The following is a 115,789-nucleotide window of genomic DNA, read 5'->3' on the forward strand; positions in this document are numbered from 1 at the left end:
TTTAATCTCTGGAGAAATGGGAAAGGAATCAAGGCCAGCCTGGGCTATATCGTGAGACCACTGTCAAAGAAAAAAAATATTGCAGTTCAAGCAAAGTTAATGTGCACCAGGGGCAGATAACCTTAGAATGGAGCCTGGGTGGTGACGCACGCCTTTAATCCCAGCTCTTGGGAGGCAGAGACAGGCAGATCTCTATGAGTTCGAGGCCAGCCTGATCTACAAGAGCTAGTTCCGGGACAGGTTCCAAAGGTACAGAGAAACCCTGTCTCAAAACGGCCCCTTCGACTGATGATGGAGGTGCACGTTAGGCAATCTAAAAATGATTTCTGTATACTATTGAGTGCCTTGATTTCTTGTTGTTGAACTTCCATTCTGTTAGTTATAGGATTTGTGACATAAAGGATTTGAGTGACGTGGGGGAGGAGTCAGTGAGCCAAGGAATGCATGCACCCTGGAAAGCCAAAGAGAGGGACCTCCACAACCCTAATCCAAAGAAATCTGAGTTGTTTTATACCTCTAACTTTGTAGCAGCTTGTCACGGCTCTCAGAGAGCACTTATATGTAACTACAAAAAAAGCGAACCCCGACTTAACATACCTAACACAATGAAGAAAGAGGTGTTCGACTCACATTTTGAGAGGCTTCTGTCCTTCATGGCACCGTGGAGCAGTTCCTGTAATTGTGCAGCTCGAGAATCTGCCCTGCAGGAAGAGCCTAGGGCAAGGTCTAACTCTAGAGATTGTAGTGACCTCCATCCACCTAGGCCCCACCTCCTCTCTTTCACCGCCTGCTAATAATGGCAGCATATTATGAATCCATCAAGCATCAGGCCATTGATGAGATCAGAGCCCCCCTGATGTCTCTGGAAATGCCCTCACAGACACACCCAGATGCAAGCTCTGATAATTCCTTAGGTGTTTCTAGGCAAATATGTGTGTATGATCACAATCAGAGCCATCACACTCAAGAAAGAATTCTTATTTTGAACAATGAATTTTCATATTTTCTTGTTCCTGATGACTAAGAAAGAGAAACATTTTTTTTCCATTTTGTTGACTAAAAAAGGATTTCACTTTATTTAACGAAGATACTTTGGCACTGATTTACAGGGTAGATACAAAGTATTTGAGTAGCCGTTTCTCCAAAGGAAATATAAGTAGCCAACAGCACAGGAAGGAGAACACGGTGACTTCACTAAGTGTGATGGTTTAGTGAGAATGGCTTCTGTGGGCTCATATTTGAATACTTAAGTCCCCTGTTGGCAAAACTGTTTGGGAATGCTTAGGAGGTATGACCTTGTTGGAGGTGTGTCCCTAGGGGTGAGCTTTGAGGTCTCAAAGGACTTGTGCGATTTCCCAGTGTGCCTCTCTGCCTCTTGGATCCCAAAAGAGCTCTCAGCTACTCTAGCTGTGACTCTGCTCAGCCATCATGGACTCTAACCCTCTGAAACTGGAAACCTAATTAAATGATTCATTTTACAAGTTGCCTTGGTCATGGTGTTTTGTCACAGCAATAAAAATGTAACTAAGACACTATGCATTAAAGGAATGCAAGTCAAAATCAGTGAAGGCTTAGGAAGTTGCACCTGGTGGGTAAACATGCTTTTCCGATGACCAAAAGTAGATCCTACACAATAAAACATCCAGGGGCAAGGAGACGGTTCAACTGGTAAAAATATTTCCAAAGTAAACCTAACAGCCTGAATTTGATTTCCAGATTCCATAGTGGAAGGACAGAACTGGCTCTTCAAACTGCTCATTAACCTCTACAACTTCAATGAGACACTCCTGTATCCACTCATTGGATATACAAAACAACTTCACTGTGACACACCTACCAGTACCCACACATCAAACATACAAAACAGAGTAACTTCGCTATGACACTCCTGTACCCACACATCCAAACATACAAAACAAAACAATTTTGCCATGACACATCTGTACCCACTCATCAGACATACAAAACAGAACAACTTTGCTATAACACACCTGTACTCACACATCAAACATACAAAACAAACAACGTACGTTTTAGCCCCACTAGGACAGTTATAAAAAATACACATTTTGGGGGGCTGGAGAGATGGCTCAGTGGTTAAGAACACTGGCTACTCTTTCAGAGGTCCTGAGTTCCAATTCCCACAACACACAGTGGCTTTATCACCATCTATAATGAGATCTGGTGCCCTCTTCTGGCATGCAGGCAGAATACTGTATACATAATAAATCTTTAAAAAAAAACTTGTAAAAACCAAAATAACAAAATGGCAAAGACTCAAAAAAAATGGTAGCCTTTTGCACAGTTGATATGGAAAATAGCAGGATAGGAAATTCTATTGCATTTCCTTAAAAATATTAAATAGAATTGTATGATCTAGCAATTCCATTTCAGGATATATGCCCAAAAGAATTCAAAGCAGCATCTCAGATATTTGTACATCCAGATTCATAAACATTATTATTCATAATGCTCAAAATATAGATGGGATATTATCCAGCCACAAGAAAGAATGGAACCCTAGTACATGCTACGATGATGTAAAGTTTAAAGATACTATGCTAAATGATATAAGCTTGTCAGAAAGGATGAATGATTCCATTTCTATAAGGCTTAGAACAGTCAAATCCATGGAAATTAATGAGTGTGGCGGGGTTGTGGGGTCTACACAGGCTGGCTGATAGGAAAAGTTCTGGACTTGGACAGTAGTGAGTCACATAATCTGAATGTATTTACTACTACACGGTGTGAAAATGGTTATGATGGTGAATTTTGTATATTTTACAATGAAGACATCTGGTTTAATAATGATTCGGAGACTGAATTTTTTTTTCAAATCTTGGCTCACCACTGGTGTTTGTCCTTCCAGCTGTTGCAACAAGTTCTGTAGAGTGAGTAGCTCCTCTTTCACAGTTTTAGAGGAAGGAAAGTCAAGGCCGCAGTGCCAGCTGATAAGGGTTCTGGTGAAGTCTTAACTCCTGGTTCAGAGGTGGCTCCTTCTATATGACCCATCACTTGGTGTAAGAGTCAAGGCAGCTGTCTTGGCTTCTTGAGACAAGGTTTCCTGGAACTTGGGCTGTCTTCAAACTCACCAAGTAGCTGAGGATGGCCTTGAACTCTTGATCCTCCTCTAAGTCTAGGATTACAGGCTTGCCCCACCTCACATTTTTTAGCCTAATTTATATTTTCTGTGTATGGGTGTTTTGCCTGGGTGCTGTGCCTAAGGAAGCCAGAAGGTGCTGGAAACCCATAGGCTGGTGTTACAGATGGTTATGAGCTGCTATGTGGGTGGTGAAAATCTCATCCTGGTCCCCTAGAAGAGCAGTCAGAATCACCTCTACAGCCTTCTGCTTTCCTTTTAAGAGGCTCTAACATCATCCATACAGGTCATGTAAATGCCGTAACTATTTTCATAACTATTAGTCACACCTATTAGCCAATCACTGGTGATTAGGTTTCAATATATGAATTTAGATGGAAACTTAAACATTCAGACCATAGTGATCAATTTTTCTTTGCCCCCAACAAATACAGAATTCAAAAAGCTTAACTAACCCCTATGCATTTTGGGATCATAAGATATCAAATAATCAGCTGAACAGTGGTGGTGCATGCCTTTAATTCCAGTACTTAGGTGGCAGAGGCAGATGGATCTCTGTGATTTCGAGGCTAACCTGGTCAAAAGAGCAAGTTCCAAGACAACCAGGACTGTTACGCAGAGAAACCCTGTCTTGAAAAAAAAAAAAAGCTATTGAATAGTCTTAGCTTGCAACTTGCCAATCACTAATATTAGGTATCAAAGTCCAGTTGAGTTTACTTTTTGTTTTTGTTTTTGTTTTGATTTTTTCAAGAAAGGGTTTCTCTGTGTAGCCCTGGCTGTCCTGAAACTCCCTCTGTAGACCCTGCTGGCCTCAAAACTCATGGCAATCCACCTGCCTCTGGCTCCTGAGTGCTGTGATTAAAGGTGTCTGCTAGCATGCCTGGCATTTTGTTTTAGGCTTTATAACTTGAAAATATTAATGTATTAGTAAAAATGAAATTTTTATGGATAGGATCTATTATCAACGTCACAAAAAGCAGAAATAAATATCAGTTCTCTGTGCCCTCTGATGCTGTCCCACTCAATGGAAGGGAGCAGATTCTAAGGATTCTACATCCCTAGGGCCAGAAATGGGAACTTAATATATTTTTAGTAACAACTAGCCTGATGATCCACCAAAAACTGATTAATGTATTCTGCCAAATAGTGGTAGGTCATTAAAAGGCTAACCAAATGAGCCATGCTTTTAAACACTCATCGTGAAGGGGGCAGGGGTGGTGGTGGTGGGATGTCTCCGTGGTTAGGAGCATTTGTCAGAAGACCTGAATTCAGTTCCCAGAACTCACGTCTAGTGCTTACAATGGCCTATATCTCCAGCAACACAGGATCCAAAGTCTCCTAGCCACTTAATGGCACACCTAACACATATTCATACAAATATACATCAAACAGGAGATCCCTGTGCATACTGCTCCCTGTTTTCTCCTGAGGGTACCAAAGGGGGCAAATGTAACACAGCAACAGCTTAAAAAAACAGCAAATTTGAAACCTGACACTGTCATGAAGAAGCCCAAGCTTACCCCTTGGAGGTAAGAACACATGGTCTTCTAGGCTGTGTGCCAGTCGGCTGCCTCTCCACTACAGACCCAGCCTGGAAGAGCAGGGTCTGCAGCAGCTGATACAAACCCACCCATCTGACCCACAAAATCGAGAAATAGGTGACTTATTTGGAGGTAGTTCATAATGTAATGGCAGCTGACATCATAATCCCTGAACTTCAGGTCAACAGGAAATGTGTCCAGCTTTGTGATATACCTTGATAATTATTTGCCTTGATATAAGCTGATCTAGCGTTCATTAATTTGAAAACTGTTTCTTTTTAAAGATTAATGACTTTGGGTAAATTTTCTTTTTCTTCCTTTTATTTAAAATAGATTCTTTTCTCACGTAATATATCCCAATTGCGGTTTTCTTTACCTCTACTCCTTCCAGTTCGTCCCCGCCTCTCTTCCCATCCAGACTATTCATTCCCTTTCTGTCTCTCATTAGAAAAGAATAGGCTTCTAAGAGATAATAGTTAAATGCAACACAATAAAATACAATCAGATAAAAACTCTCACATTTAAGTTGGACAAGACAAACAAATGGGAAAAAAAGAGCCTGAGAGAAAACAGAGGAATCAAAGACCCACTCACTTGGAGTGCTATAAAAACTCTAACTGGAAGCCATAATGCATATACAGAGGACCTGGTGCCGGCCTGTGCAAGCCCTGTGTGTGCTGCTCCAGTCTCTGTGAGTTCATATGAGCTTTGCTCATGTTGATTAGAGGACCTTGTTTTCTCAGTGTCCTCCATGCCCTCTGCTCTTCTGCTCTTTCTGCCTCCTCTTCTGAGAGGAGGGATTTGATGGAGACATCTCATTCAGGGCTGACTGTTCCAAAATCTCTCACTTTCTAACTTTGCATAAGTTTTCGATATGACTGTTTTTACTTACTAATATGGAATCCCACTCACTATAATTTACATATATTTTAAAATTTTATTCAGAGGTTCATATCCTATAAACATTACTAATTCATTCTTAGTCAAAGATCAGTGGTGTACACCCGCTTTGTCTGGCATTTAAAAATTGCCAGTTCCTCCTTATCTTCCTTTACCCTTGGGAGTTCAGCCAGAAGCCATTCCCATCTTAGATTTCTACAAGATGATGCAGATAGCCTAATGGTGCATTTGATTATAGCCTGACAGAATGCACTAGCAAAATAATATAAGATATTATTTCTTAATTTTCTCTTTAAGCCCTTAAAGCTTGGGGCTGGAGAGGTGGCCCAGCAGTTCAGAGAACTTGCTGCTCTTCCAGAAGACTCGGGTTTGGTGCCCAGCACCTACTTATGGTGGCTCAAATTCCAGGGGCCTGATGCACTTCTCTGAACTCTTGCCCCTGTGGGCAAGAGTACATACACAGTGCACATATTTACACTCAGCCCCCCCCACCCCCAACATAAAATAAAATATATACTGTTTTGAGAGAACTGTTAGACCTTAGCAGTGATTACCTGAAAAGGGACACTTCAACCCTAATTTAAAATCTGATTTGGTGCCTCTTTCTCCTCAATGCATTCTGATGTCAGCCATTCCCTTCTATCCTTTTGTCTTGCCTTACCTCGGTGATCCTTCAACCATACACAGACTAGAGACTTAGCTCTACTTAAGAAGTATGAAGCATTGGTGCTAGGCTAGCAGGAAGAGGGTGTGTGCTTTGTTTTCTGACTGTGGCTTTACACATCTCCAGCCTTGCATTACTCTTGGGAACCATGTACTTATGGCAAGACCGTGGTCTTGAGTGACATGCAGGAAATGCAGGAAATGTTAGGCCAGTGTTCCCCTCACTATATATATATACTCACTCAGCCCACGGCAGGGCAGCAAAGGTGCTGCTGTTCTCACAAAGCAATGAAATTGAACATGTTAAAGAATAGCACACTAGTCTTAGACCCATGGATTTATTATACCCAGTTTTTGCTCTTTTGTAACATGAGATGCTAAAATCATTGGGAGGGTCAGTGTACAAACAGAAGTTATCCCCATGTGGGGTGATGCTGAATCCTAGCTCTAATGAGTACTAGCTTTGTGAGCAAGTTAATTAATTATCTCTGGTGCCTCTATCTCCCCATTTGCCATTATCAGCAGTATCTGTGGGATTGGTGATGATATGCCTAGTACTTCTTACATTAGTCATGTGGCACAATGTCCCATAAACACCAATTAGCACTAAAAAGCAAAAAGCTTGGGACTGGAGAGACAGCTCAGTGGTTAAGAACCACTTTAACTGGATGTTAAAGAGGAGCCAGGTTCAGTTTCCAGCATCCACATGGTGGCTCACAGCAATTCCTACACTTCAGTTCTGGGGGAACTGTGTTCTCTTCGTGCTATGAGCACTGCAAGCACATGGAGCACAAACACACATGCAAGCAAAACACATAAATTTTAAAAATCTTTTTAAAAGCTTTCAAACATGAGAAACACATTTGTTTTTAAATAGCTACCAAAAATAATTCACTTATATACTAGTCTATTAGAATTAAATGTTAGGGGTTATTTTAAGTCTCTGTCTTCATCTCCCACTTGAAATCTGTAACACGAGTAATAAAACCCCAGAGGCAGATATAGGGGTTCAATCTGAAGATCAGAAAAGCAAAGCAGCCAAGTCACTAGAGAGCTCTTACCTTTATGAATCTTCAGACTGGAAACAAAAAAGAGATCCTGCCTCAGATTGAGACTGAGAGTGGGACCTGTCTCCTGTTTTATATTCCTCTCTAGTGCTGTACTATGATTAAAAGCGTGCACCACCACCGCCCAGCCTCTATGGCTAACTAGTATGGCTACTGGGATTAAAAGTGTGTCTAGCGCCGGGCGGTGGTGGCGCACGCCTTTAATCCCAGCATTCGGGAGGCAGAGGCAGGCGGATCTCTGAGTTCGAGGCCAGCCTGGTCTACAAGAGCTAGATCCAGGATAGGCTCTAGAAACTACAGGGAAACCCTGTCTTGAAAAAACAAACAAAAAAAAAGTGTGTCTAGCCTTTATCTAAAGTATCTACATTTGAATCAGATAGGAAATATTGTCCACGTCACAGTAAACTACAGATTCAGGAAACTGCTTACATATCATTTCCAGTGGCTGTCTTACAAAATATTGGTACAGGGTGAGGCTATTTAACATTCCCTGTGAGAGAATCTTCCTGATAGCTCGTAGCAGGCTGAGAATTATTACAAGTAGGCACTGTGAAGGCAAACTTTTCTCTGTCCTTTTTTTGTAAAGGTATAGTGAAGAAACAATCTTTTAAATCAATAACTATAAGAGACCATCATTTAGGCAATAGAGAAGGCAAAGGAATCCCAGACTGTAGAGCTCATTGGCTGAATCACCTTATTAACAGCTTTTAAATCTTTTACCATTCTCCATTTTCCAGACTTCTTTTTAACAACAAATATAGGAGAATTCCCAGGGCTGGTTGGTTCTTCAATATGCTGAGCATCAAGTTGCTCCTGTACCAGCTGTTCCAAAGCTTGCAGTTTCTCTATTGTCAAAGGCCATTACTTAACCCATACAGGTTTGTCTATCAACCATTTTAAAGGTAGGGCTCTTGTTGCCTTTGAAATATCAGCAGCTGTTGCGCCCTGTTCTTGTACAATCTGAATGGTCAGTGATTATTCTTTATAATAACATGTAATATTTTTCCTCAGAAACATATGTTAATTCATGGTTTGTTTCTAAGAATGGGGGAATGTTAATCTGATTATTCCATTGCTGTAACAAATCACACCCACATAAATTCATTGCTATGTTAGTCACTTATGGCTGTAATATTTTGCCCTGTCCTTCTGGCCTATAAATTCGACCCATCTCATGCTCTGCTTTACCTGAGGTAAAGTTCCAACTCCTAAAAACTGAACTGAACGTTTACATCCTCAAGAGCCAATTATCCAGATTGGCATCTAGTCAAGATTCTGACAAAATTATTGTTACATCTGCATCTGTGTCTACCAGATCTTCAATGATAACATCATTTATTCATAATTTTTAATTTTGGTCTTTGTTCATTTATGGAAGTTGGCCAAAATACTTGCTTTATGGTTTCTCCTGAATTTTTTATTTTCTCTTCTATAGCTATTTTTTTATCCAAAGCAGTACAGCTTTTTAAAAATAGGCGTTAGTTTCTTTAATTGCTCTGGGAAGGAATTTCCCCTGTGATGGCAGGAAATGACTGGACCGGATTTGGCCTTATGAGAGGCCCCTCATGGGTTTCCAGAAGGCAAAGGATTACCTAGAATATTCCTTGCTGACCTACATTCATTAGTCCAATGCCTGCCTTTGCCACACCTTTTGCATATTCCAGAAGGGAAGGACATTCTAAATAGATTATTCTTAGAAAAACATTGTTTCTAGGAATGTCTGGTCTATCCCTTTTAAGGAAATCTTGTTTGCACAATTTTATAACATTTGACATTTCGATTTTTTCCTCAAACCTATGGAAATCATCTCTCCTATCCATGCATCATCATGGTCATGAAATTTTATATTGATTGTACATCAAATCCATTCTTCCAAAGGTGCTGACCTTACCTTTAATGACCTAATTATCCTTTTGCATAGAAAATGGGCATTTTCAAAAACTAGAGATTCAACTATTATTTGTCTAGCTTCTGAATTTGGTATCCTTTTATTTACTGCTAAAGCCAATCATTGTAAGAAATCTTTAAAGACTTCTTTTGGACCCTATACCTGTATAGCTTTAGTAAATGGCTCAATTCTCTTACCTATTTCTCCAATTCTGCCCAAAGCATTCAAAGCTGCTGGGCGACATAAGTCCAGGGTGTGGCCATCGTGTACAGCTTGCCTCTCTGTAGTAGCATAATCTCTTCCTCAAAGTATTTGCTCTTGAGAGATCAAACCTCTAGCTTTACTCTGTTGCTCAGTAATCTTAGCCTCCTCTCTGAACCAGGTACTCCACTGTAATTGTGGACCGGGATCTAAAACAGCTTTAACCAATTCTAACCAGTATTTAGGGATAATTCTATTACAAACTGACCATGAGTTTAACATTTGCTTCACAAAAAGTGAATGCATGCCATATGAGACTATTGCTTTCTTGAATCTCCTTAAATCTAACATTTGCAGAGGAGACCAGTGAGCTGTAACAGAGCCTCTGCTATTTGGCAATCCCTATAAAGTTACTGGATATATTAAGGTTGCTTGAAAACCTTAGACTGTTCATCTCTATTCTTATAATGCAATGTTGAAATTGGTTCTCCATTAAATTCCTCTGTCTGGATTTGAATATCTCTGTGATCTGTTTTATTAAGTTTTTCTAAGGCTTGTATCTTAGCACTCCGATTAACAACTATTTTGGTGATAAAATAAAAATGATAAAACTGCTAATGTTCACAACTGGCATGACAGAAATTCTATCTAAATTAGATATCTTCTCATTTAATAATTTGTCGGCTCCAGCAAGAATCAGCTGGGAGTATCTGGGTAGGGCCATGAGGATTAAGGAAATGACAGACTGCAAGAAATTGAGACAGAAAACACAGGATAGATTCTGGAAACTGTCAGTTTACTCTGCAGAGCCCAAGTTTACTTCAGAGCTGACTTATACACAAAAGCAGAACAAAGCACAGCACAGTCAGTATCTGACCACAAGACCATTCCTGTCTTGAGTTAGGAGTTTCCTGTCTACCATGCATTTGCTGCTCATAAGGAGTTTCAGTTTCTATTCCAATGTTCCTAAGGTTTGGCATCAGCAGTATTCTTTCTACCAGCTAGGGTGTTCTTTTCTCATGGGCAAAACGCTCTTTGCCATGAGCTTAATCAGAACTGCCTCAGAGCCTTCAAGGATACTGGAGCAAGCAGAGCAGGCAAGCTTGAACTCAAATGACTTTGAAGTCAGAATGGGCTTCAGATGGAAACTGAGTAGTCACTTGTGGGCCACCACGATCGTTCCATTTTCAAACTGTCTAGCACATTATTATACTGAGACCCAAATACCTCCATTGTAATGTTTTTTCACACTTTTTAATATGGGAAAAATCTTTCTTTTAACTAATTCTTCCCTTTAAGAGTTCCCAGTTGTCTTACCAAATTTACTGATGATATTGTTGAAGATGTGGAAGTTTATTGCTGCTGCATAGAACAATAAAAACCGGAGGGATAGAGAGAGCAAGAGCAAGAGCTAGCTGTCTGAAAAATGCACAGGGGGTTGTTTGGAAAAAGTACATGCTAGAGGGAGTGGGGGGCTGCCTGAAGGCAGAACTAGCCAGTCTAGGACGTGTGAGTCCTATGGTCCTGTGGCATTAGGAGCTTAGGTGTTTCTGGAGTTTGGGTGGCAGCTAGAAACTGTTTTAGAGAGGCTATAACAGGAAAATCACAAACTCATTCAGGGGGGAAAAAGAAAAGAAAGCCTGACCATGTGGGGCTGCAGTCCCACGAGCAGTGCTGGCCAGTGCTGGTGGCTAAAACTCAACAGGCAAATGGCTTTTTCGTGAATTCATACCCCAAATGTCGGGTGCCAAATGTAACACAAGTAATAAAAACCCAGAAACAGATATAGGGGTTCAACCTGAAGATCAGAAAAGCAAAGCAGCCAAGTCACTAGAGAGCTCTTACTGGAAACAAAAAAGCTATCTTGCCTCTATAAATCCTCAGATTGAGGCTGAGAGTGAGATTTGTCTCCTCCTGTTTTATAGTCCTCTCTAATGCTGGGATTAAAGGTTTGCACCACCACTACCTGGACTATATGGCTGACTAGTCTGGCTGCTTCACAGTGATCTTCAGGCAAATTTTACTTTTTAAAACACAAATATACCAGTATAGAAATCTATATGCCTTTGGGGAAATTTATGATGGAGACTTGGAGTGAAAACGTGGGTCTTCTGTTTTGAATAATAACTTCTTATGTGAAACTTTGTTTTAAGTAAGCAGTTTACTTCATAAGTATCCTGACTTATTTTTTGATAAAATAGCACAATACTTATTACAAATGGAACAATTTCTTTACAGAAAAAAGAACTAAATAAACAGTGTAGCTAGGATATCCAACATTGCATTTTAATTCTTATTTTACTTATCTCCTACTCAGAGAGCAATCTAAATTAAATCAAATCACTGCTTTATTTGAAAACAGTGCAGTTTAGGCCGCACACCTTTAATCCCAGCACTCTGAAAGCAGAGGCAAGTAGAGCTCTGTGAGTTCAAGGCCAGCCTGGTCTACATAGTGAGTTCTAGGACAGTCAGTGTTACATAGAGAAACCCTATCACGAAACAAAACAACAAAACAAAATAGTGCAAGTCAAAGATTTTGGAATTCATTGCAGTTTCATGGGGAGAGTTTCTAGGCTCACTGTTTCTCAAGCTTCCTTTCTTTTTTATTCTTTATTTGCCTTCTATAATCCATCTCTTCCCCCCCCCCCCCCCGCCCAATCTCTACAGAAATCCTATATTTCTGTCATCTCTCTAAGACAGCACTGCTTTATCGGGTTGGCAGCTCTGTCATAGTGTTGAGTAGCATTTGGACATTTATCTTCTCAGCAAACATCGTCTGCAACCAAGACACAAGAGGGAAACAAGTACTCTCCAAATTATTTGAACCAGTTTTCTTTGCGTGGGTAACAGCTTTTGTACCGAGAAGTTGTTGGCAACAGAAACACAAAATCGGAGCCAAACTGATTATGGCAGCTGTGTACACTCTCTGGTACCACGCGGACACTCTGGGAGCCTTTCCATAAGTAGGAGCCCCAGGCTTCACTTAGTGTTTGGCTTGTTCCCTACCCTGGGACGGCAAGATCGGAAAGCGGAGGTTGCAAGAAACTAGTAAAAGTGAGGATCGGGAAGGGAACGAGGATGCTCGGCACGCTAGAGAGCAATGCAGACGCCTGGTGCGGGGCTGTAGGCACGGCGAGGAGCGGAGGGGGAAAACTGAGGGAGCACCTGAGCCGAGAAGTACTCGCGCTTCTGACACCTGCAGCAAAATTTTCCACGAACAGACGCGGTCCCCGGGGGCGGGGGCGGGGCGCGGGAACTAGCGGGGTCCGCCGCGATTGGTCGCGCCCCTTTCCGGCCGCCCCCGCCCCCGGGTGGGCGGGGCGACCCCGCCCCACCGTCACTCAGCCGCAGCTCCCGCCCCCGCCCCCGCGCGTCTCAAGCCCGTGGGGTTCCAGTCCCCTCACGGTCCCGCTACCTGGGCGCGCCCGGTCGGCGGGCAGCTGCGGGCCCGGCGCGGGGCGGCGGTACCGAGGGGGAGGGGGCGGCGGCGTCTGTTGGAGCGGTTCCCGCGCAGGGCCGCCGGCGAGGGCATGAACGCGGGCTGCCCTTGCCTCGCGAGCGGCGGCGGCGGGAGCGGCGAGGCGGCGGGGCGCCGCGCACAGGCCACGGCCCGGGGCGGCGCCGGGGGGCAGCGGGCCGGGAGATGAGCCTGTCGCCAGCGGCCCAGGAAGCAGCATGCACCACGATGCCACCGACAGCAGCGGCGTCCGCCGCGGTCCCACGCCCGCCGCAGACCCCGGCCGCGCTGCCCCGGGCTCTGCGGACGGGCGGCGGGCGGCGGACGGCCCGGGCGGGGGCTGGCGGGGACCCGCGGCCGTGGCCGCCCTGGCCGCGCTGGCGCTGTGCTGCCTGGTCCCGGGTTGGGGACCGGCGGCAGGCGCGGGGCCGGGCGCCTTGTTGCTGCGCCTCAGTCTGTACCTGAGCGGCGCCGCGGCCGCCTGGCTGCTGGGGACACTGATCGCGCTCGTCTGCTGGAGCCCGCGCGCCCGACCGCCGGACTTCGCCTCTTCCTGGAGCCGCCTGGCCGCGGCCGTCCGCTGTCCGCTGCGGGTGAGTACCGGTCTCGGCTCCGTCGCGTGCCCGCGGCCTCGCGCGCGCGCCGACCCCGGTGTGGGGGTGGGGGGTTCCGGGGGGCCCTCCCGCAGCCGAAGCCCGCGGAAGACTGGGCGGTGCGGGCTTGGCCACGCGTGGTGTGTTTACTCATCTCCCCCCCTCCCCCCCGCCCCAATCCTCCCGGAGCACCCAGTGATCCAGGCGGGTCTCCGATGTTGGGGTGCAGTTGGTGAGTGCTGAGAAAAATCGTGTACACAGCACCCACAGGACGCAGGCGTCGCACTCAGCACTGGTAATCATGTTTGGGTCTTCGATCCGTGGTAGTGCTGGCGAGATAACTTTCTGACGGTTTTCAGACGGGAAAACTTGGTTGGGTAGCTCACTCCGTCCCGTGTACTCGTACCTATAATGTCCAGTATTCCACCATATTGGTTAAGAAGTAATGCAGCTTAGGTTGATGTCTGATTTAAAAGGGGGAGAGGTAGGAGTTGGAGATGGACCGCCAGGAACCACTGTGGTTTGTTTGCTAAGAGGAAAAGCTGCCCTTAGCGAGGTGTAGGACATCACGGTTGTGGTTATGGAATGCGGGAAAGAACTGCCCTCCTTCGTGTGGTTCTCCTCTTTGTCTTACAGTAACCTTTCCCTTCCGTCTGTTTATAATAACCCTTTAAAAGATCTCGTTTTACTGTAACTTGGCTGATTGATAACCTCATAAAATTGAAATTGCCCTAGGACTTTGGGGCCAGGGGGAATGGCAGTGGCTCAACTTCATAAAAAGGTTTGTTGGAGTGACTGCTGTCCCCAGGGTTGCTATTTGCTGATGGCGTGAGTCGTTTACTACTTTCTGGAAGAGCTTTCTGCTCTTTAAAATTACTTCCCAGAGCCTTCAGAATGGCATCCTCACTTAGGTTCAGGACACACATTAGCAGTTCCAAAATCTAGTACTGTCTATTTTGCTCAAAACCCTTGAGTTAACGGTGAATTTTTCATTTGTAACTTAGAGTGGGTGAGTAGACATGTTCCTCCTTTCTCTCTTTCTCCACCTCTAAGAAGAAGTAAGGACCCTAAAACTTTACCTCTTTGCTTATGGATGTATAAGACACATCACAGTTCTTAAATAGCATAAGAACTTACACAGAATTCAGTTCACAATGATTGAGCATCTTTTATAAGCCGAGTCTTACATGTTCTGGAAGTTTGGACTGAATTAGAAAGCCACATAAGAGTCCATTTCACTGCAGATTATATTCCTGTGGGGGGGGACCAGGCAATAGAGAAGTCAACTTTTAGATAGGAGTTAAGTGTTTATGAAACAAACAAACAAACAAAAGAAGCCAATAGCTAAGTGGTTGGGAGCAAATGTAGAGCAAATGTAGTAAGGGGAGGAAGTGTGAATGGACGGTGGGGTCAGGTTCAAAGGGAAGGAAGTACCAACTGTGGGGTCAGGCTCAGAGTTGGGGTGTTCTTATCCACCTATCCGGGTCCCCAAACCGCACCTGAGGACTCCTAAGTCTGTTTTCTGCAAAGTGCACACTTTCGGATCTCCTGGCCCACCTTGCTGGATTGATTGATTTCTGAGTAAGGGGAAATTTGGATTCTCATCTAGAAAAATGATTTTGCAGAACTAAACAAAAGTAACAACAACAGAGTAGTACTTGAAAGGTGACAACAAGCCAGCTTGCATCAATCTGATTTCACATGTTAGCAGGGCTGGAATTTTAACCCAGGCAAAGGGATTACCGGTCAGCCTGTTTAAGAGCTTTAAATAAGACAATCAGGAAGTCAGCCAGGCAGTGGTGGCACATGCCTTTAATCTCAGCACTTAGGAGGCAGAGACAGGTGGAGCTTGAAGTCCCAGGACAGGTAAGGCTGTTACACAATGAGACCCTGTCTTGAAAAACCAAAACCAAAACCAAACCAACCAAACAAAAAAAGATAATCAGGAAGTTACTTATCACTTAAAATTGAAGTGCGTGTTAGTCACCTCATACTCCATTTTCCTTATGGTGTGGATGCTGTTTATTCAAGCCTATTGTTCGCTGTATTTGCAGTAATTGGTGTTTTTTAAACAAACATTCTCTTTTTGAATGGAAAGCTGGGAGGTGCAGACACGCGGCATTGTGTATGCTATCTGTGAGTTCCGTGGGAGTAGAATGGAAGCTGGACTCCACTGGTCATCTGCCATATGTGGAGGGGGAGGCTGTGTAGCCGCGAACCAAATGGAGACAGCGTAGCAGTGAATACTAGAGAAATTTAGACCCAGAATAAAAAAAGGAACAATCTTTTCCGTATATAGTGCATTTTGAATGGTTCACATATGAGCTAGATACCTTAAGACTGGTATCCATCTTTCTATCCCATCCTTCCCCCTTTCTTCACCTCTCCCTCTTTGACTTTCTTCTGTGGAGGACAAAAAAACAAACAAACAAAACAAACAACAACAACAACAACAACAAAAACCCTGCACATATTGTTAAAAGTAGATAGACTTGTTTTTGTTTTTGGAGACAGGAGCTTGCTATGGAGCCCAGAGTAACCTTGAACTCTTTTTATTTTTAGAATAAATTTTAAATGTAGTGTATGTGTCACATGCATGCACGCATGTGCACGTGTAAGTGTGGGTACACGTGCCTAAGTGGGGCCAATGGTCAACAGCTGATGTCTCCATCATTTGGTTGATATTATCATAACACTGAAAACTGCCCGAGTACTTTGGGGCCAGGGGAATGGCAGTGGCTCAACTTCATTAAAATGTTATCTGCTGAAGAGGTAGACCTGGAGAGACGTAGAGCCAGAGAGGATGGGAACACCAAGGAAATAAGACCTTCTAGACACAAGAGGACTGACGCACACTATGAACTCACAGAGAAGGTGGCAGCACCCACAGGGCCTGCACTGGGCTAAGCCAGATGGGTCTCCAGTGCCAAGAGGGAAGTAGACACCAGCCCCCATCCCTAACCCAGAAGCCACCTCCAGTTGACTATTCACAGTGGAAAAGTTAGTTTTCTCTGAACTAGTCTCACTGGCTATACAAGCTACACTTCAGGGCAGGCCCTGCTGCTCAGCAGTAGATGGTCAACACAAAATGAACTCAATGGTATTTTGGTAGTTTTTTTTTTTTTGTCTCACAGTGCTTTGGGCATTTTAAAATCTCATAGGCCACTTGTTTATATATTTTGGTTTCTGATTTTTTATGGGTTTCCTGTGTGTGTGTGTGTGTGTGTGTGTGTGTTTCTTATGCCTTTTCTTTGACTCTTTTTCCTGTTTCTTTTGTCTTATTGTGGTCTGTTTGCTTTTATTGTATCTTATTATTATCTTAAATGTCCCTTTGTATTTTAAGGAGAGAGAGAAAGGGTGTGGATGTGGGTGGGCCAGGAAATGGGGAGGATCTGGGAGAAGCGGGGGAGGGGAAGCCATAAGCAGAATATATTGTATGAAAAAAAATCTATGTTCAATAAAAGAATATCTTTCTATTTTGTATGTATGGTGTATGCATGCATACATGTGCACATGTATGTGTGGTTGCATTGATCCAGGTTGAGGCCAGGGTCTTACTGAAACTGGACCTACACTGGCTGGCTAGTGATCCCTAGGGACCTGCCTGTCTCATCCCCTGCAGGTTCTGTTTTCACAGGGTATATGCACCCAGCAAAGGTGATGGGAATCTAAACTCGACCCTCGAGCTTGCACAGAGTTCTCACGCCCCTCCCAGCCATCCCTCTGACCTCTGGCCCTGCACTCTTCCCCTTGCTGCAGCTGCTTAATGCGTGTTTGATGGTAGGTGTGGACCACCACACTGGGTTTAAGAGTCTTGCCATGCTTCTGGATGCTTCGTTCGTGTTCTCAGTTGTAAACTCCACGTTGTTAGGATCTATAATTGACACGTTTTGTTATTATCCCCTGTACCTAATAGGAGCTGAAGGCTGCTCAAGTGTTTGCTGATGATAATTAGGAAAACTAGGTTTATTTGTGGTCACTAAATTTGTGCTTTTCCTTTCCAGTTAATCTAGTACCTACTGGGTACCTTACAGTTGCACAGATTTTGGTTTTGCATCAGTGGGAACAACTCCTGATTAAAAGTAGTTTTCATCCCAGACAGAAATTCCTCCTCAACTGTCCATTGTATTATAATAAAGAAACTTTTCTGTTGTAAACCACATGTTGGGATGACTTCTTTCGTGGTCCAGCCATGATGGGTTTGTATGTTCTAGGATGGGGGACGTGTGGATGGGGAACGTTAGGTAGGAGGAACAGAGATATGAAAGAAACACAGACAGGATAGTACTGGGAGGGCAACTCAGTGAATACTGAATTCGCTCATATGGTTATATACCCCAATACAAGAAGTGGGTGGGGAGAAGGCAAAAGACTGCTTTAACCTGACACAAAGGACAACTAGAACAGTTACTTGCTTCAGTACTTGAGACATCAAGGCATTATTTCAAATGAGTAAAGCATTTGATGTTTTGGACAGGATCGACAGTGAACACACCCTAGGCCAAGTATTCTGTAGGCTGCCACTCCCTATGTCAAACCTCTTATTTTAAAATGAAGGAGCAGGACTAGGCTTGAATTTTCTGTCCTTTGGTCAGGATGAAGGGGATCCACCTGTTTGGGCCATCTTAATGTCCAAAATACCAAGTAACCACACCCTAGGTCATGGTGCGTAGCCACACCTGTCGTCAACAACTTTGAAGAGTAAAAATAAGCTCCAACTCTCTGACCTTTCGTCAAGTGGAATAGGCTCACATCTTTTGTGCTTTCTCACCTTTCAGGTTAAGAAAGTTGATCCCAAAGTTTCGATAATTGGTGCCTGGGTCCTCAGTAGCAGTTTTTAGACCAGTTTTTCTAAAAGGGCTGTCATCGTGTAGTCTTCCTAGTCCAAGGTGTAGTTCAGTGTTCTGCCAGTCCATTTAACCTGTTGGGATTGAGCATTCCCTAGCCACAGGTGCTGGCCGGACCCTAGCACTTGGTCCAAGCAAGACAATAGCAGGAGAAATGGGGCAAAAATGAACCATTTAAAAGCTTATTGCTGCAAGGAAATACAAAACATATCTTCCTGTAGTGAGAGAGAGGAACATAGCTTACATTTTGATGAAATATGGAGATTTCATCAAATATGTCAGTCAGCAATGTTTTTTTCACCTTTTCTGTCTCAGACTCTGGATTTTTCTCTTTTGTTAAATACAATTTACTAACTATTTAAAAAAAAACTCATTGTAAGTTGAACAATTTATAATAGCATAAATGTATAGGGCCCAGAGTTATCAATATGCTTTTTGGACACAGTGTGGACTGTTGTGCTGATGTGATAAAGTAGTTCACCTCCTCTAATGTTTTCTGCTTGATTTATACCATGTGAAGATGAATGGGCAATTAATGCAGCTTGAAGGATAGCATAGCAGCGTCCACGGAAGTCGGGTGTTGTAGCATGTGGGAAACAAAAGGCTGTGGCCGTGTGAAGAAGGCGCTAATGGAAGACCGGAAAGTTCCTCGGACAGAAAAGTGCAGGAAGTTTGTCAGATGAAGTCAATAAGCATTTCTGAATATTGAAATAGAACTCACACTCTGCTCTTGTTAGGTCGGGTTTTTTTTTTTTTGTTGTTGTTGTTTTATTTATTTATTTGGCCTGCTGAGTTGCTCAGCGCCAGGACATAGTATGCTCTCGGTAGATGTATTTTGATAAGAACAAGAGTTAAGTATTTGATGACATTTTTTAGGTTTGAAAGTTCACCCAGCTTCCTAGCAAAGAGCGAGAGCCTTGCAATAGTAGCATTAAGAGCCTGAATTACTGTCTTGATGAGTGCTTGGCTCTGTGACATTGGGAAGATGGAGATAAACAAGAGTACTCCCTGTGCAGCCCTCTCAGGCCCAGTAGCATTGACTGGATGGAAAGGCAGATGTTCAGAGAGACAGTAAGAACATTCACACAGCTATCCACTGCCCTAGTTGGCTTGGGTCAGAATGCTAGGATTCCTAAATGGGTTCTTTTACTAATACAAATGTTCTTTGAGTGAAACAAACTTAATTTAGTTACTTGAGAGGAAAAGGAAAGAAACAGGAATTAGAGAGACTATACATAGCCCTTTGTGGCTTTCCTTTATTATACTAATGTGATAAACAATCCTCAATAATTTGATAACAGATAATGGCATAATATAGTTACTGTCCTGTTCAGAATATTTGTTCACTTTTTAGCTGAGGGAGTTTTGAGTCATGGTGACCAGTAGGGGAAAATGTGGCTTTTTAAAAATGACTTTTAAATCTTAGGATTGATATTTGGTTTACAAAATACCAATTAAAAACGTTTAAATCATAGAATCCTGCCTAGTTCTTTGTGGCATCAGGGATACTGCACTTTAAGTTCATGCTCTTCATAATTTCAGGTATACTTTTTATAGGCTATACAGTCACATGATTAGTAAAAGCATATGGAAGAATAAACTGTGTGCGTGCGTGTGTGTGTGTGTGTGTGTATGTGTGTGTGCGCGTGTGTGTAGGGAAGCTTCCTTATATAAAGGAAGGCACCGGCAATAGTTTCTATTCATCCTTCCAGATATATTTTAATGTATAAACAAGTACAAATATGTATTCAAGAAGTGTTGGATACCTATCATGTCATGGTTTATGAACAGCAATTGCGGATGTAGAAAGATTATTTTCCTCTGCTAGTAAGGAACTCTTCTTTAAGATTGATACATATGAAATGAAGTTACATATGAATAATGAATAACTTCAAAATCGAGCGATATGGCACATGGAATATAAAAGGAAATGCCAATCAAAGGCAGCAAGCATCCTTGGAAGTGAGGAAGCTGCGCCTGAATTCAGCAGCACTGTCTAAAGGGAGCATGTACATTCTCATCACTTCTTTTTTTTGTTGGTTTTTTTTTTTTTTGTTTGTTTTTCGAGACAGGGTTTCTCTGTAGCTTTGGAGCCTGTCCTAGAGCTAGCTTTAGTAGACCAAGCTGTCCTCGAACTCACAGAGATCCGCCTGCCTCTGCCTCCCAAGTGCTGGGATTAAAGGCGTGCGCCACCACCGCCCGGCTCTCATCACTTCTTAAAAGAATCCGGGAAACTGTTTCGGAGACCAAGTAGTGAGACCATTTGAGATTTGCGCTGTCAGTGAATATATCCGGTAAGTCACAGGAACCAAGACTGGAAGATAATCTTAGCCGTGTGGAAGTCCATTAGTGAGAGTAGAAGTCTAGTCTGTAGGCCTGGTAGCTTTTGACACTTCCTGGTACAGGAGTGATAACATTGGAGGTAAGCTATAGAAATGCCATACACATGTGATTAGCCTTAAAAGGAGAACTGCACCGTGGGCTGTTGTGCTGAAACAGTGAGGAGGGATACTAAAGCTGCGGTGCTCCCCAGTACTGGCTCAGGCCTGTGGTCCCAGCACCCCAGGGGCCTCAGCCTCCAGAGCCAGTCTTGAGTGCATACTGCGCTCCAACTAAACCAGCCTGAGATACAGAATGAGTTCTGAGGCCAGGAAAAAAAAAAGTAATCAAGGCTTTTCTTAGACTTTATTAGATATCACTAGTTACAGGGCAGGTTGATTTAAGAATATTGTCAAGAATTCTGCCATTCCTTTTAGCCAGTATTCGATACCAAGCAAACTAAGAGTCCCTCTGCCTTGGTTAGTTTTGTTGTCAACAAAAAAATTTACCTTAACCAGACTGGCCCGTGGGCATGGCTGGGGCATTTTCTTGTTTGCTGACTGATACAGGAGGGTCCAGCCCGTGGTGGGTGACCTCCCTGGGCAGGTGGACCCTGCTGTATAAGAAAGGCAGTTGCCTGTGATCCTGGAAAGCTAGCCAGCAAGCAGCATTCCTTCATGGGCTCTGCTGCTTCAGCTTCCCTTGATAATAGACAGTAGCTTGTGAACCAGATGGGCCCTTTCCTTCCTCCATGCTGGTTTTGGTTACTGTTTTATCACAGAAGCAAAGGGTTGGTCAACTAGAACACCCACTGCCTACACTTCAGTACGAAGGTTGAAGTCTGGGGATGTTAGTGTTCTACTATGAACCTTCTCTTAATTCTGGTCATTCCCTGCGTGTTTGTTTCCAACTCTAGAATCTTAAGCAGCTTTCTTGTTCGGGGAGTATGCAGTGATGTCACCTTGGTAATTGATGTTGCTAGCTTAAAAATGCTGTAGGGTTCATTTCTAAACTATATCACACTGGGGTAGGCAGTGTCCTAGATTTTCTTTAAAAATGTATGTTTTCAGTTGTACCAAAAAGGTGACTCAGCAAGTCTGCTGCAGAGGGTACAGGCTTCTGAAAATGAATAGTGTCTGCTGAAGGCTGTTAGCATTCAAATGACTGCATAGAAACTTGAGTTTTTGCAACTGGACTTTTAAAAGAGAAATGCAAACTTAACAAGCTTAGCAAAGTACTGTTGATTGGTTGGATGCAGAGGTCAAGAATTAGTCTTCCTTAGAGACCTTATGTATACCCTGAGTGCCAAGTCCAAGTCACACCCTTGAGTCCTGGGTTACAGTCCCATACTTATGCAAACATGGTAGAGCTTTCCAGAAAACTTGATGAATATGGGTGTATTTGGGTAGACTTCTGGGGTCATGTGCTGCATTTGGGAGCTAGGCTTTTAAGGGGGTACTTGATCTTAGCCTGGGGCTAGCCTGCACTCACCAGCTCCTTTAGGTAGTAGTAGCCTGTCATTGCATGTGTGTTGGCCTGGGGATTTCCTGAATAGCAGGAAACTAGATGTGGGAAGATGCATTTGATTTAAAGTGAGGTGCCTCTGGGGCCGAGGAGGAAGTGACTTGGACATTGATAAAATAAAATGAAGACTTGTTTTCTTTTTTTTTATTTTATTGCTTTGTAAATAATACCATTCAAAATTTCCACTTCCTCCCCTCCTCCCATTTCCCTCCCGCTCCCTCACTCACTCTCCTCCCTCCCCCTCCAGTCCTAAGAGAGGGCAGGGTACCCTGCCCTGTGGGAAGTCCAAGGCCCTCCCAGCTCCATCCAGGCCTGGGAAGGTGTGTATCCAAACAGACTAGGATCCCAAAAAACCAGTACATGCAGTAGAAACAAATCCCAGTGCCATTATCATTGGCTTCTCAGTCAGCCCCCATTTTCAGCCACACTCAGAGAGTCCGGTTTGATCACATGCTCGTTCAGTCCCAGTCCAGCTGGCTTTGGTGAGCTCCCATTAGATCAGGCACACTGTCTCAGTGGGTGGACCAACCCCTCGCGGGCCTGACTTCCTTGCTCATCTTCTCCCTCCTTCTGCTCTTCAACTGGACCTTGGGAGCTCAGTCCAGTGCTCCAATGTGGGTCTCTGTCTCTATCTCCATCCATCAACATCCATCCTGATGAAGGTTTATGGCAATATTCTAGATATTCATCAGTGTGACAAGGCCAGTTCAGGCACCCTCTCCTCTACTGCCCAAGGACCTAGCTGGGGACATCCCTGTGGACACCTGGGATCCCCTCTAGAGCCAAGTCTCTTGCCAACCCTAAAATGGCTCCCTTAATGTAGATATCTTCTTCCCTGCTCCCATATCCACCCTTCCTCCATCTCCACCCTCCCAATCCCCCAAGCTCTCCCCAATCCTTCCCTTCTCTCTCCCCCTTTTCCCTCTCCCCTTCCCCCCACTCCACCCTCATCCCCATGCTTCCAACTTTTGCCTGGCGATCTTGTGAAGACTTGTTATTTACCTTAGTTGAATACACCTTTTGGAAAATTAATTTGCAACTTTTATTTCTTTCATAAGTAGATTAACTTTATTTCTCACCTTTATATGGAATATAATAGCTATAGGCTTTTGCTATCTTCTTGTAAGTAGTACCTCACCATCTGATCCTACCCTTACTCCTCCCCAACACTCCTACTCCTCCCCCTTCACCCTTACTCCTCCCCTTCACCCTTACCCCTCCCCCTTCACCCTTACTCCTCCCCCTTCACCCTTACTCCCCACTTCACCCTACTCCTCCCCCTTCACCCTTACCCCTCCCCCTTCACCCTTACTCCTCCCTCTTCACCCTTACTCCACCCCCTTCACCCTTACTGTTTTCCCTTTAGCCATCTACATTTCTGTGAGTTAGTTTCTCAGTTTCTTGCTTGATGCAGAGCCCAAGGAAAGGGCATTTCTTGGTGCTCCACTGTCTCCCTTCCCTAGAGCTGCAAATGGGGTTAATTCTGGAGACAGAGGTGGCTTCTTCTCCTTCTCCTCCTCTTCTTCATCTTCCTTTTTCTTCTTCCTTTTTTTTCCCCTGAGCTATTTTTAAGACTTGATAGGAGGTAGGAAGGTTGTCGTGTTTCTTTCACTCAGCAGCCTGAGACCCCTGACATCTTGCAGACTCGCCCTGTCTTTTCATGTCCCCACCACAGCAACTGCTAAGCCTCAGTTGGTCTGTCTGCCTTTGAGTGGGCTGCTTCGTTAATTTATTCTTTAAAAAGACAGGCCTATGCAGATCCTTCCTCAGTAGCAAGTTTAATTAAAGCCTGTCAGCAGCTTCCTGTTGTTATTCCTAGCTCTAGTCTGAACTGCGGCAATTGTTTCTACTCTAACCCCAGTCTCAGTGTCTAGCGCCTCTGACCGGTAGACTGTTGGCTCTTCTCTTCAGCGCTGCTGTCTCTCTGGTACTTGTTCCATTTTCTGCCTTCAGCCCTCAGCATTGCTTGGGTAGAGTTTCCCCTGGATTTACATGTTCAGTAGCACCAAATACTTCTCGTGCTTATCACAGTTTTAATGTTTGTTTGTTTTCTTCCCGGAGTCAGGGTTCTCTAAGTAGCCCTGGTTGTCCTGGAACTCTCTCTGTAGATCAGGCTGGCCTCAAACTCAGAGACCCACCTGCCTCTGCCTCCCAAGTGCTGGGATTAAAGGTGTTCGCCTCCACCGCCCGGCTCACAGTTTTAATATTACACCCTCTGGGAGTAGTCCTCTGTGCTTTATCATTAACCCTTGTACTCTAGGCTGGCAGGAACTCGACTCTATTATCTTTAGTACTTAGTAGGAGACTTGGTAGATGAGGGATAAACACTTCTGGAAGGAATCAGTACATCATGGGCAGTGAGAGAACAGGCTTTAAGTTAGCACTTTTTTTTCCCTCAGATTTGAACCATAACAGTCAGTCCTATGCTCTAGAAGTCTTCTGATAAAAGTCAGGTTCCCAGACTGTGATTCATTAAGGTTTATTTCTGCGAGCCACTTTCAGGTTTACCACAAAAACAAACACGGAAGGACCAGAGCCAGGATTGGTGGTTGTTTTGATGCGGCGAACCCCCCTGGCCAGCAGGGAAGAACGACCACCGAGTCGAGGATTCTTCTCAAATCACGCTTTATTGGAGCCTCTTGGTTGTAGGGAGAGCAGGAAGCGAAGGGCCCGGAGCACTAAACGGCAGCCGCTTATATAGGGAGAGCGGACACGGGTCATGCCTGGATTGGCTACTCACTCATCTTTCCATGCCCCCGGCCACGGGATTGGCTAAGATTACTGCGCACTACTGCGCATGCGAGAGATTCCGTCTACAGCCTTGCCATATATGGAGTTGTTTACTCGGTGGTGCAGGGGCTCAGCGCCATCTTGTAATGGCGGCTAGCAAACCGGCTCCCTGCATTTTGAGGCAGGGTTTCAGGCTATAGTCTAGGCAGACTTGAACTCCCGGGTTTACTAGGATGTCCTCAAACACAATGTCCTCAAACTCAATGCAGCAATGTCCTACCTCAGCTTCCTGAGTGCTGGTTTTCCAGGCATAAAGCATCACACCCAGCTAATAAAATATGTTGTAAGCATGACTGATTCCTATCACCACTTCCTTTTTTAAACCTTAAAGTGATTTATTATTTTAAGAAGTGGCAGATAATCTCAAGGCAAGGCAGGCTCAGTGGAAGGCACAGCTCCACCTCTCTGTGCATCCCTGGGCTCGCCTACTCATGAGTCAGTCAGTTCTTGGTCAAGTGACTGTATCTCTTTTATTAACCTCACGGGATAATAATTGAAAGGAGCTGGAAAACGATTGGAATGGGGGAGCAAAACAGTTCCTAGAGATGCTCCTGGAATGTTTCCCTCACATCTTTTTTTTTTTGTTTGCTTTTGTTTTTGTTTTTCAAGACAGGGTTTCTCTGCAGCTTTTTTAGAGCCTGTCCTGGACCTAGCTCTTGTAGACCAGGCTGGCCTCGAACTCACAGAGATCCACCTGCCTCTGCCTCCCGAGTGCTGGGATTAAAGGCGTGCGCCACCACCGCCCGGCTTTTCCCTCACATCTTATTGGTGATGTTCCCATTCCAAACAAACTTCTGGTGAGGCATCCAGGATTTCTGACTGGCTTAGGACAGTCTCAGGAAGGAGACCGAGGCATTAAAACAATGGACACTTCACCTCACCTGGGAGTGTCTTGTGGCTAGTGTTATACCTCTGGTCACTCACTCAGCACTTAAATCACCTGCCGTTCCTGGTTTTATCCTCATGTGGCATACGTGTGTGAACCTCACAGTAGGCCTTCCTCTCGTTTTTAATGCATTTAGTTCAGCTGGATGGATTGCAGACCCAGTTTTCCTTCTGTCTAGTCAGTTTTATTTGCACTCTTCATTTCTGCCTAGTAAACCTTTACTAAGGGGAGGAGAGGGGAGGTCTAGCTTTCAGCCTTTGTGATTGACTTGATACAGATGTCATTTGTGTAGGTTTGGCATGGGAGAGGTAAGACTGTAAAAGCTTTGGTCCTGAATGGTTTGACATACCTGTGGATGTGGATGTGCTCTACTTGAAATCATGTGTGCAGATGTGCAATTTGAGAGTGAGATGAGGGTTGAACAAGTGCATTTGTTGGGAAAGGGGTTGGTAGTGGTTGTGTAGAAGGGAGCTGGACGAGCAAAGGAGGAACAGTCTACGGAAGAGTGAGAGGAATGGGCAGAAACTCGGGAGAGGAAAACTAAGAGTGAACAGCCAGGCGCATCAATTGCAGACATCCAGGAAGGGTGGCCTCTGTACTCCGCAACTTGGTGGATGTTGTAGGCATCCAATAGATGCCAGTATTTGTATGGGGCTTTAGTAAAGAGGTGAAGGTAGCCTCGGAGGCAGAAATGGCCTTCAGGTTGAAGAGTGGGGCTTGGGAAGTATAGAGATTGTGGGGCACACAGTCTAGAAGCTGGCTGAGGAGGGAGGGAGGAAAGGCAGCCTTGCAGGAGAGTGTTGTCGTGCATGATGGGAATTTGTAGCCACTTAAAAAATGTTTTTAGGTTTATTTACCTTATGTGTTTGGGTGCTTTGCCTACATGTATGTCTGGGTACCCATGTATGTCTGTTACTCTCTGAGCTCAGAAGAGGGTATTGGATCCCCCGGAACTGAAGTTACGGACCGTGGTGAGCGGGCCATCTGGGCATTTGGGTGCTGGGAATTGAACTGTGGTCCTCTGTAAGAACAAGTGCTCTTCACTGCTGAGCCAGCACGCTAGCCTCTGCTGTCACTGTTAGAGGAGGAACAGACGCGTATGTCTGAGTTAAAGATTCAGAGTGCAGAGGAAGGGGATGAAAATCTCGGACATACAGTCTGCTTGGTAGAGCAGCACCAGGGAGACATGCGTGGAAGGAATCAGGCTTGGGACTAGTGGGGGTGAGGGATGGGGGTGAAATGGGAGCACCAAGGAGATACTTCGGGTATCTTGGTAAGTGGGAGGCAAAACTAATTGTTGAAGGTGAGGAAGATGACATTTTGTATAAGGTACTTAAAAAAAGGTAATTTTAAAAAGAAGTGGTAGAAGATTTGGAAGTGGATGAAATAACAGCAAAAACATTTATTGAGTGCTTCCTGTCTACTAAGCATTATACGAAATACTCATCTACTCCTCTCAGTTATGAGACTTTCACTATTATTCCATTTGATGAATCAGAAAGCAGGTTTAAATGGGTTAATGTCTTCCCAAACACAACCAAGTTGATGATGAATGGTGGGTGGCTCTAAGCTTTTCATGGTATGACAGATTAGACAAGAATATTTGGTAGTCACTTAGATATCATCTAAGCCAAAAGAGGTGCTAAGAGCAGGAAGAATCTGAGAACTCAAGAGAAAAGAATCAATAGGACTGTGGTTGTGCCCTGTTATCAGAGCCTTCTGAGTGACAATGGGAAGGGGTGACTGAGTGGAGGGGGCTTGACACAAGAATTGCTGTGTTGAGGGGAGAGGAGAGCGGGTCCTGGGCAGGCCGGCGGTTTTCTTTGGGTACCCAAAAGGTCATGCCCTAACCTGGTTTAACCTCTTAAAGATCATTGGCTGACAGAGGTTCCCCATCACCATTGGAATAGAGAAGGTCAGGACACTGTGAGGTGTGATCTGGCCCAGTGTTCATATGGTTCATCTTATTTCTCTTGTGGTTGAATGGATTGCTTCTCAAAATTCTCTGGTAAAATGTCAGGAAGGTGGCCGAGGAGATGGGGTGGTGAGTAAGGTGCTGGCCATCAAGCCTGGGGACATGAGTTTGCTCCTAAGAACCCACATGGTAGACAAAGAAAACCAACTCTTGTGGATTGTCCTCTGACCGCCACCCACCCACACCCACACACCCACACACACACACGCACACACACACACACACACACACACATGAATAAATGTGAAAAAATAAAGTATTATCGGGAAGATTGCATTGCATAGTGTGAGATCTAGGGAATGAAGAGGTTCAGGTTGGTCTAGGGGAGGTCTACTTTGCCTGAATCCATCTCTGGTTATACCCTGGCCATTCAGGGAATTTTCTTATAATCTGGAACAATTTTCAAGGTTAGATGCAATCAAAGTTAGGCTGGGGGAGTTATTTTTCTGCTTTACAGGAGTATAGTTCTGTAATTATGAAAGCATTTGAATTCTACAAGTTGGTGGCTTCACTGAGTTTCCTTATGTATCAATATCATACTTTGATCTGTTGCTCTCCCTTCCTTCCTCTCCAGCTCCTCCTTTTCTCCAATAGTCCCTCTTCTACTTTAAAGTCATTAAAACAAAATCTTTTTAATTTCCACATGTGAGGGAAATCATATAATACTTTTGATATCTGGCTAATTTAACATGATCTCCAATTCTGTCTATTTTCCTGAAAATGATATGATTTTATTCCATTGTGTATATGTCACATTTTCCTTATCCATTGTCTGCTGACAAATACCTAGGGTGGTCTATTGTGAATACAGAAAACATGGTGTGCAATCTCTACTTTGTATGCTCTCCTCATTGCTCTCAGATAAACACCCAGGAGTGCTATAGTAGGTCTCTTTTTAGTGTTTGAGGAATTTCCATACTGATTTCTTATAGGCAGGGTTTTCTGTCTTGCCAGCCCACTCCCAAAAAATCATACAGAAACTTATTATTAGTTATAAATGGTCAGCTGATGTGGGATTCTCCTGTGTATGCTATAAATATGTTTTATTACCATTGGTTAACAAAGAAACTGCTTTGGCCTATAACATAGCCAGGCTGGAAGAGATACAGATAAACAGAGATGAGAGAGAGAGAGAGAGAGAGAGAGAGAGAGAGAGAGAGAGAGAGAGAGAGGGGCAGAGGCAAAGAGAAACCATGTAGCTGCAGAAGGAGACAGATGCCAGACCCTTACCAGTAAGCCAAAGCCTTGTGCCAATACACAGATTAATAGAAATGGGTTAATTTAAGATGTAAGAGTTAGTTGATAGAAGCCTGAGCTAATAGGCCAAACAGTGTTGTAATTAATAATAGTTTCTGTGTGATTATTTGGGCTGGGTGGCCAGGAAACAAACAAGCTGTTTACACTCAGCTGATAGCTTAGGCTTGTTACTAATTAGCTCTTTCAACTTACATTAACCCATATTTCTTATCTACGCTCTACCACATTGGTGGTGCTTTTTTTCAGCACTGTGACTACCCCTTCCTTCCTAACATTCTCTCAGTCTCTAGTTCACCCACCTAACCTCTTTCTGCCTAGCTATTGGCCAGTTGGCTCTTTATTAAACCAATGAGAGTAAAATATCTTCACGGTGTATAAAAGGATTATTCTACAGAAATTTCTGAAGTGGTTGGGCTGAGTATATGCTTAGTTTGTGTATACACTTAGGGGTCTTAATTTGTGGGGTCTCTTTTAGCCATGTTAAAGGTTCAGGAATGATTGATTCAGCTTCCCTATATGGTGTGAAACATTATAGATGTTTTATGTAGGCACTGTATTCATTCAAAACTAACTCATTAATTGAGCTGATATCTCTTGCTTTTTTTTTTTTTCAAGACAGGTTTTCTCTGTGTAGCTCCCACTGTCCTGAAAGTCCATAAACCAGACTGGCCTTGATCCTCCTGCCTCCAGAGTGCTGGAATTAAGGTGCCAGTAATAACTGTCTGGTTTATCTGATGACATTCTTAGCCTTTGGATTGGTGGCCTCCTGTGTTCTCCTGAGTCAATAGATTGTGAAAGGTTTGTTTATCTATCCTCACAAGACGTTCCCGAACAGAGGTGGGCAAGGAGTGGCTGTCTCAGAGGGCCAGAACTAACCCAAGATAAGGGAATTAGCCTCTGCACCTGCAGTGTCCCAGCCTCTCCACAGTACTGAAGTTCCAGGCAGACAGATTCAGTTTCGTTCGCAGCTTCTCTCCAGGAGTTCTTGCTCACATGGAAGCTTGTGCCCAACTGGGCAGCGTCTCCGTCCCATAGCTGAATCTTTCTGGGAGTCATCTCTCTGTTTGTATGGGATCCTTGTTTCGCTGTAAAATAAATTTCAGATTCTTTTCTGGACTATTTAGCAGTGTTTCTCAAAGTGGGATCCAGGGATCTCAGAAATTATTTAGAAATTATTGTTAAAAATACTATTCCAGCCAGATAGTGGTGGCACATGTCTTTAATTCCAGCACTCAGGAGGCAAAGGCAGGTGGATCTCTGTGAGTTTGAGTTCTAGCCTTGTCTACAGAGTGAGTTCCAGGACAGCCAGAGCTACACAAAAAAAATATCTGATTCAAAAACCAAGCCAAAAAGAAAAAAGAAACTTAGAGTTAGATGTGGTAGTTCATATCTGATTGCATGGGAGGTTCAATGTTTCAATGTCAGCCTGAGCTGTGGTGAGTTCCAGGCTAGCAGATACACAGAAGGGTCTATAAAACTGTCTTCAAAGAACTTTCCCAAATGTATTTGGAAAATTAAATGTTTTCAAGTTGAAGTTGTAGAGAGGGGCTTCCAGATGTCATTGTGGATGAAGGAAAAGGAATGTCACAGTCACCTTTGTGTTGACACGATGCCCATGTGGGTGCCTGCAGTGCTCTCTCTCTCTCTCTCTCTCTCTCTCTCTCTCTCTCTCTCTCTCTCTCTCCCTCCCTCCCCCCCACGAGCAATTTGTTTGCTGTTGTCTGTTTTTGAAACAGGGTTTCTTTGTGTAACAGCCCTGGCTGTCCTGGAACTTGATTTGTAGATCAGGCTGGCCTCAAACTCACAGAGATCCACCTGCCTCTGCCTCCCAAGTGCTGGGATTAAAGACATGTGCCACCACAACTGGCTTAGTGCAGGTTTCTTAGCCCTCTGTCTGGTCAAAGGCAGATCTGCTCCTGTGGAATATTTAGTCATTAAATTCCAGCACATAGATTTTAGATAGAAAGGGAAGAGAGAGTGTTATGGTTAGCTTTAGGCTGCCCTTAGGAAGGACTTAACACGCTCTGTGAGTAGATTCAGTTGAATTGTGCTTCCGGTTTTACCCTTAGTGTTTCATACACGTGTGTTATCAGGGCTGCTGTATGTAGAGCTCAGTTGATGTTTCAGAGGAGCTGTGAAAGAACAGGCTTCACCGAATCAAATAACCAGTGTAATTTTTCTAACCAGTTTTTATTTAAAATCCAGCCAGCCAATTAATAAAATAGTATTATGCTATTTTATGAAAAAAATGGAGTATTAAACCTTGGAAAACAAGCAGTTCTGTGTGATTCATCTAGTTGTTGGATTATATACAAGCTCTGAAACGGGTGACTAGGTTGGTTATCATTTAAGTTCAGTGTTGTCTCTTAGGAAATGAAATTATGTATGAATCTCAAATTCTTATGGAACGCTCTTAGAGACTCACTACAGGTTTGAGTAACTTCCTTCTGTGACTAAAGGGTGGGATGGAGAGTGAAGTGGAAGGGGGCTTCTAGAATAGGAAGAACATTGGGTTCTTGAGCACACTCCTGTAGTACAATGGCTTATTAGCTACTTGGTTATTAGTGTCCATCAAGAATAGATTAAGTCCCACGAGCACTGAAAATACAATTTGTTTGCTGTTGTCTGTCCAGTGTCCAACTAAGTGCCAAGCAGATAGAGTGAGTCCTCAGTGATTATTAGATGATTGAGCAAATTGATGGAAATGTGATTCACATTGTGGAAACCCGAGACTGGCTGGATTAGCTCCAATGACGCGAATGTCATATGATAGAACTAAGTAACAAACTTAGCACGTAAATCTTTTCAGGAATGCGAAATGCTCATGTCAGAGATTTTAGCTACATTTTCCGGAGTTAGTTTACTTTTTGATGCCTTTCTCCAGCTCCACTCTTCGCTCCATATCCGTCCATTTCTATCCATTTTATATTACTATTTGTCTGTGTGTAATTTTTGTTTGCAAACAGTGAACTTGAATTTGTCTCAATGTGTGTGTGTGTGTGTGTGTGTGTGTGTGTGTGTGTGTGTTTTAAAGCCCTTCAGATTGGTGTATAAGAAATAAAACATTACCACAACATTGAATTTTTTTGAATACATTGGAAAATATTCAACTGGGCAATGGTGGCACATGCTTTTAATCCCAGCACTTGGGAGGCAGACTCAGGTAGATCACTATGAGTTTGAGGCTAGCCTGGTCTACAGAGCAAGTAAATTCCTGGACAGTTAGGGCTACACAGAGAAATTCTGTCTTGAAAAACAAACAAACAAACAGACAAACAAACAAACAAAATTCTAAGTTTTATTAGCTTCCTTTAAAAATCTATCAGTATTAAGTAATGTAAAGAAATTTTGCTTTTGTGGTAATTATTATTTTCTTAGATTAGGCAAGCTCCAGGTTCAATGGGAGACCTTGCCCGCTAAAATCAAGTAAGAGCAATTGAAGAAGACTTGTAATGCTGGCCTCTACCTCTGTGCTGTCATATAGTATGTACATAGAAAGAGGACCAGTGCTGGTTTATACTCATGTGCCTTTTAGTTGCTGTTATACTTTGTGTGAGTTCTTCTTGTTGATGCTCATATTAATCCTAAGTCAGATACTGTTGTTATCTTTTACAAATAAGGAAACTGAGGTACAGAGAAGTAACTTGCCTATAAATATAGTCTCGAAATGTTGGGCACACTGACTACAAGGAAATAGACAAAAACACCTCTGGATGATGGGATTATGGCTCAGTTCACTTTTTTACATCTGTAATATATTGAAGGATGTGTCTCTACAACTTACGTAGCTGAAGATAACATTTGAAAAAGTTATAGCCTGTTTAAAATCTAGAAAAGTGTCAATATAAGAGATTCGTAGGTTTCATTTCAAAGATGAATTCTTGCAATTAAGATAGAAATTAAGCTTGTTTAAGAGGGGAATATGGTGTGCTGTTATTGTGCCGTTGTCCAGTGACTGTGCACAGGACACTCATTACCAGAAGGAAGATTTTCCCTTCCCCTTCAGATGGGTGTGTGTTGCATAGATTGGCCGCACATTCTAGTCTCCAACAAGCAAGTAGCCAGGACTACAAGATTGCAGTACTTTACCCAGTGTAGAAAAAAAGATTTTTCGTACCATTTATTTTTTATTTTGAGTGTGTATGTGTGTATGTGCATGTACACACAGATATTGGAAAAGGCTTCAGATTCTCTGGAGCTAATTTTAGACTTGGTTTTAGGCTACCTGACATGAATACTGGGCATTAAACTGTGGCCTCTACAAAAGCAGCAAGTCTTCTTAACCCCTGAGCCACCTCTGTAGCTCCCCTCCCCCACCCCAAATGGATTTTCAAAGATTGTCACCTGGACAAGGGCTACATATCTGTAATCCCAGCACCTGGAAGGCTGAGATGGAACGTCTTGAGTTCCAGGCCCACCCGGGCTGTAGAGCAAGACTCTTACACAAGGTTCTGTCACAGTGACTTAAGTTGTGAGAGGGCTGGCGTGATGAGAGATTATCCAGTGTATGTGCACGCGTGGAAATAGCACACAGTACGCCTAATATACACAGCTTTTATGTTCATATGTTACCAGTTAAAAAATAAATTTAGTGTCAGGTAGATTTCGAGTTAAAGGCCAGCTGGGGCTACACAGTGAGACCCTGTATCAAATAAACAAACAATAAATCTTAAAACTCCATAAAAGGGGAGGAGATTTATCAAATACCACCACTTTCTTTTTTGTTGTTGTTGTTTTTTGTTTTTGTATTTTTGAGACAAGGTTTCTCTGTAGTTTTTTTTTTTTTTTTTTTTTTTTTTTGGGTTTTTCGAGACAGGGTTTCTCTGTGGCTTTGGAGCCTGTCCTAGAACTAGCTCTTGTAGACCAGGCTGGTCTCAAACTCTGCCTCCCGAGTGCTGGGATTAAAGGCGTGCGCCACCACCGCCCGGCTCTCTGTAGTTTTGAAGCCTGTCCTGGAACTTGCTCTTGTAGACCAGGCTGGCCTCAAACTCACAGAAATCCACCTGCCTCTGCCTCCCAAGTGCTGGGATTAAAGGCGTGCGCCACCACTGCCCGGCACATACCACCACTTTCTATCAATACAAAATTCCCAAAAGAGAGAATCACTTAGCTTATGTTTTGACAGTTTTCTTTGATGCTAAGGAAAGCAAGTTCATACTGATACATATCAAAGCATGGACCAACTTAGCCAAACTGGCCTTTGTAAAAGCTGATGTGCCTACAGGCTTCAGTCATAGAAGTGTAAAGAAGCAGTAGACCGGCTTCAGGAAGTGTGTACTTTCCTCTCTGTAAAGAGTAGCCAGCCACAGAGCAAAAATAGCACAAGTGGTGGGTCCATGGCCTCATTCTGGTTGCCCAGCTTCCTGCTCCTTTTTGTTGCTCTCATTCCCATCCTTTGTGGTCCTTTTGAATCTGTCTGCTAGCAAGCCATGCAACCCAGTCAGGCTTCTTTCTTCTCCCTCTCTTCCTTTCCTTGAGACAGATCTCTCTGGCCAGTCTTGAACTCACCATGAAGACCAGGCTGGCCTTGAACTCAGAGATTCATCTGCTTCTGCCTCCAGAATTCTGTGATTAAAGGTATATGCCACTTTGCCTGGTTCCAGCCTGTTTTCTTGCAAGTTGGTAACATTCTGTGTTGTGTTAGCGCTCATAGCTGAACTGTGCAGTTGTGTGTGAGGCATACTGCCAGGAACTTGGTGTGGCGACAGTTATGAACATGATGTCCATGGGTTGAATCTGGTTCACAGTTTGGTGCAGTGTAAGCCAACAGTGTTTGGAGTAACAATGAATTAGATGGAGAGACCTAAAAATTAGTGATTTCCATTTATTGTTGAGACCAAACAAAACAAAACAAAAAATAATACCTCTAGCGCAATGACAAGCATAACCCCTTTCACTATTTATAGTAATTTCTTGGCCAATGCTGTGTTTTTCTGTTTTTGGAACCCCAGTACCAATTATATTTAAAGGGAAGGAACAATAAGACCCTTAAAAAGAGCCGAACAGAGGAAGTGTCTGGGTCCAGGCAGTGGCATTAGTGAGTGATAGCAGAGCCAGACCTAGCTGTGGAGCCGTGTCCCCTGCCCTGCTGTGCCGCACCAGCTCTGACATGGCTGCCCAGCGTGTACAGTGGGAACCCTTCCTATCTCTGCCAGTCTTCACCTAATGCCATGGCCTTTCAAGTTCCTTCCCAGGGAAGATACTCATGGTTTCTTCATTTCTTTGGTTTTGAATAAATTAATTTTTGAGGCCAAGACAGAATATGATCATTTTGAAAGAGGTAGAGTTTTGAGAATAACTGGTTTAAACGTGAGAAAGTTATGGAGTCCCTGAAGATTACCAGATGCTCAGGGCCCGTGGAGAGACAACCCGCGACACTGTGTGGGTAATGATGATGGCTGCCGGATTGTATTTATTTGTTTAAGGTATATTACCATTTCTGGAACTTCACAGAACATTATACCCATCACCCCTGACATTTGTATAACCTTTTCTTCCTTTCTCTCCCTTCTGCTCCCTTCTTTCCCCTTCCCCTCTGTTTGTGTGGGGCTTAATGTAGCTCAGGCTGACTTCAAACTAGGGATGTAGCCAAGGATGACCATTAAATTACAGTCCTTCCACGTACCAGGGTTATAGTCATGCGCCTCCATGTCCGGTTGTTTCCCTTTTAACATAAACTGTAATACATTGACAAGCGCCTGTGTGAGATGCTTGTTTACTAGAACAGTGCATGTAATGGGCAAGAGGCGAATTAGGTCATGATGGACCGGGCGTCCACCCAGAGGGCATTGCCACCTTACCAGTTTGTGCAGGCTGGATTTCAGACAGCTCCTGGCTGTCTAGTGACTAATGGTGTCAGAGTACCCAAGTTTCTCTGCGAGGTTTCTCTGGGAGTTTTATCTTTAGAGGGCATCTCTGGCTTTGGCCCACAGACAGTTTGGGTACACCATGGCTGTGGCCTGAGGAGCTGTTCTGGACTCGGGGAAGCGTTAATGCTGTGCTTTCTGTTCTTGATTCTGCAGATCTGCTAATGCATCCCAGAGAAAAGCTTTTAGGATTTGGCCTGACTTTGGAAAACATTCTTTTTCAAATGTGTAGTTATATACTGAGATCTCTAAAGTTTTCCTTTTAGAGAACTGTGTAATTAAAAATGACCTTGGTTAGTTTGATGTAGTTTTAAGTTTTTTTGTTTAAATTTTAATATGGAGATAGGTTTCATTTATTTTCATTAAATATTAAATGTATTTTTTAGTAATGGTGGTCTGGCTCACCAGAAGCTCTTATGAATGAATATTGTGATGTATGTACTAAAACAGTAAAACAGAAGCAGAGTGATCATACTCCATAGGGAGGGCCACGTCCAGACTGGATGCTAGAGTTTTTACCAGTATCCTTTGTGACCGCAGGGGTGCGTGTCTTTCTTTTATCTCTTTCCAAACCAGCACTGTAGGAAAGTGATTGTGGAGAAAGGTGTGTTGTCTAAGGAACAAGTGTGTGCCCACAGAACAGACATTAGCATTTGTCTTCAAGAACAGGTCTTTGGTAGGTCAGCCTGTGGAGTTGCTGCTTTTCAAATCTATAAAAGAAGGAAAGAGGGAAGCAGGGGATAGAGGCTAGCCTGGGCTATACAGTGAGACCCTGTTTCAAAACAAACCACCTCTTCCCAAATGTATTCTCAGGAGCCAAAACCAAAACAACAGAACCCCAAATATATACTTAATAATCAAAACCAAAACCAAGAGAACCCTAAGTGTATTCTCAGTAACCAAAACCAAAACTAAAACAGGAGAACCCCAAGCCTATCCTAATAACCAAAACCAAAATCAACAACAGAACTTCAAACACATGCTCAATAACCAAAACCAAAACCAAAACCCAAATAATAGAACCCCAAATATACTATAAATAACCAAAACCAAGAACAACAGAACCCCAAAAGTATTCTTAGTAACCAAGAACAGATCAGAACCCCATATATTCAGTAACCAAAATCAAAACAAGATAGCAGATCCACAGTGAGGGAGACATCCACCTAACCTCCTTCCACTTGGTTCTTTTATTTCTTACCTGTTGAAGGTTTCACTGCCTCCCCATAGTGCTATGTACAAGTTTGGAACCACATGGTGTCTCAGCCCAGGCTCCCCTCCCCCCAGCCCTTAAACATGTTTTCCCAATTACAGGTTCAGAACTTTTGGTGACCAGCTGTGGTCAGATGCAGAAAACCAAAGGCATGCATTTAGTTGAGATTTTCCTGAACTTGGTTCACAGAATGGAAACTGTTAAGGACTCGGGGAGAGAAACCATGGGCACTCTCGGAGGGGGAGGACTGTGTGAGCTGTGTGAGGGATTTCAATGAAGTGCTTAGCTTTTCTCTTTTAATTTTAACTACTTTAAAATTTTTATTATTTTATTTTGTATATATGAGTGTTTTGTCTGCATGTATGGCTGTGCACCACGTGCATGCCTGGGGCCCACTGAGGATAGCAGAGGGTGTTGGAGCTCCTGAAACTGCAGTTACAGATGGTGATGAGCTGCCATGTGGCGGGCGCCGGAATCCAACCTGGGGCCTCTGCAAGAGCTGCCAGTGCTCTTGAGCCGGGAGACGTCTCTCCAGTCCTTGGTTTTCCTTCTACCATCTGACCACTGTTGGTCACTGAACGTTTTGTACTCGTATTTGAGAAATTATAAAATTTTGAAAATTAGAATGAATCTTAACCTTGTAATGTGATATAGCTACTAAAGACTAGAAAAGTTTGAAATGGTTGGAAGCGCATTTTACCTGTATCATATCAAATGTTTGTCTCTATGAGCATAATTTTTCTAATGCCTTGAGAATCTGCTAAATGCTGTGTGTTGAGTTCGTAGCATTAAGTCCTTTCATAGTATAACACATTCATGCATTTATAATTATTATTATATTACTTTCAAATATATGTATTAGAAAGTAAGAAATCTTAAGGCTGTGGATTTAGCTCTCCTTAGGGAATGAAGAGGATGATGACTCTTGGCTCCCCTCCCAAAGACAGCAGGAGACCTAGTCCAGCATAGGCATTCTCTACTCCTGATTGACGCTCTAATTCTCTGCAGCTGTGTTTGCTGGATGACGGGTGACGATCATGTCACCAGTTAGACCTCCTTAGGAGTAGAGTTGCTGGATTCAAAGACAATCCATTCAAAATTTTAATGTTGTTAATACAGTTTCCTTTTCCAAAGCATGGAGAAATAGATGCTCTCCCAACAATGTATGAAAACAAACATTTTATCATAGATTAGCCAAAAGGGGTATTCTGAGTTTTGCAGTCTGAGGTATATGATTGCTTCATTGTGTATTTTCCTAATGAAAGGATCATATGTGTGTTTGGGGGAATGGGGTGTAAATATGTGTATATAAATTGGTAGTCCTCTGTTACTTATGTTTAGATATTCTAGACCAGTGGTTCTCAACCTATAGGCAGCATATCAGATATCCTGTATATCAGTTATTTACATTATGATTCATAACAGTACCAAACTTACAGTTTTGAAGTATTGACGAAATAATTTTATTGTTGGGGTTTACCACAACATGAGGAACTGTACCAAGGGTTGCAGTGTTGGGAAGGTTGTAAACACTGTCCTAGAACATTACCTGTATTTTGTTTATACTGTCTTTTGTCAAACAGTAGTTTTCTATTTTAAATTCATGCTTTGTTTTCTTTTTGTCTTCCTGTATAACTTTTGGATTTTGTGCCTTATTGTAGAGGCCTTTTCTATCTCGTGATTATAAACATCTTATTCCAAATTTTCTAATTAGTTTTTTAGTTTAAGGAAACATTTAACTCCCCAGTCAGTTTGCAGTTATAAATAAAGTATGACTATCAACTCCCCTACCTGTGAATACAAAACTATCCCAGTATCATTTATTGAATCGTGTTCTGGCTAGTTTTTATATCAGCTGACACAGGCTAGAGTCATCTGGGAAAAGGGAGCCTTTACTGAGAAAATACCTCCATCACATTGTCTGTAAGCAAGTCTGTAGGAAATTTCTTGATTAATGATTGATTTGGTAGGGTCCAGCCCACTGTGGGTGGTGCCACCTTGAGCGTGTGGCCCTGGGTTATATAAGAAAGCAGGGTGAAGAGCAAGCCAGTTAGCAGTGCTCCATGGCCTCTGCATCAGTTTCTGTCTCCAGGTTCCTGCCTTGAGCTTCTGTCCTCACTTCCTCAGTGATAGAGAATGACCTGAGAGCCGGGCGGTGGTGGCGCACGCCTTTAATCCCAGCACTCGGGAGGCAGAGGCAGGCGGATCTCTGTGAGTTCGAGGCCAGCCTGGTCTACAAGAGCTAGTTCCAGGACAGGCTCTAAAAAAGCTGCAGAGAAACCCTGTCTCAAAAAAACAAAACAAAACAAAACAAAAAAAAATGACCTGAGAGTTGCCAGAGGAAATAACCCTTTCCTCCCCAAGCTGACTGTGGTCCTGGTGTTTATCACACCAATAGAAACCCTGATAGGACAAATAGTGTTATCTTTTCCCTCATTGACTTAAAATTTTTGTTATGTTTTTAATTTTCATAAATTATCTGGTTTTGTATTTTCCTTTTATTTCCCATATTATAATATTTAATTCTCCTTTTTCTAAACATTTCTTAGTTAACATTGAACATTTGTTTACTTTTCCAGAGTAAGACCATGACCTCCAAATCTTCATCTTGGTTTTATCTTTATATGTAGTTGATTCGTTCAGTGATCTCTTTTCTTCTCCTCCTTCTCATTTCAGAGCCCTGCTTGTGGAAACCCACAGGAGACAGCTCAGGGCAGAAGAGTGGTCATTTCTCACAGTATTGACCGAGCTCTGAAAGATGGTGAGGACGGACTGGGCTCACGGGATTACTAGATAAGTGATCGCTCGCTGTTCTCAAAGGGTATTTGCTATCTCCGGTTTATCTATCCTTCCTACAGCACTAGGAATTTTCATGAGTTTGTGTTTGAAGATTGCGTGCCTCTGTGTTTTGGATAAATGGAAGTGGTTTGAACATTTATAGAGTAGAAATTTCCAGACTTCTTGAAGCTAACCAGCCCAGGAGAGATTTATTTATCTACAACATGGAGTGCAGACCTGCTCTCTATCCCCTAAAATAGGTTTCAGGAAACATTTCATTGTAGATATTGCTGGAGGATGTGTGGTAGCGGAGAATGGACTCTCTGCACTTGTGACCACATCACTTCAAGCAGATGAGTGATAGCCTCACAGAAGAGGGGAGGGCTGAGGAGCAATGGCAAGGTACACTATGGTTATATCCCTGGAAGCAGGAGTGAGCAAGCCTCTAAATATCAATGTTTAAGGATGCAGCACATTTTGAAGATCAAATTAAGGTTTTAAAAGATTATTAAGGGTAGCCAGGCAGTGGTGGTGCACGCCTTTAATTCCAGCACTCGGAGGCAAAGGCAGGCAGATCTCTGGGAGTTCAAGGCCAGCCTGGTCTACAAGAGTTCCAGGACAGGCTCCAAAGCTACAGAAAAATCATGTCTTGAAAAACCAGGAAAAAAAAAAGAAAAAAAAAAAGAAAAAAGATTATTAAGGTAAGATTTCTAAACATATTGATTTCAGTTATTATACAGGGAAGAAGTCTGAATTTTTCCACTAACTTCATGCTATTAGGTAGCTAAGAGGGGACAGAATAAATAATGCACACATAAGTATTTTTTCTTGATATAGTTCACAAAAATCACTGTGTTTAAATTTGAAGACGAGGATTACAAAAGCAGAGAAATAGTATGAAATTTTGACTATTAGAATTTTATAGATTATAATTTAAGTTTAGTAATGTTTCTATTAATGATTAATATAAACTACTTTTATAAATTTTTCTGGATATAAAATTTGACTTTTCTTACTCAAAACCTCATGGTTTTGCTGGGCATGGTGGGGCATGCTTTTAATCCTAGCGTTTGAGAGGCAGCAGCAGGCAGGTCTACATAGTAAGATTCTGTCTCAAAACAAAGGGACAGAATAGTCTTAAAAAGAATTTTATTTTTAAATATGTGTGTGCATGTCTCGTGTGTAAGTGCAGATGCACATGTGCCGTGCCATGCCATGCACGTGGAGGCCAGAACACAACTTTTGGGAGTCAATTATTTCTTTCTACCATGGCTCCTGGAGATTGGATTCAGGTTGTCTGGCATGCACAGCCAGTGATTTTAATCATCAATCACCAGTCCATTTTGATGATCCTGCACCGATTTAAAAAAAATTTACTTTGGCTCTCAGGAGGCAGAGGCAGGCGGATCTCTGTGAGTTCGAGACCAGCCTGGTTTACAAGAGCTAGCTCCAGGACAGGCTCTAAAGCTGCAGAGAAACCCTGTCTCGAAAAACCAAAAAAAAAAAAAATTTACTTTGATTTTATGTGCTTGCATGTGAAGGGCCACATGTTTGTATGTGGACCACATGTGTGTCTGGTGCCCAGAGAGACCAGAAGAGGACATAGGAGCTCCTGGGGCTGGAGTTACAGCTGTTGTGAGCCACCTTGTGTGGGGGCTGGGTGCTGAACCTGAACTTGGGCTCTTTGTAGGGCAGCATGTACTTTTCAACGCTGAGCTGTCTCTCCAGCTCCTGCACCAATATTTGCACGTGCTGCAGATACATAAACATGCAAACTCTCATACATACAGTGTAAAATAAATAAAGCTTTAAAAATGCTAAAAATCCTTAATTTAATGGCTTTGTTAGCACATACCTTTAATACCAGCACTTGGGAGGCAGGGGCAGGCTGATGTCTCTGAGTTTGAGCCCCAGCCAGGTCTACAGAGTGAGTTCCAGGACATCTAGGGCTGATACATAAAGAAAATCTGTCTTGAAAACCAAAGGAAAAACAAAAACAAAAAAACTTTAATTCTATAAACTGTGTTTTAACTGTTTCCTTTTGAAAGATGGTTAATATTTTATTGTATTTATGTGCCATGTTTTATTTGTTCATCTTTTAATGGACGCTTGAATTACTTCTATTTGGAGCTGTTGTGAATACCAAAAATATGATGCCTTTCAAATTTTGGAAAACATAAACATGTAGAAGTATGACTTTTATTTTTGCTTCATATATTCAAGTTACAAATGTAGCTGTGAGATTTACCATAAGGATATTAATGGAAGACCTACCTATGGTTAAAAACCTTTATGGCTGAATGCAAATTTCTGCCAACATTGATTTTTATAAATTCCTAACCAAATTCTATCATCACAGGAGTATTTTAGAGTTGTATTAAATAGCATATGCAGTGTAGATGAGGAATGTCATAGGACATAGCATAGATGATACATCTTTCATGTCATGTGGTGGTGAATGAGAATAGCCCCCATAGGCTCATATATTTCGATGCTTAGTAAATAGAAAGTGGAACTGTCTGAGGAAGATGGATTAGGAGGTGTGGTCTTGTGGGAGGAAGTGTGTCACTGGTGATGGGTTTTGAGGTTTCAAAAGCTCATGCCAAGCCCAGAATCTCCCCCTCTCAACCTGCGGCTGAGGATGTAGCTCTCAGCTATTGCTCCAGTGCCAAGCATACCATCATGTTCCCCACCATGATGAGAATGGGCTAAGCCTCTGAAACTGTAAGCCAGACCTCAGCCAAATGTTTTCTCTTAAATAGTTGCTGTGATCTTGGTGTCTCTCCACAGCAGTAGAGCAGGGCCTAGGTCATCACACTGAGCATTGTAAAGTTATTTCCTTTTAAAATTGTACTTAGCTCTCTGCTATAACTTGAAATTAATTTTTAAATATTTGTGTGCTTGTGATGTGGGGCTATCTGTCATGGCATGGATAGGAGGCCAGAGGACAACTCTGGGAGTGTCTTCTCTCCTTCCTCCTTGTTGAGGCAGACGCTTGTTTCTTACTTTGTATGTGGGGTTAGCTAACTTGGCGAGTTTCTTACTAATTTTTCTGTCTCCTCTCCATTTTGGTGCACAAGTATTGGGATTACAGATGTGTATCACAGCACTGTGCTGGTTACTTGCATCCCAGGGATCAAACTCGGATTGTCAGGCTTGCATGGCAAGCAGTTTTAGCCACCGAGCCATCTACCTGACCCAGAAACTGAATTTTAATGAAAGGGGAAAACGCTTCTGTTTTCCATATGCTCAGGCTGCAGGTTTATTAGTGTAAATGTTGATGGTATGAAAACTTAGTTTAATAAGAAGTCAAGAGACCAAACAAGCAGTGCTTTGGCCAGGGGCTCATCCTGCCCTTATTATTTGGCTTTGTCCTTTGGAGGTCAGTTAGGTTTTGGTCATCCTTGTACACTAGATCACTATCCTTGTTTAAGGATAACGAGAAGGCACCATCTTGGCGAGGCTGCCTATTGGGCAGTTGTTACTGAGTTTCTCTTTGTGCTGACTTGAGCAGAACCTAGGGAGGATTCTCATGCTGTTGTCCTGTTGTGCTGTCTAGAGAGAGTTTACAGAGTGGCACCTGAGACTTAAGGAAGCCAGATGAGCAGCAGACAAGAGCACTGTTTTGTTTCTCTGTCTGCTGACTTGTCTAGCTTGTCTTCTGCGTATGCACGTGGGGACTACAGTGTGAGGAGGACAGGAGGGACGGTGCCGCCTCCTTGAGAGGGTTACTTTACTATTGTAACCTCAGTTTCCCAGCAAGATGCTCTGTTTCTGTGTAGGCACCATTGTGGCATGAATTCTAATTGTTCTTAATAAAAAACCTGGAGTCAGATATTAGGGGATGAAAGCTAAAGAATCAGGGAAGAGTGTGGCAAGCCACTAGAGCAACCTTTTACCTCTACCAGTGCTCAGACCAAAGGAGCGATCCTGTCCTCAGACTGTGACTGTCTCCACCAAGCCATGGACTGCACTGAGCTCCTGTCTCCTCCTGTCATATATTCCTCTCTCCACCCAGCCATATCATTCCTGTCTCCACCTCCCTAGTTCTGGGATTAAAGACATGTGATCCCAAGTGCTGGGATCTCCTTTGTGTGAGCTCTGTTTCTCTTTCAGACAGATTCAATCTTGTGTAGCCCAGGGTGGCCCTGAGCTAACAGAGATTCCTCTCTCTCTGTCTCCTGAGTCCTGGGTGTGTGCCACCACTGCCTGGCCTCTAGTGGCTTAGGTCTGCACTGTGATCTTTAGGCAAGCTTTATTTGTTAAAACGCAAACAGAGTATCACCACATACCATGTTTGATTTGTTTGTCGCAAATAAATGTGAGTTGTCTCTGCTTTCTTAATGGACTTGCTCTGTTTGGGGTGAGGAACAGCTACTCTGCAAAAGCTAGGAAGCAACAGCCATCTGATCAAACATCTGGTTGCTAGCATAAAAATGGCTGGTTATCTTAAGAGCTCATCTGTTGGATGTCTTTTCTTCCACCCTTGCTGAGATGGCTGTTGATTCCAGCTTGCATAGCAGTCTATAAAATTCTGTTTAATGAATGGTTAAAGTTGCAGTAGCATCTTGTCTGGGTGTCTGCCTTTGGAAGGTAATTGTTCTTAGTTAGTACAATTGAAGCCATTTGAATCACCTTAAAATTAACCTAAACTTGGGCATATGTAAATGTTAACAAAATTCTTGATGTTCTATATGTAGGCTTTTATTAGTCTGTGTGTAGGTGTGTCTTGCCTGTCTGTTGAGACAGGGTGTCATTTTATAGCTCTCACTGGCCTGGAACTTGCAATGTAGACCAGGTTGTCCTCTGACTTTCAGAGATCTATCTAGTTCTGCCTTTCAAGGGCTGGGATGAAAGGTGTGAACCACCCTACCAGGCTATGAGTGGAGTCTGGAAAGTAAAAACTGAAAGGAAAGCGCTGAGAAATCAGAAGTGATTTCAGAAACATCAGACAGCTTGGTGTTCTTCAACTTGAACTGTATTATGTGGCTAAGTTTTCCTCCCATGGCACTTGGCGGTGTTGTCACCTATGCCACACATCAGTTTATTGTTCAGAATCCTCTTTTCTTGAAGAATCACATTAGCTTTACAGCTTGGCTAACCACAAGACCCATGATGTGGCTGTTGATCTCCAAACACTTGAATAGTTCATTTGTGATTGCTGTAACTATAAAATATGTACCAGATTTCAAAGCTTAGTTTGAAAAAAATAATGAAAATATTTCATTTTAAATAGTGACTACTTAATACATGAGTACATTATATGAAATGAAATATGTTACTCATTTTGCCTGTTTCTTTTTAGTCTATTAATATGGCTAGCAGGAAATGTAAAAACACATGGACAGATTTTCATGTTTCTATCAGATGCATCAGCCTGGAGCTAGAGATAGACTGGAAATCCCCCATTGATGGTAACGGGCGTGTGTGCTGATCTGTATGAGGCTGGTGTGGAGGACTGTTCTTGTATTAGTTTTGGGGTAGTATTAGGGACAGAATACTGGATATATTCTGAAATTGAATGTAAAGAATCACAGCCCTGTACCATGTTTTAAGCACTAATGGGTAAGGAACCCTAAGGATTGTAGTTAGGTTGAGTATAAGCAGCTTCTACCTGTAGTTGTGGAGACAGAGTGTCTTAGGGTAGAGTAAACGTGGCAATAGTACCTTTTATTTACTCAGGTGGGTTTTGGGGTCTTCCTGGAGAAGCCATGACCTGGGCCCAAGTGATGATTGAGAGGATTTTCTGTATTCTGTGTTTTTAAGTAGGTTAGCATCAATATCAACTATTTAAGAGTTAGAGTGTGTAGGACTCAGACATTCTGGTTAGAGGAGGATCTTTTAAAGAATGTCCTTCCCCCTGTTCTGTTTTCTACTCTCATTCTGTTCTGAACAGTGAACTGCCTTGACGTTTACAACTTGACCTCGCTTTGCTTATCCCACAGTGTTCGACTACAGCTACAGAGACTACATTCTCTCCTGGTACGGGAGCCTCAGCAGAGATGAAGGACAGCTCTACCATCTGCTCTTAGAAGACTTTTGGGAAATTGCCAAGCAGATTCGCCACAGGCTGAGTCACGTGGATGTGGTTAAGGTTGTCTGTAATGATGTTGTGAAGGCTTTGCTTGCTCACTTCTGTGACCTGAAAGCTGCTAATGCCAGGTAAGTGTGTAATTCCCGCAAGCCCACCCCTTCTCACTAAAACAGCACTCTTCTGTGTGTGTGTGTGTGGGGGGGGTGAAACAAGGCAATGCCTAGAAATAGTCTGTCTGAAGTAGACTGAACTAGGAAAAAAAAATCATTCTTAGTGAGGTAACCCAGAACCACGAGCCTTCATCCAGTAACTGATGGAAGCAGATGCAGAGATCCGCAGCCAAGCACTGGGTCGAGCTCCTTGAGTCTTGTGGAAGAGGGGGAGGAAGGATTATAAGAGCCGGGGAGAGAGAGGAGCAAGATCATGATGGCGAAACCTACAGAGACAGCTCTCCTGAGCTAGTAGAAGCTCATGGACTCTGGACTGAGAGGTGGGGAGCCTGCATGGGACTTAACTAGCTCCCTCTGAATGTGGGTGACAGTTGTGTGGCTTGGTCTGTTTGTGGGACCCCTGGCAATGGGACCAGGATTTACCCCTAGTGCATGAACTGGCATTTTGGAACCCATTCCCAATGATGGAATACCTTGCTCAGACTTGATGCAATGGGAGGGATTTGGTCCTGCCTCAGCCTGATAAACCAGGCTTAGTTGACTCTCCATGGGAGGCCTTACCTCTCTGAGGAGTGGATGAGGGGAGACAGGGAAGGGGAGGGAGGGGGAACTGTGCTTGGTTGTAAAATGAATTAAAAGAAAGAAAGTAAATAAATATATATATTTGTATTTAAGAAGAAGAATTAAAAAAAAATTTAGTGTGCAAAGTTGCCAACCCACCATTTCAGCTTTAGTGTGGATCAGGGGAGGACAGAGGCTTCTGAATCTCCACAGTAACTCAGTGAGGAGGTCGGACTACCCAAGTGTGAGATCAGAAGTTTCATTTTAAGTTGCTGAGTCTGTAGTACTTTGCTACAGTGGCAACAGCAAATTAACATGTCCCACTTTTTGTATTTATTTCTCTGTGTTCTCTACTAAACTCCTATTTGGTAGGGCAAATCCAAGTCTTGGGCTCACTGCTACACTTTTGTTAATGGTACCCCTCCTCCCATAGCCACGATTTCTATTCTTTTCCTTTTGGATATAAAATTTTTAGTGCGTTTTCTTTAAAAAACAAAACAAAACAAAAAACTAGTCCGCCTGCTTGAGCTGGAATGCAGGCATTTTGAAGGGGAATAGTCACAAGTACTTGCAGAGTAGATTTCTTGGTAACTTCGTAGTAGAAAATCGCCTTCTAGACACACGTGGTTTTGGTGAGTGGTTCACACAATGAGCTGATGATAGGCTAGCAAGCACGGTAATGAGCTTCCATTGCAGCGTGCAGGGCTTAGGACTGGATGTAACCACTGATGCCTTCCTTCCCCAGCAGCCTGCACAGCACCTCCAAACACTATGAAAGCTAGCCATCAGGGAACGTGTCCTAGTGGCAGTAGCCCTCTGGAGTGCCTCTGAACTCCCTGATGGATGGCTCAAAGGGAGCTGTCTTGTGCCTGGCATTGAGATTTCCATTTAATAACCTGTATCTTCTGGCATCAGCACTGTCTACTCATGCAGGGTATTTCAGCTCCAACTCCCCTTTAAATATTATATATATATATATATATATATATATATATATATATATATACACACATATATTTTTTTTCTTACTTGGGTTGAAAAGTCCTACGACTTTTACATATAGCTTTTCCATGTACCCTTGACTTTAAAGAAAGCTACCTGCCAATACCTTATTTCCCTATTCCCCTACCCGGTTCTGTATCTGAAACCTTCTACCCCCAGTGTCCTCTTCTCTACTTTTTTTAAAATCACGTTTTCCTTTTCTGTTCATTAGTTGGACAACTTGGTTGATTCCATTTCTTAGCTATTGTGACTTGAGAGGCAGTGGACATGGATGAGCAATGTAACTATTTTGAATAGTGCTGCAATAAGCAGAGGCGTGCAAGTGTTCCTTATATGTTGACGTGTAGTCATTTGAGTGTAGCCAAGGATGGTGTATGGTTGGTTCCTATGGTCGATCTAATTTTAGGGTCTTTTTGAAAAAGAAGATTGTGTGTGTGTATGAGTGTGTGTGTGTGTGCGCGCACGCACGCATGCAGGGAAGACTCTTTGCTCCCACCTCTTGAGGCCAGGTCTCTTATTTGATTTGGGGTAGTGTGCATATGAGTTCCAGACGATTCTCCTGTCCCCACCTCCTGTCTTGCCATAGAAGAGGCTGGGATGATAGTCATATACCCTCGTATCTGGCTTTGTACATGGCTTTCTGGGGTTGAATTTAGGTCTTGTGAGGCAAGCCATCTCCTGGGTCGTGATTTTTGTGTTTTTGAGGAACTCTGCTACTGACTTCTCAGGGACTAGACCAGTTCACAGTCCCAGCATCGCTCTGTGTTCCCTGATGAGCGTGCCCTTGCTAGCGAGCATTTGCTATTTCTGAGTTTCCTAGTGACTGCCGTTCTGACTCGCTTGTGTAGTTTTGATTTTTATCCTTCTAATAGCCAGTGATGTTCTGAAACTGATTGTTAGAGGAGCTAAATGTTAGTGCTTGTAGGCTCTAATTAGAGAACTTGCTTCATTTTGAAAAAGCTTGTACATAGGTTTGTTAAGACCCTGTGTTGTGCTAAAAAGCTCCATGTATGCATATTTGCTGGGAACTTGGTTTTTGAAAGACTTCAGCAGGGTTATTTTCTGTGCTAAGAACTGATGTAGGTGTCCCCTTTGTGTGCTGTGACTACCACTAATGAACAAAGAAACTGCTTTGGACAGAACGTAGTTAGGCAGGGAAAGGTAGGCTGGATGCTGGGAGAAAGAAGGGCAGAGTCAGAGAGACGCCATGGAGCCGTCACCAGAGTCAGACTTGCCGAAACTTTACCCATAAGCCACTGCTACAGGGCAATACACAAATTATTAGAAAATGGGGTAAATTAACATGTAAGAGTTAGCCAATAAGAAGTTAGAGCTAGGGGCTGGAGAGATGGCTCAGAGGTTAAGAGCATTGCCTGCTCTTCCAAAGGTCCTGAGTTCAATTCCCAGCAACCACATGGTGGCTCACAACCATCTGTAAAGGGGTCTGGTGCCCTCTTCTGGCCTGCAGGCATACACACAGACAGAATATTGTTTATATAATAAAATAAATAAATATTAAAAAAAAGAAGTTAGAGCTAGAGCCGGGCGGTGGTGGCGCACGCCTTTAATCCCAGCACTCAGGAGGCAGAGGCAGGCGGATCTCTGAGTTCGAGGCCAGCCTGGTCTACAAGAGCTAGTTCCAGGACAGGCTCTAGAAACTACAGGGAAACCCTGTCTCGAAAAACAAAAACAAAAACAAAAAAAGAAGTTAGAGCTAGTGGGTTAAGCAATGATTTAAATAATACAGTTTCGGTGTGATTATTTAGGGTCTAAGCTATCCAGGATTGCTGGGAACCAATAAACAACCTCCCACTACATTTGGCGCACCAACGTGTTGAACTAAATCCATGTAAAACCTAAAATAGCTGTTAAGCCCCTGTATTGTGCCAAAAAACTCTGTGTATGCATATTTGCTGGGAACTTGGATTTTGGAAGATTTCAGCAGGGTTATTTTCTGTGCTAGGAACAAAGTATTTTTCTAGGCTTGTTGGTAGGATCTTAAATTTGTATTATACTCCCAAGTAAGTTCAAGGATGATGAATTACAGCACATATGACTTACACATAAAGTGTAAACTCTGCCTGTTGGGATATGTGGTTGTTCCGAGTAGCACTGGGATGATGCCCAGTTCCTTTTTTTTTGGGTTTGTTGAGACAGGGTAAGATTCTTATGCTCACTTTCAGGAAGTCAGCATCGGTTTTCTCAGAAGCAGCAGGTAGCTCACGTTCTCCTCTCAGAAGCGCTGCAGTGTGAGTTTATCACATGACAGCCCCTGTTCTGGCTTGTGATGCTGTCCTGGCAGTGGACCTGGTTGCTAAGAGTGGCAGCTCTCCATCCTCACGTAGTTTCTTCCTACGAACTTCTCTTCCCAGGTCTGCCAGCCTCAGGCTGACGAGGCGGGAATCCAGAGCCATTACATTCCCACTGCTTTCCTGCTTGCTGCCCCAGCGTTTTGCAAGATGTTCCTCTGTGATGCATAGTGAGAAGTCCATTTCAGCTGTGACTCACTTCCATAAATTGATACCCTTATTACCTGTGATAACTGATGTTTTTTTCTTTAACATTTTATTTAAATGTCATTTGAGACTATGTCAGTTTTACTGTCTTATTACTTGGGCACAACCTGTAGCCTGAAAAATGTTACCATAGGACAGTGATCACAGAATTTCTTCCCTGAGGATAGCCCCACAGTCGTAAGAGCTACCGAACTTGAAAGTGCTGTTGTTTGTGTGGTTTATATCTAGTGATACACTCTAGTCCCCCTGCCTCGGCAGGTGACAGCTGATCACACAGCCCTCACAGCCCTGAGCTCAGTGAGATCACACTGCTGGCTTGCAATTGGCCATTTACACTATGGAACGGGGAAATGGTTTTGGTTGGAATTTTGTCCTATAGAGATCCAATTATTACTCTCCAGCTCCTCTTACTGAGTCCATTAAATTCATCAATATTTACGATATCAGATATTTAAACCAAGAAGCCTTTAAAGTAGAAGTTCACATTGTGTTCCCTTTGGACAATCCCGATACACGTGGGAGTGAGAGAAGAGTGACATTGGGTGTGATATGGCCAGATGACAATGAGTAGTGTAGCTGTGGCCTCAGAGCTCCGCTCCAGGGTCCTGGGAGCGCACTCTCCTCTGTGTTGTGACAGTGTGTGAATTAGAAAGTGCACCGAAGAGGTCGCTTCCCTGTGGTCTCTGTAGCTTACATCTTCTGTCTTTCATTGTTATGTAGTCTGCTGTGGTACTCACAGCTAAAGTATTTCGTGGTTCTGCCCAGCTAACAGTTGTCAAAGACTCATTGAATTCAAGGAAGCTTGTTTTGAAGTGCTTAAGTTACACTCATTAGAGGACCATCTTAGAAATGTTTATTTCAGTTAGAAGAATAATAGGTTTAAGAGAAAAGGACAAGTGGTTAGAGAAATGTAGTGGGTTTTTGTTTGGTTGGTTGTTTGGGTTCAAGACAGGGTCTCTCTGTGCAGCCTTGACTGGCCTGGTCTCTGTAAATCAGGCTGGCTTGAACTTACAGAGATCCACCTGAATCTGCCTCCCAAGTGCAGGGATTAAAGGCATGCCCCCACCATCTCCTGGCTGAAATCTAGTGTTTCCACGAATATCTAAATTCACCATGAGAGTGTATTTTTCACTGAGATGCTTACAGCTTCTAAAACTATTGTTTTAGAAGATGATGTAGATATCGTTGTAAGTATGACATCAGAATGACAGAGAGAATTGATTCTGCACCAGAAGTGCTGACTCTTCAGACTTCGACGGTTTTCAATTTTAGTTTGTTCTTTGTTTTCTCCTGTATCCCAGGCTGGCCTTCCACTCACTATGTAGCAGAACTTCTGATCTCTTGCCTGCTTCCTGAGTTACAAGTGTGTACCACCACCCTGGCTGTGAAATCACAGCCTGGTGCACTAAGTAACACTGAACAGCTGAGCCCCAGCCCCTAGTTTCCTATTCCTTGTTATTCTAGTTGATGATGAAAATTTAGAGAGAAAAATAAAACCCTACCGCCATTCTCTTTAGTTACAGATACTGGAAAGAATGCCGGTTACTCACTAGTCTTTCATATGGGTGATTTGTTCTGGAGAACGACTGTTACTGATGGTAGCACTGTACAGAGCACACAGGTAGGCCTGCTACACTGAGTGTAGGGTTTTGATGGCTATGTGCCTCTCTGACAGCCACGGGTAACACTAGGGTTTTGATGGTTATGTGCATCTCTGACAGCCCTGGGTAACAGCATTATTGTTTGAAAATCACTGGTAGACAGAGCTCACGGGCTGCCAAATGATGTGGATGGCCTGGGGAGCACACCCTTGAGATGGTGGCTGTCAGGAGAATAATACATTGCTGTAATAAAAGCCGCACATCCTTTTCCTGACTTTTAAGCCGTTCTTGGAGGCAGATTTCCGGTCAGCCTGTACTTGTTTCCAGCCTGTCCTTCTGCTGCAGTAAACCAGTCCAGATCACACTGAAGGCTTGTTCTGCTTCCTCTTCCCTTGTCCCATCTGTCTAGTCTCAGTGCGGCTCAGAAAATCTAACTGATTGCCTTTCTACTGTTAATTCAGTAGCATTTTTAAATTTCGTAGCCTCCTTAAAGATCTATGTTTTGTGCGCCCATCAAGCACAGGCATATTGTTTGAGGAGAACATGTCTTTATTCACATACTGTCTTTATGTCTGACGTGTTCTCCCCTTCCCATTGCAATCTCTGATTGCAGTGCAGCACAGCACACACTTGAGAGTGGGACAGATGGAGTGGAGCTGTTGCCACCATGTATCACGTCTGTGACTTCATCCAGCTGGGGTTGTTGAGCTCCTCATTCTTTCAGCTATAGTGGAGGTGGTGATGTCCACCCGTGGTGTAGGCGGGAGGGCTAAATCTACGACGCCGCACCTGCCACATCAGCGGCACTGACCTTTTGCTATTCAAGGAGCAGGAAGGAACTGGAGGTGACTAGTGGGAACTGCAGAGAGCAAAAGGCTGCTCCCCGCGGCAGAGGTTGGATGCAGCCGAGAGGAATTACAACTCACCTGAAGCCGGGTAGCCGCCATTGCTTTGTGAGCCTCTCTTGGCTCATAAGCACTTCGGATGCCACCTGGCATCACTGACACGCCTGCTCACAGTGTGCAGAGAGATGCTAGAGTCAGGTGGGAAGTTTTCCAGACAGAGAGCTTATCAGACCAGCCTTCTCTGGCCTTTGGCTTTCTCAGTTTTCTCCTAGCCCAGCTCTCTGGAAATAGGGAAATCTGTGCCATCTCCTGACCATGCAGGTCAGCTGATGCATAGGCTCAATATCATCTAAAGAAGTGTCTCTTGGAAAAGTAGATTTTCTCCTGGCCAACCTCCCCCAGTAAGTATTAACTAAATGCACATAAGCGACTGTAGAAGGGCTTGAGATGGTCAGGGAGTAACCTCTCAGTGTTTACAGCCCTAGGGACATCGTAGCTATAGTTTAAAACAAATAAAGGTGCCGGGAGAGGGAGATGCTGGGGCTCAACCCAGGGTCAAAACCATCCTAGTTAAATGCTCTACTATTGAGCTGCAGCCACAGGCCACCCCTCCTTTAATAACGGTCTTAATAAGTTAGAAAGGCTGGCATTGACCTCATTCTGTGGCTCTTGCAGGCCTTGAACCCGTGGCTGGAGGCCTGGCACCATCTTTTGTTGCTTGGCTGTTTCTGTGCTTTTAAAGATAGGCTCTTACAGCCTCCACTGCACTGGAACTCCTTATTATCCTCTTGCCGCTACCCCCCAAGTACTGATTTTATATGCACGCACCATTGTGCTTTCCTCCAGGGACCTTTTAAAAAGTCAACATGGAGGCCAGAATGGAGAGTGTCTATCTAGGGTGCAGGAAGCCTCCATCTGTTAAAAAACAGCCTATTAGCAGGGTACACTAATACATACTCTATAACCCCATAACTGGGAGGTAAAGGTAGAAGGGTAAAGGTTTGAGTGTTATCCTAATGAGGTGAAGCAGATTCGAGGCTAGCCTGGGCTCCAGGAGACCCCACCTAAACAAAATAAATAATTAAAAATAAGATCAGCATCAGCGGTGTGTGTGTGTGTGTGTGTGTGTGTGTGTGTGTGTGTGTGTGTGTGAATGTGTAGAGCCTTACTCTTCAAATGTCTTTATGTTGTCAACTTTGCACACAGGACAAATCCTTCTAGCCTGTTACAGCAGACAAGGGAGGACGTTGTTCCTTTTGGTGTGCATATCCAGTTAGTCCAGCCTTTTGTGACAAGTCACAGTGCCCTCCTGAGAGGCATTAGTCGTGACAATGCCAGTATGCATTCCATGTTTCATTTCCTGTGCAGTCCTTAATATGTTTCCTGTACTCTGCAGTGTTTGCTCAGGATTGGCCTCTCGTTACTACAGAAATGTATTTCACAACACTTTGCCACTTAGCTGTAATAGAAGATAGTAGAAAAATTAGCCTTCCAAGATGCCATGGAAAAGAAAATTGTAGAATATTCTTTCTACACTCTTCAATCAGATCTTCAAAGTAGTAGTCCTAGAATGGGCATCCATGGCCCAAGCTGGAAAGTACCCAGGAGCCCACAGATGCAGTTTGCCATCATGGTTAGGAGCACTAAGTGACAGGCCCTTCTGTCCACAGAAATAATCCAGGCTTAACTGTCCTCTAATTTCTTCATCAAAAAAAGTGGCTTATGATACTGGCTTATGCTTTATTTGTTGTTTTTGAAAATGAGCTGTAAATCACATTTAGGACATCTGAGAACCTGTTTGGAGGCTCTGTCAGGAGAGCACACACAGCTCTTACAGGCCCCTGACTGAAGGTTGTTCCTCTTCTGTACGGGGAAGCTCCTTCCTTTGAACCACGTGCACAGCTTCAGGCTGGACGCACATGCAGTGGTGAGGGAGAAAGGGGACACCTCCCTAGACACTGGGATCAGCTGAATCAATCCCAGTGATCAGTGGGGTGACAGATGTTAGAGCCAGATTGCTCACACATCTTTGGTGGATTACACATTTCCTCTTCAGCAGTTGGGGCAGAAAGGGGTGGATCTCTGAGTTTGAGGCCAGCCTGATCTGCATATTGAGTTTGATGCCAACCAGGGCTACAAAGTAAGACCCTATTTCAAAAAACGAAAATAAGGAATAAGATTCATCTGGAAACTTGAAGGTAGCTTAGTTAAAGAGATACTCATGCTGTTGCTGCATTTGGAAATTGCTATGCTCTCTGGTGCTCCTTGAGGTAATTATGGTCGCACTTGAAGATGCGAGGTCACATAGCCTACTTTGTTTCTTTGCTGTGTAAACACTGACCAAAAGCAACTTGGGGACAAGTGGGTTTATTTAGCTTACCCTTCCTGAACATTGCTGAGGAAAGTCAGGCCAGGAGCTGAAGGAAGGCCTCAAACCAGGAACTGACAGAGACCATGGAGGAACACTGTTTATTAGCTGGCTCTCCAGGCTTGCTCAGCTTGCTCTCTTCTACAGCCCAGAACCATCTGCTCAGGGACAGCACTGCCCACAGCAGGCTGGGCCTTCCCACGTCGGTCATTAATTAAGAAATTGCTCTCAGGGGCTGGAGATAGAGGTTAGTGGTTAAGAGCACTATTGTTCTTCCAGAGGACCCAGGTTCAATTCTCAGCTCATGGAGGTTCACAACCACCTATAATTTCAGTTCCAGTGTATCCAACATTTTCTTCTGGCCATCTGTGGCACCAGGCATGCACATGGTTTACGGACATACATGTACGCAAAGTATGCATAAACATGAAATAAAATAAAAATAATAATGAAAATGTTTCCATCAACACGCACACAGGCCAGCAGGACGCAGATGAACGCTCATTTATGCACCTCTTCCGGGTGACTCCAGTTGTGTCATGTTTACAGAACCTCGTGACTCATCCCACATCCGCATGTACTCCAGCACGCGTTCTCCACATTACTCCATGTTTAAGAAAAGTATGATTGGAATGTCTGATGAGGCAGCAGTTATTAAAGTCAATGTGTTGCTCATTTGAAATATTTTTACATAATGATGGATAATTGAATTGTTTCTGGAAATTTCTTTCTTTCTTTATTAGATTATTTTTTCTTTCAGACATGAAGAACAGCCAAGGCCTTTCATGTTGCACGCATGCTTGAAGGACTCACGCGATGAAGTAAGATTCCTTCAAACGTGTTCTCGGGTTCTGGTGTTTTGTCTTCTCCCTGCGAAGGATATCCAGTCTCTCAGCTTACGTATAATGCTTGCAGAAATTCTCACAGCAAAAGGTAGACTTATAAAATTAATACCACTAATGTGATGTGTGCAAACCAGTGTGCTATATACTGTGATTATATTTCATATAACATTTGTGCAGATCTTAAATATTTTGGAGCATGTATGTGGGTTGTAAGGCATTTTAGACATTTCAAGTTTAATTATTACATAAAGACTTTGGCCATATATGATAAACTTTAAAAGTTTATATGCTATATTGCCAATGCTACTAATTTTGACACAGGAAGGCCACTCTTCATGTATGCATGGGAAGCACTCATTTAGAATAGGTTTCGGGTTATCCAGGCCAGCAGCACATATATTAAGGAATCCCCACACAACACCCGTGCACACCAACTCTGACTAGCATTATAGTTTTCTGTAAGTTTCAATAGTATGCCACTAAAGTTAATTGCGCAGCTAAGTATTTAACCAGAATAAAAACTGAAAGGGGGCAGGGAAATGGCCCGGTGCTTAAAATGCCAGCTGTGCAAGTGTGAGGACTGGAGTTTGGAAAGCCAGGCGCGGCCCACTCTTCCACAGCCCCGGTCCCAGGCACAATCCACAGACTGTATCCTAGGGCCTCGCTGGCCAGCCAGTCTAGCCAAAGCAGAAATCCAGGTTCCGGGAGACCCTGTCTCACACAGTAGTTGGGTGGAGCATACAGAGGACACTGAATGTTGACCTCTGACTTCCATATGCACACAGTACATTCACTACAAGGGGAGAGGGGATGGATGAAGGCAGATGGAAGAAAACATGACTTAAGACAAATGTTCCCTAAGTAAGAATCTTAATAAGAGATACAGGGGTTGACTATCTCCTTTATATAATAATGTCTCCTTTATCTTTGCCCATCAGCTGAAATGCTAACCACAGATAAGGGCACTTTAAACCTAGTAGGGTGGGTTTGTAATGGTGTTCTTCACTTAAAGAACTTCCTCCCCAACATCTGCTTTGAACACGTGGGAATGTTGGCATCTTTTTAGTAGATTAAACTGGTGAAAACATAATGAATCTTACAAAAAAAGCGAGGAAAATCAGTGTACTTAATTTTGACACTTTTCATAGCCGTGTGAGTTCCAAAAGACTTCTTTCCATTGTCCTTTTCGTGTGTGTATTAAAACAAGCATGGATTATACCATACATTAATTATACAGAGGGATAAACAGTCCTGTGTGTGTCCATGTACACACACGTTTGAAAATATTCAGATCGACTGGTGGAAAACGTTTTCCACACGTATCCAGTCACGTGCTGTGGAGTCTGTTTCCCTGAAGAAGAGCATGTTTCTCAGCGGCACTTTCTCTTCTTTCCTCTAGTCTTGAAGCCAGCAGTGGAATTACTGAGTAATCCTGATTACATCAACCAGATGCTGCTTGCCCAGTTGGAGCACAGAGAGCAGATGAACGAACACCACAAGAGAGCCTACACATACGCTCCTTCTTACGAGGAGTTCATCAAGCTCATCAACAGCAACTCTGATGTGGAGTTCCTGAAGCAGCTCAGGTACTTAGCTGGTAATGCTAGCACTACGGCGAAGGCACTGATGGTCATCCCTTGCCTAGCTAAGCTTTGTGTGTGCGCGGGGGTGGTTGTGTGAGAGAGAGCGAGAGAGAAAGAGTGCGCATGTGCGCTCACACAAGGAAGTGGAAATAAAGGCAGTCCAGAAATTTTCTTCTTTAGTGACAGTCGCGTTTGTTCAGCTGCTCTTTAATAGAGGAATTAGGATTAATTTTTTCAAGGCATTAAGTTTTCCTAAGAATTTGGTAATAAGTTTGAAAGCCTGTTTGTTGTTTTAAATGACAGTGTACAACATTGTATTGATTTTCATTTGTCTTAGAAAATGAAGAGGCTAGGGCCTGGGAACAAGGGTTTCCTGACTAAATTATTTTGAGAAATCACGTTTGGAAATATTGCAGGCATCACCTGTAAGGGAGGGTGTCTTTGAAATGTTTTTGGGTGTTTTTTTCATAGTATAGGCATATGTACATATTATTTGGTATCATATTGTTTGTGACTTTTCTAGGCTTTTTTCCCTACTACCCTTTTTGTTTTAATGTTCCCAAGTAGTAATGGGACGAAAAGGAAACTCTGACACATCAGTTTTCATTTTTGTTAATAATTTTTTTAAATCATTAATAAGAAAATAAAATATTGACCCAAAATTGGACATTTGAATGGTCCAGAGATGTTAGATATGCCATCCTTCCTTTGAACGAGGGTTGGCAGTGAGATGGCCTGGATGTGTAATTTCCTCTCTGGGTGATTCACCGCCTCGGAGACATGCCGCGTTCTTACCAACGGTGTCAGGGTTGGTCTTGGTCTCACCAGTGCATAATGCCCAGTTCTCTTGTATAGCTTTGTCTGTAAGTAATATTATATCTGTGAACATTTTATTTGGGCATCTTATTTATGCATCTCCTCTCATGCATAATAGTAAATATGCCAAATGGTAAAGTATTCTATTACAGATTTTATATATAATTTTATATATTATCTATACCTTAATCAATGAATTCCATCTTGAGAAGTTTAACACTTGAGCCACACTTTTTACCTTAAGTTTACAGGTTCTGCCCACTTCTAGATTCATGGCTTCTTTTGAAAAACAACTCATAGAATCAGGTGGGGTAGCACATACTCGGATCCCAGCACTTTGGAGACTAAGGTAGGGGAGGGGGACTCTGAGTCTGAGACTAGTTTAGGCAACCTAGTGAGACTCCATCTCAATAAAGAAGAAACCTGGCAGTCACACACTTGTGTTCTTCTTCTTCCTAAGCCCTGTATTCACACTGAGCTATTTCTCTGTCTGGGAGAGCTGCTCAAACCTGTACTTGTATATTCATCTGACTTTTTGGTTTTTTTTTTTGTCAGGATTTCTCTGTGTAGTCCTAGCTCTCCTGGAATTCACTCTGCAGACCAGACTGTCCTCGAACTCAGAGGTCTGACTGCCTCTGCCTCCTGAGTGCTGGGATCAAAGGTGTGCACCACCACTGCCTGTCCATCTGACATTTTTAACTGACTTCCTTGTGTGCTGTTGTGGTATGATCATCCTCTATGGAATTATCATTTCTCCCAGGACACTGTTTAGGAGCAGGTGATGATACCTGATGTCTAGAAACTTAAAAGTCTGAATTCTTAACCAATTTTCTTCTAGTAAAGATTTTCCAGAAGAAAATCAGATATAGACAATTTGGCAATGCCAAGCAAGTTTAGGATAGCAGCCTAGTGTTCCAAGTGGCAGATTAAGTAAAGCCACCACTGTTCTCTGCTGTTCTAGACCTATAGATAAATCTTGTATTTTGTATACAAAAGGATTCTGGTACAACAATCTGGTGACATAGTCAAGCGTGGTAACAACTTTTCAAAGTGATTTTAAAAATCAGTACTTAATTATTTTAAATGATCAAGTACTGATTTTTTTTCATAGGGCAGTCCTACCTTCTAGTGTTTGAAGCAGGGTTTCTTGTTTGCCCCTGTGTGTGCCAGGCTAGCCTAGGCTTATAAGATTCTAGGGAGTTTCTGTGTCTCTACCTTCCACCCTGCTTTGGCAATGCTAAGGTTGCAGATGCATACTGTCTTGCCTGGCTTCATGTGGCAAGTGCTTCTACCCACCGAGATGAGTCTCCAGCTCTGTCTGCTGGTTCCATAGGACCACCTGCCATTTCTGCTATGAAATGAACAGTGGTAATGTTCTAGATACATTTATGTGTATGAGTGTTTTGCCTGCATAGACACGTACCACGTGAGTGCCTGGTACCCTCAGATGCCAGAAGAAGGCATTGGATCTCCTAGAATTGGAGTTATAGATGGTTGTGAGCCACCATGTGGGTGCTAGCAGCTGGACTCAGGTCCTTGCACGAACTACATGTGTTTTTAACCACTGAGCCCTCTCTCCAGTCCCACGGTTTATCCCTAAAATGTGCTAGCCAGATGCTTAGAGTTTGCCATCTAGGAGAACTGCCATTAAACAAGAAAGCCATGGCATCATCTGTTTCTGGATGAGAGGTGTAGTAAGAACACAGCAGACAGCTTCAGTTGGCCGAAGATTACACTGGAAATTCAAGTTCTGCTTTTCCACTTTCTTCCCTCATACGTGTGAGAACTAAAGTCCTCTTCATCTCATAAAGATGGCAGCATGGAAGGATGGCATACCAGGACTCCTCAGTAGAGAGACCCAGACAGCAGAACTGCTGGCCTGAAGGGTGACTTTTTTTCCTGTTCCACAAATGGTGGTTTAATTCACATGCCATAAAACTCGTCATTTTAAACTGTACAGTTCAGTGGTTCTCGTAGTGTGTTCCAAGACTGTGTAACTAATGCCTCTAATTTCAGGATAGTTTTACTGTCCTCCAGAGAAGTGTCTCTTCCCGCTCCTCTCCTCCTTTCAACTCTTGGCAGCCACTAATCTGCTTTCACTCTTGGTTCTCTGCCAGCCTGGGTATTCATCTGAAGGCCCCCGGGCAGCATGTGTCTGGCTGCTGTACTTAGCACAGTGCTGTCAAGGTTGACCAATGCAGTAGCATGCCACACTCCTTCCTGTTAGCTAGAACAGTACCAGTAGAGGAATGGGATCATAACTTACTTGCTCACCCATCAGACAGTGGACAGTTTTGGGGTATCTGCCCTGTGAGCCACACTGAGCCTCACAGTGACTCTTCAGCAGCAGCGTCCGTGACTGTCTAGAGTAAGGTAAATGCTGCCTGCTCCTCCCTCCCTCTTCCTGCACCAGGTGCCCCTGTAGAGTGCTTGTCAAGGAGGAGCCACGGGCACAGACACCACAAGGTCCGTCGTCTTCTGTGTTATTCCTCTTCCATATATCTACTTCTTTGTCTCCTTCGGTGTTCTTAGGCTTTGTCCTCCAGCTGTTTACAGTATAATTGGGAACTTGAGTTCTCTTCCATCTCTAGTAGGAAGAGGACTTGGGGTGCTCTGGCGATCAGATAGCCACGCCCCTAAACAGTTAGTCTTTTAGACGCAAAATACATTTTCAGGTTTAATTAAGTTGGAGTAATAGCTAAGTCTAGTTGGATGTCACTTTTTTTTTCTTTTTGATGTCTACCCTTTTAGAAACTTTCAGTGCCAAACACACACCTTGGAAAATTTGTTGCTCTCTTTTTTAAATACAACTACAATTTCTCTAGTGCTTCTTAGCCTTTTGGCTAAGGTCAAGTATAGAACAGTTGAAACCCTTCTTACATAGAATTGTTGAGAGAGGGAGCAGATAGAATAATGATACATGAAGGGACTGGAGAAATGGCTCAGTGGGAATGGGGGTTGGATCCCCAGCACCCACATAAAATCTGGATGGCTATGGCAGCTTCCTTGCACTCCTCAGTGGCAGTAAATGGGAGGCAGAGATGGGGAATTGTTGGGCAAGCAGGCTAGCCAGGTTATCTCAAATGATGAGCCCTGGGTTTAGGGAGAGACCCTACCTCAGTATATAAGATAGGGAACAATTGAGAAAGAACATAGCATCAGTCTGGGGCCTCCATGTGAAGACATGTACATGTATGCTCCCACACATGTGAACGTATACACCAAATACACGTAAAAAATAGATGCATAAAAATGTCACAGAGAAAGCTATTTGAAATGATAAATTTTAAAAAACTTTTTTTTCTTTGAAAAGTCGTATGCATCTGGCAATATCAGCTGTGGGGGGCATGATAATCCAGAAGTGTTTCCATCCCTTCAGCAAGCTTGACAAAGACCCATGAGAGAAAATACCACAGCAGGCATTTTTCTTAATGATATTGTTTGCATTCAGAGTCACCTTTAGAACACCTGTGAAAATGCCCCACATCCCGAGGCACCTTCTTTTGGCAGCTCTTTGGGCTTTGTTGCATAGGATTTCAGGTGGTTCTGTTTGACATGCGCTTGAGTATCCTTTACCTGTGAGGATATCCTAGGGACAGAGCTGTGACTAACCTTTATTCTCTGGGCCTTGTGCAGCTGTATCTGCAAAGGACCCCCAGGATGACTGTAAGAGCAGTGACCGCTCTTCAAGATATAGATGACGTTGTCTACATAATCTTTGTACTTGGTCAATTACTATTTGATATAAAATTCCCTCTACATAAGGCTCGGGTCTGCTGACTGTTATTGACTGTCCAGCTCACTTTTCATTAGCTGCTTGTCTAGTCGATGGAGCTCAGACTTATCAGTCTGCAAACCCTAATGGAGCTGCTTTCTTTGATCATAATCAGAACTCTTTAGATGTTTTTCTGGTACCATTAGAGTACTCTGCTGTCTGGCTTTATTAGTGTTCAGGTCACTATTCAGATGACTCTCCTGGAAACTGAAGCTATGCTGCCCCAGACAGCGAGTGTGCTTTATTTAGGCTAAGGAGCTGATGCAATCATTTGGTTTTATGTATTGCATATTTGGGAGATGATGCATGTTTTCTAAAGGAACGAAAGTCACTTGATTCATTTAGGCTGGAATGCATTTAAAAGATGAAGCAAACCCCTTGAAGTAAGTATTTATAGTTTGGGGATAATGCGGTTATTTTCTGTGATGCTTTCATGGTGTTATTAGGATAGTCCTATGGGATTACTAGGGCTAGAGACACTCTTTGCCTGTGCATAGACTTGTAGCCTGTAACCCTGTCAGGGACTATATACCAGACTTATCCAAGTTTTACTGAAATGACACTTGAATATCCTTCTGCCCTTATGGCTGCTCCCTTTCTTCTCTAGGACCAAGAATCTGAGTGACAGTGCTGTGGTTAGGCTGGGACAGTGCTGGGCGCTTCTCGTGGTTTTCTGGAAGTGATGATCAGTACTGCTGGCCTACAGGAATCCAACATGTGAATGGCATCGTAGCGGCAGGACGCTAGAGAACTAACGCGTAGGAACCCCACTGCTGGTGTCGGTGGCGAGAAGCAGAGCTCAGAGTGCAGGTGCAGTCGTTAGTGACACACACAGTCAGGACCATACTAGCGAAACAACTGAATGTTCCTTTATTTTGTAGATGAAGTAGAGTCCAAGTTCACAGTGAGGGAGGTATGAAAGGTTCTGCCATCACAGAGCTGTTAGCAAAGGAATGGACAGATTGCGGCCCTGGACAGCAACCAGGGCTTGTCTGTATTGGGAGTTCTCCAATGTATTGTAGAATGTACTCGAACGAAATACATTTGTTCCTCAAGAAAAACATACAGATACCCGAACTTTCTGCTAGGATTTCTCTCGAGTTTGTCTTGTGGGTGTATGAGAGAGTCAGGCTTTTGTCGTTGTCAGAGCAGTACCTGAAGTGAGCAGACTGAAGGAGGAAAGATCTGCTCCAGTTTTAGTCTGTGGTCTTTTGACTCTGTTGCTTCCAGCAAAGTCTGGTGAAACAGAACATTAGGGCATGGAGCATACGGTGGAGCGAAGCTCTCACCTCATGACAGACAGGAAATAGAGAGAGAGAGAGAGGGTCAGGCACAAGACACATCCTTCGGCAACATTACCCTGGTGACCTACTTCCTCCTACCAAGTCCCATTCCCTAATAACTGTATCATTAACCCATTAGTAAAGCTCTGGGACTTCAGAACCCAGCCACCGCTCCACAGTGCCATCCGCTGGAGACCAAGCCTCCCACCACATGAGTCTTTGGGAGCTGTTTTAAATTTACCCCACAATGGAGAGGAATGAGCTATCAGTATTTTAGAACTCTCCCCAAGCCACTGCAATGCATATTGACAATCTCTTTTTATGTAACATGTTTCCCCATGCTGCCAGTCTGAAGTCTTGGTAGATGTCATGGTATGTGATTCTGTGTACTCTAATTTTTTGAAAACAGTTTGCGTATATGATGACTCTGTCAAGGGGTGTATGTATCTTAGGGTCACTACTGCTGTGATGAAACCATGACCAAACCAGTTTGGGGAGGAAGGAGTTTTTCAGCTTGCACTTCCATATCACAGTTCATCATCAGAGGAAGTCCGAACAGGACGACAAGCAAGGCAGGAACCTGGAGCAGAAGCTGATGTAGATGCCATGAAGGAGTGCTGCTCACTGGCTTGCCCCTCCTTGCTTGCTTGATGTGGTTTCTTTCTCTTTTTTCTGTTTTTTTTTTTTTTCATTTTAGGCAGGGTTTCTCTGAGTAGCACTGTCTGTCCTGGAACTAGCCATATAGATCAGGCTGGTCTCGAACTCAGAGATCCACCTGCCTCTGCCTCCTGAGAGCTAAGATTAAAGACGTGTGCCACCACTGCCCGGTCCCAGCCTAGTTTCTTATATAACCCAGGATTACCAGCCCAGGAATGGCACCACCCTCCCCTATCAACCATTAATTAAGAAAATGCCTTACAGGTTTGCCTGTAGCCTGAGTAATGGCGGCATTTTCTCAGCTGAGGCTCCCTTCTCCCTAATGACTCTGGTTTGTGTCAAGCTGACATAAACTAATCAGCACACTATTGTCTGGACACTTCTTCCTTTTACCGTACTTTTTTGTGATGGAGCAATGGTGTCTTTATTACTGACCATAGCCTTGGGCTTCTCTGCCATGGTAAACTCTACCTTTGAGGCTAGATAATTCATCAATGTGAGGGGTTTATTCTATATTTTAGAATGCTCAATGGCATACCTAACTGATACTTGGTGCCAGTATTACCCTGCAGCCTTACCAACTAAAAATGCCCGTGGACATTGCCAAATGATTCCTGGGTGCAAAATGTTGCCCTTGAATGAGAGTTGCTGAACATTTATACATCTTGGGATTAGATTCAGCTGGAAGTCAAAGAAACCTCACAAAATGATGGCTTACTCACAGTTCAGCATCGCCTCCCAGCTTTAAGGTGCACTCAACCAGTAACATTTCTGAATGGGAAGGTATGCAATGTGGGTAGTGTAGTGAATTATGAAACGATTGTCACAGCAAGCTCACCAACACCCATCACTTCATGCTGTAGTGTATTTCTGTGCTGAGAACACATAGGGTTGAGCCTATTAGCAAATTTTGACCTGGTAATACAGTGTTAATGACTGTAGTCACGTGATGTACCTTAACACCCCAGAACTTACTTGCCTAATATAGCTGGCCTCTTGCATCCTCATCCCTTAGAGCTCTTGATTTGCTCTCTGCTTTTATGCATACATGTGTGTTTGTTTTGGAGGCCAGACTTTGAGTTGGGTGTCTTCCTCTTGTCCGAGACAGGGTCTCTCACTGAACCTGAAGCTTAGCAGTTGGCCGAACTTACTGGTGAGCAAGGAACCATCCTTGTTGAGCTTCCTAGCTCTGGGATAACAGGTGTATACTGCCACATTTGACTTTTTACTTAGGTGCTGGGGACCCAAAATCAGTCTGTAAGCTTGTGAACAAATATTTAACTCACCGAGTCGTCTTCCAGCCTGAGTCTGACCTTCTCTTCCACCTGGAAAGGAACATCATGCTGCACTTGTCTGTGTTTGCCTTATTTCGTTTTCTTTAGCACCGTGTTTTCCAAGTTAATCTCTTGTCACCGATGACAGTATTTACTTCTTAAAATTGTACAATAGGCATTTGGGTTAGTGCAGGGGCTCCAACTGCCATGGCGCTTTGCCTCCTCCCAAGTCAGTGCTTTGCCATCTCTAGTGCACCACAGAGTCTTCATTGTCCAGAATGACATCCATTACATCCTACTTCCAGGACAGGTCAAAGGCAAGGATAGAAGGTACTGACATGTTTGTACTAGTATTTGTTAAAGAAATTTCTGGAAGCTACTATATGGCATTTCTGTGTATATTATTTATGTTTGTCTAGAATATCTTACTTTGTACAGCCACAGATTCACTTTCTTTTAAATGAAGGATTCTATTACTAAGGGGTAAAGAATAGATATGGTATAAGCAGTTAGCTAGTTGTGCTACTGTGTACTGACATTTCACTTGTAGTTTAATAAATAAAGCTTGCTTGAAGATCAGAGAGTAAAACAGCCCACTAGTCAGCCTTATAGACCAGGCAGTGGTAACACACACCTTTAATCCCAGTAGCCATGCTAGTTTTGCCATAGAAACTGGTGGTGCATGCCTTTAATCCCAGCCCTAGAGAGGATTATAAAACGGGAAGAGACAGCTCTCAGACACAGTCTCATTCAGAGATTTCTGGGGGTAAGATCACCATTTCGGATTGATGTTGCGGTAAGAGCCAGTGCTGGCTGCTTTGCTTTTTGGGTCTTCAGTTTGAACCCCAATTTCTCTCCCTGAGTTTTTATTAGTTGTGCATTGTTTACCATATTCTATGATTATAGTTTACTGAGATAGAATAACTGTCATGCTAGCACTAGAAAGATGCAAGTTTTCTGAACTGGACATTTGCCAAACTTAAAGCTATTTCAAACAAATTCCCACAAAGGGGAAACTTTTTAATCTACTATTGTTCAGTGTCTAACATGCTATTTATTAAGCCCAGTGTTGTGTTCTTTATAAATCATCATCTTACCTGGTTATTCATATAAATTAGGTAATATTATTCTCATTCAGTTATTAAAGGTAGTAAAGTGACTCAGCCAAGATCATGTAGTCAGTAAGAAGAGCTGGGACCTGAGCTCAGGACTACTTGACTTTAAATTCCATATTTAAAGTCGGGTGACTTCTAGCAGGTAGATAGAAAGCATCAGGACCAAGGCCCAAGCTCCTGGGGAATCTCTGCGAGTCTTTGCTGTGAAGAGCGCCACCAATGGTACCCTCGCCTGTTACTAAGACAGCAGTGGGCTGCCTGCTCATCACCGCCATGTTCTCGTTGACTAACAACCCAATCGTCATTAGATTTTTTTTGTAAATTCTAGGTTTATTTCTACCCCTTATTTAAAAATCAAGACAAAGTCAAATCAGTTTGTATGGAGAACACTTTAGAATATTTAAAACTGTGGGGATGGAAGATTCTAAAAATGGTCGTTCCCCCACCCCTGGTACACTGACATTGAGGGGCTATTTCCTCTTCGCTAATGGGCAAGGGCATAATGGATGAGCAACCTCAGCACTCAGAATTTGCAATGGAGTGTTTTTTTCTTTTAAATCTCAAAATTATTTTGGTGCTTGTATTAGGTACTTTGCATCATTATGATCAAAACCACTTGAGAGAAATAGCATAAGGGAGGAGAGATCACTGGCTCATTGTACCAGGGATGCCACTCGGTTGTCTTGAGTATCTCCCTTTATGATGGCTGGAGCCTGTGACAGCTGTTTACGTTTTGGTGGACTGGTAACAGAGGGTACTAGTTGGTACCAGGGGTGGATAGAAAGTTCAGAAATGTACTCCTGGTGACCTAATTCTGCCATCCAGGTCCTCACTTCAAAGGCTCCACCACCTTCAAAATAGTACCACAAACTGGAGACCCAGTACTCTAGATGATGAAATCTTTGGAGGCTATTTCGATTCTAAGCACAGCTCAGCATTTGTACAGGAAGATAATACATTGAAATTATTTAAATTGCATGCTTTTGTGCAGAACATAAATTACTTGAACACTTAACTGTTTTTGAACAATGACTCTCAAAACATATTGTGAATTATGAGCAATAAAATAAGATTGCATTGTAAAGGACAAAAAGAAGAGATTGAGCATTCTTCAAGACAGCCTCCTAGCGTGTGTTAGAAATCAGTAGGCAGCACAAACTGCTAAGCAGACAGCTAGTGTGGGTGGACAGGGGATGAAAGATCAGTATAAAATAGTGACTCCTGGAAACATTTTATGAAAAGAACAAATGAGTATAAACTTAGTTTTAAGGAACCACAGGATGATGTGGGATTTTGTAGGAAAATAGGCTTTGAAAATCTTTTTGTTTTCTATAAAGTAGAAACACATCAACTTGAAAATGGAATTCCTTCTGCTGGTGTTTTCAACAGCAGAGGGCACAGGGACATACTGAAGTGCATGCAGCACTCAGTTTGGGGGCTAGTAGAGGCTCAGTAATAAGCCCCCTTTTTCTTTTTTCTTTTTTCTTTTTCAAGACAAGGTTTCTCTGTGTAGCCTTGGTTGTCCTGGAACTCACTCTGTAGACCAGGCTGGTCTCGAAGTCATGGAGATCCACTTGTCTCTACCTCCCGAGTGCTGGGACAGTGCCCTTCTTCATGAGATCGGAATCATTTCAGACTCGTGAAATGAGGCAGAGGTTAAATTACAGCTTGATCACTGGTAGACGGTTGAGAACTCATCCTTCCATGTGTGAGCCGTATACTCTCCAACACAGAGCACAGGATCAGTTTGTCATTTTCTTACTAGAAAAGCTGGACCAGAATCAGCCTTCCGTATCCCTGCTTCTGCCAGCTTCCCCATCTCCCTGGCAGATCCAGTGTTTTCCTCTAGCTGCTCTCAGAGGAAAAGAACATAGCCCCTCAAGAGGAAGGTGAGACAGAAGGCATGCTTCGTGTACTCCGTCCGTCTTCACCTGTGACCAAGTTAAAACCCCCTTCTTCACGGGGAATTGAGAGACACCAGAGCTGGACCTTCTTATACTCGGAAGGAAGCAGCTTGAGTGGGGACGAGCGATTTTCTCTTCCAGAAGAAAGCAGTATTGAGTTCCTGCAGCAGCAAGTGGAGAAATGGAGGAGTGGCACTCTAGTTACGTTAGCAGCTGGTTTTATGTGGGCTGAGAATGCTGGCTCTGGGGAATTTGCCAATTTCTGCTGCGGGCACAGCCATTCTCAAGTCACCGACATGTTGTTGTTGAATATGGAATTGGGAAGAGATTGTAATTGTAGTCTTTTATGAATGTTGTATTTCCATGCTAATATAATAGACAAAGTAATCTCATGGGTGATGTTACTAGTGCGATGAGTAAAATTGTTAGATGATGATGCCTGCTCTTGTCGTGGGGTGGTCAGTCACTGTTTTAATCAGAGGTTGATAAGGTGTCATAGCATGAAACAGCAGCCGAGGGCAGTGGTTCTCAGCCTTCCTAGTGCTGAGACTCTTTAATACAATTTCTCATGTTGTGCTGGCCCCCAACCTTAACATTTTATTGTTATTTCATAACTATAATTTTGCTACTGTTATGAGTCATAATTTAAATATCTGACATGCGACCCTTCCCACAGGTTGAGAACTAGTGACCGAGGGGCTGGGAAGGTGGCTCAGCAGTCAGAGAGCATTTGCTGTTCTTCTAGAGGACCCACGTTTCCTTCCAGCAGTCGTGCAAATAATTAAAAAGAATTCTTTTACAAAGTCACCTACAGTAATCATTCATGCTTCTAAAGTAGTAAGAACTTGGGCTCACAAGTCATATAGAAAGTTAGACATAGTGACACAGGCCTGTCATTTCAGTTTCTGAGAGACTGGAGCAAAAAAGAAAATGACAAATTTGAGGTCAGGTAGTGAGACCCCGTTTTAAGGACACTCTCCTTGGAATCCATGCTGGGTTCCCAGTAAGAGCTAAAAGTAAAGTTAGCAATTGTCAGGAGCAGACAGCAAAATTCTCAGATCATGACTTTAATAGGATTAACTGATGAGATGAAGTTAAACATGTATCTTACTTCAGGTAAACTTTACTCAAAATGCATTATAAAGTCATTAGAGAGTTTAGATATAAGCCATAAAACTCAGCAGCAAAGTAATGTTCAGTGAATGTTCTGAACAGAAATGTGTAATGTAAGCATTGAGAATAACACTAAAGACAATGATACTCTATGCATACTGTGTAAGTGGGCGACCCTGACAGTAGTGACTAGTAGACCTAGTGCCCTTCTCCTAGGGGTGCCAGGAGAGACTATACAGATGACAGCAGTGTGGCTTTCTTCAGGCTCGCTAGAGGACACAGGCAGGGACAACATGGCTCTACAGGGTGATTTCTGTAGCATAGTGTCTATAGGTTCTGGGTACTAGAAAATAAGTCTGTAGAAACACAGTTATTTATGGTGATAAAAAGCATAGACATAACATTCGCCAATCATAAGCAGCTGGATTTTTTGACACTTAGAAGATAGGGTCTTACAGTGTATCCCAGCTCGTCCTGAACGCGTGCCAGCCCCATACTTCAGCCTCTTCAGTGAAAATCGTTAATAAAAAGGGTGTTTCCAGAGTATTGCTATCTGTGCAGGGAGAAGGGGGTGTTATCCATGTTGATGTAAGTCGCAAAACCGCATTGAGTTGCTCTGGTCCTGAATTCCTACCCGCTGTGGCTCACATAGTGCGCTTCCTTATTCTTGTGGTAGTAGCATGGCCGACTGCTCCAGATTTCAGTCCAGATATCATTTTCTGTGTGTGCCCTGAATGAAAAAAGTGTAAGTATGTCTTTGTCTTTTGTGAAGTCACCTTTTGCAAACTAGAAACCCCCGTTGGTAGAAACTCCTTTCCCCCTCTAAATCCAGCTTCAGCCCTCTTTAGCCTGGGCCTCTGACCCTGTGCCCAGTCCCACTGACAGCTGCCTTGTACAAAGAGCTGCAGACTGTTCTTCTCAGCAGTACCCAGAGACACAGGAAATACAGCCTATGCTATTCCTGTGTTCATAATAATGTTCATTATTTTTTTATCTGATTGGCATAGTTTATCCTAAAAGTAACCATGAGTTTGTGGAAAAATTTTTTCCCTATAAATGTTGTGCTTTTTGTTTTGTTTTTGCAGTTTTATTTAAAGTAGAGAAAAGTTTTAATTAACCAATACACTTAGCAATAAAAGTTCAGTTTTAGAGAAATTGGCACATCTATATTGTGTATTACCAATAACATAGAATTGGAATATTTAAACATGGCATCTCCCATGAATATGAAGCTTAAAGGCTTACTATATTTTTATTCATGTATGTTTGTGTGTATCTGTATGCGCACATGTATGTGTATAAACATCCTCATAGATCAGAACACTATGTTGGACCCCTGGAGCTGGAGTTACACGGGCTGTGAACTGTCAGACATGGGTGCTGGGAACCATACTCAGGTCCTCTGGAAGAGCATTAACTACTCTTAACCAGTGCACCATCTCTCTAGCCCCAAAATTAACCTTAAATTGATGAAAGAACTCTAAGATAGTATGTCTTATAAAGTCTCATAAAGCCAAAAGTGCTGATTAGGAAAAAGTTAGGCCAGATGTGAGTCGAGGTTAACTCTGAGTGTTTTGCCTTGCATATTTTTCATTTTCTTCAATGAACGTGTTTTTTTAGAGAGAGTAAAGATTGGCTCACATTGAGAAAATAAAATCTGTCTGGCCACTTATGAGGCTGGAGTAACAGACTCTAGAGCCAGCTACCAAGTCACAGGAGGCAGTATTTCTCCCTGTAGACACTGAAGCTGTAAAATGTCATTATGGTCCCCACTTCTTGAGTTTCCTTAATCACTAAGAACTTATTTCAAAATTCAGACTATCAGAAGCTTGACTGGAGCTGTCAGTAGGAAGGATATACCCTGACTTTGACTGGGGATCCAGGTCAGTTTTACACCCGGAAACACCTTCCATTTATAAATGAGATGCAGAGCTTCAGCTAAAGGATGTCTGCACATAGCAGACCATAGCTAGTTTTTTTTTTTTTAATTTTTGGTTCCAGAGGAAATGGGACCCTGATCCCCCCAAAGTTGCATACATTGTAAAGCCATTGTGCCTATCAGATAATGCTTCATTTAGACTTTACAGGACTTCATTTTCCCCACTCAGACCTTCCACGGTTCTCTAGCCAATTGTAGTTAGAGACCTCAGTGTATAAACCTAATTTTGTTAAACTCAGGGTTAGAGAGTCTGGGGACTCAGGACTAAGGAAAAAGTATGGCTAGATTAAAATCTTTATGCCTGCCTCCCCCCCTCACACACACATACACTCACACACACGCACACCCTACGTAGTATACATCTGAAGAGTCAGCGATTGTGGTAAGGACCAACAGAAATGATTGACAGTTACTGGACTCTCAACTGGGATAGGCACTGTTCCAAATGTTATAACCCATCATCTAACTTAGCCTGCACAACAGCTCTATAAGACAGATCTCCCAATGCAATTTAGACACTTTCAATAATTTAGATACTCTCAGTAATTTTGCCAGAGTGATATGGCGTGTCTTAGAAGTGGGGCTTGAACACGGCACATCGCATGTCAAAGCTCACATTATTAAGCATTCTGATCCTGTCATAAATCATTCAGTACACCCTATTAGGACCGTGGATATGATAGAGAACGCCAGTTTGGCTGGCTGAAGTAACCATGGATTTTTCTCTCTCATGTTTTAATTGGAATCCTTCCTGCATGCTATTCCTAGTTTTTGGCAATTCTGATAACATTTCTTTTTAAATGTTTAGATTTTCTTAAATGTTGGTATATAGTATTATATTCTCCATCCTTGCTAATTTTATTATTTTCTTATTTTTTGAGACAAGTTCTCACTAAATAACCATGGCTGGTTTAGAACACACTATGTAGGTCAGGCTGGCCTCAAACTCACAGATATCCACCTGCTTCTGCCTCCCAAGTGCTGGGATTAAAGGTGTGCACTACCACACCTCGCTATATCCTTGGTAGTTTTAATATAAAATAGTATTTCAAATTATTTGATTTGCCAAATTATCTGCCACATGCTAAGATCTGTTCCATCTTCTATTGTCTTAAGACATTTCAGCATGTGTATGCCCAGAAAACTCAAAACTAGTACTCCTTTAAAGTCTTTAATGCATGAAGCATGTGCCTCACACACACACACAGATGGGGGGCTGAAACAGAAACAGAGAGAGACAGGGAGTGACAGACTGACCGAGATTGTGTTTGGTATGTAGGTGACTTTGAAGTGGACATTTAAGACTCCAGGCCTGCTGTGAACAGGTTAGAAGTGTGGTAATCTGTATGCTAAGCTTTGGAGCTCACTGCTTTTCAAGTGTTTCAGCTCGGTGGGAAGAGCTCATAAATAACCAACCTGTTCTAAGTCTACTTATCCAAATTTAGTGATTAAAATGCAAGAGAGGTAAGGTGGCTTCTCGGAGGAGCAAGTGACATGTCTTTGTGTGACCTTACCTTGTCCATAACAGAAGAGAGATTGTAGGCATGGGAATTGCTGGAGTTGGGAAGCAGTTATATTTGGGACATGGTACTTCTCTTTAATTAAAGGAATTTTAAAATCTTTACTGCATTTATTTATTGTGTGTGTATGATGTACATATGTCACAGGGCATCTATGGAGGTCAGCAGACAACTGAGGGGAGTTGGCTCTCCCTCCACCACATTTGAGCCTAGAGGTCATTAGGTTGTCAGGTTTGGAGTCTTGGTGGCTTCGCAGCAAGCCCTCTTACTGTCTGCGGCATCTCACCAGCCCGCTCTCCTCAATTCTTGAGTTTACACTGTCATTTCGGGGGAACACACCAACAATCTATATAGGTCCAATCAAGGCAAAGTCTGCAACTGTCTCTTGGTTCCTTGGGAGGAAGACGTCCTTGGGCGGCTGGTGTTTGAATAGCTCCTAGAGATCTGAGCCCGTGCTGTTTACAGTAATCCAGCTTCGCAGACCCATCACAGGTGGATATAAATAACCAGGCAATAAGGCAGGTCTTCAGGCTGGAAGTGGTGTGAGGAAGGTTTAAAAACCAGGCAATTGTAGCATTAAATCTCCCGTAGAAGAAAACATCCTTAGTATCAGGAGAAATGGTCATGCCCTCAGTGTTTAAGGACTGAGGGCATTTGAGCAGATAAGGGGAGGAGCAACAGGAGAGCAAGGTTGGGAGTCAGGGCAGGAGTGTGCTGGGAGCCTGATGGTCTGACTAGGCAGAAACTGTCCAGGGGGATATGGAAGGTGGCAAAGTCTGGGAGTGCTGACTGGCATCAGCCATGCTACATCCTTTAAAAAGCCTTTGACAAGATAAGCGTAGACCTATATTGAATTTTAGGAAAGTGGGAGAACGCTTAACAGCATGATGTGTAAGTCAGGCAATCGTCAATTGTCATTCTGGTTGTAGTGCTTACAAGCAGTGGAACTGTGTATGGATTTCTTTTTTTGTGATTAAAAGAAGATAAATTCTTTTTATTGAGGCTGACGATCCTGACATGATAATAAACTCTCCGCTCCCCTCTCTTCTTCTCCTCTCCCATGGTTCCCATGCTCCCAGTTTACTCAGGAGGTCTTGTCCTTTTCTACTTTCCATGTAGATTAGATCCATGTATGTCTCCCTTAGGGTCCTCATTGTTGTCTAAGTTCTCTGGGATTATGAATTGTTTGTTTGGATTTCTTAAGCCACCTGAGCTTCACTGTCCATCTCTGTAGTGGAGGGGTGACTATATGGGGATAAATGGAGCTTACGCCTACAGTGTGTGGATGTTAGCTCCTGTTCTGTGTCATTAACTCTTTACTAAGATGGTGTATATTTCTTAAGTACCATCCCTGACTCATCTGTTCCAAAGCATGAATTGCTAAGAACATCAAAAAACAAATTGTTCAGAATATTAGGTGTGCCCATTAAATGTTAGAGGTATTAAGTCTTGCTAGTTTATCTCATTAATATTCATTGAATTCCTGCTGTATGTTTAGTGCCTACCTGGGCCTAAGAGGAGAAAAATAGGCCTGTCTTCAAGGGGTTCATAATTAGATAGAAAGCAAAAATATCCTGTCTTTTTCATAGGCAAAGCCACAATATTGTCTTGGGCTCAAAAATGTGTCGTCAATTTTTAGACTTCTGTGAGTGGGCACACAATGACTGGGCACACCATTTTCATTTGTTTGTTCATAGCACTCTGGGAGGAAGTGTGAAATAGTAAACAACAGATCCTGTTGATCCTGTTGTCAGGCAGACGTGACCTGGGATTTGGGGGAAGACAGATTTTAATGTACATTTACATGTTACACAGTAAGACTTGAAGGAAGGCTCAAGGCCTGTTAGCGCTAATGAGGAAGATCTTCCAGTGGGAGATTGCCTGTTTGAAGGAAGCAGAGCAGGAGAAACCAGTTTGGAGAATGCTCTAGAAGTCGACCTGGCTGGGGTCTGTCTTTGTATTGAGGGAGAAGGTGCTGGTGGTTACTCCTTTGAGGAAGGGATGGAGTGGACTAGAGGGGGAGGGTTTGTTTGTTTGTTTGTTTGTTTGTGTAGCCCTGGCTAGCCTAGGACTCACTTTGTAGACCAGGTTGGTCTGAAACTCACCACCCACCTGCCTCTGCCTCCCCAGTGCTGAGATTAAAGGCCTGTGCCACCCCTCTCATGCCCTGCTGGAGGGGGTGGGGGTTGACAAAGGTGCTCAGATGGGCTTGAATGGGAGAGAAGGGCCGAGAACGGAGACAGCCAGACTGGTGTACCAAAGCAGAGACCACAGGTGAGGAGAAGTAAGATGACAGCAGCAGGAAGAATGGGAGGTCCCTTAAAGATGGCAGAGGACAGCCAGGGGATCTTTGAGATGGATGCTCGCTCATGGACTTGGTTTCAGGTAGAGCGGATTTCAGAAGGACGGTGACACTAGTGCACAAGTGGACACATCAGCTTGGGGATGTCAGGAAGAGAGAAACAGAAAGACAGGGACAGTTTAGAAAGTTTCTAAATTGACTCCAATTGTACCGGTCTAATATAGCCGCCCTTCAGTCATTCCATTTGCCTTGTAGTAACCCAGGTTCATTCGCACGGTCGTGTGTCTGAAGTTATAAGTGTGCACATCCCCTGCACTTTAAGAATTAAAGTCTTCTGAGCATTTATTTGCAGTATATATGTATTTCACTTTTGACTGTCACCTAAAATGACTGACTGTAGCCAGGCCTCTTTGATGTATGTTTAGGCTTCTTGCTGTGTGTATGAGTGTAATTATAAATACTACTGGCTGGATGCTTTCCCTGTAATCTGACATGCCCCAGCATGTCTTGAAGCAGAGGTTGTATCTGCCATTCCTGTGTGTCCAGAGCATAGAAGAGATCACAGACTTGTTGAAAGCATTTTTGATTTGTTCTCTTCCTTATAGAAGTCCCTACAGTAAACACGTATATGACAGTTTAAGTTGGTTTTTTTTTTTTTTTTTGTAAGTGGATGGGGGGGGGGGGCGGGGAGATCCAGTCTGTTAAATTGTTTCCTTATGGTACACTTCAGAAGCTTCAGAAGCCCTGTGAGTGTGGACCCTGAGGCTATTTGAATTTGGATTGCAGCATACCGGAAGGTGTTTGCAGACACTCTGGAGTGTAGAGATGAGTCAGTGAGTTCTAGTACTAAGCTAAAACCCAGACGAAGTGAAGGACGTGGCAGGAGAGTGGTAGGCTTCAGTAGGTCCAGGAGTGTGGAGGCTTCTTGTGAGCTATTTCCTCATCCATTTAGCAGCTTGCAGGACAAGTCACGTAAGGAGCCATTTTCGTACTTTGCCATAATTTGGTGGAATGACGGCAATTCCACCAGAAAACTATTATCCATAATGTTCCTAGCAAGGCTTCAATTTGGAAAATAGCCTGAATATGTCTAATCAGCCTAGAGATATTCTCTGTGTGTGTGAAGTTCTCTCTCTAGCTCTCTCTCTCTCTCCTTTCTTTCTTTTTTCTTTTTTTCTTTTTCTTTTGGTTTTCGAGACAGGGTTTCACAGTGTAGTCCTGGCTGTCCTGGAGCTGTCTTTGTAGAGCAGGCTGGTCTCAAACTTACAGAGATCAGCCTCCCTAGTGATGGGATTAAAGGTGTGCATTGTGCCTAGATATATTTGGATTTCTCAAAGAGCCCTCTTTAGTTGGGATGACATTTGACACAGGCCACATACAGTTCACACACAATGTCTTATAATTAACTTTTCTGCTTTGTTTGGTCTGCTTCGCTGCACACCTGAGACCGCCAGTGTGGGACTGTTTTGATGGAGTGGGAATGTCACGGGAGACCTAAGCTCCACTTAGCACTGTAGCATCTGTAGCACGTACCTTGTCTTCATGGTTCTTGAAGGACGGAGGTGACTGATGTCCCTATGTCCGACTGTATCCTGGCGTCACACAGTACAATAATAAAAATGCAAAGATGAGGCCGGGTGGACGGTGGTGGCGCACGCCTTTAATCCAGCACTCGGGAGGCAGAGGCAGGCGGATCTCTGTGAGTTCAAAGCCAGCCTGGTCTACAGAGTGAGTTCCCGGACAGGCTCCACAGCTATAGAGAAACCCTGTCTTGAGAAAAGAAAACAAAAGTCAAAGATGAACTGTGTCCGGGCTTCTCCGAGAAGGCTTTCTGGAGCTGTGCTGCCCCTCTCTAAACACCGTCTGTTTCCTGATGAGACTGTGGTGGCTGCCAGTGGCTGCCACAGTCCAGAGGTGACAGGGTGTCAGTGCTCATAACAGCTCGCCTTTGCGATGGTGGGAGTCGGATTTCAGAGTAGCTGAAGAAGGGAAGATGCACAGAGGAGTCTACAAACAGCTTTAATTTGATGAGGTAAAAAGCTGAAGATCCTTCTGTCTTAGCTGCCAGGGGCTGGGATCTGCGCTACCAGACATGCACATAGTTAGTGCGTAAAGTAGGAACCAGTGCTAAATAGCTTTATTGTGGAAAGCCTCTAAACAAAATGATAGAGGTTATTAGACCCTCAGAACAGATCAGTTTTGTTAGGAAATTCCTGCTAGCCACTGAGTGAGTTTTAAGAACTTCATTTCTAAGCCAGATGTGGCCTTTAGTCCCAGCACTCAACACAGAGAGGCCAGTGAGGCCAGCTGGGTCTACACGCTGAGTTCCAGGACAGCCAGGGATATATAGTGAAACCTTACCTCAAAACAAAGTCCAATTAAATACACTCAAAAAAGCCACAGCCCTAGGCTTGCACCTGTTACCTAACACAGAAACCGTTCTGTATTTTCTCTCAATGTCGTTCTTTCAGGTAGGCGCGCGCGCACACACACGCACACACACACACACACACACACGTGTTCTAAGCTGACGGTTCATGGCTCTCTGTGTGTGATAAGCACTGAGGCAGCCTCAGGAAAATGTCTGTGCAGACTTCCGCAGCAGATGCCCCACGCTGCTGGTCAGAACGGCCTGGTGAGACGCGTTAATGAGGAAATCCACCAGGACTGTGCAGCATGGCTGGAGGGGTTGCACCAGCCACAGACTGCACTTAGGGAGGGCTCCTCTTGCTCGGTCTGCTCTAGCTCAGCCAGTGCCCGAGGCTGCTGAACGCTGGAAACGTGGCCGAAGAGCTTTGCTTTATATTCTTTTTTCTTCTTTCTTTTCCTTTTTCCTTTCTTTCTTTCTATTTATTTATTTTTTTTTGATAACACGGGATGGAATGTGGGACTTGTATGTGTGATACAAGAGCTTCAGCGTTGAGCTATGGCCCCAACCCTAAGATTTTAATATAATTAAACTTAATAGCTACATGGAACTAGTGACCAACCTCCTGGAAAATGAAAACTTAAGGGGTAGACCCAATTGTCTTAGTTCCTGGGAAGGAAGGCTGACTGGAGGAGTGTAGCATGACCCTGAGAGTCGAACATGACCTTGATGTGTTTTCAGTCATGGGGCAGGTAGTGATGCTTTCCGTCAGAACAGAGTGACTCTTAGGGTAAAGCCTCAGAAATGATGAGGTGGCACCTTGCCTGATGTCTGCTAGGTGCTCCATCCATTTGGGTTGTTTGGATGAGTCCTGGGGCCTTGTAGCTTCTGTGCCAAGTTTGGTTAGCATCAGCACAGTCTAAAGGTGTCTCTGAAGGTAGCATTTTCTTGGTATTGAATCTTTTCTTTCTCTCTTTTAAAATCAGGTATCAAATTGTAGTGGAAATAATCCAGGCAACTACAATTAGCAGCTTCCCTCAGCTGAAGAGGCACAAGGGTAAGAATAATTGTGTTTTCTCCCAGTATGCGAAGGCCCACGGTCTACCCTGAGCCCCCTCTCCTGTCAGTGTTTTGGCAAATGTGAAACATTCTGCTCACTTATATTTAAGTAATTCAACTCTATTAAAACAATGGTCTAATATAATTAAAGAAAGAAAAAGTAATCTCATCCTGACAAAAATCTGTTTTTTGTGTGTGTGCATCTTATGTGTATGTTCATTTGTGTATAGGGGCATGTGTGTGCAATACATGTTGAGGCCCGAGGACAACTTTGAGTATCGTTAGGCACTTTCTACCTTTCTGGGCAAGGTGAGGGTAGAAGGCTCTTCTCTCAGCCTGGAACTTACCAAGGTTGCTGGCTAGTTGGCCAGTGTGGCCACAGAGTCTGCCTGTCTCCTTTCTCAGTGATGGCATTTCAAGCCCGTTCCACCGGCCCCAGCATTTTCTTATGTGGGTTCTGGGAATCAGACTTAGTGTTTGTGCTTTCACAGTGAGCACTTGACTCTCATACGCCTATAAAACGCAGCTGTGGTCACAATTGTAGAAGGCTGGGATCAGAGCATGTGCGGTTTCTCTTCAGGCTTTAACTGAGCCTGAGTCAGCGTCAACTTCTCACCCTCAGTGTGATCTCCACTGATATTTCTGTTTGAGTTGTGCTCTTGGTAGTATTTAAGTGATCCTCGGAGGTTAGTGTTTCCCTGGCTCACTTAGCCTTTGCTGTCAGGTGAGTGCTTGGATAGCAAAGAGTTTTCCTCTTTTACACTTGTGCTTTAGGCTTTTTGGTTTCTTTTAACTTTCTTTTTGGTTATTTTTTTGTGTCTTTCACATTATGCATCTTGATCCCATTCATTTCCCCATCCCTTCACTTCTTCCCTCTGCCCTTGCATCCCCCCCCATCCAAATAAGATAAAATTTAAGAGGGAGGAAAAAGAAGGGGAAAAAAAGCAAAAAATCTCATCACGGTATAGTGTGACACGGTGAGCCACACAGTAAACTTTTTATCCAAGTGTTCTTTGCAAGGAGTCATTGGTCTGGTTCAACACCCCTGGTTTCTGCTATACTATCAATACTGGGCCATCACTGGGACTCCTCTTGGATATCCTGTTATTGCCCTGTGTTGTGGAGACACTGCAACTTTGGGTCTGCAGGATGAGCATCTTCACATGCTCCAGCAAATCATAGATACGGTGGATGTTTGAGTGGGCCAACTCATAACCCTGGTTCCGGACCTGGGTAGTTGCAGGGTTGGTAAGCCCACCAGCTCCCCCCTATTTTCACCACCAGGGTGAGCTCTCCGGCATTGTCCTGGCAGTTCAGCCCTTGCAGAGTTGAGCTGGTTCTGCTTTCATGCCCTTAGGGTTTGCTCTTCCACACCTAAATCATCAAGGCCAGCTCTACTGCGTTGACCAGGATAGGTGCAGGGGCTACTCTCCCAAGTTCTGATCCTGGTGAGGGACAGGGACAGCTCTCCCACACTTACGACCTTTTTACCCTTTTTATTTATTCTTTGTGGTGGGGTTAGGAGTACGGCCCACTTTCCTGAGTATTGCATTTGGTAAAGGGGAGCAACAGCTCCCTCACCTGCTGGAGGTGGTAGGGGAGAGGAGGGAGGCATCTTTCCCTCACCTCCACCACTACACCATGGAGGAGGGCGGCAGTACCAGCTATGCCTCTCTCATGCACCCTGTCTACAGGGTCAGCTCTATTGTGCTGCCCAGGTGAGGCGCAGGGCCCATTCTCCCAAGTGCTGCAGCTGGTTTGGGGCTGGGTCAGGTCCCCTTGCAGCAGCTGGCGAGCGGCAAGGGGAGGAAGGCATCTTTCTCTCACCCATGCCATCACATGGCAGACAAGATGGGCTTAACCTGCTCTCCCATTCTCACGCTTTCAGAGCCAGCTCACCCATGCCCCTTCATGGGGTCAGCTGTATTGTACTGCCCGGGTAAGGTGTAGGACCCTCTCTCTAGAGAGCTTAAGCCGTGAGGGGCATGACCAGTTCTCCTTAGTGGTGCAGCCTGGGAGGGGCGGGGCCAGCTCTGCACAGGCCTAGTGATACCAGGAGCCAAGGACATCAGCACAGACAGCAGCTGCATCAGCACCATGAACCCAGCCATGGACTCCTGCAACAGTTGAGACCCAGACATCACCATGGCCGTAGGAGGCTGTCACATCCCCACCTCAGCCTGCTCCTCACCGCTCTCATCTCTTCAGATCTGCCTCTGTCCACAGGACACGAACCGTTCTGTGCCTCTCTCCCACACCACAATAGTGCTCAACGACCAGACCACCCGGGCCTGTACGTGGGTCTCCTAGTTCGGCTCAGTCTGTCCTGGTACTGGGCAGGACCATGCTTTCCTGTGTTTTAGGTTGTTAAAGCCCAATTATATATGCTCTATCATCTTTTTGCCCATTTGTTTCTCTTCAAATGAAGTAGGGTCCTTACCCAGGCTCTCCCTGGGGAGGGATTGGATATGAGATGGCTTTTAACTTCTTGTAGCTTACCTGTTGCTCACACATTTCCACCCCCCTTACATACGTGAAGTTGGAGGACATGTTAATATCATCAGCATGGAATTTGCTGTAGACCGGAAAACTTCACTTTCACCTGGAGGAATAGACTTCTTGTAAAAATCCTCAGATCTGTTCAAATTCCTGCCAAGCAATAGTGTGTCAAAAGGACGGATAAGATTGGGCCAGGGACTTGAAAACATGCTGTTGTGTTGTGCAAGTTAGCCCAAGGGCAAAGAGAAGCCTGAGGCCTGTGACCTGTCCCTCCAGTCCCTCCAGTCCCTCGGAAAGTGGGAGCTGTGTGCAGGGGAAGCGAGGGAGGTGCAGATGAGGAAGAGGATACCATACATATCCTGCCATGGAAATCTTGTCGAGTACCTCTTTGGTGTTAGCAAGTAGTAAAGCAAGAGGCTCCTACCTAACTGGGAGGAAGTCAAACAGTAAAAACAAACAAACAACAATAACAAAAAAAAAACCCCGAATATTTCAGAAGGTGCTACGTGCTTTGGCGAACAGTGTGCCTCTGTGGGCAGTGAGTCAGGCTGGCAGGAGATGTGTTTCAGGTAGGGGGAGGCTGCTTTTTGTCTCTGTAGTCGCATGAGTTGACCTCGCCCGCATGGTGCACTGTGAGCATTGCCCAGGGACTTGAGAGTGTCTCCTGAGCGAGGGACTCGTGTAGCCCCGAAGGCTGAAGCTTGGAGATGCACATGTGTTCACGCCCAGACATACACCACCCCTCCCCACAAAAGAGATGATCGGGTCTCTGGAAGGAAAGTAGGGCGTGATGAAGGAGGCTCTGGTAGCTGCCCTGCCCCATCCTCCATGTGAGGACAGGAGACAGAGTGTGACGACACATCAGTCTTGGCCATTATCGCCTCCAGAAGGGGAGGGTAAATTGCTATGACACTGTGTTATAACAGCCTGGATGGACATTATAAGACATTGGACTATTGACCTGTTCTTGCTTTTAGGGGCTCTAGCCTAGGGTGAGTACCGTCTGCAGTCCAGAGTTACCTGTAGCATGAATTCTAATTGGTCTTAATAATAGAAACTCAGAGTCAGATATTAGGGGGTGAAAGCTGAAGGATCAGAGAAACAGAGCGACCAGCCACTAAAGTTCTTGCCTCTACCAATGCTCAGACCAAAGGGGCGATCCTGTCCTCAGACTGCATTGAGCTCCTGTCTCCTCCCGCCTTCCATTCCTCTATCTGTCCAGCTATACCACTCTTGTCTCCACCTCCCTAGTTCTGGGATTAAACACTTGTGATTCCCAAGTGCTGGGATTACCTTTGTGTGAGCTGTTTCTCTTTTAGACTGGATAAATTTTGTGTAGCCAAGGGAGGCCTTGAACTAACAGAGATTCCTCTCCCTCTGTCTCCTGAGTCCTGGGATTAAAGTGTGTGTGCCGCGGCCCGGCCGCTAGTGGCCTCGCTCTGCACTGTGATCTCCAGGCAAGCTTTATTTGTTAAAATGCAAACAATATCGCCAGTTACCCCCTTCCCTCCTCCATCCTTGACCCTGAAGCATGAGGGTTTAGATGCTTCTATTGCTCTCTTTGTATTCTCATGACACCTTCTTTTCATAACCACATCTCTTCCTGCTCCCCACAAGACAGTATTTTCTAAAACGCGCATCTTATAAAATGGAGTTGAGTCCAGGGATGTTAAACCATTTCTCTGATTTGAATGTAGACCAAGTTGGTCATATACTTTAGTCAGAATTGGAGCCCAGGTGTTCTGATTTTTAAGTCATAGGTTTTCTCTGCTACACTGGTCATTCACCTAGGTCTTTGTCTTAACACATGGAGGTTATGCGGCTCAGCTGTGTGTTCTGACTCTGGATCTTAGACCTGTCTACTCCACACACAGGCTGAGCGGCTTGTAAAGCTAGCATGTGGATTAAGTCAACATAATCTCTTTGGAAGCGCATCACGTGCATGTTGGACCCTAAACTGGAGGAGGCACCCCCAGCTCCAGCACATGGGGTATTCAAGGGAGGAAGGGCAGCTGCAAGCACCTTAGGATGCGGCTGTGCCAGGCCCGTGGGCTCTGACGTCTCCGCTATGGAGCCTGTGACTCTGCTGTCGGCTTGCAGTGTTTCTACTTCTTCCACAAGCATGATCTCCACTGAAGTGGTGGGACACTTGACGCTATGACACTTGAGGTGGTAGCTTTGATGAGGTAATCCTGTTTGTTCTTTGTTCAGAAAGAACATAGCAGCCTCAAGTTGAAGAGGAAGGCAAACATTTTTAAGTTCCTAGGCAGCTTTAGTTTTCAGAGTTTGTGACAGTCAGTGGCTGTTGGGAAAGGCTGCTTCCTGGTAGTCATCTTGAACCTTGACTAAATCCTAAGTCAATATGTTCCTCACAGCCTCTAAGAAGAGGAGCTGGTAATGGGTTCTCCCTCCCTCTCTCCCTTTCTCCCTCCCTCCCTCCCCCTCTCTCTGTATTTCAAAGTGAACATTTTTTTTTCTGAAAAATTAGCTTTTGCAAGTGTCTATGTATCTAGATAAACCCACACAGCATCTGGTATGTACAGACAGACTAATTTGAAGCCAACTACATTAGCTTTCTCACAGAGAGGAATTCCAAAATATTTTCCCCTTTTGGATCATTTCTGAGTTGGTCCTCTGGTGAGTGCTACTGTTAGCCAACACAGGATAATTCGGAAACACTTTTGAAATCCGGTGATGGCAGCTTCTCAGATCACAAATGGGAAGACATCCATGGTGTGCTCGGGCACCCGTCGACCTGTCTACCTAGGACTGAGCGTACCAGAAAGTCACTTTTCTACCGGCAGGAAGCGTGTTTCTGATACTGTCCCCGCCTAAGGACTATTTCATGCATTGCATGCAGTGACTAAGTAGGACACGAAGGAAGTCAGGACTAGGCTGGGGAGTGGAAGGTCTCCAGGGAAGATGTCTTATTCTGCACTTTGAGAGAAACTGGTATGGGAGAATTGTCTGTATTCTGTCAATCATGTTTTGAATAGACGCTGATTGGCCAGACAGGAAGTATAGGCAGGTCAACCAGACAGGAAGTAGAGGTGGGGCGATGAGAACAGAATTCTGGGAAGGAGGAAGCCCATTCCTGCCAATTCTGCCCAGATCACCAAAGAAGCAAGATGTGAGCTGCCCCATGTGGCTAACATAGATAAGAATAATGGGTTGATATAAGTTATAAGAGTTAGCAAGAAGCCTGAGCTAATGGATCAGATTTTATACACACACACACACACACACACACACACATATTGCTGCCTATGTAGTCTGGTAAAATTAAACATATTTACTGCATATATCCTGGTTATTGTATGTCAGCCTGACATAGGTAGAGTCATTTTGGAAGAGAGGACTCTGATTGAGAAAATGCCTCACCAGATTGACCTGTGAGCAAAACCATGCTGTAGAGGGCCCAGCTCACTATAGGTGGTCCCACCCCGGCTGGTAGTCCCAAGTACTGTAAGAAAGCAGGCTGTGCCATCAATGAAGAGCAAGCAGTGAGCAGCACTCCCCGTGGCCTCTGCTTCAGTTCCTCCCTGCCTTCTCTCGACAGTGGAAAGAAGTCCTGGGAATTTAAGCTGCTTATGGTCATGGTGTTTTACCACAGCAATAGGGAACCCTAAAACAGACCTGAGCATGTATTTTGGGGAGAATTGTGGAAAGACTTTGGATCTTTGGGCTAGAAAAGCCAATGATGCTCAGAGCTTAATGAGATGTGGGAACTGAGAAGACACTGCCGAGAGCAGCCAAACGATGGAGATCCCTTAAAGACACTAATGGAGCTGTTTGGTGTTTTAATTAAGAACCACTGAAGTGGAACCTTTGCTTTCTGAGAGGGTCGATGGGGTAAAGAGTCAGCTGTGAAGGAAGAGACCAGTCCAGCGAGGGCGGAGGCTGCAGCTTATGCTGGCAGCCCAACTTGGTAATGGGCACTGGTTTGAAGGTATGGGGGATCGGTGAGAGTAGATGAGGCTTGGCCCTGTATGTAGGGCTAGAGTCCCCGAAGAGAGGCCAGGAGAGGCCACTGGTGAAGGTGCAGCCTTAGTTGCAATAGAAGGCCCAGGATTGAAGGGTTGTGAAGAAAAGTTGACGCTTGGGACTATGGCAAGGCCACAGTCCCTCAAGAGACCTCTAGGAGAGGCTGTTAGTGAAAGTGTAGCCCAGATATAGCAGGAGACCCCGGCATTTGGAGATGCCAGTAGCCGTGGATGGCTACCGAAACAGCAGCAGCCCTGGAGGGGAGCCGGCCGGAGCCTAGGTGACAAGCTGTGTGTGCTGCTGGTGGCAGGCCTGGAAGGTGGAGCTCGCCACCAAGCCCTGTGGAGGCCAGAGGATCCTGTGGGTCAAGCACTGAATTCTTTATTCTGTTGAATTTTGATTTTGCTTTAATTGGCTTCTGCCAGTACCCCTTTTCTTTCCTCTTGGAGTAAGAAAGTATTTAAGTTATTTTTGATTTTACAGGAGCCTACGGACGAGAGACTGAACTTTTAGAGTTTTACAAGAGATGTCAGTGTTTTATTGCCACTGTGCACATCTTAGAGAAACATTGTGATGCTAGAGAGAGTTTGAATATTTTAAAGAGTCTTTGGGCTTTATAAGTATTAGAATTTATAAGACTGTGGTTTTGTTTAAGATATTTTTATATTGTGATATTGATATTCATGTAAGATCTTAAGGATGAACAAGAAAGAAAAGGTTATGGCTTAATGGCGATGTGGAATTGTAAGACAAAACAAACCCATTCCTCCCTGAGTTTCTTCCTATCCTGGTGTTCCGTCACAGCATTAGAACCCTTAACTGAGAGGACAGCACACTTAAAGCTGCTGAAAGCTGTGTAGTTCTTTTGAATTGAAGAATACAGTTCTATGCAGATGCATTTGGTTCTGGGCTCCATTTGCATCTGTTATGCAGGCCCTAGAGCTGGGTTCGCTTTCCTGGCCCAGGGTTCTCACACCGGTCTTGCTAGTTCTCCTGCCTGCCACCTTCTATTAATTGTCCATGTTTACATGAATATAATTTCCTTAAGAAAGTCCAGGCTAGACCTTTGCCAAAGCATTTGAAGGTGTCTATATTTTCCATTCTGCCCACACTACACTCTTAATTGTTCATATCGTCTTTGTTTCTTTTCCTTGGTACACTCTAAAGTGTTCCATGGAGTAAAACTGCTGGTCTTAGATCTCAGAAGTCACACAGTGAACACTCAGTGCATGCTTATAAATGAATATGTATAAGTATCCATATACAGATATTGCTTATTCCTATGCTCAAAGATCAATTTCTGAGTGTATATAGAGAGGTTTATAAACATTTTACACTTGAGTAAGATCTATAAATTGGTTGAATTTTGTGTCTGGGAACCCATACATGTTTATAATAAATTCTCATCTGTTGAATTTTCATCTGTTGTTTAATATATGCCACATTAAAGCTGGGTATAGTGGCTGATGCCTTCAATCTCAGCAGAGGCAGAGGCAGGTGGGTTTCTGTGCCAACCTGGCCTTCAGAGCAAGTACCAGGCCACTCTGGGCCACATAGTGAAATCCTGCCTCAAAAATAAACTTTAAAAAAATTAAAATGCAGCACACCAGACACGGTTCTGGCTCAGAATTGTTGTATCCTTTGTCTCCTGACTGACTACTGTTCCTCTTATTTAAGGTAAGGAGTCAGCGGCCATGAAAACTGATCTCTTGAGGGCCAGGAACATGAAAAGGTACATTAACCAGCTGACTGTGGCAAAGAAGCAGTGTGAGAAGAGGATCCGAGTCCTGGGAGGTCCTGCCTACGACCTGCAGGAGGATGGGGCCTTGGATGAAGGGGAAGGGCCTCAGAGCCAGAAGGTAGAGCTTGCAGCTTCTAGTTTGAACACATCAGTTTACTATAAACAGTACAAATACATGCATATTATTTTACCACTTTAATGTTTTAGACATGTTTCATTACTACAGGCTCAGGTTGTTGCTTTCATGAGTAAAAATGTGTGTTACTGGGTGTCCTTGAATTCTGTAAGTTGATGATAGGCGGTGTATATATCCACGTATGTTCTGTATATATCCACGTATGTGTGCACATGCCCGTGTATGTGTGCACATGCCTGGTGTATGTGTTTGCCACCCTTCTTTTCTCTACTCACCCCCACTTCAAGAGAAACATTTTCTGTTTGCAGAGCCTAAATCAAAGTCATCCACTATCAACTAGACAAAAAGTACCGCCTAAGAAGTAAAGACCGTTTCTCTTAACTAGCTGAATTGCTATGAGCTCTTTCTTGATGTTTAGATAATGAGGTGGCATATTTGATTATCTTGCCCAAAGCCACTTAGATAGGATGAGGCAGAACTAGATAAAGACCAGATGTGGTTGATTCACAAATCTCAGAGCTTTCTGACTAAATCATAAAGCGGTGGCTTTTGACTGTCTGCTCATGGCCAGTAAATCCTGTAAGAGCACAGGGACACCTGCTAGCCATGTTTTAGGAACATCCTCAGTGCAAGGGCCACCTTGTCTTCTACGACCTGGAACAGTTTGGACGGAGCAAACTGCTTCAGGGTGTCCCAAGGAGCTAGAGGAACAGGGCTCCTCAGCAAATGGAAGTTCCTCTCTTCAGATACTGGCCACAAAGAAAACATTGATTACAGTTCAGCCCTGGCTGCAGCCTCTAACTGTTCCCTTCTGGGACTTCCACTCGGTCCCTAACCGTGAATGTCTAGGTTTGAGTCAGGAACCTATCCGTTAGTCTCCTTGCCTCCCTCCACTAAGACAACCTTTACCTTTGTCTCCCTTCTGGCCTGGTCTTCATCAGAGCCTCTTCAGGGAGGTTGCTGTCCTGTGAGGCCACAGTTCTGTAGCGTCTTACACGGGTGCACCAGTGCAGCTGAGGAACCCCTGTTGATAGCACTGCCCACCCTGCAGTCTAACTGTGCACAATTCTTCTTCCTGACGTCCCGTCTTAGGAGGCAAAGCAGAAGCTTTACTGTGGTCAATGATGGAGAGAGTTGACTTGGCAGATTGAATTTTGCCTTCTTTCCCTCAGTTTTTCTCCTTTTGATGTCCACTAAGTTCATCCCAGAAGGAGCTCATCTTGTAGCCTTTCATTATTTTAATGGATTCACTCATTCAGTGGACACTCATTGAAGGGCCACTGTTTCTTGGTTATTGGATTGGAATGAGGAATAGGATAGAATCCTATTTAATTATAATATGTATTATAATTTAATTTATAACACATTATAATACTATGTTAATTATAATATACTATGATTATAATATATTATGGTTAAATATATATGTGTGTGTGTGTGTGTGAGAGAGAGAGAGAGAGAGATCTAGTAGAGATGCAACATGTACAGCTAAGTGAGGCCCCTAAGGTCTCTCTACAGTTAAGGATTATAGAATATAGAATAGGAAAGTTTTGGGAAGACTTAGGAAAACAGAATGTGATTTCAGTGCAAGTTGCTTTATGGTGACTACAGAAGACAGTTCAAATCTTGCTGCATTTTAAATCCACTCTTTCTAAACAGGAAAAGAGAAACACCTTTTATAGCACGAGCTTATCCTTATAGTCAAAGCAGTTCCTCCAGTCTTAAGGCTGAAGACTCGGCTAATCCTCTCCAGCCCCCATGGTGGTTTGTGCTGCTGGAGTTAGAACTGGGTGGCTTTGAGCTGTTCTGTTACCTTCATAAATGGATAGAGTACTTCTGTTGTGACCTAAACCCAATCTGGGTCAGGAAGAATTACCATGAAGTTTACTTCAAAATATTTCCTTTTAAATTAGATGAGCCATCAGTTTAAAAGAAAGAGATTGGCCAGGTGTGTTAGTACATACCTTTAATCCATGCACTAGGGAGGAAGAAGAAGGTAGATCTCTGAGTTTGAGGCCAGCCTGGTCTACAGAGCAAGTTCCAGGACAGCTAGGGCTACACGGAGAAACCTTGTCTTGAAAACCAACCCCCTCCCAACAAAAAAGAAAGAGATTGCCTGGGTATGAAAGGCTAGGGGTTTATGTTACTCCCGCTTCCAGCTCTTAGGATCAAGCCCCAGGTGTTGTACTTGTGAAGCCCTTGTTCTACCGCCGAGTTGCCCACACCCTGATACCAGTTTTAACTGAACTCTTAATCCACTATCAATGTTTTCGTTCATATGTACTTATCTAGAAAGTGACCTTTGAAGTTTTTTTAATTTACTAATATCTTTATTTTTTTTGGTTTTTCGAGACAGGGTTTCTCTGTAGCTTTGGAGCCTGTCCTGGAACTAGCTCTTGTAGACCAGGCTGGTCTTGAACTCACAGAGATCCGCCTGCCTCTGCCTCCCGAGTGCTGGGATTAAAGGCGTGCGCCACCACCGCCCGGCTTACTAATATCTTTTTATATATCAATAGCGATTTTCTCAAAGCCTCATGATTAAGTCTCCTGCTTAGTTTCTGTTGCTTTCTGTGATTTGTAACAGCTCTTGTGATTCTCCATGAAGTAGTGGCTTCATTTTCATTCTGCAGATAGTATTGAGGCCGTGACAGAATAAAAGCTTTTGGGATTGAAAACAAATCTTTGTCTTGCTGTGTTCAAGGCCCACTCCCCGCCCCTGCCTCAAACCCATACAGGTGATCCCCAGTGGAAAGATTGAAGGGTTCAGAAGAAATAAAGGAGGAAGAGAAAACTAAAAGACATGACAATAAGTGGTTTGCCTTTTCTGTGAGGCTAGTTTGTACATCAGTTTATTTGATCCAAGGGTAAATCAAAACGAACACTATTGGATGTAGTCTAGGACTCTATGCCGAGTGTAAAGACGGTTCCCTGGTTCTTTCTGTTGCTGGAATCGTTGTTGACTTATCTTCTGCAGCCGAAGTTGATACGAATTCCTTTCAGCTTCCTTGGAGCACGTAGGGTGAGGATTTATGTTTCACATAAACTTATGCTTTCCTGATAGGGTTTACACAAAGTAAAAGCAGGTGCTAGTATATCCCAGAATTACTGAACTACCGAAATTCAAGTGATCTGAAGTAGCTGTGCTGACTAGCTTCTTTTGTGGGAAACTGATAAAAAAAGATGTAAAGTAGACATAAAAAAAAAAAAAAACACAGAAAAACTTTGCTGAATGATTCAGTGAATAATACAAAATTGGTATTTTTGAATATTTTCATTTTGAATATTCAGTAAGTCATTTTCTTTCATCAGTTTCTAGAAATTGCTTTTAAAAATATGTCCTCCTTTCTGCTTACAATATAGACTGAGGGCTGCTGAGGGAAGGGTTGAGTGTCTATGGACTTTCTGCATGTGATTTTAGAAATAACCTTAGTGTGATATTTTTAAATATTTGCAAATTGCCATCATGTTAATTTTTAAGAATTTCAAAATAAAAGTTTGTAATTATATTTGAGTTCTACCTATTAAATATTATTTTCATTAGTGGTTTAGACTAAGGATATGGGTCTCAAATGCCTTCAAAATTAATTTGTGGTATTTCTTCTAATTGAAGTCACCAATAAATATGGGGGACACCTGCTTGCTTCTATTACAGTGGTCCCTGTTCATGATTGTTTCAACTGTGTGTTCAGATATTCAGTGTTTCCTTTTTCTGTGAAAACCAATAAATAAGAGTGATAGAACTGATTTGGTAACACATACAGTGGAATTTTAGGGGCCAATTAAAATAGTATTTACACAAGATTTGTTAGTGGCTATGGTAGTATAAACAAATCAGGATGTAGATCCATCTATATTTTTCCTCAGCTGTATGAAATATGATAGGAAGTAAAAATGCCAAACCAGTAGACTCTAGAGCCTTAGTTTGTTTAAACATTTCTCTCTAGTTGTTTATGTCTTTTTGCCTCGTACAAGAATTGTTATCTGTGTCCTGATATCAGGTAGATGTCAAATAACTAAACATTTAAAATAAGGTTGGTGATTTTTCATTTATTTATTTATTTATTTATTTATATTTATATATTTATTTATTTATTTTTGGTTTTTCGAGACAGGGTTTCTCTGTGGCTTTGGAGCCTGTCCTGGAACTAGCTCTTGTAGACAAGGCTGGCCTCGAACTCACAGAGATCCGTCTGCCTCTGCCTCCCGAGTGCTGGGATTAAAGGCGTGCGACACCACCGCCCGGCAGTTGGTGATTTTTGAATGTATGCATTTTCAATACTCAGGAATCTGAATTTAAAATTTAGAGACCTGATAGCTATTTCATCTTATCAGGTATACTATCTTACATTGTCTATGATCTGAAAATTCATTTTTCCCTGAGTGTAGAAGTTAATTCATGGAAGTTAAATGCAGACTGGTATTTGAAATTTGATCTTTAGAAAATCTTCCTGTCTTAGGTTTCTATGGCTAGGAAAAGATGCTATGACCATGGCGACTGTCATGCGGAAACCTTTAACTGGGGCTGGCTTATAGTTCCGAGCTTCAGTTATCGCCATGGCAGGAAGCATGGCAGCCTGCAGACACACATGGTGCTGGAGAGGAGCTGAGCGTTCTATATCCAGACCCACAGGCAGCAGCAAGAGAGGATGACACTGGGCTTGGCTTGAACATCTGAGACCTCAAAGCCCATCCCCAGTGAAACACTTCCTCCAACAAGGCCACACCTCCTAAATAGTGCCATTCCCTATGGATCTGTGGGGGCCATTTTCATTCAAACCACCACACTTTCTTATATTCTCTTAATAGATTCTTCAGTTTGAAGATATTATGACCAATCCTTTCTACCGAGAGCGCTTTGGAACATACATGGAGCGAATGGACAGGCAGACTCTGATTGGCTTTTGGGAGTCTGTGGAGCACCTGAAGACTGCTAACAAGGTAATGTGTTTGCTTTAAGGAATAGTAGTCATTAGCTAATGAAAGCTTGCATGCTAGGCAGTGTATCACCAGGTCAGTGATGCTTTAAGATACGTCTATCTATGTGTCTGTGTGTCTGTCTATCTGTCTATCTATCTATCTATCTATCTATCTATCTATCTATCTATCTATCTATCTATCTATCTTTTTTGTTTATTTGTTTTTGTTTTTGAGACAGGGTTTCTTTCTGTAGCCTTGACCATCCTGGGACACGTTGTAGACCAGGCTGGCCTCGAACTCACAGAGATCCACCTACCTCTGCCTCCCAAGTGCTAGGATTAAAGGCATGTACCACCATGCCAGGCTTAAGATAAGTATATATTAAAGGATCATTTTACATCACTATATTATAACTCAGCCCATTATGGCAAATCGAATTGCATTGCACTGTATCTTTATAGAAGATACTTTTGACAAGGGGAATAGTTACAAGTGTACCAAGAGATTAGATTTCATTATTTTAATGAAGCATAAAAGTGTGTACCCATCCGCGTGGTTCTTATGAAACCTTGGCCTTGTAAGTTTGCTCTGTCACCGTGTGGATCTGATTACCATGAGCAGTTCTCACGCTTTTCACTTTTTGTTTGTGCTGTACACTTTCTACAGTAGTTTTTTTTCCTTTTATTTCACACAAAATATGATTGAACAAAGGAACACAAAACATTTTTGGTTTCAAATGCCTCTCAGAGCAAAGAACCCAACATATTATGCATTGTAATTATTAAGTTCTCAATGCATATTTTAGAATTAAAGAATGTCTGTACATGCTTTGTATAGGTAAATAGATCTAACTCACACATGTACCATGTCTATTATATTAGCATATACTGTTTGAGTGATTCATTAACATAAGTGCAAAGAGCATTTAATTTCATTTGCATATGAATGTTGCTAGGATAGAAAACAAATTAAGTACCTGATTTATCACACATTGAACTAAGCAGCTAAATTCAGTCTTGTGATATTTTGAAATCTCAGGACAACTTTTCATTGCTGATTCACAAGGCACAAATTACCATCTGTTACTCAATGGAATCACTAGCCTTGACTCCAGCTGGCTTTCGGCTGCTCCCAACAGAATATTGTAAAGAGTGATCTAAAGTTTTCTCAAACTACTGACTAAAATTGGAAATAGCTTCCTGAAAGAAGCTGTAGTTTGTTCTGACAGTCGGATAAATGAGTCGTGTTCATTAGTTCATGTCTTTTTATGACGGTGGAAGTTTGTGTAGTGTTCTAGAGCTAAGGGAGCACCCCTGGAGCACGCGAGGATCATGTGCCCGGGGAGAGAGGTTGGTATTTCTGCAGTGTGCAGCAGTGACCCCAGCGTGCTCTCAGGACTGGGCTGTCTGGTATGGCTCAGTGACAGTGGAGTTGATCTGCAGCATTACGTCTGAAGAATACCCGTTGTGTTTTTATCTATGGGTACTCTATTAGCTTCTTTCTGGACTGAGAATTTGTTTCCATGTTAGAGCCCCTCATTGTTACAACAATCAGATAAAAGTCAGTGAGACTGTTCCTAAGTCACATCTCTGTGAAGGTGAGGATGTGTTGCGATACTAGAGCTAGTCTATTTATTGATTTACTTTCCTGTAGCATTTTGGGATATTAACTGCTCAGTGTAAGTATTCATCTTCAAGAAGTGGCTTGTTGCAAGGACCGATACTTGCCGTGAATGTGAATACAGAAGGCTGAGACTCTGAGTTTACAGTTCTAGGATCTAGATACAGCATCTAGATACTGTCCTCTTAGCTTTAACTGTAGGGGATTTAGTGGAAAATCATTTCTCTCAGAAACAGCATGTTTTGTTGTTGTTGTTGTTTTGTTTTGTGTTTTTGTTTTTTGAGACAGGGTTTCTCTGTAGCTTTGGAGCCTGTCCTGGAACTAGCTCTGGTAGACCAAGCTGGGCTTGAACTCACAGTGATCCACCTGCCTCTGCCTCCCGAGTGCTGGGATTAAAGGTGTGCACCACCACCGCTTGGCTGAGACAACATTTTTTACCTGTCTCTCTCTTCATCTTCCTGTCTTTTCAGAATGAAATTCCACAGTTAGTTGGTGAAATTTATCAGAATTTCTTTGTGGAAAGCAAAGAAATACCCGTGGAGAAGTCACTTTACAAAGAAATCCAACAGTGTCTCGTAGGAAACAAAGGCATCGAGGTGTTCAGCAAAATCCAAGCGGATGTGTATGAGGCGCTGCGGGACAGGTACTACCCGTCCTTCATCGTCAGTGACCTCTATGAGAGGCTGGTGACGAGAGAGGAGGAAAGGCGGGATGCACAGCCGACTTCTGACAGGGATGAACTGGTGAGCCGCGGCACCTTCACTTCCGCCCTTCTGTGCCAGCTCCTTTTCTTGTTATGAACAAACCCCTGCCAAAAGGTTAAAGGAATAAATGTTTGAAATCACTGAAATTTAGGAAAATGTCTCTGCATGATAGAATTTGTTTTAGTTCATATGAGCAAAGAAAGCAAAACTATCCCACAGCAGGTGCAGCAGCAGGGGTGACATCACTGAGTTATTCCTGTGGTGGCACACGGTGCACCTAGAAGGACTGGAATTGCCTGTTACATCCTCACACATGTGCATTGCTTTTCATGAATGCACTCACTTGAGAACAAGGTGTAGGATTTTGCTATAATGCATATATGTAAATGGAGATTGTTTGTTTGTTCCCGGCTGCCCAGTCCTGAATAATTGCACAGAAACTGTATTATTTACAACATTGTTCAGCCAATAGCTTAGGCATATTCCTAGCTAGCCCTTACATCCTAAATTAACCCATTTCTATTAATCTGTGTATTGCCACTAGGCTGTGGATTACCAGTGCCGGCATGTTACTCCTTTGGCAGCTACATGGTGTTTCCCTGACTCTGCCTACTCTCTCTCTATATCCCTTCCATCCTGGCTATATTCTGCCCTGCTGTAGGCCAAAGAAGCTTTATTCATTAACCAATAAAAGGAACCCCTACATCCTATATATTTACATGTAATAAGCAAGAACATCCAAAAATGAAAACAGCTTGATTTTCTGGAATTAGCAATACTTTAATTTAATTTGCTGTTTGCTACAATTGATTAAAAACCTTCAGGAAACAATCTGGGAGGAAGTTAAGGAGAAAAGATTGGAAGAAGAGTCCTGAGCATTTCCCTGCAGTGTCCACAGATGGAAACTAAGTAATCTGTTGTTCAGTAGAAAGCCAAGGCCTTCCCAAATCACACTGCAAATGCTATTTACCTGTAAAATATATGTTGGTGTGCATAATACATTTTCAAGAACAATACTGAACAAAGTGCACACTGAAAATACTTATAGTAGTATGGAATTGAACATTTTAAATTCATTTTTTCATACAGCATATTTTGATCATGTTTTCCCCTCCCCCAACTCCTAGATCCTTCTAACCTCCCAATATACAACTTTTAATCTTATGGTATCAGTGTCTCCACTCTTCCCCAAAACAGGAACACCAGAAAGCAAGGGACACACACACACACACACACACACACACACACACACACACACAGGCAAAAGACTAATAAGACAAAAAAAAGTCCCAATCAAAACAAAAAATCCACCAAAATGCCATGGAGTTGTTAAATATGGACATTTTATTTGAAAGGATTTCATAGAATTGTTGGAAGCCTTGGTAGGGCGAGCTCTGTTTCCTGCAGAGATGGAAGAGAGAACATTTCTGTTGAAGGGATGGCAGGCACTTGGGTTGCTTCCCTTTGTCCCACAGATTCCCGTGGATGGGGATTGGTCCATGGGGTTCCACCCCCATTTGGGCTGTTAGACATTTTCCTTCCCATGCGTCTGAACACCCGCTGCTTTGGTTTCAGATGATCCCTTTCTTCTTTGCTGGGGAAGGAGAAAGGCACTCTGGAGGTTCTTCCTCAGTATTCCTCATGGGAATCTTGGTGCTTGGGGACAGCAGTGGGCGGGAGGTGACTTTCTGTTGCTGTAAAACGTGCTGGCTTACTGTTTTTCCTTTCCGCCAGGGTTCAGGAGGGGAGGCTGGCGAGGAGGCCATAGAAGGCAGCAGTGGGATTAGCGATCAAACCAGCTTTGCTGTAAACAAACTTCGAGAGCTGAGTGAGAAGCTTGAATATAAAAGGCAAGCTCTAAGTTCTATTCAAAATGCACCAAAACCCGATAAGAAGGTAACTGTCTAGCTTTCAAGGTTGTCTATGAACGTTTGTCCTCTGTGTAAATAGTAGTTTCTATGCTGAGAGCTGTCAGCTTCCTTAAGAATGATGGCCTGGAGCAGATACCTTTCTTAGGTGGTGCTTTCTCAACCTGGAGAGCCTCACAGAATTATGAAAGCAGTGTTTCTCTAAAAGCCAAGAGGATTTAGAGTTTGAAAGTGTTGGGTATTTCCCTATTGGTTGCAATTCTGAACACCTGTTACTCTGGTCCCAAAGAATTTGATTCTTCTCTTTGCTGGGGAAGGGGAAGGGCATTATTAATGTTTATCTGAAAAGTTCTAGGGACTGGAGAGATGGCTCAGCAGTGAAGAGCATTTGCTGCTCTTACAGAGGACCTAGATTCAGTTTCCAGCCCCACATGGCAGCTCACAACTGTCTGTATCCCTAGTTCCAAGGTACCGGACACCCTTGTCTTTCCTCTCCAGGCACCAGGTACATGGACAATGCACAGACTCACATGCCAGCAAACACTCATACATGAAAAATAAAATAAATATGTCTTTGAAAATTAACTTAAAAAGTTAAAATATAGCTGGGCAGTAGTGGCACAGCACTTGGGAAGCAGAGGCAGGTGGATCTCTGTGAGTTCTAGGCCAGCCTGGTCTACAGAGCAAATTCCAGAACTGGCTCCATAGCTATTGAAAAACCTTGTGTTGAAAAAAAAAAAGAATCAAAAAACAAAACAAAGAGAAAAAATATTAACAGTTTGGGGCTGGAGAGATGACCCCATGGGTAAGAAGAGCACCCTTGTTGTTCTTGCAGAGGATCCGGCTTTCGTTCCCAGAATCCACATGGCAGCTAACAGCCACTTTAACTCCAGTTCCAGTAGATTCGATGCCCTCTGTGGTCCCCGTGGGCACTGCATGCATGTGGTACACAGATATACATGCCGACAAAATGTCCATATACATAAAATAAAAATAAATCATATTTTTTTAAAAAAATGTAAACAGTGGGGTAAGGTGCTTGCTGCACAAGTGTGAGAGCTGAGTCTGGGGTCCCTCACCCATGCAGAAACCAGGCATGGTGCTGGCGGAGAAGGGGCGGCTCCATTTAGACAGATAGGCTAGCAGCCTGACAACCAGGCAGTGTGCCCCCCAAAATGATGAACTGCGGGTTCTCAAAGTAATGTGAAGAGTGGTTGAAGAAGACACCCAAGTGTGCAATGCACACATTCATAATGCACATGCGTGCGAGTGCACACACACAAACACACACACACACACACACACACACTTTTCATGAAAAGCAGCTCACAGTTTGGTCCAGTTTTGCTTTTGGTTTGGTTTTGCTTTGGTCTAAAGACAGTTGTCTTTACAATCCAGTGGGGTTTCTAAAGTGGAGGTGTGATTTGTTCTATATGAGTATCCGCCAGCTTTTCCTGAGTGTGCTGAGGAAAACAACTTATAGTAAAATAATTTTGGAGTCTTTGAGGAAAGACACTGGCTAGACTCCTTAGCGCTTTCCCTGGGTGGTTGTGTTCTTCTCTAGAGATGTGAGGGCAAAGGGGACAAGTACCCGGTTCCCAGAGTCATCATAGAAATAGATTGATTCCCCCAACACGGAGCCGGTCCAGTTAGTGTGTGGGAGCGTGGAGGGCCCAGCAGTTTTCCCATGGCATCTCTGACATGATAGACAGGATCCCCTCACAGTGGACCGTGACTCTGCAGTGTGACCTGTTCCTCCAGAGCAGTTGTATTAGTTCTAGGCTACTTCATTTTCAATTCCGCTGTGTTTCTAGGAAGCCATATGAAAGATGAGTTGGAGAGTGTTCAGTGGATTATTTTCTGTTTGGGTCATCGTTTGGGCAGGAGACATTCTTTAGCTTTTCTTGAAAGAATTTCTAATAATTGTGGGCTAAGCATTCTGAGCCATAATCACATGAAAGGTTCTCAAGTGAGTTGGAAGCTTCATTGTTGTGAAGGCTGAATTTGAACACTTCCTCATTTCCTGTTAAATCAAATTGCCCCTGGGCTGTGCAGGGAACCCACCACTCCTGACATACTGTTGTGCTCAGGGCTGGGGTCTCCAGGAGGAGGCTCATTTGCCTTTTAAGTCATTCAGTTTAGGGGCCGGAGAGATGGCTCAAGGGTTAAGAGCACTGACTGCTCTCCAGAGGACCTGGATTCAATTCCCAGCACCCACATGGCAGCTCACAACTGTCTATAACTCCCTTTCCAGGGGACCCAATACCAATACACATAAAGAATAAAAGTAAAAAAACAAAGTGATTCAAGTTGGAAAATATAAAATATGTCTGAGTCATTTTAAAAATTTATTTAATGCAACATCAATATCAAGTCTTCTAGGTCATGAACTTAGGATATCTACAAATATTTGTCATTTTTAATCATTTTATTGGTGTTGTATAGTATGTACTATAGAACTCTCTTCATTTCCTTAGCTAATACTTGAGGATTTTATTCTTCCAGGTGCTGTTTTAGTCCATTCGTCATTAGCGTGTAGGAAGCACAGCTGTTGTGTGTGTTGGCTTCTGTGCTGCTTCTCTGCTGGACTGCAGAGCCTTTGAGCTGTTCTCATAACTCCCAGGTTGTTTGTCTTGTGGTAGATCATTTCCAAGTTGAAGGACGAAATCCTCCTGATAGAGAAAGAGTGTGCAGACCTCCAGCTGCACATGGCGAGAACGGACTGGTGGTGTGAGAACCTGGGCCTGTGGAAAGCAACCATCACCAGTGCAGAGGTATGGCCGCAGCGCAGGTGCTCTGTCTAAACCACAGCTTTCCCCTGGAGACTTAAGAGTGAAGGTCAAAGCCGTGCTCATTCTGTTAGCCCCCTTCGTCTACTACCTTCCTTTCCTCTGTCTTCTCTCCAGTGTGCTCGTGCACGAGGGGAAACTGCCCAGGACTTCATGGAGTGGATCTGAGCTCACTCCACAGCAGTCAGAAACCCCGTGCTTTTGTACACTGAATTGTGAGCATTGAGACAGGAACAGTTAATGCCCTTGGAGTACTGATTTATTTTTTCTGTTATGACTGATAGAAAATGGAAAGTATTTTTAGGAAGTTGGAGATAATAAAAAATGTAACTTTTATTTTTCCATTTTGTTCAGTTAGATCTCAGAAACTCTAAAATCTTTAATAATGAATATTTTTCCTCTTGGTTATTTTTCAAAGGGTTTAAAGGGTACACTTTATACCCCCTCTTACCCATTTGTTTGATCAGTATATGTTGTATAAAATAATAAATTTCATTGTGATGTTTTCATACACATCTATAATGTACCTTGATTGTTTTCGCCCTGATTGGTTTTCTTGTCCCCTGCTCTGTCCCCTTCCATTTGACTACAGAACAATTCCTGTTAGAGGAAGGAGCTCCTAAGCGTTGGCTGCAGCGGTTAGGGCTGATGCCCTTCCCTCCCGAGTGGAGGAGCTGGGGTAGCTAGTCACGCCCACCATCCTTCACTCTAGTAGCAAGGTCGTGAGTGAGCACAGGCACCAAAGTTTTGTTTCTTTCGATAGTACTAATCGTTGTTCTTATCCACGCTCCTCTCTGCCAGTGTCTCAGCAGCTCGACCGGCTGAGTGCAAGGGAGCTTAAATCTCAAACTGTTGTTTTCCTCTAGATAAGGCAAACACGCAGCCTGTTCTCCAGGTGCTGCTCTGAAAGCCACGTGTGAAGGTTCATTAGGTGCCCAGGGGCTCCTGTGAGCACTCCCATTAAACATGGCTACTCTGGCCATGCCCCCATGTCCCGCCAATACAGTGGAGTAGCGTTCCTCCCTCATATGGTGCCTGTGGGTGACCATGAAACCTAGTGTCTCTTGGCTTTTTTAATTCTTCTCTAATTTATGATATTAATTCAGACTTAGAATTAGTATAATTGCCCCATGTGTGCATGTGTGTGTGTGTGTGTGTGTGTGTGTGTGTGTGTGTGTGTGAGAGAGAGAGAGAGAGAGAGAGAGAGAGAGAGAGGTGCAAGCTGGACAGTAAAGGACCCCCACCACAGTAGCTGATCTCTACTTACTATGCCACAAGGCCAGGGTGTCTACACTCTGAGAGGAAAACAAAACCACAAGCACTCACTCCCAGGCTGGTTGAGACTCTTGGCAGAGTTCAGGAGTCCCTGTTATAAACCTGAGGTCTGGGCTCTCTTTTCTTGTTCGTTTCCTTCTTGGGAATGAAGTCTTTCTGACTTCATTTTCTGTTTTGTAACAGAACAAATGCTCCTTATGATTTAGCTCTATTCAGATGATCTCCCCCATTCTAAGATCTGCTGTGTCACATAACATGACCTAATTGCCAGAGAAAGGGAAGATAGATCATTCTTAGGATCCCAGGGTTTAATGAGGACACCGTACAGGGTACACCAGAAAGAGGGCAATTGTGTGTGTTGGGGGGGGGGGTCACTAAAATTCTCTTTTAGTGTCTGCTTATTATGATTTAGTTGTCTGGGTTATTTGTTTCTTTCTTCAAGGTGACAGAAGAGAATGGCGAGCAAATGCCTTGTTACTTTGTCAGGGTAAATCTACAAGAAGTTGGAGGGGTTGAAACTAAGAACTGGACCGTCCCAAGAAGGCTCAGTGAGTTTCAGAATTTACATCGGAAACTTAGTGAGGTACGACTACTCGTGAATACGGACTCGTGATCACAGGACATAGAATTTCTGAGTATGAAGACATTCAAGAATTCACACCATTCATAGAGGAAAAGGGATTACTCTTTCTGCTTATTGTTGTTGCCAGTGCCATAGTGTTTTCAGCCTGACATTTGGAAATTACTCATAGATCAAACAATCTAGTCTACTCCAGACAGACCTTCAGGGCAGATGGTTGTCTGCTTTTCATTATAAATCGCTGTAGAGCCCCAAAGATGTCAGAGACCAGGGATCTAGGACCACTGGATTAAAGCTATGGTCTGTAACCCTTCAATGGGTCCTGAAATCAGTGGTGTGTTAAGGCACTAGGAAGGCAGAGCGTGTAGGATTTCATTGCGTGTACTCCAGGAGTCTGCAGAGTGGAGTGGATGAAAACACCCAGAGCCGGAGAGCACAACCGGCTCCTCAGATGTACATCTCCTGTTTGTGAGGATGAAGGGAGTAGATGCCACTGAGCAAGCAGAAGGATGTGTGGTCAATAGGAAACGCTTCTGTGATTCTGTTGTTGTCAGTAATGAGCGCTGTTTCACTTTGACTTACATATATATGATATATATGTAGATGCAGATATTATAAATGTGTATCATGCTTGTAGAATAGCATAGCAATCTAGTGAGTTCCTGGATTTGCTAGTCAAGGGAACTGACTCCATTGCTTACTTGATTCAGCGTGTGTGCAGAGTGGCCAAGTCAGGGTCAGAACCAGTTTGTTTTTCCTGCTTTTCCTCTAGAGGTGATTTCACTTTCTACCAAAGACAAGTTCCTTTTATCACAGCAGTGAAAACCTCTGCAGTCATTTCACTTTGAATTCCAGGCCGTTTTTCTCTTGCCTAGAATGAACCAACACTGGAGAAGCCCTCCTTTCTCTTTTACCAACGAAAGACATGTTTCCTTTAGCTTTGTCTCCTGGGGTGATTTCTAACACTTTTTTTTAGATGTAAGAATTATTTATTTTATTTTTTATTCTTCTCTCATATAGTGTAACTCAACTATGGTATCCCGTCCCTCTTCTCCCAACCCGACTCTTCCATATCCCATCTCCCCCAGATCCATTCCTCCTCTCTTCCCTTTAGAAAAGAGCAGACCTCCCAGGAATATCAACCAAACATGGCATAGCAATGTTTATAATAAAACTAGGCACATCCCTTCTATTAAGACTGGACGAGGCAACCCAGTAGGAGGAAAAGGATCCCCCAAATAGACAAAAGAGTCAGAGACAGCCCCCACACCCGCTGTTAGGAGTCCTACAGGAACACCAAGCTACACAATCATAACATATATGCAGAGGACATAGGTCAGACTCATACAGACTTGCTGATTGTCAGTTGAGTTTCTGTGAGCCTCTATGACCCCTGGTTAGTTGATTCTGTGGGCTGTTTTTATTGTAGGGTCTAGACCCCTTTGACTCCTCCAATTCTTCCCCATTCTCTTCTGCAGGATTCCCCAAGCTCTGCCTTATGTTTGGCTGTGGGTCTCTGCATCTGCTCAGATGCTGGATGAAGCCTCATGATGATTATGCTAGGCTCCATTCTATGAGTATAGCAGGGTGTCGTTAGGAATCAGATTTCTAACCCTCTTAATTGAGGAGTTTCTGAATAACAACTTGTCAAGTGCTTTTAAAAAATGGCAGCCAAACTGGGCATCATAAATGCTGCAGCATTTCTCACCTTGACTGCAGTTACTCTATGACTGGAAAGCAAAGCATTTATCCCAATGTAAAAATGAATTCTTCCAGTAGTTACTGGGTAAAGCTAGCACTGTGGAGACTTGCGCTGCTTTCCGTGGGACAAGCCACAAAAAAGCAAAGCTAAGTGTCAACCTCGTTTGTTAGCAAAAACAAAAGAGGAAAATAAATTTTGACGTAAAATGTATTTGCAAAATAATTGTTCTTAAAATGGTAATTATACCAAAACATTATGCTATTTGAATGAAACTGTATAAAATCCATGTGTGGTTTTGTGACTGTCGTTCCCCATCTGGACCGATGGTTGGACACCTTATTCCCTTTTCACTTGCCACCCTGGGTGCCCTGTAGTGAGGACCCGCTTGTCTAACATATGTAAGCAGTAGAAGTATATTTCCGATCTCACTGCCTGTTTGCTTCTCTAAAACTTCAGAGCGCTGCTGCAAGGATAAAATGCTTATCGTACATCCCATAGAATGTGGGACTCCATCCACAAAAGGAGGCCTGTTGTTATTATTACTAATATATTTAGTCTGTGGTTTCCTTTGAAAAGCAGTTACTAGAGCTACAACCTATGTTTTGTTTCCTTTTTATCTCCCTCCCCCACCCCAAAGAAGATAGAAACACATCTTCCAGTAGAAAAACTTGTGTTCTGGGCTTCCTGTCCCTCCAGGGTCTCTGAGCCTGATTACAGTGTGTGCATTTTAGCTGGGTGTGGTGGTACATGCCAGTGATCCCAGCATTAGGCAGACTGAGAAAGGAAAATCACAAGCTCCAGGTCTACCAGACTATGCTGTGAGAGCCTGTCTCCAGAGGTGGGGAGAAGGGCAGAGGAATAGATGTAAGAGGGGGCTATTTGGTTTGTTCTAGCTATAACTATAAACTTTCTTAAGATGAAAATGTAATTTCAAAAGAGTGACATTTAATCTTTTCCACCTACAGTGTGTCCCTTCTTTAAAAAAAGTCCAGTTGCCTTCTCTCAGTAAGCTGCCTTTCAAATCTATAGATCACAAGTTTCTGGAAAAGTCAAAGAATCAGTTAAATAAGTTTTTACAGGTAAGCAAGTGGGGGATTTTGGGTGCTAAGGGTGAGACTGTCTATTTGTCGTAGACTGCCACCGTCCCAGGAGCGCGCTAGTTTGCCTCTTGTTTTCTCTAGCCACCCCCAGTTTGTATTACCAGCACCACACAGGTGTCCCCCATCTCTACACCTTCCCCAGAGATGACTCTCCCACTCATTATATCCTTCAGGGGCAATGGCTTCCTTTGGCTTGTTTCCTTTAAACCTGTTCTCTTACGACACTGGGTACAAAACATTTTTGTCGTCGTGTTGCTGATCGGTACTGTAACGACATTAGCTCACACATAAAGTTGATTTATGGCAAGGTGTGTTGGTGAACACATTTAATCCCAGCACCTGGGAGATGGAGGCAGATGGGTTTCAGTGAGCTCAAGTCCTGTCTGATCTATATAGTGAGTTCCAGGCCAGCCAGGGCTACATAGTGAGACTTTGTCTCAAAAAAACAAATACAAAAACGAAACAAAACAACCATAACCCTTGGGTTTATGGTCTGTTCTTTCTCCTAGGCCAGATAAGTGTGGACATAACTCCAGGGCTTCAGGCTAAGGACCAGTGTAAACAGTTCCATAATTGTATAAACAGTCACTCTTGAAAGGGGTGACACATCTCCTGCTGGGCAAGGAGAACACAGCCATTAAAGGTCCTTTGTGGTAGCCACGTGTAATATGCAAATTTTAAATAGGTTAAATGCAGATGAGTAAATTTGTCTTTGAAAAGCAGTAGCCCCGGAGATCTTGAGTGGTGTGTAAAATAAAAATTTTATGGCTTCAAGCAGCACCGAGCACCGTTTGCATACTTTGTCCACTGGCTAAGGTTTTCAGCAATGTCTTTTGCAGTTAAGACCTCTGACAGTGTTCCTATGCAGTTTATTTCTGAGATAAAAGGCAGCCATTTTGTGTGGAATTATGGTGAAAGTGAGTGCATAACATAGCTTGCTGTGCCTGCCTTGCCTGGCTGTAGCTCGCAGCAGCCCAGATAGTTTTCTGTGTAGCAGTGATTAGTTTTCCTCTTCCACAGAACCTGCTCTCGGATGACAGACTGTGTCAGAGCGAAGCACTTTATGCCTTCTTGAGCCCTTCTCCTGACTACCTCAAGGTCATTGACGTGCAGGGGAAAAAGAACTCCTTCTCCTTATCTTCCTTTCTGGAGAAACTTCCTCGAGACTTCTTCTCCCATCAGGAGGTGAGCCAGTCAAAGGTGGTCCCACTTTAGTGTATAGGAGACAGTTCTTGAATGGTGTTTGAAGGAAGAGCTGTTTCTTGAAGGCAAAGGTTTTCAATGATCACTTTCACATTTGGGAGTTAATCACTTGCAAGAATTACAAAACAGAAACAGGAGGATAACTAGGTGGGTAAGTGCACTGTCTGCAGTCTCAGCAGGTGCCTCAGGATGGTGACCAGAGTAAAGCATCAAGGGAGAAAGTTGGTGTGGGTCTGAGGTCTCAGGTGTGTCTGGGATAGTGGGCAGATCATCACACTAGACTGACAGGTGTCTGTAATGTGCGGATGGAAGATGAGGCAAAGGGGCCATGGCAGGGTAGGGGCCAAAGCTTCACTCTTGGGTGTGAAGAACCATGGAGCATATTGAATCTGGAAGAACCTGGCAGCAGTGTGTATGATAAAGCAGTCACCGGAGAGACAGCAAACGTGTTCAGTCTCATAGTCTGAACCTCAGGGTTAAGGTGTGTTTGGACCACCTGTTCGGGGCTCTCTAGCAAATTAGAAGAGACCAGCCTCAAACTTGGCTGCTTCTTAGTCTATTACTAGATGGTACGAACTCTTTATCAGGATGGTTTATTGAGGTGGCACAGGAAGACTATGAACAAAAGTGTGGTGCTTTGTTGTACTCTGAGTTGGGAAAGAAATGCCCACATCTCTCTTCAGTCTCTGAGTGAACCCCCTGCCTCTGAAGCTCCTCTACCACCTCCCTTCTCCGTGTCTGTTTAGAGCTGGCTAACTCTCCTCCATTACCCCGTCTTAGGATACACAGTGACTTGGTGACTGTGAAATTGCTTTCTAACAGTGAGTGTTGTGGCTGCTTCTCAGTGCTCACCTTCTCAGCCTCTTTGAAGCATTTCATGTTCTTGGACCAGTGTGAAGCTGGGAAGCTTTAGAGAACTCCTTGTGCTTCCAAGGAGCTGACTGCTCATCTGAGAACACCCAAAGACCTATCATTAGTCTGGTAGCTGGTTCTACAAGCTCAACTTTCTTTTTTTAATTTTATTAAAACTTCTTCATATATTTCTATCATATTTTTCTCCCTCCCCAACTCCTTCCAGATCCTTTCCTACCTCCCTATCCACCCAACATCATGTACCCCCCTTTCCAAAGCAACAACACACCAACAAAAATCCCAGCTCTTTGAGCCTTGAGAGAGATTTGATGAAGACATCCCATTTAGGACTGAGTGTTCCAATGTGTCTTACTCTCTGCACATGTCCAGTTTGGGTCTCTGGGTTAATTACCATCACTGCAAGAAGGAACTTCTCTGATGAGGGTAGAGTAATGCACAGATCTGTCATTAGTAGTCATTTTATTGCTGTGTTTGTTTAGATAAGTAATAGTAGTAGGTTTTCCCCATAGGCCCATCATCTGTGTACTCTCAGTTATTTTGGCCTATTTAGCAGTGTCACATATGGGTTCCATTTCATGTAGTGGGCCATAAATCCAATATACCAAAAGAAAAAGAAAAAGGTTGGTTACTCCCATAACACTTACGCCACTCTTGTACCGATATGTCATTCAGGCCGGTTCCTGTTGTAGACCTCAGGGTTTTTAGCTGGGTGATATTGATAACTACCTTTCTTGTCTGGTCTCATGCAGAGTATCTTCCAGCACAATGAATATTAGTCAGTAGTGGTGAAGCTTCTAGTTAGAAACCAGCTCAACTTCTCTGTGTTCAATGACATAAGTAAGGGTTGTTTTCAGCCATAGGGCCTACCATCATGTTGTGGTGAGTAACCAATAGCCTTGACAATACCATGTGGTGTATGGGTGATCATTCCTGATACTGAAGGTTTTGCTTTCACCTTTGGTTTCTTTGTGGACATTAAAATAACCATCTTTAGCTGTCTTCACTGCCTAGGATTTGGGCAGCACTTCATCTCTTACAAAAACTGCCATTCCTGTGTATGTCAGTCTCTGCTGACCACTGTGGGCCACTAAGATTTGGGACCTTACTGCACTCATGCGCACCAGCTTGGTGCCTGGCGTCTAATGTGTAAACTGAAATATGCTGGCATGTAAATCAGGAAATGAGACTATCTAAAGTATACAGTAGATGTTTGAAACAGAACTTTAAAAATACCTCAATTTCCTTAGAATGCATATATTTTTTAAGAGCAGTGAACTTTAAAAACCATTTTAGTTAGAAGTCTTTCAAATGGAAAAAATAAAACGTCATCCTCTTTAGAAAACTATATTACTAATTCCGTGGTTATTTAAAGAGTTATTAAGCTTTGATTCTGGCTATAGAGTCAGGCTATTCCCTGAGGGTAGAAGTAGTTTATCCTCCAACTTGAACATGGATAGATTTAAAAGTTTAAAAGTCAAGCAACAGAAAAAGGCCAGAATGAAGTAGAGTCTGTACTCGATAGAGGAAGTCAGCTCTGTATCGTGTACTGAGTTCCTGGGTAACCTGCCGCTGCCTTTGGTGTTGTTATACCCCAGGAGGAGATGGACGAAGACAGCGACTTGTCAGATTATGGGGACGATGTGGATGGGAAGAAGGAGGCCTTGGCTGAGCCGTGCTTCATGCTGATCGGGGAGATTTTTGAACTCCGAGGAAGTAAGTTTCTTTGATGGCTAGAGATATGTTTACCACCCCTCTCCTCCTGCATGATTCCATGTGGTCATTCACCCCATAAGTGCTTTAATGTGCCAGCTGCTTTAAAGACAATGCAAGGGTTGTACTTCATGCTTGGTGCTGAAGGCACACCCTTAGGACAGAGAATTTCTGTCTTCCTGAAACTTGGGTTCCTGGTTTACTCTGCATTGTGTGCCTCTGAATTTAAAAAGAGAGAATGCTTTGAACTCTTTTCATGTGACTCAGTGTAGCTTCATTGTCTCATCACCAAAAGTTATTCTTAAAAATTATTTGCATAGCCTATTATTAAAGGTGCAGTTTTGATGCCAGAGTGGTATTGTAGATATATATGTATACATATATAATATACATATTTAATATGTGTATATGCTTAATATATGAAGGTTCAGTGTAGATTAATTTCAATAACTGAAGTTAAAGCTAAAATAAACTTTAGAAATGGAAGCTCGGTGTATTAAGAAATTCTCATGATAAAATAGCATCCAAATATTAAACTCTTTCAAATGAAGAATTTGCAGTCTTGTCGTATTTTATATTATTTTAAGATAGTCGCTGATCTTTAATATGATTCAATATATTCGGAAAACAATAGTATTCCACTCAGTCTTTCTTTTCTTTAATGGAGTCTTACCCACAAATCTGTGAGTCTTCCCGCTTCCCACAGAAGTGGGAGCAGTGCACATGCAGCATTCTATCTGGTTGCATCAGTGTGTTCTTCTCTAGAAACTCAGAGACAAAAGCACACCATGAATGTGTCAGAGCCGATCACAGCCTTAGCAGGCTCTAAATGCTGGCATTTTAGCCTGCGCATCCTTGGTCGAATGGGTGTTTGGCTTTGTCAGTGACATTTCCGAGAGGAATAAATAGAACGGCCTTGATACTGAGATGTGATGCGTTTGCCATCAGCAGACTCCTCAGGCGGCTGCAGCTGTCTCTGCTTTAAACAAACAAGGCTTTAAAAGGAGGCCAGGGCCCTTTGGGCAGGGGGAGCTGGGGAGCCAAGGGAGAACCAGAGGGGTAGAGTGCGGAGATGCAGTGATGGCCCAGAGCTGGGCCGGATGTTTTGGTTCCTGTTCGTGTTCAGAATACAGAAGGGCCTAGTAAGGCATATTTTTATTTTAAAACCCTCAACTGTCAGGCATCCTTCCTAGAGTTCCATCTGTGATTAGACCCGCTGGCTACGAACTACCTCTCTCCTGACCTAGAAAGGCCAAGCAAAGTTATCATCATGAACAGAAATGTTCATTGTAGCCTAAAGGCCAGCCTAAAATAAACACATACTTGGTGCTATTCCAGAAACTTTCACACTGAAGGTTCAGGCATTGCTGAGGCATGGCTCTGAATCCACGGGTTGACTTTCATTGGTGGGGGAGGGCGGTTAGTTTTTTTAGCTAGGCCTTGAGAATCACTCAGAAGTTATTTAGGAATGGCCTTGATGCTTTGGTGTGTCGGCTCTGTCAATCATTGCTCGTGTATGGTCGCCCTGGGGAAAGCGTCTTTGGGAATCTACTCCTCTTAACTTTCACTACCCTACGCAGGTGGCCTGGACCTTTGTTGCCAGGTCTGAATGTTTCACTTCTTCCTGTGTCAATAGTCAAATGTAGATATCAGGGGCTAGAGATGAAAATACAAATTTAGAAAATTAGTTTGTATTCAAATTTATGAAGATAAAAATATCACCAGTTTTTTTGCCTTCTTTTGTTTACATTGATATTCAACACCTATGAAATTCTCTGTGGTAGTAATAAAAGTTGTGATGGGCAGAAGCCCTCGTGCACAGAAAGCACCTTTAGGGATGGAGGAATACAAGCACTCTTCAATCTCATCCTCTTCCAGTGGAGGAGCCCGAAGTATGCCCAGCTGCTCTGGAAAGAGTTGCAGGAAAGGGATTCCCATGTTATTCAGGACCATGGTCTTCACTGTTTCCTTTCTTGCCCCCCACACATAAGATTTAAAAGTACAGTGTTGAGCAGACTCGAGAACTCAGAGGGGGAAGCTAGACCATCGCTTCACTCATAGCTGGTCATGTCTGTCAGCGTTTGCACACAGACATTTCTCATTGAGAACTCTGCTAGAAAACTGGAAGCAGAAAGCCAGGCAGAAGTCTCCAACATTAACTGCACTGTCTGCCCCCCGGGGGCCAGGCATGCCATCAGCAGCCCAGGGAGATAGCTGGAATTCTTTTCTTTGTTCTGTCTGGTCCTGCTGGACTTGTTTCTCTCCCAACTGTGATCCCATAATCATTCAGAGGCTTAATATTAATTATAATTGTTTGGCCGTAGACTCAGGCTTCCTACTGGCTAACTCTACATATAAATGAACCCATTTCTAATAATCTGTGTATCACCACGTGCCCCGTGGCTTACTGGTGATGCTCTGGCATCTTATCTCTACTGTGACTGCTGGCATCTCCCCGACTCTGCCTTCTTACTCCCTGTCTCTGCTTGGATTTCCTACCTAGCCTATTCTGCCTTGCAGTAGGCCAAATCAGTTTCTTTATTAACCAATGGTGATACAAAATATTCACAGCATACAGAAGGGCATCCCACATCACAGGGCATAGAAAGTAAAGTATTATTTCAGCTTTTTATTAGGCAGAATAAAAGAAAAAAATAAAAGAATAAAAGAAAAAAGAGGGGGAAGATCCTCTTAAATTTCACCTCTCTATTTGCCTATTGAAAAATGAAAGCTTATTCAAGAGTTTCCTGAGCAGGCCTTTGCTAACTCATACCCGGTCTCCAGAAGTGGAGCCAGTGGTTGATGCTGAGATTCGGACAGAATCAAATGTCACGACTGTATGCTTCATTCAGCTGTAAAATCATGATGCTTGTAATATCCTGTGGTAAATATTTTCTTCTGGTTTATATTTTAGTGTTTAAATGGGTGCGAAGAACATTAATTGCTCTCGTTCAGGTCACTTTTGGAAGAACCATCAACAAGTGAGTTGTACAGAATTAATGTTTGAATCCATGTGTTGCTACCCTTTGTCTGAATGTTGAATTCTTTTTTAACAGAAAGTCTCCTTCTTTTGTGTTTGTTTCTGACATGATTCTGAGGCTGCGTGAGGAAGCAGAGTTCTGAATTTCTCTTGCAGCATGCATGGTAATTAGATGACAAAAAAATGTGCTAGCTCCATGCTGGCCAGTGAGGGTCAGAAGGCTGCTCTGGAAAAGTTCCATTTGGATCATGGAGAGCCTTGGGTATTTTGTTGTCAGGACTCAGGCTATGATTTAGCCACCAGGAAAGTAAGATACTCTCCAGAGGGCAAGTATTTACTCAAAGAGAAATACAAAGCATATATCGGTTTTTAGAGTTGAAATCGTGTTAAAGTGTTAATTCTTCTTTACATGTGGACATCCATGGTGGAGGGCTGTGTCTGCGCACAGTAACACCATAAGCCCCTTTTAGATCCTAGCCTGCATTGCAGCATCCACTTACAGAGAAGCATTTTTACATGTAATCTTCTATGGGGCGTTTTCAAGTTGTTTACAGAAGTGTTCCACGTCTGGCTTTTGTTCGTGAAGGCTCTGGGTCTACTGTGAGAACTCATAGTCACTCAGCATTACTTGCTGAGAAGGTGCAGGGCGTGCCATCAGCAGAGGTCAGGGCAAACAGTGCAGGCGGTCTTTATCAGAGGTGCTCTAACGCCTCAGCTTCTTCTTATGAGGAGACGGAACCGAGAGATGGCGTGACTTTCCCCATGTCCCCAGTACACTGTTCATCCAGTAGACTAACCTGGCTTCCAGGCTGTGACTCCTGTTTCACATTAGCCCTGCGCCTGGAATTTACAACCGCCATTGTCAGCTTCTTTTAAATAACCATGCAAAATACAGATCTCCAGGAGATTAGCATTAGGATTTTCTGCAGAACAGAAATGTGAGTGGATGTCTAAGAATTTTAAAAATAAATCACTGTTTTTGGACTGTTGAACATTGGTGAGATGTTAATGTGATAGTTTTATTATGTAAATTTATACAGTTTTATAGGAAATACTATAAATGTATTTTAATACATATTAATATAATACTGAAATGTATTGATTTATACATAGAATGTGCTTTCTTGGTGGTCACAACAAATACTTCTGTTTTATTTCTAGAGTTAAAAAAAACATAGTTTAAGTCATCCATCAGATGTATAGTTAAGTTAGTAGTAACATTTAATCAGAGAAAGAGCCCATTTAACGTATTGTTTATGTCTTGGGAAAACCTCATTAGCACTGAGAGGCTGTAGAGAAATTTTCAGGTGCCTTCTTTTCCCTCATACTTGAGCTCACTCGTATGTTTCCTGGTCAGATTCAGCGAATCATGCACTTGCCGTGTTCCTCTAGTGACTTTGGCGCCGGCTCATACAGTGGGCAGCTGTGCTTGTGCGCGAGTGTAGTCAGGCAGTTTGCATGGCGCCTGAGAGCCTCTTGGAGGGAACTTCCAGCTTTTAGATCCTAACCCATCCATTGATGAATGCCTTCTGAGAATAGAGTATATCGTTTTTTAAAACTTCATTCAAGCAATATATTTTTTCTTTTAAAAGACAAATCCGGGATACAGTGAACTGGATATTCAGTGAGCAAATGTTGGTTTACTACATCAATACCTTCCGGGATGCTTTTTGGCCCAATGGGGTATTGGCGCCGCCAACTAGAATCAGAAGCGAAGCACAAAGTCAGGAGACAAAACAAAGAGCACAGCAGAAGCTTCTCGAGAACATTCCAGGTGAGGCCCTCGCGAGAGAGACTCGAACGAACGTTTGCACTGTGGGCAGGTGCCCTGTGCCTCCCTGGAGGCGGCTTCCCACCCTCTGCTGAGAAGACCCTAAAGAACAGATTTTATGCTATAAATTTACCATGAAACTTTAGAAATGTGCTTAAAACACATTTATTTTAATTATTAAAGAGTAGCAAATGCTAAAATTGTAGCCTTCATAAATGCCCATTGGTAAAGAGAGTCCCTGAGAGACATGCCTCTGCGTGCCTGGGGGAGATTATCTGGTTTGGGTTAATCCAGGTAGGGAGACCCACCTTATGCTTAAGTGGTCCTCTCCCCTGGGGTGAGGTCCGATCTGAATCTGAAGGAGAAAGTGAGCTGACACCAGCATCCATCCCCTGCTCCCTGGCTCCTGACTGTGGAGACAACATGAGCAGCCTCCTCAGGCTCCAGATGTTGTGAATTCCTCTCCATGCTGGACTGCACCTCAAAGTGTGAGCCAAAACAAGCCCTTTATCTCTCTATGGGCTTTGTCGAGAGTATTTTATCATGGACCACAGGAAAAGTAGCAAACAACCCAACATGCCCCAGGCCCTAAGCAGTGCACTAAACGTACAAAACTTTGTTTTCCCAGATACACTTCAGAGCCTTGTTGGGCAGCAAAACGCCCGCCATGGTATAATAAAAATATTCAAGGCGCTGCAAGAAAGAAGAGCCAATAAGCACCTGTTGTATGTGAGTAGGCGAGCCCCAGGGAACTTTCGTTTTTGGATTTATGTTTCTGTTAGCAAATTAGGATAACTCTTAATCCTCCATATTCTCAATACTTTTATGACTTAAAACTCGGAGCCTGGTTTTTTTCTGCTTCATTTTTGCCTCTCCTCCCATTTGATGAAGAAGCATAAAGGGGACATAACAATCCTCTTCACACGCTGAGTTCTCCGTGACTTCTGATTCAGTGTCTCTGCATGACTTAGAGTTTTTGTTATTTTAGCAAAGGAAACCTTTTCTGATTAGAATTACTAATATCAGGCAGGTGTGGTAGTACATGCCTATAATCCAAGTACTCAGGAGGTAGAGGCCAGTGTGGGCTACATGACACCCCCCCCCAAAAGCTAAACCAAAGGAAAAACACCATTATTAAGTGTCACAGACAGTTGGATGTGTCTAATAGACCATTGAAATAAATAGAGTTTCTGTTGTCTGAACTCTTTTGAGAGCCTCTCGTTTATTGAGAATAATCTTAGAACACAGATTTTGAGTAAACCCTGACCCGGCCCCTTGTCTGCTTCTCCTCTGCGGCACAGGTACTGATGGAGCTGCTGCTGGCTGAGCTGTGTCCCGAGCTGAGAGCTCACTTGGATCAATTCAAAGCTGGTCAAGCCTGAGATCGCACACACCAACCACCAGAGAAATGTCTGTGTAATAATAGACATGAAACATTTTCCTCTTTTCCACAGAGGGCCCGACAAGAACCACACTGATCTTTGTTTCCGTGCCTCCCTCTAGTTTTACGTGAAAGATGCGGAATCGGAGGGGGACGGACTGATGTGGTGGCAGGCAGCAGAGAAGCAAACTGATGCTTACTGGTTTTTACGGAAATGATATAAGTACTCTAAAGCTCAATTTGCTGATTGAAATACAAGTGTTAATATGTGATAAGAACATAGGAAATATTTTAAATATTTATGAGAACAGTTTTGTTGTTAAATGACAAACTCTGAATATTGTACAGTTAATCTCCTCGCTGAGAACTCTGAACATTCCTGTTTCTCGTGTATTGAAGAATAGTGCGATGCTTGATGTATAGTGTTTGTGAAAATTTTATTGTCTTTATTTTTACCAAAGATTTCCCATAGTTTGAAGCATTTGAAGCAATAAAATTTAAAAATGAATCACAGTGCTTGAAGGTGTTGAGATTGTGTCAGAGCAAGAGGTGGATTTGTGAGGCGGGGAGCCTTTCCTTAGAAAGCATCGCCCTCTGAGAACTTCTGCAAGACAGTGCAAAGGGTGTTGCCTGAGTTTTAGTGCACAAAAGAGGCCAAATTGGTGAGGCGGTGGGGAGATAAGACGTGAGCTGAGCTGGGGAAGGATTAGCCCGAAGACAGGGAAGCTGCCTAAATCTTGTGCACTCCCAGGGCACCGGGTGGGGTCCACGGTCTGGATTGTGTCCTTCCTTATTGCCAGTGGGACCATGGACGCTGACGCGGGGTTCCGGGCTTTTCCGTTGTTTGTTACTTGGTCACTGTGTTAGGTGGTGACAGTCGTCATGCACTGTCCTTCCTCGCTGTGTTAGGTGGTGACAGTCATCATGCACTGTCCTTCCTCTGGTTTCTAGAGATACTGAAAACAAAGGGCAGAGCTGCATCTGAACTAGAGAAGAAATAAATTCAAGTCGCATAGGCTTATTGCACTAACGGCTTGTAACAGACAAGTTCTTGATGAGACCCGGGTCTGCTTAACCAGCACAAGTCTCCTTGTCTTCTAGTTACAGCCCTCCAGCCCCTTGGCTCCAACTAAAATGGTATTTGAGACTTCAGACAAAACTGAGGTTGGCTATTTTTTTTATTTCTTTTTTTAAATTGATTTTATTGAGCTATACATTTTTCTCTGCTCTCCTCCCTTCCTCTCCCCTCTCCCATGGTCCCTAAGCTCCCAATTTACTGGGGAGAGCTTGTCTTTTTCTACTTCCCATGCCAATTAGATCCTTGTATGTCTCTCTTACGATCTTTATTGTTCTCTAGGTTCTCTGGGATTGTGAATTGTAGGCTTTTTTTTGCTTTATGTTTAAAAACCACTTATGAATGCGTAAATATGACAGTTGTCTTTCTGGGTCTGGGTTACCTCACTCAAAGTGATGTTTTCTAGCTTCATCCATTTGACTGCAAATTTCAAGATGTCGTTATTTTTTTCTGCTATGTAGTACTCCATTGTGTAAATGTACCACATTTTCCTTATCCATTCTTCGGTCGAGGGGCATTTAGGTTGTTTCCAGGTTCTGGCTATGACAAACAAAACTGCTATGAACATAGTTGAGCACATGTCCTAGTGGCATGGTTGAGCATCCTTTCGATATATACCTAAAAATGGTATTACTGGTTCTTGAGGAAAGTTGTTGGCTATTTTATGAATAAGAATTGTTCTTCAATGAGATATTCAAAATTCCAATTTAGAGTAGATTCAGGGATGAGAAATTTGATAACCCTAAGTCATTCCCTAAACTTTGGGTGTTAAATTTAAACTACACATAAGAAAAAGATACTTTCCGCTGAATGGTGGCGTCGGTAGCACATACTTTTAATCCCAGCACTCAGGAGGCAGAGGCAGGCAGATCTCTGAGTTTGAGGCCAGCCTGGTCTACAAAATGAGTTCCAAGACAGCCAGGGCTACACAGAGGAACCCTGTCTCAAAGGGGAAAAAAAGAGAAAAGCAAAAGATACTACTCTAACTCCTCTATCTCTTCATGGTAAAGCCTGATAATCAATTCTAATGAATCCAGAAATTTGGGCTTAAAAAAAAAGTACTAACTTGGAAGCTTCAAGTCACTTGAGAAGACTAGCTCTGCCCCCCAGTGAGCATGTGCCGCAGAGGGAGGGTTGCAGGTACCAGGCCCTCAGCTCTGTAGTAAATGCAGTACATTTAAACTTAACATTCCACACTGGGGCCAGGTGGTGGTGGTGCACACCTTCAATACAGGAGACAGGCATGAGTTCGAGGCCAGTCTGCTCTATAAAGAGAGTTTCAGGACAGCCAGGACTGTTACACAGAAAAACCCTGTCTGTGTGTCTTGTGTGTCTGTGTGCGTGCGTGCGTGCGTGCGTGCGTGCG

The 115,789-nt window shown here is 43.4% G+C and overlaps 1 protein-coding gene across 2 annotated transcripts; it reads left to right on the forward strand.

The window, feature by feature from the left end:
* Positions 1-13,035: 13,035 nt before the first annotated feature.
* On the forward strand, positions 13,036-113,856 carry Snx25 (sorting nexin 25). Of its 2 annotated transcripts, XM_038328029.2 has the most exons (20): positions 13,036-13,410; positions 39,764-39,848; positions 45,811-46,027; positions 55,723-55,895; positions 57,207-57,393; positions 78,443-78,513; positions 86,676-86,857; positions 91,682-91,813; positions 93,883-94,155; positions 95,851-96,012; positions 98,627-98,758; positions 100,491-100,631; positions 103,296-103,409; positions 104,451-104,615; positions 107,102-107,219; positions 110,131-110,197; positions 111,789-111,970; positions 112,596-112,696; positions 113,269-113,377; positions 113,471-113,856. In XM_038328029.2, exons 1-19 carry the CDS (start codon positions 13,036-13,038, stop codon positions 113,347-113,349), a joined length of 2,958 nt encoding a protein of 985 aa, XP_038183957.1. In that variant the 3' UTR covers positions 113,350-113,377; positions 113,471-113,856. The 2 variants fall into 2 exon arrangements, with proteins under 2 accessions (XP_038183957.1, XP_038183956.1); XM_038328028.2 differs by having other exon boundaries at positions 113,269-113,856.
* Positions 113,857-115,789: the final 1,933 nt, after the last annotated feature.

This window comes from Arvicola amphibius, chromosome 4 (assembly GCF_903992535.2).
Source record: "Arvicola amphibius chromosome 4, mArvAmp1.2, whole genome shotgun sequence".
Taxonomy (NCBI): Eukaryota; Metazoa; Chordata; class Mammalia; order Rodentia; family Cricetidae; genus Arvicola; species Arvicola amphibius.

Excerpts from the sequence above, each read along its gene's own strand:
- Snx25 (XM_038328028.2), top strand. The coding sequence starts at position 13,036 with ATGCACCACGATGCCACCGACAGCAGCGGCGTCCGCCGCGGTCCCACG. Across the intron at positions 86,858-91,681 it reads AAGGGCCTCAGAGCCAGAAG|ATTCTTCAGTTTGAAGATAT; the intron begins GTAGAGCTTGCA and ends TTCTCTTAATAG. Across the intron at positions 112,697-113,268 it reads CCAATAAGCACCTGTTGTAT|GTACTGATGGAGCTGCTGCT; the intron begins GTGAGTAGGCGA and ends TCTGCGGCACAG.